The 121,896-nt window shown below is 63.7% G+C and overlaps 2 protein-coding genes across 2 annotated transcripts; one reads left to right on the top strand and one right to left on the bottom strand.

The window, feature by feature from the left end:
- Positions 1-17,040: 17,040 nt before the first annotated feature.
- Rflna (refilin A) lies at positions 17,041-22,038 on the top strand. Its single transcript, XM_090319847.1, has 3 exons — positions 17,041-17,337; positions 21,308-21,414; positions 21,723-22,038. The coding sequence occupies exons 1-3, from the start codon at positions 17,137-17,139 to the stop codon at positions 22,036-22,038; spliced, it is 624 nt and encodes a 207-aa protein (XP_090175973.1). The 5' UTR covers positions 17,041-17,136.
- Positions 22,039-22,916: 878 nt separating this feature from the next.
- Positions 22,917-100,403, bottom strand: Ncor2 (nuclear receptor corepressor 2). The gene is made up of 48 exons (XM_090319862.1): positions 100,162-100,403; positions 91,968-92,162; positions 88,804-88,931; positions 88,133-88,310; positions 85,647-85,826; positions 83,652-83,765; positions 79,965-80,021; positions 76,642-76,694; positions 73,487-73,553; positions 72,574-72,746; positions 71,590-71,683; positions 69,125-69,303; positions 67,954-68,008; positions 66,101-66,199; positions 61,266-61,393; positions 60,133-60,305; positions 58,479-58,541; positions 51,882-52,024; positions 48,719-48,866; positions 48,024-48,074; positions 46,970-47,579; positions 43,594-43,714; positions 43,139-43,295; positions 41,148-41,312; positions 40,602-40,741; positions 40,307-40,409; positions 40,020-40,124; positions 39,740-39,843; positions 38,476-38,626; positions 37,945-38,085; positions 37,658-37,744; positions 37,118-37,386; positions 36,151-36,502; positions 35,358-35,570; positions 35,017-35,268; positions 34,614-34,763; positions 34,407-34,526; positions 34,151-34,331; positions 32,680-33,185; positions 31,695-31,844; positions 31,447-31,592; positions 28,545-28,738; positions 28,132-28,281; positions 27,860-28,005; positions 27,292-27,345; positions 25,214-25,441; positions 24,156-24,335; positions 22,917-23,822 (listed from the first exon to the last, which is right to left on the bottom strand). The coding sequence occupies exons 2-48, from the start codon at positions 92,067-92,069 to the stop codon at positions 23,659-23,661; spliced, it is 7,524 nt and encodes a 2,507-aa protein (XP_090175988.1). The 5' UTR covers positions 92,070-92,162; positions 100,162-100,403; the 3' UTR covers positions 22,917-23,658.
- Positions 100,404-121,896: the final 21,493 nt, after the last annotated feature.

The raw sequence follows: 121,896 nt of genomic DNA, 5'->3' as shown, positions 1-121,896 counted from the left end.
TCCTCCTGCCTCCACCTCCTGACTAGCTAGGATTACAGCTGTGTACCAGCACACCAGCTTGCTTCTTTTCTGCATCTACCACGTAGGGTTTTGAATCCTCCCGTCCTCCTGGGATTGCACAGGTAAACAGGGTGATGGTGTACAGGAGTGGCCTTCCAGTTCCCAGGAAGAAGAGGATTTCACAACCCCAAATGTGACCTTTGATGGGGCCACTGACACTGTGGCCTCGGGCCTCCTCTGTTGGCCTTCCTGCCCTCTAAAGTGTCTTGGGGTGATTGTCAGAGGCTTCGGAAGAGGCAAATCCTGAGCACAGACCAGAGTAGGAGTGGTGTAGGGCTGCTCAGAGTGTCCCCACGCCATCTGTCTTGTTCTTGTTCACGTGGGGGGACCCACTGTGTTTCCTTCTGAGTGGAGGGGGCGGGTCTGCGGGTGTGGACAATGGCAGTTCATTGCCACTGGTTGCCAGGGTTTGTTGAATGGGGAGGTTTTGCGGTGACACTGGAGCCAGCTTTGTCCTTGAACTTAGCCAGTGTACGTAGGGCACTGCCCTGGGTCTGTGCTTTGAGAGCAGGGCTTTATCCCTCCTTCTGCTGGGCCTCTTGGGGCACAGAGTCGACAGGGCAGGGGAGGCACCCTGCGAACCATGGCCAGGTTGAGGCTGGGAGCTCAGAGGACCAGTGTAAGGAGGCATCTTCAGGACCTGTGCTTTGTTCAGCGTGGCCTCTAGAAGGCGCTCTCGTCCCATCCTCCTGTTCTTGACCCCAGACAACCCCAGGATCCCAGGCCAGATGGCTGGGGGCAGGCTGACTGTACTGTGCAGACCAACAGGTTTCTGTCCCTTTTGGTTGTGACAGAAAACCTATCTGGGTGAGAGCACCAAAATAAGTTATTGCTTTATCTGACCGGAATTGCAGGCTTTGGGTTCGGTTAGATGTAGAGGCCCCAATAATATCACCAGGATGTGGCTTGGGTCTTTCCCATTGTCTAATCCTTACCTTGTTTTCTCCACGTCAAGTCCAGACCTTCCCCCCCCCCCCCCCCAGCACCAGCAGCGCTACCCTCCATGGTGGTCACAAGATGGCAGTACCAGCCCATTGCCTTAGCAGGGCAGGAGAGAGAGCCAGCACCTTGCTCCCAACATTCCCAGCAACATCCTGTGGCTTCTCATTGGTTCCTATCAAGTCATATGTCCACCCTCAGCCAATCATCACAGTAGCTGTAGGTCCCTGGGTCCCTACTGTCTTAGTGGAGCCCTTGGGATTGTTTGAAAGAGTTTAACAAGGGGCAAAGCCCCAGAGGGCAACTGAAGCACTGTTCTAGAAGCAAATGAAGCATGCGGGCGGCACACATCAGTAACCCTGATACCATGCAGGAATGTTAAGGACTCAGATTTGCCTCTCTAGGCTCTCAGGGCCACCCTACATCTCTGTCTGCATTCTCTAACACGTACAAACCCTCTTTCCTTCCCAAGGGCAGGAAAATTGCTCCTTTAATTAAATCAATTACTTAGTACCTTAAAGATTTGTGGTGCTATAAAGAGTTTCATACACAGGCACAAGAGGTTTTTATGGACTCAGCTTGTGTTGTGAATTAAAACAATGTTAAATTCCTTAGTAATTCTAGTAGGAGGGGGGGAGCCTCTCTTATTTCTAAGTCACCACCAGTGGAATTTTAAACATTATTTACACATTCAGCCTCAAGTCCCTTTATATCTGACAGGTTTGGCAGTGAGACAGGAAAAAGTAATTAAAAGCAGATTGGGGGGTGGGCAAGGCCCTATTTCTTTTCCAAAGTAAACATACCACTGGATCTATAAGAGAGGAGACTTTCCTGGGACAGCTGGTCCTTTGGGAGATGCTGGGTCAGGTGACTGGGGAGGAGAGCCGCCTGCTTCAAGATGCAGGGAAGTGGCTTTGTAGGCCCTCCTCCCCAGGTCTCAGCCTCTGAAGTTATCCAAACAAGGCAGTGCATTTTGTTTTGGTTCATTTTTTGGCATTACTAGAGCTTAAATTCAGGACCTCAAACTTAAGCTGGAACAATACCAAAGAGCCATGCCTCCACTCTATTTCTGACAGGTTACTTATTTATCTAGTGTGTATGCCAGTGCTGAAACTTAAACTCAGGGTCTCACACTAGGCTAAAGCAATATCCCATGCCTCCAGCCCTGTTTCTCACCAGGGGTGTGTGTGTGTGTACACGTGTGCGTATGTGTGTGTACGCGCATGTGTGCTAGCCAGTCCTGGGGCTAAAACTCTAAAACTAAAACTCTACTTCTGGCCTTTTGGTGTTTAATTGGACCTAAGGGTCTCACCAGCCCTGGCTGGCTTTGAACTATGATCCTCAGATCTCAGCCTCCTGAGTAGCTAGGGTTACAGGCGTGAGTCACTGCACTCAGCTAGCTTTTTGTCTTTACATGCACTCAATCCCCTCCTCGGTGACTTCTTTGGACTCCCTCTCTCTTGAAGACCCACATCTGAATCGGGCTAACCATTGTCTGATGCCACTCTGCTAATATGTAGACATGATCTTTTTCAAACACAGGCTGCGATCACCTCCCACTGCAGCAGCCCACAGAAAGTTGGCCTGTAGTTATCTTGGGACAGGAACTGGGGCCGGTTTTGTTTTCATCTTCCGTCTATCACCGTTTGATCAGATCCACACTGGCAAGGAGCTTAGAGCGCCTGGGCAAAAGACCAGAGGAAGCCGAGAAAGATGGGTTTCACATGTCAGGTGTTTAGAACAGGATGCCTTCCTAACCTGCACAAAAGCGGATGTTAACTTGGTGTTCTGGGACAGCGGGTGACAATGTGTCAGTAGGAAAGAGCTTTCAATTGAGTAGTTCCTTTTTCAGGTCTACCCACTTCCCTAGAGGTGGGTGAATTCTGAAGCAGACACATGGCCCTACCCCTTTTACCTCAGTTGGCTTAGGGACATGTGACCCAGCTCTAGCCAATGAGGTGTGAAGAAAGGTCTGGAGGGGGCTGTTGGGAAAGTATTCCCAGCTCAGAGAATACCTCTGGATATTACATGTGATGTTTGCCTGAAGCTGTGACAGCCATATTGAGACCCAGAGGAAGGACACAGAGATGACAGAGGAGATAAAGAAGGTCTGGTCTTCCTCTTATCAACATGCGAGCCTTGTTCAGAGGTCAGAAATGTCCATCATGCCGACCCTTAGGGTGATGCTTGGGATTTTGCAAGCAAGTGCATTCCAGTGGACATGTGGCTGAACCAGGGTGATAGGTCGGTGTGGCAGACGGCCAGGCGTGGAGTGCAGCTCAGACCTACACAGAGTAAGCCCTGCCAGGTTCTCCGGGGTGAGCACCTCCTTACCTGGCGACCAAATTTGGAGTGGTCACTTCCCTAGGGGGCCATGCATAAAAACCAGCTGCCTCTGGTATGGTGGCACCTTCCAGCCACAGCGGGTCTCACCCATGCTCATTTTGTCTTTACAACACAACCAGCTGAGCCCGCAGGATCTGGTTGGCCCCAGTTGCAGGGAGTGTGAGTGTGCTCTCTGAGCACCTACGGGGACCCCCGCCTGCTGGCGTTCCCGCAGTCCCAGCTCCCCGCAGCTTTGGGTACCCACAGCGTATGCAGTCCAGTGAGCAACTTCAACTGGTGTGGTAGAGTTTGGATTTAATTAATTTCTCTTGTGTTCTGAAGTTGAGTGAGGATTTTACTTATACTATTTCTTGGACCAAAGCCTTACCACATTCGTGGAAAGACTAAGGGAGGACATTTTCTCCTAAGACCTCATATAAAGTGTATCCAAAGCGTGGCCTAAGGGGAGCTGACAGCTCCTGAGCACCCGGCCCTGAGTTCAAGCCCTAGGACTGGCACAAAAGAAATTGGGGGAAACTAAAACACACAGCTGCTGATGCGTGGGGGTTCTCATTTTTGCAACCCTGGTGACCCCAGAACAGCACTGCTGAGTCTCCATGGAGGAAAAGCAGGTGGTCACTGGGATACAGCGGGCACCGCAGGCCCTTGCAGGGGCTGAGAAGTGACAGGCTCACCACCAGGAGCGGAGGCTGGGTCCACGGGTGTCTTTGTCCCCAGGAGGGCTCTGAAGGCAGCCACTGTTCCCTGTTGTGGCAGGAGGAGCGGCACCACCCTCTCGCTGGCACAGTGAGGCCTCCAGACGGCTTCAAATGATCTCTGCATAAATTTCCCTTTGGATCAGCAGGCAGCGCAGCCCTCCACGAAAATGGATGCCAGATGCTGAGAACTTGGCTATCGGCTAACCGTTCACGGCCAAGGCCCGGCCTCACCATTTGAAATGAGGGTCTAATAACAACCAGGTGTGCCAGGAGAGGCACAGATGGCATGGCCCCACACTCCAGGCCTATACAGACATCTCACTGCAGGAAGGGCGCCCCAAAATAGACACCCCCGAGGAGGGGTGCCCCTGAGAAAGCTTCACCCACAGCAAATGGAAGAAAACTGCAGACAGCTGTCTCCTGTTCAATTCAAGGAAATGTGATTTTTAAAAGAGACCAGAAATTAAGGGGAGACACCGGGCCTCAGAAGGGAGATAGGCAGAAGTGTGAAGGAAGTTGGGGTGCCTACAAGAGCCACGAGGAGCTACACTGGTACCCCAGAACAGAAGTGAGATCCGTGTGTGGGCGCCCACCCCATGTGACTGCATTTAGTCAAGAAGGCAGGTGAAGTGACAGAGCGACCTCTAGAGTGGCTTCATCTAGAGGGGTGGCCCGGAGCCTGTGGCTGGGATATCACAACGCGTTGTAGCTCCTCCACCAAAACGTACAGTAATAAAGATACATTTGTGGTGAACAAACCTGGCAGCAGAAAGTACCCGTTCCTTTGTATGGTGAGATGCCATCTCTGCAGCATTCTTGTAAGTGCCGGCGCTGGCCCGAAGAGGAAGAGATGGCCGTGTGGTTATGACGACTGCTTCCCCCTCATCCTCATCTATCAATGGTGGTGGTTCGGGCTGGTTTTCAAGGGAACCTCTTACCATTTGTTCCTGGGGAGGTGTCAACTTCCTGTTCTGAGCGCATCGTCTTCCCACGTTAACCTTATAACCCTTGGGGGAGGTTTTAAGGTGTCTAAGGAGCACCCTTCTTTGAAGAAGTTCAGGGTTCGGGGCAGCCAGCTAGAGGAGGTTGGGTGGTGAGGGTGATGGAGGGGGGGCCTCATTTGCCTTTCTCCAGCTTCTCACTTCCCCAAAACTGGAGCCAAGTGACTGTGTGCCTGGCTCCCAAGGAGAATCCCTCCCCGCCCCTCCCCTCCCCTCCTCTCCCCTCCCCTCCTCTCCCCGCCTCTCCCCTCCCTTCCTCTCCCCTCCCTGCCCCTCCTCTTCCTCTCCCCTCCCCTCCCCTCCTCTCCCCTCTCCTCCTCTCCCCTTCCCTCCCTTCCTCTCCTCTCCTCTCCTCTCCCCTCCTCTCCTCTCTTCTCCTCTCCTCTCCCCTCCTCTCCCGCCCCTCCCCTCCTCTTCCCTCCTCTCCTCTCCCCTCCCCACCCAGGGACCCGTGGGTTCCTGAAGCCCAGGCCCACTCAGCCAAGCCATTCTGCCATTCTTATTTTCTTGTGCTCCCAGTAGAACGGAGCAGCATCCCCCAGCTTTGACCTGCAGCTGGCGATCCATCACGAGCAGGCCCTGGAGGAGCTCTGAGAATTGCTCCCTGCCTATGGGCCCCCCTTCCTGACCAGACACCCCCAGATGAGCAGCTGACCCCGAGACCCCGCCTCTGTCATCCCCACCTCTGAAATCCTCTGCACACAGCAGCGGGAACCCCACATCACCCACCCTATGCAAGACCTCCTGCCACTCATCCAGTGTCCCCAACACTTCCCCACTTTGCTGCCTTCTCCCAGCAGAAGGTCTGCCCCCTCTCTTCCACTGGGCTTCCTCTTTAATATCTCAGCTCTGGCCAAGTGCTGGTGGCTCACATCTCAAAAGGCTGAGATTTGAAGATCACAATTCAAAGCCAGCCTGGGCAGGAGAGTCCATGAGACAATAAGTTCCAGCAAACCAGCAAAAAGCCAAAAGTGGAGCTGTGGTGCAAGTAGTAGAATGGTAACTTGAGTGAAAAAGCCACGGCACCCAGGCCCTGAGTTCATGCCCGGAGCTGGTTCTCTGTGTGCTCGCACACAGAGCTCGTGAGATCGTCGCCATCTCCATGGCTAAGTGCTTCTATGAAGACGTTTTAAGGGGCCGTGTGTATTATAGGCCGCAGGTTAAGGAACGGTGCCTATCTCTGTGCCACTGGGGGCTCCCCTCACCCTGGAATGATGCAGGTTCCACTAGGCTTGCTGAGCCCCCGCTCCGCGCATAGCCCACGTTCAATGAGGATGTTTTGATTCTTCTTCCAGAGCCCAGCGCTGTCGTCTGTGCACAGCAGGCTTTCAGCAAATATTTGCTGAAGGAACAAATTTGATTTGAATTTCAGTGCCTGACACAGGAGAGTCACGGCAGGCGTGGCCAGCGCCACCCTGCACACACACGCACAAATCTGGGACCATCTGTTGGGCTCCCGAAAGGCCCAGGAGGGGGGAAAAAGCCATCCAATGTTCCCAAAATAGCACAAACAGGATTTCCTGGTGGGTGCTGGGAGCCGCGTCCAGGCCGGCCGGCGGCACAGGCTGGGAGGGCTGCAGGGTAGACAGGAAGGCTGCAGGTCCCACGGTGCCCAGAGGATGGGGAAGGGGGACAAGTAACCCAGGGCTGGTGGTGACAGTCATTACCTGTCTTCTGCTGGTCTCCACCTGCACTTGTCCTGCACACCTGAGCTGCAGCATCGCACACAAGTCCTGGTTCCTGCACACAAGAGCCACTTGACACTGGGAACATCAACCTACCAGGAAGAGAATGAAGGGAGCCGACCAAAGCAATCCTAATTGCTCAGGAGGCTGAGATCTGAGGATCGCAGTTCAAAGCTAGCCCAAGCAGGAAATTTTATGAGACTCTTCTCTCCAATTAACCACCAAAAGTCTGGAGGTTAGGTATGGCTCAAATGGTAGAGCACTGGCCTTGAGTGGAAAAAGCAGAGACCATGCCTGGGTCTTGAGTTCAAGCCCCACCCAGCACCAGCACAAAAACCAAAAAGTTAACACTGCCTGCATACCTGAGTGTTGGTCAGGCATTGATCTCTGTTTCCACTCTGCCTTGCAGGTCCTGATTCAGATGTGGCCAGCTGCCCACTCACATACCCTGTGATCTAAGCATCTGCCAGCCACCCATATCTATAGGGAGCAGGGTACAGAGTTCTCTTTACTCACGAGCACTCCATTCCAGTCCTCCCCCTGCCTCTCCTTAGTGGAAAGAACACATGGGGGGCCAGGTGCTGCAGCTTATTTACAGTCATCGCAGCTACATGGGAGAAAGAAGCAGGAGGATCGAGGTGCAAAGCTGGTCTGGGCAAAAAAACAACCCTTTAAGGTGCTATATTAAAGCTGAAAGGGTTTGGGGGTGTGGCTCAAGTAGTAGAGCACCTGCCTAGAAGTATGAGGCCTTGAGTTCAGTCTCCAGTACTCCAAGGGCTGAGTTCTGCGTACTGTGAACTCCTGTGTGTCCTGGCACCCCACATGGACCACTGGCACTGGAGAGGGGCATTCCCCGGGCTGGAAGACCTGGCAGGCCTTGATCACCATTCCAGCATGGCTGGTGCCAGCTTGGGGTCTGCACCTAGACTGACCCCTGGCCTGGAGGGAGGTCCTTGTGCCATCACTCTCAGTGTCGTGAAAATACCTGAGCAAAACAACTGGGAAGAATAAGGGTTTGTGTTGGCTCATGGTTTCTGAGGTTTCCATCCCAGATGGATTCTCACTATGGTGCGATGCGGTGTGGCGTGGCATAGAGTGAAGCCATTTACCTCATGGTGGTGAAAGTCGACAGACAGACAGACAGACAGACAGATAGACCGGGGCAAGACACAGCCCCCTGGGACATGCCCCCAGAGATCTACTTCATAACTTTTCTATCACCTTCCAAACCAGTCTCTGCAGCGAGGGGCTGAGCCTGAGAGGCCTTCCCCCACCCAAGCCACGGCAGGGTCTCCAGGTGGCTTTGGGAGGGGACACTTAAGGCCTTGCCTCAGGGGGATGACATCACTTCCTTTGCATCCTTCTGGTCAAAACAAGTCACATGGCAGGGCCAGCCCCTTCTGGGGGGGGGAAGAGCCTCTAGATCTCAGTGAGAAAAGGCACCTAGGAAAGGGGCCAAGGCCAGGGGCGCTCACGGCCCAGCCCCCACACCCCAGCTGGCACCCAGGCCTTTGTGACCCTGCCTGGCCTACAGACTGGGTCCTCACCGGGCCCTGCTGGCCCCACCAGCAGCCACAGGGCCAGCAGTCCGCCTCCCGTGTGGCTGGGCCAATGGTACCACAGCCAGCTCGTTGTTGGGAGGTGCGGTGTGGAACGAGGCACCCCTGTCCCCCCAGCCCTCCACCCCCCAAGGTGTGCAGGGGGCTCAGGCATGTTTGGGGTCTTCACCCCCCACCCCCAAGCCCCTAGAGAGGCCACTGAGCTTCAGACAAGGGCCCCTTCATGCCCGCCCTCCTGCACCAACGCCGCCGGCCCCAAGCAAGGTGAGAGGTTCCTGTTGTGTGCTGACTTGGCGGCCGGCTGGACAGAGACACAAAGAGCCCAGTGTTCTCCCCGAATTCCAGCACATTCCCAGCCATTCCCAACCCATCGCTTTATCCATGCGCCGCTGGGCTCAGCTTTATTTTCTCAGGTGTCAGGTGCCCCATCGGCCTCGGGAGCAGGGCAGCGGCCGCGGCGGGCTGCCCTGCACACTGAGCTTTTCATTGCAGCCGGGGCAGACAGGACAGCCGGGAGCGGCCAGCCCCCAGACACACGCGGAGCCGCACAGGCCAAGGAGGGGTGGAGCCCAGCTCCAAGAAGGCTGGCTCTGAGGGCAGCTGGCAGGATGTGGTGGCTGGTGGTGCCAGGCGGGGCAGCACACAGGAGACACAGTGTGGAGGTAGGGGTGGGGGCGGAGGTGGACGGAGGAGGCATGGCTGACTGCACAGGGGGGCAGAGATGCAAGGAAGTTGGACAGACTTTGGAATCGGGCAGTTTTAGCCCATCTGTCCTTCCATTTGTCCTTCTGTTCATTCATCCATTCATTCGCCCGGCCCTCCACCCATCATTTGTTCATCCGTCCTTCATCCACATTGGGATCTAGGTTCAGATGGGTGGAGGAAGAGTCCCTGCCTCTTCTTGCTGGAGAGGAGGGAGGGCCTTCCTTTAGACACCAGGGAAATGATGTCACCTTGGCCCAAGCGAAGCGGGGTGGGCCCAAGAGGGTCTCCAAGTTGCTGCAGCCACCAAAGGGTGGTGGCTGCTGCATGGGCCTTTGGAGAGGCAGATTGGGAGTCACACGGGGTGGGGGTGGGGGAGACATGGCCCCAAAGAACACAGAGGCAGAAGCTGGCAGGCCCGGACGCCGGCAGGGCCGCAGCCCGCTTCCTGGAAGAGCAGCAGGTGAGTCCTGCGGCAGAGCTCAGCTGTGGTCGTGGCACTGGGCTGAGCCTGGGTGCCACGTTCCCAGGTGCCCACGCAGCTCCACCCTCCACCAGCCCCTGCCTGCCTGAGGTGCGGGCCTCCGTGTGCTTCCCTGTGCTTGTAGATGGCGGGGCCAGGACGGGGGCCGCGCGAAGGGGATCTGTCAGCCTGGATGCGGCAGGCCAGCGCTCCACGAGCTTGGCTGAATGGACTCGGAGGCCCCCGGCCCCCGGCGCCTGAGGCTGCCGCCGTCAGGCCCCCTCCCTCCTGTTCCCCTCACCATCGCGGGTCGAGGTGCCCCCCTGTGCTGACCTGCGGGCCGCCACACCTGCTGTGTGTGCATTGTCACCGCAGCACCGAGCAAATGCACACCAGCCCGTTTCTGAAGTTTCTGTGGGGCGTCTGCGACCCCTGCCAGTCAACACCACCTCCACATCCCGGCATGCCCAGCGCAGGGCACCGCCTGATACCCGTGGCGGGGGCAGCAGCCTGCTGCTCTGGGTCCAGCACCCAGCGTGAGAGTGAGTGGCTCCATGATCCCATCCACCCACAGCCCACAACACCGCTTCGTCTTCCCTGGCACCAGTGCCCGCAGCCTCCACGTGAGCCAGCGGGCCTGGCAGCCGTGTGCTGGCTGTGGGGGAGTGGGCGGTGGAAGGCCCACGAACCCTAGAGAGAAAGGTCAGGATTCTCCACACCCTGTGGCCTGCAGAGCCGGCTTCACGTCCTAGGAAGAAGGGAGACGCCTCAGCCCTGCCAGGGAAGGGAGCTGGGGCTCACGGGCCCTAGCCCTGAGCGCCTGGTGGAGCCCCACTAAAGAGCACAGCCACCACAATGCTCATCCCCTGAGGCAGGAAACGGGGGCCACCTTGTGGAGTCGCCTCCCGCGCCAGGAGCGGCCATGTGGCACCCTGGCCCCTCTGCAGGCATTGCCACTCTCAAGAAATGCGAGAGGCCCCGAGCGAGGGGGTGGCACCTGCTTCCAGTTTCTCTGGAAAGCAGGCCCTCCTTCAGCCTTGCCCGGCGTGCTGGATGCCACCTGAGGGTTTCCTGGAGGATGGATGGAGGGCTGCTGGAGGAAGATGAGCAGAGGACTCTTCCTTCTTGGCCACCCAGAACCTTCTCTCTAAACACACCATGGTCACAATCCAGAACTGACAACTGGACTTAGAAATCCTGCCATGGCCCCAATCCGGCGGCTCATGCCTGTGATCCTAGCTACTTAAGAGACTGAGACTGAAGGATCTCGAGTCAAAGCCAGTCTGGGCCCTAAGAACGTGAGATTCTTATCTCCAATCAACCCCTAGAAAACGGGTAGGGAGGGCTTGGCTCGAGGGTAGGGTGATAGCCTCGAGCTGAAGACCTCAGGGACAGTGCCCAGGCCCAGAGTTCAACTCCCATGACCCAGATGTCATGCCGCTGGATGCAGGCTGAGACAAGTGCCCTCTCTCCCGGGCATGGTCTGTCCATCCTCGGTCAGCAATGGTGACACGAGGCCCACAAGGAACAGAACAGGATCACAGTGGCAAAGGCTGTGGTTTCCATCTCTTTGCGATTGGTAAGGGGTGGCAGAGCCCACCTGCTGGCCGCAGCCGCCTGTGCATGCCCACTGTGAACCTTGCAGGGGTGCGGCAGGCAGAGCCCGCTGTGCCTTCTAATGGGGTCTTGAAAGAATGAGCTGGGACAATGCCCAGGCCCAGAGTTCAAGCCCCATGACTGACAGAAAGAAAGAGAGAAAGAAAGAAAGAAAGAAAGAAAGAAAGAAAGAAAGAAAGAAAGAAGACTGAGCTGCAGTTCCCTGGGTCTGCAGCTGGGTGCACCTCCCCTCTCCAGAGACCAGACAGCCCTGCACCCCAGGAGCAAGCACCTGCAGCTTCTCAACAACCTGGAGGCTGCTTGTATGCTAACCTAAAAATGGTCAAAGAAAATAGGGGAAGTAGCGGGCGCAGTGGCTCACGCCTGTAATCATAGCTACTCAGGAGGCTGAGATCTGAAAGAAGGAAGGAAGGAAGGAAGGAAGGAAGGAAGGAAGGAAGGAAGGAAGGAAGGAAGGAAGAAAAAAGAAATCCTGCCACGGAAACCCCAGGGCTGCCCTGCCCTGCAGCCAAGCAGCCAATCACCAGGAAAAGCAAAAGAGAAAAACAGTGCCAGCCTCATCTGCAAGCATCATGGGCCAGAACCACCTTTGGGGATTCAGGATGTCTCCAGGGCCCCCCAAGAACATGAGACACCTGGGTTCTCCCCCACCCTTGGTGGGCCCTGGGCCAGTGACACCAACCAGACTCAGTCTGCCTCCTAGGCACGTCTTTGCCCTCCCCTCCCTCTCCTTCTAACACCACCGTCTTCAGTGCCTGGGCCGTGGCATCTGTGTCTCGCTGCCAGGGTCTGTCTCTGTCCCTGGGTCCCGCCCGTCCTGTCCTAGTTCTGGAGAAGCAGCAAGTGCAGTAGTCCAAGGACCAGAACCACGATCCACCTTGTTTCCTCTCTGCCTCCAGGTCCTGCTTCGGCTCAGCTCAGGCTGGCCCAGGGGCTTCCGGCTTCCAGAAGGAATAAGCCAGCTCAGAGCCCATTTCCAAGGCCTCTGACCACCACAGCCTGGGGAGCAGAGCGAGGTCCCTGCGGGCCCTCCCTCCTCAGAGACCCTTCGTCCCCAGCAGGCTGTTGCTTCCTTGCAACTCGTTGTCACCAAAGGTTTGCACCTTTGTCCACGCTGCCTGCTTTTTGTTTATTTTATGGCATTTTGGGGGAGGCAGTAGAGGAGTTTGAACTCAGAGCCTCACACTCGCTGAGCAGCCTTCTCCCACTCAGCCTAGTCCTTCATGCTTTAGTTGTTTTTCAGAGAAGATCTTGTGCTTTTGCCCAGGCCAGTCCTGCCTCTGCTTCCCACCTCTTTTCTTTGTGTGTGTGTGTGGTGGGGGGTGGGGGGGTCATGGGATTTGAACTCTGGGCCTGGGCACTGTCTCTGAGCTCTTCAGCTCAAGGCTACTGCCCAACCCCTTGAGACACAGCGCCACTTCCTGGTTTTCTGGTGATTAATTGGAGATAAGAATCACAGACTTTGGGGGGTGTGGGGGGGAGGGAAATGGGTACCAAGACATGGGAAAGGGTATCAATGTATGTGAATTAATGCACCTTCTATCTGGTGAATATCATGTAACCCTTTTACTAATTACAATAAAAAAAAAAGAAGAATCACAGACTTTTCAGTGCCCACGCCGGCTTTGAACCTTGATCCTCCTATCTCAGATCTCAGCCTCCTGAGTAGCTATGATTACAGGCGTGAGCCACTGCGCCCGCTACTTCCCCTATTTTCTTTGACCATTTTTAGGTTAGCATACAAGCAGCCTCCAGGTTGTTGAGAAGCTGCAGGTGCTTGCTCCTGGGGTGCAGGGCTGTCTGGTCTCTGGAGAGGGGAGGTGCACCCAGCTGCAGACCCAGGGAACTGCAGCTCAGTCTTCTTTCTTTCTTTCTTTCTTTCTTTCTTTCTTTCTTTCTTTCTTTCTTTCTCTCTTTCTTTCTGTCAGTCATGGGGCTTGAACTCTGGGCCTGGGCATTGTCCCAGCTCATTCTTTCAAGACCCCATTAGAAGGCACAGCGGGCTCTGCCTGCCGCACCCCTGCAAGGTTCACAGTGGGCATGCACAGGCGGCTGCGGCCAGCAGGTGGGCTCTGCCACCCCTTACCAATCGCAAAGAGATGGAAACCACAGCCTTTGCCACTGTGATCCTGTTCTGTTCCTTGTGGGCCTCGTGTCACCATTGCTGACCGAGGATGGACAGACCATGCCCGGGAGAGAGGGCACTTGTCTCAGCCTGCATCCAGCGGCATGACATCTGAGCCATGGTAATTAGCTATGCCTCCATTACTCGCCCCAAAGCCAGTTGTCAGAAATGAAATTCATGTTTGTTTTTCTTTCAGTGTGTTTGGATTTGCAAGTTCTACTCTCAGGGACCCGCAAAGCTTACCTGTGTGCGCCTCTGCCTGGGGTGAATGAGGCTTTTATTCAGGCTTCCACTTTCTTCCAGAAAGGAGAACTTGAGACTGCTTCCAACAAAGAGTATCTTTAAGTAATGAAACAAAACTAGATTCATGCAGCTGAAACAGCCAGTCGGGTCCAGGGAAAGCAGAATACAGTCTTAAGAATGAACAATTTTAGTGATAGACATCTGACTCAATGCTGAGTTTCTTGGTGGGCAGGCCAAAAAGGGAAACATGGAAAGTGTTATTTTTCTCACTACAGAAAAAAAGGACAAAGCAATTCTTTTGTTTATTTCTCATTCATAATCCTAAAATATTTTTGTGTGTGTTGGGTTTTGGTGAAAGATACCTTACATTGCATTTGAAAACCGTTCTCCTCTTCCTTTCTGTTGTTGGTGGTGGTGGTTGTGTGCCTTGAACTCAGGCCTGAACACTCTCTGTGAGGTTTTTTTGTTCAGAGTTTCTGTTTGACCCCTTTGAGCCACAGTTCAACTTCCAGCTTTCTGGTGGTTAGAGACGAGAGTCCCAGAGACTTTCTTTCCCGAGGCTGGCTTCACACTGTGATCCTCCGATCTGCCTCCTGAGTAGCTAGGATTAGAGGCAGGAGCTACCAGCACCCAGCTCACCTCTTCTTCATCTTCTTTTTACACCAGTACTGGCATAAGAACTCAGGCCCTCACATGTGTGCTTTCGTGCTCAGAGTTGGCACTCTACCACTGCACTTCCACCTCTGACCTTTTGTGGTTAATGGAAGATAAGAGCCTCGCAGATCCAACCTGAGCTCAGAGACCTCAGCCTTGAGTAGCTAGGATCACAGACGTGAGCTTGTCCCAGCTTGTCTGTTCTTACTGCCTGTCAGGAGCTGAGCTGGGCATGGCAGGGATTTCTTTAATCCTCAGAATGAGATCCTTGTTCAGTAGATCTTACTTGAACAGAGATAAAACTAAGTGCTCAGAACACAGCGCCACCCTTTCCGGGCGGCCTGGGGCCCCCAGGTTCCCGTGGCAGACACTGAGTGCCCAGGGCCCCAGGACCTCCCTCCGAGCCCTGATGCCTGCACAACTGCTCCATGGTGGGGCTTCTGACCTGGTGCCTGCCCCACTGCCAGAGGCCCACGTGAGGACACAGCGTGGCGTGCCACTGTGCTACTTCATGGTGACAGCACCCGTGTGTGCCACTGTCCTGCCTTGTGTGACACCTGTGTGTGTGTGTGTGTGTGTGTGTGTGTGTGTGACTGCCGCACCTTGTGAGTGTGCTGGCACCTGATGGGCTGTTCTGCGGCCTCCACGCTCAGCCTTGTTCCCTTCCGATGGTTCACTTTCCAGCTGACCGAGTCTCCCGGGAAGGTCTTAGATAAATGCCACTAGCCAGGGCGGAGGCCCCAGGAGCGGGAGGGGCCATTTGTGGGCCCTGCTGCACGTGCCTAGAGGTGCGGGCTAGAGCCTTCAAGGGCCTGGACCCAGAGGCTGCCCTTCTGGAGGCCACCAGCCCGGCCCCGCGACCTCCCCATCACCAGCCTTCGTTTTCTACCAGGATGAGACCAAAACAGGAGGGAGGGGCAGAAAGCAGATTGGGGGTCCTGGGGACGAAATGGGAGGAAAGGAGATGCTGGCAGCGGCCTTGCTGGCACACAGGGCTTAGATGTGGTCCCTAGGCGACGGGCCATCCTGCCTGCCAGGACGAGGTGACCCCACCCGGAACTCCACTTACCTGCTTGTAGGGTTCTGTTCCTGGGAGTGTTTCCCTTCGTCCTTTTTTTCTTTTGTGCTCGTCCTGGAGCCTGGGCGCTGTCCCTCAGCTCTTTTCGCTCAAGGCTGGCACTCTACCACTTTGAGCCACAGCACCACTTCCAGTTTTCTGGTGGTTCCTTGGAGACAAGAGGTTCACAGACCTTCCTGCCTGGCTGGCTTTGAACCATGATCCTCAGATCTCTGCCTCCTGAGTAGCTAACAGGCATGAACCACCAACATATCGCACTTTAGTTTTTTTGTTGGAGGACATCTTGGGTTTTTCTTAGGGGCCAGCTTTCGGACCCCACCTTTCCATGCTCAACACGCACTAGGCAGCGTGCTGAGAACTTCACACAATCTTCCCCTTGTTCACAGCCTGCTTATTCCCACTGTGCATTGCACTAGAGTTGCATTCAAGGAATACTCCTCCCTACCCCCCAAAAAGCAAAGACACAGCACCCATGTGCACACGCGTGCACAGATGTATGCGTCGTCCACCAGGACCTGTGCCAGTGCCATGAGCTCCTGTGCACAATCTGCACACGCTTCCCTGTGCATCCCTGGGCCCTGTGTGCACGGATGTCCGCATGCGTTTACACGCATATGTGGAGGCAGGTGCCTGTGTGTGCACATGTGTGTGCATGTTGTATATGCACGAACACCAACATGCATATGTATGTGTCTCTGCGAAGATATTTGTGCGTGCGTGTGTGTGTGTGTGTGTGTGTGTGTGCAGTGCTGGGTGCTGAGTCCACAGCAGACCGTGGGGTGCTGTCCTGGCAGTGTGCCCAGGGCCCAGTTTGTCCTGGCATGCCTGCTTGCTCACCTCCTTCAGCTTACATTTGGTCCCAGCATCTCTGGACCTCAGTCCCTCTGATGCCACGCCCCGGTTTATGGATGGGGACACCGGGACACAGGGGGCACACAGCCAGGGAGCAGAGGCGCATGTCCACAGGCTGGCAATGGTTCTCAAGCCACATGGCTGCCTAGCTTTCCCTCCCCAAACTCTCTCCTCACCCCCGCTGCCCCTCTCTGCCCCAGCCCTCAGAGGGTTGGGGGCACCCCCCGGTTTCTGGGGGTCAGCTGGCACCCCAGGGCTCCCTTCAGCTCTCCCCTCCCCACAGCAGGGACACGAACCTGCCAGCCCCGCGCTCCTGGAGTGTATGTTGATTGCCGCCTGAGGAGCCTCTGGCCCCAGAAGGAGAAGCTAGCAGCCTGTGGCGGACCTGGGGCAGTGGACCCCACAGGTCAGAGGTCGCGCTCACCGGGTCATTCACGGGGGCGGGGGGGGGGTATTTGATACGTGCAATTTTGCAGTGTCACTCCTGCCACCCAGTGTGGACACCCAGCAAGGACACTGCGGGGCGCCGGGCAACTTCCAGTCCAGCGGGCAACGTCTTGAAGGCACCTCGGGCCCTAGGGTCACGGGCAGGCGTCTGCGGGGAGCGGGGGGAGGCTCTGCTGGAGCCGGGAGGACGGGGCCTGCGGGAGGGTGGGGTGTGGCTTGGCGGGTGGGCGGGGCGGGGTCTGTGGGGGACGGGGCGGGGCCTATGGGGATGGGGCGGGGTCTGGCTGGTGGGCGGGACGTGGGCGGGGCGGGGCCCGGCAGGTGGGCGGAGCAGGGTCTGTGGGGGTACTGGGCGGGGCCTATGGGGACGGGGCGGGGTCTGGCTGGTGGGCGGGACGTGGGCGGGGCGGGGCCCGGCGGGTGGGCGGAGCAGGGTCTGTGGGAGGGCGGGCGGGGTCTGGCTGGTGGGCGGGGCGTGGGCGGGGCGGGCCCGGCGGGTGGGCGGGGCCGGCGGGCTCTGCCGGCAGCCTCGGTGCTCCCTCTCGTCCTGGGGTCCGCACGCGGGGCGCGGGCGCGGGCGCAGGCGGGGCGCACGCAGGTCCCGGGCCGCAGCGCGGTGGAGGGGTCCCCCGAGGAGCCGGGGCCCCGCGCCCCGCGCCCCGCAGACATGGTGGGCCACCTCCCGCTGCAGGACATGGAGAACAGCCCGAAGGCGCAGGGCCGCGAGGGCTTGCTGGACAGCCCCGATTCCGGGCTGCCCCCCAGTCCCAGCCCGCCCTTCTACGCCCTGGCGCCCCGCGCCCTCGACGCCCGCGCGGTGGGCACCGGCGCCCCCTCGGACGCCCCCGGAGCCGGCGAGCCCAGAGCGGTAAGGGCGCGGACGCGGGTCCGGATGGGGCCGCGTGGCCCTCCCCGGCCTGGGGCGCCGGCGGGCGGTGGCCGGACTCCCGGCCCCTCCCGGGCTGCTCTCCCGGGCTCCCGGGCGGTCGGCGCCGGGGCGGCCAGGGTGGCTGCCGCCGGGCGCAGCCCGAGTGCGGCCCGCGGTGCCTCGGCGAGGGTGTGGACGTGGACGCCCGCGGGCGCGGGGCGGGCGGGGGCGGCGGGCACGGCTGGGGAGGCCCAGGCGGGGCCGCTCCGCTGCCCCGGGCACCCCGGCCGCCGAGCCCCTCGTCCAGCCCCTGACAGGGGCCTCGCCGTGCCCGCTCCAGGAGCCCCGAGCTCGGACCCCGCCGGGGTCTGCAGGCTCCGGGACGGAAGTCGTGGCTGGACCGGGGCTCCAGACCCGACGCCGGCGGGGAGGGGGCCGAGGCCCGGCCGTGCATCCATCCTGCCGGGTGGGCTCGGGGCCGTTGGTGAGCTGACGCCCGCAGGCTCACCGGGCCGCGCGCGGCTTCCTTGGCCGGTCCTCGGCCCTCTGCTCGCACCTCCCTCCCTTCCACACCCGCGTGCCCAGGCTTCTGGTTCCCTGGACCCCGCTGAGGCCCAGCGAGGGCGGCCCACCCGCCCGCAGAGCCTCCTGTCCTGGGGCTTGAGCGCAGGGCCGCGACACCGTGCTTTCGCTGCTTTGCTGAATGAAGGCTTTCACTCTGCCCTGACCACATTCCACCTCTGGCTTCTTGTTTGTTCACTGGACTGCTCTGCAGGGCAGGTCTGGAGCTGGGATCCTCAGATCCCTCCAGGGTTGCAGGTGTGCCACCAGTGCCGGGCTTCTTCCAGTCTCGCACTTGTGACTCACGTTTCTAAAGGCACCAGGGGCTCCCGCCCCAATTTAGACCCCCACACCTGGGCCCCCACTGCAAGGGCTCCTGTGAAGAGGGTAGGAAGGGCGGCCAGGTAGCGCCAGACAGGGGCTGCGGCCCCCACATCCTCCAGCCTGCTCTTGCAGGCTGTCACCACCCCCCTCCCTGCCCTGCCAAGCTGTGGAGGCCACGGGAGCAGGGCTGTGTGGCAGATACGCTGCTCCGGAACCATTTAGTGGGCCAGGGACAGGCCAGTCCTGTTCTGCTGCCCTCGAGGTCCACGCTGGTGCCTGGGATGTGGCCGGGGCCGGGAGGGATGGCAGTCACAGCGTCGAGCGATATGGCTCCTCTGTGCGGGCTCCCGGGGCTGCCCCATGGCCCGGGCTGGCACCCAGGCCCCTCCCCTCTCCAGCTCTCCGGGTGAGTTGAGCATGTTTGTACCTGACACACGGAAGGAGCTCCCTAGAAGCACGGGGCCACGTCCCTCCCAGATGCCCAGGCACATCCTGGGGACATACCCAGGTGGCAGGGGACAGGGGGCAGAGGGCAGCCACCTCTCAGGTCCTCCACTGGCCACGGCGGGAACATCTAGATGTCATTGTTTTAGTTTCTCATCTGGGACAGCAAAAGCAAGCATGGGCAAAGAGCAGAGGGAGGTGGGAGGGACAGACAGACAAGTGAACAATGGACAGACAGCTAGGTGGAGGGACAGCGTGTGCTTGGAAGGTGGATAGACAGTCTGAGAACTCCAGCCCAATGGCTCCCACATGCCTCCCTTGGCAGACAAGGCTGGCAGGCCCGGGGGTGGAGTGAGGAGGGTCAGCCCCTGCTTTAGCCCAGGAGGAGCGGCCAGAGGGCCCCCAGCTCTGTGGCTGAACAAGGCCTTATCCATAAATGAAGACCAGTGGACCCTGCCATGTGCTGCGGGGGGACAGGTGGGCCAGGCTGGGCCGACGCCCCCAGTGCCCCTGGACAGGCCTGGCTTCCCATGAGGGCCGACACAGCCATGCACCACCAACCAGGCAACAGAGGCGAGCGGCAGCCACTGCGCAGGGGGCGCAGGGACTCGTGGAGCTGGACCTGGGGTGTCGGTGCTGCTCTGCCCTCCTAGCTGGGTGCAGGACTCCACGAGCCTCCATGGCCGCTTGTGTGAGGCCCCCACCCCAGACACCCTGGGATCCGCTGTCTCCACTCAGAGGATGGGTCCTGGTGACCTTCCACAACCCGTTTCCTCTGTGAAGGTCAAGGCGGCACTCTTGCAGGCTGAGCACAACGAATTCCAGTGGCCACCCAAGCCAGTGAGCAGATGGAGCCGTTTATTCCCTGCAAGGCTCCACGGGGCTCTGGTGGGGAGTCCAGTCACCCCGACACAGTGTGGGGTTCCCTTGCTCTCAGGTTCTTCTCAGGAACCAGCACCTCCTCTGCCTCCTCCTGCTCCTCATCTGCCTGGTTCCCAGCCACACACCTGAGTCTCGGGGCCTGAATGCTTCTACACCCCACATCCTCTGAGCCTGCCTGCCTGCCTCCCACCAGCTGAGACCAGGCTGGCAACTCTGTGTCCTAGCCCAGACTGGCTCCCAGCTCCAGAAGGGGCAGGTCCAGGTGCGGGGCCGGCTGTGTGGGGGCCTCCACGGGTGGGGTCTGTTTGGTCTTTGCCTTCACATTCCAGAGCTGGAACTGGACCTTGGCCTGCCTGTGCCTCAGTGAGCCCAATAGTGCCCAGCGCTGGGTCACAGAGCAGCGACATGGCAGCATGGTGGGTAAGCAGGCCACAGATCCCACAGGCGGCCTGGGGAAAGGCCCGGCCTGTGGGGCCACTGGAGAGGCGTGGAGGTGGCCTGGAGTGTGGCATTTGGGTGCACTGGGAATCTGCACCCAACGCTGACAAGTGGCACTGGGGGCATCTTGCAGGGGCCAATGGGTCTTTCTTGACTGACAGATGCTGGCCCCATCCACAGGCTGCAGAGAGCCTGGAGAGGTTGGGGGATGCGGCGGGGATGCCCTGGTGACTTCACACTCTGCCTCGGGTCCGATCCTGGGTCCTGGAGCTACATGGAACGGTGCTCCCCGCGTGGATGGCGGGGTTTTCCCACTCAGAGCTGTGTCAGTGGCGCCCCCGTGTGGACGGCGGGGCTTTTCCCACTCAGAGCTGTGTCAGTGGCGCCCCCGTGTGGACGGCGGGGTTTTCCCTCGTGGAGCTGTGTCAGTGGCGCCCCCCTGTGGACGGCGGGGGTTTTTCCCTCGTGGAGCTGTGTGGGTGGCGCCCCCGTGTGGACGGCGGGGGTTTTTTCCCCGTGGAGCTGGGCTGTCAATGGCGCCCCCGTGTGGACGGGGGGTTTCCCCCTGCGGGGCTGTGTCAATGGCGCCCCCGTGTGGACGGCGGGGATTTTTTTCCCCCGTGGGGCTGTGTCAGTGGCGCCCCCGTGTGGACGGCAGGGGTTTTTCCCACGTGGGGCTGTGTCAGTGGCGCCCCCGTGTGGACAGCGGGGGTTTTTCCCCATGGAGCTGGGCTGTGTCAGTGGCGCCCCCGTGTGGACAGCGGGGGTTTTTCCCCATGGAGCTGGGCTGTGTCAATGGCGCCCCCGTGTGGACGGCGGGGTTTTCCCACTCAGAGCTGTGTCGGTGGCGCCCCTGTGTGGACGGCAGGGGTTTTTCCCCATGGAGCTGGGCTGTGTCAATGGCGCCCCCGTGTGGACGGCGGGGGTTTTTTCCCCCCGCGGAGCTGTGTCAATGGCGCCCCCGTGTGGATGGCGGGGGTTTTCCCCCCGCGGAGCTGGTCGGTCCTGGGTCCACTGGTAAAGGCGCACGCTGGTAGCGCTCCGTCCTTCTCTTGCACCCCGCTCTCCTCGTGGCTTCGTGCCCCGAGGGCAGGAGGGCCTCATGGGCTCTGCACTGCAGGGCTTCCCGCTGGTGGTGGTCAGGGCGGGGCGGCAGGGGACCTTCCGGGAAGGCCGGGGTCCTAGCCCGGCAGGCCGGGTGTGGCCGGGGGTCTGGGGTGCCGGGTGCCGGGCCCGCGGGGAGGTGTGCAGATCAGCCGGGCTGCAGCACCTGCGCGGTGCTGTCCACCCGCGTGTCGCCTGATGGCGGGTCTCTCTGCAGCCCCCTTCCCTGGGTCCCAGCCCCGCACCTGAGATGAGGGCCCGGCTGCAGCCTGTGTTCTTCGGAGAGAGCATCCGGGTGGACCCCGAACCCGCCCAGGAAATTCGGTGAGTGGGGCGGGGCCTCCGGGGCAGGGAGGGGCGGGGCCCCGGGCGGGGAGGGGCGGGGGCCTCCGGGGCAGGGGCGGGGCCACGGGCAGGCAGGGGCGGGGCCCCGCGGGAGGGGCGGGGTCCCCGGGCGGGGAGGGGCGGGGCCTCCGGGGCAGGGGCGGGGCCCGGTTTGGGAGGGGCGGGGCTCCGCGGGAGCTCCAGCCGGGGTTCCGGGCAGGCGCCAGAGCGGCGCGGTGGGGCCGCCGGGGCTGCTCCGGGCTGGACAGGCCGCAGCCCTGACCTCACGCCGGCCTCCCCGACCCCAGCTGCAACTCCGAGGTCACCTACGCCTCCGAGAGGCGCTTCCGGGACAAGGTGTTCTACGCGCCGGTGCCCACGGTCACGGCCTACAGCGAGACCATCGTGGCGGCGCCCGACTGCACGTGGCGCCGCTACCGCAGCCAGCTGACCCTGGAGCCGCGGCCGCGCGCGCTGCGCTTCGGCTGCACCACCGTCATCTTCCCCAAGCGCGCGCGCCGCTCCTTCCGCACCACGCTGCGCTGCGGCCTGGGCCGCGCGCGCCGCTGCTTCGCCGCCAGCCTGCGGCTGCAGCCCGGGGCGGCGGGGGACGCCGCGCCCTGACCGCCCCGACCGCCCCGGCCGCCCGGGCCTCCGCGCCCTGACCGCCCCGACCTCCGCGCCCCGGCCTCTTCGCCCTGACCGCCCCACGCGCCCTGGCTCGGCCCGGGCTCCGCGCCTCCGCCCCCCCCCCCCCCTGCCTGGCGACCCGGCTGCGCTGGCCCGGGAGATGGGGACCCCGGAGTCCCCCGGCAGGCTCTGGGCTCCGGGACAGACAGACACCAGAAGCCCTGCCATGGCCCTGGCCTGGCGCACCGGGGCTGCAGCCACTCACTGAAGGCCCAGGCTAGACCTGGGGAGGGACTGACAGCGGCCCGGGGAGCCTAATAAACCACGAAAGCCCGAGGCGTGAAGTTGTCCACCATCCGGGCCGCTGGCCGGGTCGCCGTGTGGGGAGGGGACAGCGGGGATCTCCTTGTCACACAAGCCCCCCCCCCAGCCAGGGGGAGGCCAGGGGAGGGGGGCCCCGGGGCTGGACCGGGAGGCCCGTGGCTGGGTCGGGGATGGAGAGTGTGGCCGATGCGGAGCAGCAGCGGCTGAGACGGCCGCGGAGTGCGCGGCTCTCAAGCGAGGGCGCCCCAGTAGCTCCCATCTTTGGAAGTGGGGTAAACGAAGTCCAAGGGGAGCGAAGGCCGGGGGGCTGCTGGAGAGCTGGGCCGGGCAGCACGAGGGCCACCTCCCGGCCGGGCTGCCACCCGCTGGACGCCTGGCATGCTGCAGCCTGGCACAGGCTGGAAGGGCACAGGGCCCCCGCTCCTCAGAGCGCACCGGGCGGGCCAGCTGGCTAAGGCTCATGCCACCCGATCCGGCCGGGCCCTCCCGACAGCTGCTCCCCTCCCTCCTGCCCTCCCCGCCCGCTGGAGAAGAGAGCGGCTTCTGGCTGGAGTATGATTCCATTTTTAATCAGAACAATGTGTGTGAATGACAAGACCCCACCACGCTGCACGGTGGCGGCCAGAGACCACCCTTCAAACTCCTCTGCCCAGGGGGAGGAGGCCGGGGGCCCCCCCGCCTCGGTCCTGGGGGCCCTGGGGTGCCCTCTGGAAGGGCACGCAGAGGTGGAAAAGCACAGCAGTAATACTGGGTAAGTCCTTCCTTGCGGAAAAGATCTGAATTCATTCACGGCAGGTATCAAAAATATACCCTGTAAACCAATGCATCGCTTACACTGCCTGCCCTCGCGGCAGTCCCGCTCCTCCAGCCTGCTGGCCTCCCCGCCTGCTCTGCCCGGCCTCCGGGCAGTGTCGCCAGCCAGAGCCACCCGTGGGGTCTGTGGACAAGAGCGCTGGGGGGACAGGGCCTATGTCTGCCTGTCCGGAGCACGAAGCGGGGTGGGAGGCAGCGGGAGGGGCTGAGACTTTGGTTCCAAGTGGGAGGGGTGGTGAGGCATGGAGGTGTGTGGTCGTCCCGGCCCCAGCCTGCCGCCTCCCCTCCCTCCCGTCCCGAGCACCAGGCGAACATCTCCTGAGTAAGGTCGCTGCACAGGGCCAGCCCGGGGCGGGGCTTAGTTAAGGCGTAAGACAGGCAGGAGCCGGCGGTGGACGGACGGCAGGACGGCAGGCGGAGGGGGGCGCAGGCCGACTCCGGGCCCCACGCGGCCTGCACCGCAGAAGTCACTAGAAGTCACTCGCTGTCGGACAGCGTCTCATACTGGGAGCACAGCAGCGGCTTGGGCTCGGCGTCCCAGGGGTGGTGGGGGCCTGCGGGGAGGCCGGGCGGGGGCGGGGAGGCCATGGCACCGGCCTGCAGCCGCATGATCAGGGGGTTGTACGGGAAGGGCGTGGAACCTGCGGGAAGCATGGGGGGCTGTGGGCGGCTGGAGGGCGGCCACCCGCCCACCTGCCCCTCGGCCCCTCACCCGGACCTCAGAACTGGCTGGGTCGGCCCCTGCCCCCCACCTGCTGGGACTGCAGCAGATGCATCGGGCCACTTCTGCTAGGCTGCTTTCCCCTTTCTCGGCTGCCTTTGGCCACCTCCTCCTCCCCACAGACACAGACTGCCCCCTGCCTCTCTCTGCCCCTCCTCCTCGCTCCCTGGCTGCAAGCGCCCCAGGCCGGGGTGCAGGCCAGGCCGGCAGGCCCGCGGGGGCCAGCCAGGGGCGGGCGGAGCACTGAGCCCACCTGCAGACGAGGGCCGGTCCTCCCACACGCGGTTGGTGAGGGGCGTCCGGCGGTTGCAGTCCCCCTCCGAGTGCACGGAGGACACAGAGGGTGGCCGGTCTCCGGAGGCCACGCCGGGGGCTGGGGACTTGGCTTTGCGGCTGCTGGGTCTACCGGAGGCTTTGGCCTTCCCACCACCACCTGCAGGGAGCCCGGGGGAGAAGGCAGCGTTGGACAGTGAAGGGTCACCCAGCCTGGAAAAGGGCATGGGGACAGGGTGGGGGCAGCTGCTCCCAAGGCTGTCAGAGACAGAACTGGACGCCACCTCTGCCCAGACAGCGGGGCCCAGTCCTCCAGTGGGAGCTGGGGGCTGCACCATGGGCCCCCCCCCACCCCAAACTCCTAAGACCAGAACCTAGTATGGCCCAGAATTGTATAGGGGCTACTACAGCCATGTAGTACCCTGGGGGCCCCAGGCCTCGTGAGACCCCCAACACAACCGTAACTTCTGGGAGACTCAGAGTCTACACTGGGCAACTGGGCCCAGGCACCATATGCTTGGCTCCCGCTCGTGAAAGGCGTGGACGGGGCCTGGACAGCAGGGAACTGGCCTTCAGGTGTGGATGGGGCCTGGACAGCGGGGAGGCTGACCCTCAGGTGTGGATGGGACTGACCCTGAGGAGTGGACGGGGCCTAGACAGCGGGGGCCAGCCCTCTAGCTGCCTGGTTTTGGAGGTGACACGAATCCCTCCTCTCAGCCCCCCTCCAGCCTCGGCACACAGGGCAGGCCAGGCTGGAGATGGCCTTTGCCCAGAGCGGGTGGGCCCCCCAGCCGACCTGGGGGCACGGCCAGGGCCCAGCGGGGGAGGGACGGGCAGGGCGGCAGTGTCCAGGAGCAGCGCTGGGGCAGGGGCAAGGGCAGGGTGCCAGCGCTAGCCCAGCTTCTGATTAGCAAACTCACAACAAGAAACAAGCACAAAAATCAAGTCACAAGCTCCAAAGCTGGAGGGTGAGGAGCGCAGGGGGGAGGTTAATGACACCGCGCGGGACAGACGGGCGGACGGGGGAGGCCTGCAGACCTGGCGAGGTGAGCGCGTGGTCGCTCCGTCCGTCAGCAGTGGTTACGGGCAGAGCGGCAGCGGGCAGGCTGGCACTGGCACTGAGAGGGTTAAAAGCACTGGTGCCCAGTGGCGGGGGCTCCTCCCACTGCTCATATTTACCCATGAGCGCCTTTCTAATAATGGCCTCCAGCCCCATGCTGGTGCCCGCATGCTCCTGCACCGCCTGGCTTCTACAGGTCATGAGGCCTGGGAGAGAGACAGACAGACGGACACACAGGGGCGGAGCCAGAGGGGCGCGGGAGGGGGAGGGGGGGAGAAGAGAGAATACACAGTGAGCACATTTCAGCAAAGCAACATGGTTATGGTTCTCCCCCCTGCTCCCGTCTTCCTGCCGGTGGAGATGAGGGGGTGAGGTGATGGGGTGACAGGGTCTCCTAACCCGGCCCCCCTGCTCTTGGCCCTGCCCCGTCTGCGCCACACTAGGAGGTCAGAACCCCCTGTGCCAGTCCTCTGGGAGGCTGACTTCACGCAGCCTTCTAATAAAGCGGAAGGATGGGAAGCATCCTGCTTAAAGTGGGGGCTCAGAGCCTCACGGGAAGGGGTGTGCGGACACCAGCCTGGCCCAGGACCCATGGGAGCCCCCCCACCCCGAGCCAAGAGAGAGCGGTGCAGAGGCGTGGGGGCGAGGGCACAGCCATGCAGTTATGTGCGGGTGGGGCCAGGGCGGGCTGGACGGGACAGTCGCGCTTTGGAGTCTTGGGGCGTCTCCTCTGCTCTGTGGGGCTCCTTCCCTTGCTTGCTATGATGGCTGGTCTGGGGGGACTACTGCACAGCTCGGTCTCTTTAGCCAGACAGCTTTCAGATCCCAGCGCTGGGGTTGTGAAGGGCTGGACACCTCTGCTGAGGGCAGCCCTGGCGGGGTCTGAGACGGCACAGGGAAGCCAGTCTGTGGGCTGGGTCTGGGCAGCTGGGGTGACAGACTCTGGGGCCTGTGAGGCTGGGGGCGACAGCCTGGGGCCTGCATGCTGCCTGTCCTCTGTGTTTCTCCATTCCCTGTGTTCAGACACACGGGCCCAGATTCCCTAGGGACACTGTCTTCCGTGGTGTCCAGGACAGTCCAGGTGTCCTTCAAAAAACGGCTGTGCTGTGCACATCAGGCAAGTGTGCAATGCCACCAGAGAGGAGCACCCCAAAATACAAAGATCCCCGGGAACAGGTCCGCCCTCCTTGTTCAGTGCCCTGGCCAGCAGCCAGCACCGATGACCTGGCCTCAAGGTTATGACCCTGACTCCATGGAATTGAGCCATCATGCCTGGCCCCCCTCTTCAGTGTGCCACCCGGTTATTCTCTATAAATGGGTACACTTGCTATCTAGTGCCAGCGTCAAGATTTGGAACATTCTGGAAACATTCTCCTACATGAAGCAGCTCATCCAGGACCCCCTGGGAAGGGCTCGTGTCCCTGCAACATCCTAAAGGCCTCGCCCGCACAGTACCAGCCTCAGGGCCTTCTGCCCTGGGCCAAGGGCCAGCAGAGTGTACCCCAACAGAGGGACGGACCACCAAGGGCCAGCAGAGTGTACCCCAACAGAGGGACGGACCACCAAGGGCCTGTTTTCTGCTTCCAGAGGTCTGTCCAGCCCCAACACCAGATGTCTTCTGCTTCTGTTCAAACTGCCTGGGTTTTATGTTTCACTTTCTCACACCTGTGCATTTGATTCTGCAAAAAAACCCCACAAAGCCGGGAGTGTGGCCTGGTGGTGGAGTGCTTGCCTAGCATGCATGAAGACCTGGGTTTGATTCTTCAGTACCACATCCATAGGAAAAAATCCCGAAGTGCGGAGGCTCAAGGGATAGAGATCCAGTCTTGGGAAAGTCCAGGGACAGTGCCCAGGCCCGGACTGGCCAGACAAAACAAAAACCAAACAAAACCCTCCACAAAGTCCCCTGGCCTCGTGGGTGGAATGATGGGGAGAGCTGTCCTGACCTGACTTTAAGCCCAGGGGCCGCCTGGTATGGAAGGGAGCTGGCCACGGGGCCTGGGGGCCGCTGTGGACCCGGAGCCGGCAGGTGGCAGGCGGGGCCGGGACCTGTTACCTGCTCCGGTGATGGCGGGCATGTTGAAGATCTCTGTCCCAGGCTGGCCGATGTCTGGAGGCAGGGGAGACGTGGGTGAGGCCCAGGCCCACAGACCCCAGGGTACCAGCTCCTGCCCACCCTGTGCGGTCCTGGCCAGGACAGGGCCTGATCTGGGTGGTCCAGCTCCTTCCAGGGTCCGCGAGGGAGGCGCACCCACTCCTACGACGGGCAGCCATGCTTACGGGGTTAGCTTCTAGAGTTCCCAGCTGGGCAGGGCCACTGGCCGTGCTGCTTCTACACCAGCCTGGGCCCCTGCACAGACCGCCGGGGGGGGCTTCTGGGGTGTCACTTTTCATGGCTGGCTGCACACTATGCCAGCCAGTACCACGTGTGTGCTCGGCCGGGTGGGAAGCCGGCTGGTGGAGGCCACAGGCTCTCAGGCGAGGAAGGGTCTGCGTGCGGTGTGCAGTGTGAGGGCCCCCCCGCCCCCCTCCACCCCCCCCCGGCTCTCACTGCACTCCGGCTCGTTCCCGCCCCCCTCCACCACCACCACCACCATCCCCCCCCCCCCCCCCCCGGCTCTCACTGCACTCCGGCTCGTTCCGGTTGTGGGTGTGGAGCTTCTTGTTGATCTCTTGCTTCTTGGACTTGACCATGGCCGAGTTGCTCTCTGTCAGCTTGCTGAAGAAGGCAGGTGGCTGGCTGGTGCTGCCCGGAGACTTGGAGCCCATCCTGTGGGGATGGAGAGGCCCCGGGGTCCTGAGCAGGCATGCTCCCGGGAGAAGCCCCGCGCCTGCCACCCTCACCACGCTGCTCCACAAGCGCCACCCCGCCAGAGCCAAGGCCAAGGCTGGGCACCTGGTCTCCATCTGCTCCCCGTCCCGGTACAGCAGCGGATACACGGAGCTCCGGGGATGGCCGGGCTCCGGCAGGCCCTCCGGCGGGGACACGGGCTCAATGCCGTCCTCGCCGCTGCCGAGGACCAGTGCCTTGCTTGGCTCTGGAGACCTGGGTGAGAGAGCGGGGGCTGCGGTCAGAGCGGCCCTGCCTGCGGAAGGGGCTGCCTGCCTCCCGCACCCAGCCCAGCTTGGATCTGCCCTGGGACTAGGGCGCAGCTCCAGTGGTAGAACACCTGCCCAGCCAGTGCAAGGCGCCTGCTCCATCCCCACGGCCACAGCCAGGCCTTTCCTACAAGGACGGGAGCTGGGGGCTCTCCCCTCACTGCTGGGCTCACAGCATGCGGGGCCCACGGCTCTGCATCTGCCCCTCACCTCTTGCCCCCCTCGCTGTGGGGAGAGCCGCGGGCTGGGGTGCTGTGCTCAGGGGCCGGGAGGTAGAGGTCACTGGGTGGGCGCCGTAGGTCCAGCACAGGGCAGCTGGCTCCAGGGAAGGAGTAGAGGGGCGCGGGGAGGGGGGCGGGGAGCTGCTGGGGGTGGTGCCGAGTGTAGTCCTGTGTGATCACCTCCTGAGGGCGGAGAAGGCTGGTTAGGGGGACACAGCCTGCTCCCCTCCCCCAGGCTAGCGGGGGACACAGCCTGCTCCCCTCCCCCAGGCTTGTGGGGGACACAGCCTGCTCCCCTCCCCCAGGCTTGTGGGGGACACAGCCTGCTCCCCTCCCCCAGGCTAGCGGGGGACACAGCCTGCTCCCCTCCCCCAGGCTTGTGGGGGACACAGCCTGCTCCCCTCCCCCAGGCTTGTGGGGGACACAGCCTGCTCCCCTCCCCCAGGCTTGTGGGGGACACAGCCTGCTCCCCTCCCCCAGGCTAGCGGGGGACACAGCCTGCTCCCCTCCCCCAGGCTTGTGGGGGACACAGCCTGCTCCCCTCCCCCAGGCTTGTGGGGGACACAGCCTGCTCCCCTCCCCCAGGCTTGTGGGGGACACAGCCTGCTCCCCTCCCCCAGGCTTGTGGGGGACACAGCCTGCTCCCCTCCCCCAGGCTAGCGGGGGACACAGCCTGCTCCCCTCCCCCAGGCTTGTGGGGGACACAGCCTGCTCCCCTCCCCCAGGCTTGTGGGGGACACAGCCTGCTCCCCTCCCCCAGGCTTGTGGGGGACACAGCCTGCTCCCCTCCCCCAGGCTTGTGGGGGACACAGCCTGCTCCCCTCCCCCAGGCTAGCGGGGGACACAGCCTGCTCCCCTCCCCCAGGCTTGTGGGGGACACAGCCTGCTCCCCTCCCCCAGGCTTGTGGGGGACACAGCCTGCTCCCCTCCCCCAGGCTTGTGGGGGACACAGCCTGCTCCCCTCCCCCAGGCTTGTGGGGGACACAGCCTGCTCCCCTCCCCCAGGCTTGTGGGGGACACAGCCTGCTCCCCTCCCCCAGGCTTGTGGGGGACACAGCCTGCTCCCCTCCCCCAGGCTTGTGGGGGACACAGCCTGCTCCCCTCCCCCAGGCTAGCGGGGGACACAGCCTGCTCCCCTCCCCCAGGCTTGTGGGGGACACAGCCTGCTCCCCTCCCCCAGGCTTGTGGGGGACACAGCCTGCTCCCCTCCCCCAGGCTTGTGGGGGACACAGCCTGCTCCCCTCCCCCAGGCTTGTGGGGGACACAGCCTGCTCCCCTCCCCCAGGCTAGCGGGGGACACAGCCTGCTCCCCTCCCCCAGGCTTGTGGGGGACACAGCCTGCTCCCCTCCCCCAGGCTTGTGGGGGACACAGCCTGCTCCCCTCCCCCAGGCTTGTGGGGGACACAGCCTGCTCCCCTCCCCCAGGCTTGTGGGGGACACAGCCTGCTCCCCTCCCCCAGGCTAGCGGGGGACACAGCCTGCTCCCCTCCCCCAGGCTTGTGGGGGACACAGCCTGCTCCCCTCCCCCAGGCTTGTGGGGGACACAGCCTGCTCCCCTCCCCCAGGCTTGTGGGGGACACAGCCTGCTCCCCTCCCCCAGGCTTGTGGGGGACACAGCCTGCTCCCCTCCCCCAGGCTTGTGGGGGACACAGCCTGCTCCCCTCCCCCAGGCTAGCGGGGGACACAGCCTGCTCCCCTCCCCCAGGCTTGTGGGGGACACAGCCTGCTCCCCTCCCCCAGGCTTGTGGGGGACACAGCCTGCTCCCCTCCCCCAGGCTTGTGGGGGACACAGCCTGCTCCCCTCCCCCAGGCTTGTGGGGGACACAGCCTGCTCCCCTCCCCCAGGCTTGTGGGGGACACAGCCTGCTCCCCTCCCCCAGGCTTGTGGGGGACACAGCCTGCTCCCCTCCCCCAGGCTAGCGGGGGACACAGCCTGCTCCCCTCCCCCAGGCTTGTGGGGGACACAGCCTGCTCCCCTCCCCCAGGCTTGTGGGGGACACAGCCTGCTCCCCTCCCCCAGGCTTGTGGGGGACACAGCCTGCTCCCCTCCCCCAGGCTAGCGGGGGACACAGCCTGCTCCCCTCCCCCAGGCTTGTGGGGGACACAGCCTGCTCCCCTCCCCCAGGCTTGTGGGGGACACAGCCTGCTCCCCTCCCCCAGGCTTGTGGGGGACACAGCCTGCTCCCCTCCCCCAGGCTTGTGGGGGACACAGCCTGCTCCCCTCCCCCAGGCTTGTGGGGGACACAGCCTGCTCCCCTCCCCCAGGCTTGTGGGGGACACAGCCTGCTCCCCTCCCCCAGGCTTGTGGGGGACACAGCCTGCTCCCCTCCCCCAGGCTTGTGGGGGACACAGCCTGCTCCCCTCCCCCAGGCTTGTGGGGGACACAGCCTGCTCCCCTCCCCCAGGCTTGTGGGGGACACAGCCTGCTCCCCTCCCCCAGGCTTGTGGGGGACACAGCCTGCTCCCCTCCCCCAGGCTTGTGGGGGACACAGCCTGCTCCCCTCCCCCAGGCTTGTGGGGGACACAGCCTGCTCCCCTCCCCCAGGCTTGTGGGGGACACAGCCTGCTCCCCTCCCCCAGGCTTGTGGGGGACACAGCCTGCTCCCCTCCCCCAGGCTTGTGGGGGACACAGCCTGCTCCCCTCCCCCAGGCTTGTGGGGGACACAGCCTGCTCCCCTCCCCCAGGCTTGTGGGGGACACAGCCTGCTCCCCTCCCCCAGGCTTGTGGGGGACACAGCCTGCTCCCCTCCCCCAGGCTTGTGGGGGACACAGCCTGCTCCTTTCTGCTCTCCACTCCCTTGCCTGCGGGGCAGAACTGACTGGGATGCCCCGGGATGCCCCCCCGCACCCCCCCGCCCCCCGTATCCAGGGAAGAAGGGTAGTTGAGTTACACTGATGTGCTGGGCCAGGGTGACCACCCGCTGGTGACCTTTGACGCCCGGGGCGGCTTGGAGCAGCGCGCTGGAGGACACGTGGCTCTCTGGCAGCGGCCGCAGGTGGGGCAGGTGCAGGGCCTCCCCGCCGAGCTTCCCAGGACCTGCGGGCACAGCCAGTCTTCAGGGCCCGGGCTCTGCTGGGGCTCAGCCGCCCAGCCCGGCCTCTTCAAGACCCTGGCGTGGCCCCGGGGGGCGGCGCCCACCTGGCTGCCTGTGCCGCAGCTCCCCCTCCAAGTGGCTCTTGTCCAGCTCCTCCAGGTGCCTGGGGACCCCCTTCTCGTGGGCCAGGCTGGGGGAGCTCACGGGGCTGAGCGGCTCCACTCCCTCGGGGCTGTAGCTGGCAGCGTGGTAACCTGGACAGGTGGGCCAGGGTCAGGGCCACCTGGACTCAGGGGCAGGGTGTCTCTCAGCCCGCCCTCCACTGCCTGCGCCCCAGAACAGCCGGCCCTGAACTGGGTGGAGGATTTGAACCCCAGAGATGGTGAAGGGGGGGGGTGAAAGAGAATGGGGACAAGAGAGCTAGAGAAAGAGAAGGGAGAGGGAAGGGGAGGGGGAGAGGGGAAGAGGAGAGGGAAAGAGAGGTGAGGGCAGAAGGAAGGAAAGGGGAGGGGGAGGGTGGAGAGGGAAGGGGAAGAAGGAAGAGGAACTCCTCACAGGCTGCTATACAGACACCAAGAGCCAGCCACAGCCGGGCAGAGCAGGGGCACAGGGTCAGATGGAGTGAGGGAGGGGCAGCAAGGAGGGCGGAGTCAGAGAATTGGGGTCCAGTGTTCTCCCTGTCCCGGGCTGGGCACGGCAGAGCCTGCAGGGCGGGGTGGAACGGCCTCGCTCTGGGTACCCTGGGCAGGCAGAGGCGGGGTTCCCGGCCTCCAGGGAAGGGTGGTGCCCTGCCCTCTCTGGCTCACACCCCATACCCGCTCCCCCAAACCAAGGTGCGAAGGGGGATGATGGGAGGCGTGGTCAGAGTCCAAATCACAGATCCATTCATAAAGGAAAAAAAGCGAAAATTCAAAAACAAAACCATACAACAATGAACAGGTGATGTGCCTGGCCGCTGGCAAATCGACGACGAGACAGTTTCAAAACAAAATACCAACAAAAACCAAAAAAAAAAAATGGGGAAAATAAAAAGCAAGGATCTGAAAATATCTTTAGGCCACGGATGGGCGGCGGTGGCTGAAGTCTTACCATCCAGAGGGGAGTCCTCGGCCAGCGAACCTCCTTCTCGTGGCCCCTTATCGTGGGCAATTTGACGCGTGATTATAGCGTCTATGAAGGTGGCCGCTGTCAGGGTGGTCTTACCCAGAGAACGGAGCTCCAGTTCCTGGATGGAAAAGGGTTTACTTTGACTCTTTTCCCGGTGGGTCTCTGAGGCCGAGGCAGGTGCCGGAGGGTCTGGGCTGGCGTGGTGGGGCGCAAGGCTCTTGGCAGGGGTGCGGGTGACGCCCAGGGGGCGGGGCTCGGAGCTCTTGTGGGGCGAGGCAGTGGGCTCCCGGGCCGGGGGCTTGGGAAGGAAGGCGTGACCAGTGTCCGCACGAGGCCGCTCGGGCCGCGCCACCCGAGGGGCGTCCTTGGCTATCAAGACGGGCTCCATGAGGGTGGGGTAGACGCCATCCAGGGCACTCCCCAGAGGACAGTGGGTGGCAGGGGGGAAGGTGGCAGCTGGGCGCACAGGCGAGGAGGTGGAGGTGGACCTGAGGGAGAGGAGAACCAAGTGAGACAGCCCCTCCAGCACCCGGCCTGTGGCTACTTCCCGTTCTGGCTGACTGCATTGCAGTTGCTTCTTCCTGGCTCACCAGGTGCGTGACTCCCAACTGCTCTACGAATACCTACGAGACGCTGGGCACTGTTCCAGCTCTGGGTAAGGCTGGCAAGAGCATGGACTTTCTGACCAAGCCGGTGGACTACACCAGAAGATGCCTAAAGCCTGACCCTGCTGGACTGAGGCTCAGCAGGCTGGCACTGGGGTGGGGTAGGGGGAGGACATCAGGCAGGCTGAGCTGTGCAGACTGGGTAACGGGATCCAGCTCCCCTTGTCCCTCTCTGTGGCCTCCTGCCAATCTCCATGTCTGACTTATTGGTTCCCTCCTCTACTCGTCTATGCTCACCTGGCCCCAGCTACCCACCAGCCTCACAAACCCAGGGTTTAGTCTTTTTCTCTCCTTCCTTCTTTCCTTTCATCATCCATCCACCCACCCACCTACCCACCCATCCACTCACTCACCTACCAGCTTCACAAACCCAGGGTCTGGTGTTTCTCCCTCCTTCCTTCTTTTCTTCCATCATCCATCCTCCCACCCATCCACCCATCCATCCATCCATCCATCCATCCTTTCTCCACCCATCCACCCACCCATCTACCCACCCACCCATCCATCCGTCCATCCACCCCCCCACCCCCCCACCCCCCCACCCCACAAACCCAAGGTCCATCCTTTCTCCATCCACCCACACACCATCTACCCATCCTTCTACCCATCCACCCATGCTCTGCCCTGTCCATGCCTGCACTGCCTTCTGTATCGACCCCTTCCCTGTCCCCACCACCCCCATGCCCCTCTTTCCTGGGCACCCACCTGCCTACTTACCTGCCCACCACTCACCCTCCCGGCCACCTCCCAGCCCGTGGGGCCACGTGCCCGGTACCCATCGTGCCAACCTGGCCCACCTCAGGACCGTGGGCGTGCTGGGCTCCACGGACGCGATGACGCCCTTCATGCTGGTGTTGTGCAGCACGCTGGGCCTCTGCTGCAGGGCATCCTGGGTCCGTGGGGAGATGGGAGAGTGCTGGTGGGCATGGGTGGCGGGCCTGCTGCTGCTGCTGCTGCTCTGCTCGGTACCTGCGGGTGGGAAGGGGGTCAGAGGAGGCGGGCCTCTGGCCGAGGGGCCCGGGGGGCGGGGCCTCCGCTGCGCACCGGGCCTCCAGATGGGCGCGTGCTCCACCGTGGCACTGGACGTGAGGATGGATTTCTCCCGCTCCCGCTCCCGCTCGGCCGAGGACGCGGCTGTGGACTTGGTCAGGTGGGCAGGGCCTCCTGGAAAACGCAGAGCGGACTCAGCCCCGGATCTGGGGTGTGGACCTCGCCCGGGAGGAGGGGGGCAGCAGGGAGGGGGCGCGGTACCTGGGGAGAGCGGGGAGCTGCTGTGGCGGCTGCTGAAGGGCTGGGGTGCCGTGGGGAGGTAGGCGAGGCGGTCTATGGCGGTGGCGGGGGCGCCCGGGGTCGGGGGCACCAGCACGGGCAGGTGTGGCACTTGGGACAGGTCGATGATGCCTGCGGGGAGCGGCAGCCGTGCTCGCCCTGCCGCCCCGAGACCCAGCGGATGGCGCCGACCCCCCTCCCTCCACCGCTGCGGCCGGCACCCCACGGCCAGCAGGCCCTGGTCAGCAGCACTCCGCGACTTCTGCTTCTTTGGACCCTGACCAACCCCTGGTCCCTTTGATCTCCCCGATGGTGCGCTGGCCAGGCCGTCTGAGCACCCAGACGTGAGCGCTCAGCACGCCCCCCGCCACATCCACCCACGCACCTCGTGGGCCCGTGGCGTAGTTGAGGGCCAGCGAGGGCTCCCGAGGTGACAGGCCGCGCAGCGCGTCAGCCCGCTGGGCCATGGCGGAGGCGGCGTTGTGGTGCATCTGCTGGGAGGTGATGTAGTCGTTGATGATGGTCTGGCGGTTCTCCAGGGCGGCGGTGTCGGGGTAGCCACGGATGAGGTATGGTGGGTACAGGTGGGGGTACGTGGGGTTGGGGGCCAGGTGCCGGGGCAGGTAGTAGGCAGCAGCTGTTGGAGGAGGGGAGAGGAGGTCAGGCACCCCGTCTGGGACCGTACTGGGAGGCCCCGGCCATCCCCTGCCCCCCCCCCCAGCTCACCGGCATCCAGAGGGACCCCGCGGGGGATGGAGGTGGGGTCGAAGGCCAGGGGCAGGTGACCTCGGTACAGGTCCACACCACGGAGCAGGTGCTCATACGGGGAGATGGGGTGGGGGTGGTGCTCAGGCACCGAGCTGTGGGGGGACTTGGCCAGCTCTCGGGGCGTGGAGGTCAGCTTCCGGTCGGAGGTGGCCTTGCCGGACAGGAGGCCGCCTGCGGGGGCAGGTGACGCGGCTCAGCCCCGGGTCTCTGCGAGCCTCGGAAGCCCAGACGGCCCTCTCCCTACGTCCCCTTCCCCTTCTGAAAACACATCCACACTTCATCCTTGGTTCACACACCCAACATACCAGCAGATATTTATGCAAGATTTATGCCAACTGCTGTTCTCAGAGGTGGGGTCACCCCAGGAGACAGAGAAAGACCCCAGGCCCTGCAAGCTGACGCGAAAGCAGGAGATGGGTAACGAACCCGTCTGCAAGGTGACAGACCGTGCGCACGGGAGGACGTCAGCCTCTCGGTAAGTGACCAGAACAGGACAGGGTCGGGGGTGTGGGACGGAGCGGGGCTTGGGGAGGAGACAGGCCTGCCTGGGCGGGACAGGTACCAAGCCCTTGTGCAGAATGAGCAGAGTGCGATGGAGGGAAGAGGATGGGCAGGACAGTGGGGTGGAAGCCTGTGGGGCTGGGAGGGGGACGAGCTCACCGAGGCTGGGGGCAGTGGGCGTGGGAGGGTTCGGAACAGTGTGTAGGGAGGAGGTCTGGGCTGAGCGGGCCCGTCGCCTGACTCAACTCACCCTCCTGCAGGCGAGGGGTGGACTCCCTGGTGGTCACAGGAGAGCCCCGCGGCAGGTGGCCGGTGAAGGGTGTGGCATGCTCCTCATAGGTCAGTGGGCTCTGGCGTGGTTTGCCCAGCTCGGGCACCACCACGGGTGCACGGGGGAGGGTGCCCCCAGCGCTGGCCGTGGTCCCCGGCCGGCTCTTGAGGCTCTCCTCGAAGCAGGCCCGCTCCAGCGCCCGCGCATCTGCCATCACGTCCAGCGCATGCACGGGCGGGAAGGTGCGGCCCGGGCTCCCGATGATGGAGCGCACGTCGTGTTTCTTGGAGCCCGCCGAGGCTGCACTGGTGTCATACTTGAGCGGGGTGCCCTGTGGAGGAACCACGGGGCCACCTGGACTCAGGCTGCAAGCCCAGGCCAGCCGCACGGCTCTGCCATGTCCCCCTCCCCAGGGCAGGAGATGGGCCCCGTAGGGAACGCTTGCCGGGGCTGTAGGTGGCCGTGCTCTGGTCTTCTGAACAGGGGTGGCAACCCTCCCCATACCACCAGCTCCAGGCCTTGGTGTGGCAACTGAGCGACAGGACACAGTACCACTGGTGCTGTGTCACAGCCTCTGTCCAGTTATCAGCATGAGAAGGAAGAAGGCCCGAGAGCTTGTTTTTTTGTCAAGTCGTGGGGCTTGAACTCTGGGCCCGGCACTGTCCCTGAGCTCTTCAGCTACCGCCCTTCTCCTGGAGCCACAGCCCTGCTTCTGCTCGGATCTCAGCTCCCAAAGTAGCTAGGATGACAGGTGCAAGCCACTTGGCCTGGCTTGGCTCCAGGTTTTCAAAAGAATATTCTGGAGCCAGGCCCTCTTGGCATGGGAGCTGTCCTGACCGCAGCTGCCCCTGGCCGGCTCTGGTTCTCCTGGCCGGCTCTGGTGCCCCTGGCCAGCTCTGGCCCTGCCTCCCTCGCACCCAGACTGGCTGGCCCACAGCCGCCTCACCTGCGTGATGGAGCCCTCCTTCAGCGGCCGCGGTGCCAGGGGCAGCTCCGGCGTGTGTCGCAGCTCCTCGCGTGGAATCTCATGGATGGAGCGGCCGGCCTCCTTCACCGTGGCCACCAAGCCCTCGTGGGTGGGCTTCAGCTTCAGGGGCCCCAGGGGCTTGTAGGCTTCCGTCAGGTCCCGCGGGGGCGGCGTGCCCTCCCGCTTCAGGAGCTTGGCCTCACGCCGCAAGTAGTCCTCCTGGGCCTCCACGTAGGATCGCGGGGTCCCTGCGTGCGGGACAGCGCCCACCTCAGCCTGCGCCCACCACCTGGCCCAACCTGGGCCTGCCTGCCTCTGCTGTGCACCACATGAGAGGAGGATGTGACCAAACCAGCTCGCGAGCTGAGCACTGCCCACGGCCACAGTGTGAGACGCTGTGCGCTGAGATGTCCAGAGCTGCACGGCTAGCCGAGGCACTCGGCAGCTCCCCCATCCACCCGTCTAGTACGCCCGTCTCTGCGCGTGAGCCTGGGCCAAGGCGCTGCCCTGGTGACACACCTTGCGTGATGGAGCCTCGGATGTGGGGCTGCTCCTTGAGATGGTGGGGGCTGTGCCGCTCGGAGGGGATGGCGCGGCCCATGAGTCCTGGGGGGGGAGGGGAAATGTCATCTCAAGGGCCCCGAGCTATGTCCACAACGGAGGCAGACACAAGCAAGGCCCCGCATTCTGGGCCTTACACTGCACACAGACTGAGCCTCAGAAACAACGGCCTCAGGGTTCTGCTCTGTGAAACAGGGTCCAGCGTGCCACCACCTCCCTCCGGGGGGTCCGAGTGGGGGTCTCACCCTCGATGCCAGCCGAGGAGACCGTCCTGCTGATTCGGCCCTCCATCATGTCGTAGGTTCGCTTGGAAGCAGCCATCTCGTGGGGTGGGTTTGAGCCGCTCCTCCCCTCCTCCCTGGAGCTCTGGACCCCTGAGAGGCCACCTGGAGACCAGACGGCAGGCGTGAAGGGGGCACTCCAGTGCAGCCGCAGCCTGCAGTCCCCAGTTCTAGGAGGACAGCACAGTGGCAGCGTGGGGCCCAGGTTCCTACAAGCTGGAAGGTCAGGGGCTGGGCCAGGCCAGCTGAGGCCTCTACACGGAGACCCGCAAGCCAGGGCCGAGCAGTGGGCTCTGTGCGTGGTGGGAGATGAGCATACATCTGCATGCCCTGTCTGGCCCCACGTGGCCACTGTGTGCACAGGAGGACACACACGCACCCAGCCGGGCATGCACATACGCTCCGCTGCGTGCAGGACGGCGTGCACTGGGACATGTCCACAGGGGCGGGCATTACGGCCAGGCCCCCGGGGAGGCCCTTGCGTCCAGCGCTCACCCTCATAGGACAGGACATGGCCCTTCTTGCCCTCGTAGATGACATGGCCTTTGAGCTGGGTGTCCTCGCGGGCACGGTCCAGGCGGCTGGGGCTGTCCTCGCCGATGATCCTGGTGATGGTTCCTTTGTAAAGGACGTCGGCCGGAGTGCCCTGAGGGGGCAAAGGGGAGGGGTGAGTGCCCAGGACGGCAGCGTGGAGCCAGGTAGTACATGTGCAGTCTCTACTGGAGGTGGGCCCATGAGAGCTCACTGCCCCTCGAGGGATGGTGAGGCCGGGCCGCCATCACCTGGCAGCCCTTCCTGCTGCCATGGTGCTCGGTGAGAGCAGTCTGTCCTAGAAATAACCTGGAGACGGGTGACATCCTCATCCTGCTTCACGAAGGGAAACTGAGGCACAAAGCGGTCTGCTGACTTCTCCCGGTCACGTAGCTAACGGGTGGAGGTGCTGCCTTGACGCCAGGACCCACCCTACCCTGACATTACTAAACATGGCAGCCTGCAGTGGCCACGGGGAGACTACACACTCAGCCCAGACTCCGTCGGGCTGGGCTCTCAGCCACGGCTCTGATCCCACAGGGCTCCACGGCAGAGCTGGACCTGAGCTCAGCTGGCCAAGATTCGCTCTGCGTCTGAAAAGCTTGACCTCAACATCTCGAGATCCAGAGGTGCCTCTGGGGCCTGAAGCCAGGAGTCCCGCCTTGTACATGTATGTGCACGGTGCACAGGCAGCCACCCCATAATGCATACTAGGCTGCACATGGCTGGTATAAAGCCCAGGGGCATCGCTTGCCTGCATGTGCCAACACCCTCTGAGCTCTGGGCCCAGAACCTTCCTGTTTTCCCTTTTTCTGTCGATCACAGGCTTGAACTCTGGGCCTGGGCACTGTCCCTGAGCTCTTCAGCTCAAGGCTACAGTGCTACTTTCAATTTTCTGGTGGTTATTGGAGGTAAGAGACTCCAGGACTGGCTGAGAGATCTCAGCCTCCTGAGTAGCTAGGATTACAGGCATGAGCCGATGCCCGGGTAATCCCGTTTTCTTCCAAGGCTGCCATGTTACCTCTCCTGCCTGAATGGCATTTTTGCTGGCCTAGGCTGGCCTCAGAGAGCAATGGACCCATATACGCCTGCCCCCCGGATACTGGCTGTACAGGTGTGTGCTAGTGCTCTGGACAGATCTGCAGCCCGAGCCTCCACTGTCCCAGCTCACAGCCCTGCCCAGCATGCCACGCCCGACCCCACGGTCCCATGCTTCTCAGAGGCTTACGTGGGCAATTGAGCCGCGGTGGGCACTGGGGCTGTCTGCGGGTGCCCGTGGTCCAGGGAGGCCTTTGCTGATGCTTCCACTGGCAGCCGAGCCCAGCACTGTCCCTGGAAGACACAAGAGCCATGCTCACAGCCCTGCTCCTCCTCCTGCTGTCCACATGGATGGACGGCACACCCTCTTCCCAGGGAGAAGACACCATGCCACTTCACCTCTACAGAAGTTAGGGTGGGGCCGGGGCCTGGGGGGCAGAGGTGCCCTGGGGCACAGGGTAGGGCCTTACCTCTCAGTACAGATGTCTCCTGAGCTGTGGGCACCCCAAGGCTTTCAGGGGGGCCGACTTGGCCCCGTGGGGACAGCTGCTCCTGCTTCACGCCGCCGAAGGGTGCTGAGGGCCACAGGAGAGGTAAGCAAGGCCATCTGTCCCCTCCCCACCCGGGCTGAGGCTGGCCCCAGAGGGCTGAGAGCTCAGGCCCTCCTGCTACCTGGAGCCCAGGGGCTGGCTCCCCTCTCTGCCCCACCATCACCAGTGGAGAGCCACGGCTACCCAGGGTGGGGTGCTGTCCTTACCCAGCTTCTTGGGGTCCAGGGTCACGGGCGGCCCCACGGTGACAGGGCCCACGGGGGCCTTGGCATGCTCTGAGTATGGGACGTGGAGCTGGACTGACATTCCCTGCAGGGCAGAGGTGTGGGGTCAGCTGTGTGGCCAGGGCTGGCCATGCCTCTTGTGACCCTGGTGCCCTCAGCTGCGCGGTGGGTGGCCCAGAGGGGAGGGAGGCCGGTGGTGCCCCTGTGTGCTGGGGGGAGCCCGCACCGTGGAGATGGAGAACCGGCCTCTGCCTCCCAGGAAGCACACCAGCCTCACCTGGGAGATGGTGCCCATCTGCCGCTCGAGAATGCTGGGGTGCTTGGTGGAGGAGATGAGGGGTGGTGGGTTGGAGATAGTGGGGGCACGTGGCAGCACGGACCGGGCGCCGTCGTGGAGGCCCAGGGGCAGCGCGTGGCCTGTGTGGGCACAGGTTAGCGTGAATCACGGCCCTGTGCTCAGGCTGCCCTCGGGGCCCCTTCAATACACACCTCCCCCGTGCCAGCATCTGAGGACACCGAAAGCCCACTGCTTCACCACCTCCCTCAGCCGCAAGCCCCAGCGTCCCTGCCTCCCGGGAGACACCCAACCCAGCTTCTGTCACCCGGCCCACCCCTGGGGCTCCGAGCATCAGTGCCACTCAAGCCCGGCACGCTGCCCCCACTCCCCAGCTCCCTCTGCCTGGCCCTGCTGGTCAGCTCTACCCGGGACAGTCTACCTGCACTCAACCCTAGCTGCATGGCGTTTACGAATGGCTTGGCCCAGCTGGCTGGCCAGCACGTGTGTGCAGGCCGGGGCGGGGCAAGGCGGGGTTCATCTGCTCACCGGGAGGCGCATAGGAGAAGGCGGAGGGGTCCACAGCATGGGGGGAGGCTCTGATCACCTCTCGAGGCGGCACAGGGAAGGGCAGGCCCGATGTCCAGCGCGGGGGCTCAGCAGGCAGCTTCGGGCCCTCCGCGGAGAAGGCCGGGAAGAAGGTGGGCTTCTCTGCTGAGGGACAGTGAGGGGTGTGGTCAGGGGCATTAGCCGCCCAGATGCCACAGCCACGCCAGCCCGTTCCATCTGCAGAGCTGGTGGCAGAACGGGCCAGACCCCGACAGCAGCCTCCAGCAGCTCAGCCCTGCAGAAATCCCCCAGGACGTCTGCTCGGCACGGAGGGCACAGGGCACAGGGCTCTCTGGGCCATCGGGCCCTGCAGAGGAGACACAGTTGGTGCCTGGGGAAGGCCCACCATGCACTGGCATGTTCTGCTCCTCTGCAGCCAGACCCTCTTATTCACTGCTCACCTGCCACCACGCTGTTGCCGACCTCGACGGGTGAGTGAGGAAGGCAGGCGGTAGTGGCCAAGAGCCAGCCTTACAGCGACCGTACGTGACCGTACGCGTGGCCACTTGCCAGGTACTCCCACACAGGGGCTGTGCAGACCCACAGCACAACGAGGAGCCAGGCCCTGAGACCAGGTGACCCCCAGCCACCACCACCACCAGCCAGATTGGAATGTGAAGCTGGATGGCCGTGGAGCAATGGCAAGTGCCCCGAGCCATTTCCATGAACCAGCGCAGCGGGAGGCCCCGGCTCCAGCAACGCCCGGTGACCCTCAAGGCTGGGGTCCAGGGTCAGCTCTGTGTTCACGGCCTGCTCTGCTGGCTGCTCCCTGTGGCACGGTCAGAAGCCACCCCCTGGGAGATCCCAGGGCATGGGCTGCCGAGATTGATTCATGAGGCCTGCTGTGGGCACAGCACATGGAGGTCCTGAGACCGGGGAGCTGCCTGCAGCCGTGACACCTGGGCCCTGTGCAGCCCTCCTCACCAGACCCCAGAGAGGAGCCCCACTCGGAGACAGGAAGTCCCGCCACTGCCCCAGCCCTGGCCTGTGTGCACTGCCCCAGCTGCTCCCTGAGGCCCGGCCCTTGGGCTGGGGTTGCACGGAAACTTGGGGCCAGGCCAGGCCAGACAGGTGGCGGAGTCTGCGGAGACAGCCCGTTCCTCCCGTCCGGCCCAGGGGAGCAGGGGAACAGGCCTGGCCCAGCAGCTGTGTGCAGGAGCCAGGGTGGGGGAGGCCCGGGTCCTGTGACCAGAAAGGTTGCTGTGGGCGTGGAGCGGCCCCAGGGGCGAGTGTCTAGGAAACAGCGGAGCCTGTGACCCGGCCAGGCCCTGGCTCCTGCTCAGCACCGACCCAGCCACAGCTGTCCAGGCCTGACATGAGCAGCCACGCCCCTGGATGGAATGTCCCTCCACATGCCCTGTGAGTCACCCCACACCTGGCCTAGCAAGGCGAAGCCTGTCCCGGGACATCCCAGCCCAGCAAAACAGCCCCTCCTCCACCTTCCCACCTCTGCAGTCCCCTAGAGTCCAGGCTTCAGGAAACTGCCCGGGCCCAGGCCTGCACCACACACTCTTCCCAACAACACACTCTTCTGACGCCTTCACGTCTGGGGGCTCTCTGCTGGGGCCACCAGCCCTCCATTTCCCTCTGACCCCATCTCTTCCTGCAGCTGTAGCTGCCCCCTGGCAACTCCTCCAACAGCCAAGCACACTCTCACCTCAGGGCCTTTGCATGTGCCTGCCACCCCAAATGCCTCACCAGCCCTGCCCAGACTCCAACATCCCCGCTGCTGGGTGTTCACCAGACACCCTGGGTAGGGACCCTCGGCCAGTCCTTGTGGCGGCCAGTCTCCCTTCACACCTCTGCCCATGGGCCAGGCTGGGGCCCCGGGACTCTCGGCCAAGGCTCCTGCATGGCCAGGTGTGAGGACAGATGTGGGTGCGCTGCTGTGCCACCCTCCCCACGGCCTTGCCCTAGCGCCGGCCACTCACCTTCCTTGTCGGTGGGGGGCACAGGGCTCCTGCTCTTGCCCCGAGGGCTGTTGCTGGCAGTCAGGGACGGGTCACTCTCTGGCTGCAGGTGTGGGGGGGGCGGGGCCGGCTTTGGGGGGGCCACATCCTCCCGGGACACCTCGTGGGCCTTGGTCACCTGTGAAGAACAGTAGTGGTTTTGGCACTGGCGGGCGAGTCAGTGATGTGGCCAGCCTGGAACCCGGGGTGACCTCCCAGGGCACAGCATGGTGTGCCTGCAGCGGCACTGGCGGGCACCAGCCCCAGGTTACAACGGATGTCTCCGCACTCCTTGCCAGGGGCCATTGCAGCGCAGCATCTCCAGGCCTGGTGGTCGGGAGCCTTGGCAGGGGCAGCCAGCAGTGCAGCCTGCTTCCCCCGGCCAGGTCAAGATGGGGGGCTGGGCACCACGGGGCCTCACAGCACAGCACACTCACGATCGGGGGGATGGCGGCCGCACGCTGCTTCAGCTGCTTCAGGTCCAGCGGCTTCTGGGGTGACGCGCTGGCCCTGGGGTCGCCTGCCGGAGTGAGGAGGCTGGGTCTTGGGGACAGCAGCCTGAGGGGGAAAGGTCAGGTTAGAGCGGGGCTGTGGCAGCCAGCACTCCCCGGGACTCGCCGAGGAGGCCTCTGGTCTCAAGCTCTGGACAGCGGAGCCTGCCAGAAAGACCCTGCAGGGCCACCCAGCCATCCTCGGAGACTCTCGGCCGGCTGAGACTGCCTGCAGTCCAGCCAGGGACCCAGCCAAGATCAACAGTCTCCAAGACACCAGGCCAGGGGCATCTCGGGAGAGCGGATTCCGCAGGCCTCCAGGCCTCCGGGACCGCGGCAAAGTCAACGCCTCAGCCAGATTAATGCGGGGAGAGATTAAGAGATTTAGCAGGGCTTATCCACTGCCTAGCTAGAGCGGAACAGCGGGGTGCCAGGCGAGGAGAGCAGGGCGGAGGGCGGCTCTGTGCCCTGGGGCCGCGCCCTGTGCTGGATCCCCATCTCTTCCCAAGTGGAGGGAAGGTGTCTCTGGGTGTCCTTCCCGCATCCTCTGCTTAGACCCAGCGCCAGCAGCCCTGTGGGGTCCGGCGGAGCCTGCGGCAGGGCACAGCGCCGGCTCCACCCACCAGCGGCTGCTTCCTTCAGGAAGCCACCAGAGATGTCCAGGACACCCAGAACGGGTGTCCCTGTGAGGCCGCTCAGCTAGCACATGGCCTCCAGGAGGTGCCCCTTGCAGGGAGCCTTGGGGCAGAGCAGGGCCAAGCATCCCGCGAGGGCCCCAGGATCACAGGAGGGGGTCCCCAGGCCAGGCCGGGCCCCCACAGCCTCTGCTCCAGCCTTAGAGGGAGGGAGACCCCTCTCCTGTTCCTCCTCTCCTACCCAGCCACCCAGCCCTACCTCCTGCCTTGACCCGGGGCAAAGCTGCTCTCTGCCCATCATGCACGCACGCGCCATGGAGGAGCTCACGCCCCGTATCTGCAGGACCGGGCAGGCACCACGCTGCCAGTGCAGCCCAGGATAGGGTAGAGCCAGCTTCCACTGCAGTGCTGCCAACCCCCAACACAGAGCCAGAGCCAGAGGAGGACGGAGGGGCCCAGAGCCACCGCAGGCTGCGGCAGGCTCCACCACAGACCCCACGGCTCAGGGCTGTGTGGGCGGCAAGAGTGGTGAGGAACCAGAGAGCACTGAGGCACAGAGTCTAAGCCACAGTGACACGAGCGTGCCTGTGCAACCACAGACACAGCAAGCCTGCCCTAGCTCTCCACCAGGGCCTGTCCACATGACCCTCCCATCTCCAGCTCCCCCAGAACCTCAGACAAAACCTCGACTCCTGACCTCACCCCAGCTCCAGCTCACCCCTCAGCTGAACTGCCACTACACATACTGCTGGCAGTCACTGCTGGCAGTTAATCAATACCACAGGGCCTTTGCACAGCCTGGCTGCCTGGCAGCTCCCTCATCCACTTACCCCAGGCTCAACCTCTCCCTCCTGCTCTCACTCAAGTGGGTGCACATAGCACGGCACAGGTGCCAGCAAAGAACACAACAAACTGCCAGGAAGCATCTTGCAAAATGCAAGGCACTGCGGCTCTCTCCAATGTGGGAAGGTTGGGGGGCAGGAGGTAGGAGACAGCATCTGCGGTGCCCCCAGCCCTGGGGGCATTTTATGCTAGCTGGAGCCCAGGCCTGCTGGGAAGCCTCAGGCCTCCTGTCTGGGGAATGGGCTGGGGGAGGACGGGGGGGGGGGGAGGAGGGGGGCTGTATTTGCAGCTCCGACCCAGGCTGTCTGCCAAATGAACTCCAGGAGGAGTGGCGGTGGGGAGAGCGGGGGAGTTCACTGAGCAGATGCTGCTGGTGGGAAGGAGGGCAGAGGGAGGGCAGCCAGGCCGGGGGGGGGGGGTGCAGACCCCCGGGGCCAGCCTTGTGGGGAGCCGTGGCTCTGAGCAGACAGGCTCTGACGCAGGTTGCCTATATCCCCCACGCTTGCTCCGTGCGGTCATGGCTGGCAGAGGGAAGGGTGGCGGCTTCCAGGCAGGAAGCGGTCGGCACGCTGGCCTGAGTCAGTCTCCTTCCCGGGAGGGCAGGGCAGGCCTGAGGGTGGGTCGGCCAGTCAGGCAGTTGGTGACCAACCAGGTGCCCCGGTTCTAGCCTGGAGGGCCGACTGCCGGAGAGCAGGCAGGGTGGCCCGATGCCAGTGCAGAAGGCGGGGCCCCTGGCATGGCAGCCTGGCTGGCCACGGAGACCACGAAGAGTCCGCTCAGTCCACCACCTGGCACACCAGACCCAACCAATTCTGCCTCCAAGTCTGCCCAGCCAGCAGAAGTAGAGGGCTGGGCCGGTTGCCAGCAGCCGGAGAGGGGCCCTGAGCCGGGCTGACTTGCTCCCCAAGGCTCTGGGCGGCTGGGACAGGGAGTCAGAGGGACACATGGGGGCCTGGACAGCTCAGGGCACGGGAGGGCTTAGGAATCCCCACCACCACAGCCGAGGCCTCCTGGGCCACCGTGCTGTCAGAACGGAGCTTCCAGAGAGCAAGGCCTCGGCTGCCGGGACAGGGACAGGACCCACGGCCTCCACACTCTGTCCTCGAGTGCCCACAGGGCCCATCGTGGAGGAGCGGCTGAACGGGCGGGGCACCCCACCTCACACGGGGCCTGGTCAGTTACCTGGCCAGCAGCACATGGCCCAGGAAGACCGCTACCACTGAGAAGCAGGTGGCGCCAGGCCTTCAGCCCCTGAGCCCTGGCTGCGGCCTTCCTCGCGCTTGTGCCAAGGCCGAGGGCCCATCACCAGCAGGCCGTCCCAGAGGGCGGGTCTCCCGCCCAGCCCTTGGAGGCAGAAGCTGGAGTCTCCTGTCCCACGGCCTGGAGGGCCTACAGCGCCGTCCCGCAGGGCAGCGAGTGTGCACCCCCAGCCTTCACACGTGGACGAGAGCCCAGGCCTCCCCTCCACATAGAGCCCCACCATGCCTCCCGTGTGTCTGTGGGGTGACCAAGACGGGACTCAGGGAGAGGATGGGCCGGGATCCACTGAGAGGCACAGGGAGATGGCTGTGTGGCCTCAGGTGTGCAAGCACGAGGGCTGGAGGGCATGGCTGGTTCCCTGTGCACACATCCTCTGGCTCCAGAGCACTGAGACGGTCTGGGGGCGCAGGCAGTCGCCACCTCCCCCTCCCTCTCCCCCTCCTCCTCCTCCGGGGTTCTGTCCCCCTCTGGCACATACGGGCCAGGCTGGCCCAGGGGCTTCTGCAGACAAGTGAGGCCCAGTGTTTGCACAGTGAGCAAGAGAAAGGAGGGAGGTGGGGAACAGGGCCGTGGTCACCACCCACCTGCTCTTGTCACCTCCCTCGGGCTCGTCCACCTCGTCTGCGCTGCAGGTAGCGCTGGAGTCGCTGTCCTGGGGGGCACCCAAGCCCTTGGCGGAGGGGGCCTTGCTGCCCCCTGCGTCCTCCTTCTCCGCCTTCAGTGGCCCCTCGGGGCGGGGCTCAGGGGCCTCGGCGCCTGCACCCTGGGCCGGGGTGGAGCTCTGGGCCTCCTCCGCCCGGGCCTCCTCTGGCTCGGCCTCCTCCTCACTCTTGCTGCTCCTGCTCGGCCCCTCGGGGGCCCCCGGTTCCTCCACCTTCCCTGTGTCCGGCGCAAGCTCCTCAGCCGCGAGAGGCTTCTGGTCCTTGGCCTCGTCCCCCAGGGGAACCCTGGGGGCTTCTGCCCCCTCCTCAGGAGCCACGGGAGGGGTGGAGGCTGGCGGGGCTGTGGTGGAGGCACTGGCCTCGGGGCCCGGCTCTGCGGGGGCTGGGGCGCCCTCTGGGGTTGGGGCAGCAGGCTCAGTGCTGGGGGCCCCGCTGGCGCCCGTGGGCTTGGGTCCACTCTGTCCGGCGTCTTTGGGGGCCTCGGCATGTGGGGAGGGGACGCTCTCCGTGTCCGAGCTGTGGTTGACTGTGGCTGCGAGGGGTGGAGCAGAGCGTGAGCCATGAGGGCTCCAGGCCCTGCCAGCCTCCACTCCACGTGGCCTGGCCCCTGCCCAGGGCAGAGCCAGCAGGGTACCTGGCAGGGCCCCAGGAACCCTGACTGCCAGCCCACTGTGGTCCTGATGGTACCACACTGCCAAGCCAGCCCCCCGCCCGTGGTTTGTCAGGGCGAGCTGGGCAAACATGTCCCCTCAGCTCCACGTCTCTGTGACTGTTGAGCACCCTCCCTCCACGGAGCTGCAGGCCGGGCCCCAGGACACGCCGACGTGAGCGGGGGGCACGGGACAGGGGACACGGGGGCTGCAGCAACACAACAAGAGGCTCACGGGCAGAAGTGTGGCGCTAGAGAGGACAGGGGACCTGAGAGGCCCTCCCAGGGCTGGCCCGCCCCTCCCGGGCCAGGCAGCCATGTCTGTACCTGCGCCACTGCAGTCCCCTCGGGGCACCTCATTTCCGGAGGCCTGTAAGGCTGGAAGAAAGTGATAGAGGAGTTATAAGGCAGGGGGATTGCAGGTGTGAGGCAGGGCCAGCCCGTGGACTTCCCATAGCTTCTGTAGGGCGCCTACCACCACCCTGTCCCCCAGGCCCCGTCTGCTATGGACACAGCCTCCAGGTGGCTCTTGTCCCAGAAACCAGGAAGGGTGACGTTGGCTGGGGATCTCCCGGGCCTGGGCTGGGATAGGATGGCAGGGGCTGCTGTGGGCCAGGACTCAGCACGTCTGACACTGCCCTAGCCTGTGCAAGGGGCTTTCTCTGTGCAATACCCACACACAGTAGGACTTGAGCAAAACTTCCAATCCCAGAGGCTGAAGCAGAGATCCTGAGTTCAAACTCCAAGGCACCAAAACCAACCAAACCAAGACAAACCCCCAACAGCCACCAGCAAGGCTGACAAGGCGCCACGGCAAGCCTGGAGCCCAGCACAGAGCCAGCCCACCTCTGGGCGGCAGATAGACGGCCACACCACTGCCTCCCTGGCCTTCTGCAGACTGGGCCTGGCCACAGGGAGACTGCAACACAGACGTGGGGACGGGTGCTGGCCTCGGGGCACCTGAGCCCTGATGCCCCCAGGCACAGGGAGAGCTGGTGACCCCCCTTTCCCGCCAGCCTCACCCTCGGTCTCCTCGGCCATCTCCTCCTCGTTCCCGCTGGCGCCCGATGCCTCCATCTCCTCGTCCTCGGCTGCGGGGGGGAAGGCCGCCTCCTCACTGGCTGCGGCCGGGGTCTTCTTTTTCTTCCGGCGTGCGTTCCTCTCCTTCTCCTGGGACACAGGACAGGGTCAGGGCCAGGCCAGCCTGGGCTCCCAGCACAGCTGTGGGCACCACTCGCCTGGGGCTGGGGTGGCCAAACCTGCCAGGGCTATTTTTACTCAGGGCCTCATTCTCCCCCCCTCCCCGAAACGCCGCACACAACCCTGCCACTGCAGGGGGGCCACAGGGGGGAAGTGCACAGGAATCCTGGTCTCTCCCGCTCCCTGGGGCCCAGAGGACGGGCTGGCTTGGAAGCCAGGTATCAGGGGAGTGCTGGGTGTCAGGCCCCGACAGCCATGAAGCACAACGTACCCTGAAAAGACTGGGGGGTAGGGGCCGCAGAGGGGTCAACGAGAGGCCAAAAAAGCAGGGGACACCTGGGCAGGGTAGCCAGGTAGGGCGTCTGCAGGAAGCAACATTTGGCCAAGGCCTGAATGGAGGGGGAAGTGGCTAGGCAAAACTGCAGCCTGAGCAGTGGCGCACGCCTGCCATCCTAGCTACTCTGGAGGCTGAGATCTGAGGATCAAGGTTCAAAGCCAGCCAGGTACTAAAGACCACTTACCTCCAGTGACCCTCTAGAACACTGGAAGTGGGGCTGAGGCTCAAGAGGCAGGGGGTAGCCTGGGGCTGAAGAGCTCAGGGACACGGCCCAGGCCCAGGGTTCAAATCCCATGACCCACAAAAAAAAAGCTTGCGTGTACACGTGTGTGTGTGACATGTGCAAGTTTCTGTGGTACAAGCCAGGCAAGAATCTTAGCGGAACAGAAGGAACCCTGAACACACACACACGGGAGCCAGGGCCCCACCAGCTCCCACGCAGGCTGAGCCAGACACTTGAAACCAGCAGGTGGCTGAACCTTCTAGAGTCGAAATGCAGGCAGCAGGGGGCAGAGGGAGGAGAGGGGTCAGGACAGGCTCTGGGAAGGGAGCTGGCAGCTACACAGAGCCTGAAGGTCCCCCCCTCCACTCCTGTCAGACACAGCCTGGCTGAGTGGAACAGGCCCTCCTGAAGGGTTTGCTAGATTGGCCCATGTAGGTCTTCTGGGGAGACTTATGTTATTAGTTGGATATTGTTTATAGGCGGGGGTCTAAGCCCCTCAGGTGAGGGTGACGCCCAGAGCCCACCCCGTCCACGCCAGCCCACGTTCTGGGAATGGTGGGTATCAGCCCACACCCTTCATCTGTGGACAGCAGCCCATGACAGTGACACAGCTGACACCCACCAAACACCTCCTAGGCCAGGCCTTCCCTAGGGGTTCACCACCCTCTATGGCTCTTGGGTACCTCAGGGCCTGCCACCCCAGTTTTACCCTCTCCAGGGTCCCCACACCTGGAGGAAGTTCCCAATTCCCCATCCCCACCCACCTCTCCAAGTTACTTAGAATTTCCGTCACGGGGCCTCTGCACTGCTGCCCTGGGCTCGGGGAGCCCGCGGGTCTTCCCCAGACACTGAGGGGTGCGTCTCACGCCCTGGACTGCAGCATGGCCTCCCCCCGCTCCTGGAACAGGGCCTGCCACAGAACAGGGCTTCTGGCTCAGAGAAGCAATGGCATCTGCCCAAGACCACACAGCCCAGGGGCAGGGAGCCCTGCAGGGAAGGCAGGTCAGGTTCAGCACCTCCCAGGCTGGGGGGCTGGCCCTGGGGAACCTTCAGCCACAGGAGGGAGGACATGGTGCCAAGTGTTAGGTAACTCAGACTCCCTCCGCCCGCACCATCCTGCTTCCTGCTGACGTCCTGAGGTCTCCTTTGGGCCGGGCCTGGGGGGAACGGGAGGGACAGTGCCAGCCAGACTCTGCCCCTCCCCCCTGCACAGGCTCAGGGTACCTCACAGGGGCCTGGCTGTGACACCCGCTGGCACATTCCACCAGGACAGACAGCCCAGCACTGAATCCAGCTCCTGGGGTCCAGCCTCACTCAGTTCTCCATGGCTCAGGCCCAGTCCCACACCCCAGGGCCGTGTGCTGTCCAGCTGCTGGCCCCAAGGTCCCCGCCCAAGGCCAGAGCATGAGGCGCCCCCGCCCCACCAGAGGCACTCCACTGTCACTGCTGCTCCACTCCCCTCACTCAACAGCCTTCCTTTACTGCTCCCTCTAGTCACCGTGCTGACCTCCCCTCCCCCCAGGCCCCTCCTCCCACCATGCTGACCCCCATCCCCCCCTCCAGGCCTCCCCTCCTCTGTGCTGACCCCCCTCCCCCCAGGCCCCTCCTCCCACCATGCTGACCCCCATCCCCCCCCCGCCAGGCCTCCCCTCCTCTGTGCTGACCCCCTCTCCTCCCTTAGGCTCCTCCTCCCACCATGCTGACCCCCATCCCCCCCCGCCAGCCCCCCTCCTCTGTGCTGACCCCTCTCCCCCCTCAGGCCCCTCCTCCCACCATGCTGACCCCCATCCCCCCCCCGCCAGGCCTCCCCTCCTCTGTGCTGACCCCTCTCCCCCCTCAGGCCCCTCCTCCCACCATGCTGACCCCCATCCCCCCCACCAGGCCTGCCCCCTCAGGCTCCTCCTCCCACTGTGCTGACCCCCCCCACCAGTCTCTCCAGGCAGGCAGTAAGGCTCTGCTGAGTCCCCAGGTCCCCACAAACATGGTCATGTCACGTGGCTCTGGAGGAGCCCACTGAAGAGGTACCAGAGATCTGTCAGGATGACAGGGCCAGGCCACCACAGGCAGCGGGGCAGGCTCGGCCTCTCTGGGCCTCAGCAGGCTGCACCTCCTCAGAACAAGCTGCACAACTTTAACCCAGCCTGCGGCCACCCAGGGAGGCCCCATGGGCCTCTCTGCCTCAGTAGCTGTGAGTAAACAGGCAGCTTGAGCCTCAGGGATGGCCCCTCCACCCAGCCGGGGCTCGTGGAGAGGGGGGTGCTGTCAGTCACCGTGCTTATGCCAGAGGGAAGCCAGTGGGGGGCAGAGGTCCCGGTGGCCAGGGTGGGTTCCTGGATGTGCTGGGACCCCCGGGATCTGCTCCTCCTTAGTACCAGCCTGGGCCGGCAGGTGAGAACCCGGCCCAGGTCCCCAGCTCATGACTCACCATCTTCAGCCGGTGCTGCTGCAGGATCCCATCCAGGTTCTGCCGCTTCTTGTAGTTAAAGTAGAAATTCTTACACTGGGACACGGTCTTGGAGCCCACCATGCGTGCGATGGCCGACCAGTTCCGGCCATGTTCCAGGAGCCCTGAGGGGCAGAGGGCAGTGAGGGGAAGCAGAGGGCACTGGGGGCCCCACAGCTGCCGGGCTGGATGGACCCAGCCTCCTTGGCTGCAGCGTGGGGAGCAGACCTGCCTGATCCCTGCCTGACACTCCTCCAGCTGCAGCCGAGGCCTCCGAGGCCAAGGTACACACAGGTGGGCTACGCCAGGGTGCAAGGTGGAAGTCAGGCCAGGACACGGGGCTCCCAAGGCACTGCCAAGGCCCCAACTCCCCAAAGACTCCTTAGCCCGCACCAGACTCAAGGGTCCTCTGCCTGACCACTGCCGGGGCCCCCTGAGCTTCCCGGCACAGGAGAAGCCCCGACCCCACCCACTTAGGTTAGACCTGCAAAACACCAAACTCTAAGGCCTTGAACCCTGGGCTCAACCTTCACCCCCACTAAACCTTAGGGTCAGTCTTGAACCCCTTGAACTTCAGGCTCAGAAATGAACCCGGGACTCATCCTTGAACCTCAAGGTTGGTCTTGAACTCCTTAAACCCCCAAAGCGCCAGGGGGTCCAGCCCTCCCAGCTGGCCTGCGGGCGTGGGGGCAGTCGGGCTCCCATACCCTTGCGGGAAGGACTAGCGGTGACACTCCAGTGCTGGCAGCCAGGGCTGGGATGAAGCCCTCATACTAAGTTCTAGGCCATTTTCCTGAATCTCAACCTGCAAGGAGCCAGCGCTCTCGTCCATTCACCCCTGAAGATCACCTTTTCTCATTCATTCACCACTCAAGAGCAGCCCTTTGTCATTCATTTGAGGTGGGGCCAGCAGTTGGCAAAGCTCTAGCAGCAACAGCAGGAGGCAGAGGCAGGCCTGCCAGTCCATCCTGCCCCCCAGGACAGTGGAGGGGACTGTGGGGCTCTGCCTCGGGGAGGCCCGGAGGCCACGAGCCCCAGCAATCACCAGGGCCACGTGGCTCCACCAGCTCCTTGAGTTCCTCAAGGGCAGGGGGGGGGATCAAGTACAGCTCGGCCTCCTGACCTTTCCCGCCGCTGCGCCAGCAGCAGCTGCCACATCCAGAACCAGGCGGACAGGGACATGCGTTTATTTATATTTCCCAGCCTGGGCCAAGAGTGCCAAGCAAATGTCAAGACCAGAGGGAGCTTGCCGGAACCCAGGTGGAGGGGGCTCCCAGGAGGGCCTGCTGGGGGGCCTGGGGAGCCCCGACCCTGGGGAATAAACAAGGGGGTGGCTGGGAATGGGCTGGAGGGGAGGGAGGGGCGCCCACCCCCCTGTGCACCTGAAGCAGGGCACCAGTCAGGGCAGGAAGAAAGACCAGGACAGACAGAGGTGACTGCCACATGGTCCTGGCCTGTTTCCCATCTGCCCAGACGCGGGGTGAGGGGGGGGATCCCTCGGGGCCAGGTCTGTCTGGGAGCGCCCCAAAGGCTAGGAAGCCAGGCCCAGGGAGAAGCACGGTCTCTGGGCCCTGGAGGCAGCCATCTACAAGCTGGCTAGACGGATGGACGGAACGGGGGCATCAGTGCAGGTCCCTTGACGTCCGCACCCACAGCCCGTTCCCTTGAGGGGTCACTCACATCCTCTCATCGGTGGCTCCCCCTCGGACAAGTTTTCTGGAAACATCCGCCTGGGCTGTGAGGCCGCTCGGCACCGGGAGAAGGGAGGAGGTGCCGGCTCTGGCTCTGCCTCACCAAGCTCCTGGCTGGCGTCTGCTGGCTTGCAGGCAGCACAGCCCACATCCCGTCCACCCAGGGAGGGGGAGGAGGAGGGCGGAGAGGAGGAGGGAGGAGGGAGCAGGGCGGGGCAAGGCTGCTCTGCGCCTGCCTGAGGCCGCCCGGCTCCTCCAGCGGCCGCTGTGCCACCTCGGATGCGTCCCCAGCTGCTGCAGCGGGTCGAAGGGGAGTGGGGTGAGGTGCCCTTCCTCTCAGGGGAGGGAAGCTGCCAGCTGTGCATGTGGCATGTCCCTGTGCCAGGCGTCACCAGGGTGCACAGGGCCCACAGCTCCTCCAGGCACTGGTGTGCCAGAGATCATCCACAGGGGTGATGCCCACAGGGCAGCGGCTCAAGGTGACCTCCAGACGGGCTGCCGGAGGCCCCGTCCAGCTTGGGGAGGGTGGGCCAGCTGGCCTGGTTCCCTCTCTGGCCTTGAGCCACACGCAGCACAGCTCCGCATCTCGCAGAGCAGCCTCTAGCCGCCCCTCCATCCTCACAGGACAGGGCAGTCCACCCCCGGGCTCCCTGCCCACCTGCAGCCGCTCAGGGCTGCACTTTGGAGCCAGCCACATCTGGGCCTGGCTGACTTCCGAGGCACCGGGCCACTGACCGCTCTGCCCTAACCCCTGGCCTCTTAACCTGCCCTGGGAAGTTTCTGGAGCAGCCTGGCGCTCCGATCCTGCCCCCAGCCGGGGTCTAGGGCCCCGTGGAGAGCAGACAGCAGGTGAGCTCCTGCTGGAGCTCGGGGCGCTGCTAGGAGAGGCCCAGCGCCCCTGCGGCTGGGCTTCCATGCTTGCTCAGCACAGGCGCACACAGGAAGGGCGAGCACCCAGCAGGCTCCCACGGGACTGACAAGGTGGCAGGCCACACACACCATCTCAGAGGCCTGTGGTGAGGATTCCCTAGCTCAGCTCTTAATTTTTTTTTTTTTGCCAGTCCTGGGCTTGAGCTCAGGGCCTGAGCACTGTCCTTGGACTTTCTCAAGGCTAGAGCTCTACCACCTGAGCCTCAGCACCACTTCTGGCTTTTTCTACGTATGGGGTACCGAGGTGTTGAAACAAAGTCTTTGTGCATGCTAGGCAAGCACTCTACCACTAGGCCAAACTCGGGGCCCCCGCTCCTAATTTTCTTCTGACACTAGGAAGAGGAGGGAACCAGTAAGTGACAGTGAGAAAGTGGGGCAGGGTCTGTCATGGTGGCACCTGCGTACAGGAAGCTGCCCCAGGGGGCCAGCACGGGGCCTGAGGACCCGGGCTCAGGGTAGTGCCCCTCCCCACACTTTCCCCAGGACCACCCTCCCCTCAACCCCCACCAGCATCGTCCCTACCCATGCCCACCCCCCAGGAAGCCAACAGGCAGGCAGCCCTCACCCCTACATCTTCTCAGAGAAACCCACCTGCGCCCCACACCTCAAAGGAAGAAATGGGCTTCTGAAGCCCCAGGGGTCTCAGGGCACCAGCGGTGTCGTGTGGAACTTCCCTACTTGGCCTGAAGGCCCGGCCCCACTCCACCTGCCTGAGACCCCACCTCACAGCGCCAGCCCAGTGCCCATACAGGCCTGGCAATGATGAAAGGCACCCGCGTGGGTGGGGGAGGCTGTGGCCGGCGTCCTGTCCCTGACCCAGGCTGTGCACACACCACTCAGGGCCCTGCACACTGCAGGCTCCTGAGAAAGGTCAGCTGGCCCGGCCCAGAGGGGGCACCGGCAGCTGGGGTCCTGGCCCATGCCACCACTCTGGGCTTTCGCCCCTGCCAGTGGCACAGACTGATCTCCAGGAACGGAGACCAGCCTGTGCTGCTTTGGGGGTGCTTGACTTGGCACCCCGGAGGGGCAGCCAGGAGACCTGCCAGCTGGGCCCTGGGCAGGGCCAGGACCCTGGGAACTCCAGGCCCTTTGGCCTGGCCTGGCCTCCTCCCTCCCTGCCCTGCATGGCCCTGGGCCTGGAGAGACAGCCAGCTAGCTCCCCTGGGCTGTCCAATTCCTGGGTAGGCTCAGACTCCACCCCAGCCTGAGCTGAGGCTGGCAGCCTGACACGTAAACATGCCATGCTCACCGGGAAGCCACATGGCCGCCACGTCCACCGCTTCACCTCCCAGGCCCATGCCATCCCTGTAACTGACACCCCCAGGCCCTGCTGGCACCCCACCACCGCTGCCCTGGGGCCTTGGCACGTGCCATTCTTGGTCCCCTGGGTCACTGCTGCCAGGCCTTGGGCTAACTCATTCAGTCATCACACCACCTCTTGGTCCCACTCGGCAAGGGGAGGCCAGGGTAGCAACCCGGCTCCCCTGCCCAGAGATTTGGCCCAAAGGAGCTGAGAAGCTTCATCTCAACACAAAGGTCAAAGGTCAGGGGTGAGGGTGTTAACAAGGCTTGACTACCTCTGTGCTGGGAACTGGAGCCGAGGAGCCAGCCCAGGGCCCCTTCCTCCAGGAAGCCCCCTTCCCCACCAGGACGGGCTGTGGCTCCCTCCCCTCTGTCTCCAGCAGACACATCCTGGAGGCAGAGCTGGGCCCCAGGAGGCTGGACCCCAGGAGCCTGGCGTAGCCTCCTCTGTATATAAAGCCCCCACTGCCTTCCTGGCGCTGGGCGGCACCACGCACCCGGAGACCCCTTCCTGGGAGGAGGCAAGAGGGGCCGGCCACAGCCACACCCTGGGGACAGTGCTGCTGGCTCTGTGCACGGGCTCGCGGGGACAGTGGGAACCAAGGAGCACGAGGGGTCTGGTGAGGAGAGTTGGGCACAGGCACCTGATGGCCAAGGCCAAGAATAGGGACCCATGGGCACAGACTGCCATGCAGGCTGGGCGGGCAGGCAGACCCCCCTCGGGCTCTGAGGAGCCCCACTCCCGACTCTGGAGGGAAACAGAAGTATCCTGTTGCCTTTGTGTCAGCAGGAATAAAGTCCCACTACACAGATGCAGAAACAGGCCCAGAGAGGGCGGGCAACCTGCCTGAAGGCACACAGCTGGGAGGCAGCGCGGCAGATGCTCTAGCCAGCCACAGCCTGGTGCCAAAGCGAGCCTGCCAGGGCTCCAGAGGCCGGAGGAGTGCCCCAATGTGGGCATCGCTGCCTTGGGTCTTCTTCTGCACCTGCGGCTCTGTGTCTGGAGTGGGCCCCGGAGCACCCTAGCCTTCCCACGGGCTGCGAGAGGAGCCCTGGGTCTGCGTGCACCTGCCTCTCCGCCCCCGCCGCGGGCACACAGCTGTCAGCAGGCACCCTGCGCAGTAATTGTCCAGATTGCTCTAATTCATGGCAGACGAGCACGCCGGCACTCCTGGCATTATTAGAAATGTCACTGAGAGAGCTCAGGGCCGGGTGCTCGAGCTGTCACTTGCTGCCATCTCTGTGGGTAGGACGCAGCCAAGCTTGAGATGAGATGGTTCCACTGGGAGCCGCCTGGCCAGGAGGGGAAGAGGGCAGCGGACAATGTGAGGGGACACCAAGCCCCAGGCACTTGGAGTGTGTCTGAAACCTTGTTTAAACAGACAGGGCCCGGCTCTGCGGCTCTGCACAACAGCCAACGTCCACCCACAGACGACGACCCGCTGAGCCAAAGGGGCCATCACACAAAGAGGGAGGCCTGACAGGCAGGGCCCAGCGAGAGGCCCCACCCACAGTCCCTCAAGACAGAGCCCATTAGAGCCTGTCAGAGCCTGGGGGCGGGGGGGGGGCAGGAGACTGAAGAACGCCTGCTAATGGCTGAGGGACTTCCCTTTGGAACTAGAGGCGGAGTGATGGTTGCACAAAACTGGATGTATTTAAGGCTGCCAGATTATTCGCTTTTCCACGGCGAACACAGCATGTTGTGTGCACTTAAGCAAGGTGAGAGAAAGCAGCAAGTACCTGTTTCCACAAAGCCCCCGGGATCACGCCAGCCTCCAAAGAGGTCACAAGTGGCCGAGAGCACGTGGAGGGGGACAAGTGCCCACAGTGCCAGGGCCCCCGGCCCCTCCTGCCCCCTGAAAGTGGTCACAAGAAAGGGCAGAGGGCCTGCCGGGGGCCTGGGCCATTTGCAGGGAGGAGCACCCCCGCCCCGCCCACGAACCTCAACAATGAGGCCCGCGCTGGGGTTTCAGTGTGGGACACATGTGCCCTCCCACTGGTGACAACCTGGAACCTTTGGCTGAGGTGGGGGCGGGGAGCACCCCAGTGGGCGTGCCAGGAACAAGGGCTTGACCTGGGTCAGGTGCCGGCCCCACCTCGGAACCCCACAGAACCCCACGATGCTGATGGCCTCATGGAGAGCTGCCTAGCCAGGGAGCCTCGCGTCCCCTCCCATGGCCCGGACACCACCCTCTTCACAGACAGACACGCCAAGGCCCAGAGACGGGTCCCTAAACCGGGCTCAGAAGCTCAGCTGTTCTGGCTCCAAGAATCTGGCCAGGGTTCCAAAGAACCACGTGGTGGGGGCCCAGGCCTGCCACGCCAACGGCCACGTCAACAACAGAAGCCAAGAAAGGCTTCCGTTCACACCAGGACCTGCTGACCAGGCAACTGCCTCGGGCCTGTGAGCCTGGACCCCGGGACCAGACCCGCACCCTCTGCGCCTGCCTGGCTCTTCACGAGACACAAAGACCGACCAAGGCCTGGGGGCCTCACAGGACAACAGCACCCAAGGCGCCACCCACCCACCCCGGCTCTCCCCAGCAGCCCCGTGTCCCAGACCCAAGCCTGGCCACACAGCCACAACTCCACTTTCCAGGGGTCACACGGAAGCTCTGAGATGGGACCCAGCCCCCGGCTGAAGCAGACCTCTCACCTTTCTTGGCTGTCTCCATCTCTTCTTCCGTCCAGCGAGAGCTCTCATTCATCTCAATGGAGGCTGGGAAGGAAGACAGGCCGTTGGCTGGGTGGCGGGGCCATGGTGGGTCCCTGCAGAGCTGGGGGACACACCTACTTCTTTGGGGCCACTGTCCCTCTCAGCACCACAGGGCTGGTTCTCCAGCCTCCTCACCACTCCCACACCACACACTTACAGATAGGGAAACCAAGGCACACCGCTGGGCCCATCTGGCAGGGCAGCCACCTGGGCCACAGACCTACGGTGAGCACCACAGGGGGCAGAGGCTGCCAAGGTCCCCAGTGGGTGTGCATTCCATTCCTATCCACCCTGGGCAAGGCAGGGCAACACCAGGCCACAAAGGACGACCCATGTGTGCCAGAGCTCCTGATCCCGCTTCTTCCCCATGGAGCCCCACGGGGAAGCCCATCAACCAGTACCAGCCCGGGTCTGACGCAGAAGTAACCCTTCCACCCCTCCAGTCCCTCCCTCCACCCAGGGGCGGCTGGTGACCACTTGCCTATAGGACCTGCACAGGGCTTGGGACTGAGTTCAAATCCTGTCCACACCCGGGACTCTAAGGAGAAGTGTTTCTTTTCTGAGCCTCCAGCAGCCTATCCATAAAGTGGGTCCACACTGCCTCTCTCCCAGGGAGGGAAGCTGGTGCAGGCGCCCAGCCAGCCCTGAACAGCCTGCGCCCCAGAGGGGACTGAGCACACTGCTGCCCCCAGCGGCCACATTGGGAGACTGCTGCTCAAGCTGCCCTGGCTCTGCCCGTGGGGAGAGGACAAACAGCTCCTGGGTGGGAGAAACCAGGGCCTATAAAGGTGAGGTCTCCAGGCAGGGACCCGGCCAGCCACGGAGGGGCCTCCACTACTAGGCACCACAAGTGGCCAGATCCATGGTGTAATGGAAACAAAACAGGTGCCAGGCACGGGCGGCAGCTCACGCCTATAATCCAACTGTCATCCCAGCTACTCGGGAGGCTGAGATCTGAGGATCACAGTACAAAGCCAGCCCGGGCAGAAGCTGATGAGACTCATGTCCACCAAAAAAAGCCAGAGGTCGAGAAGCTAGGGCTCAAGTTGTAAAGCACTAACCTGAACAAAAAAAGCTCAGGGACAGTGCCCCGGCCCTGAGTTCAAGCCCCAGGACTGGCAAGAAAATAATAAACACGTTAAAATTAAAAAAGATAAAACGAGCTGGGTGCCAGCAGCTAACGCCTATAACCCCAGCTACTCGGCAGGCTGAGATCTGAGGATCGTGGTTCAAAGCAAGCCTGAGCATGAAACTCCCTACTCTTCGCTCCAATAAACTACCAGGAAATGAGACATAGCACTGTGACTCAAGTGGTAGAGCTCTAGCCTCGAGCTGAAGGGCTCAGAGACAGCAGCCAAGCCCAGAGTTCAAGCCCCAGGACTGACCAAAACAAAACAGAACAGATGAAATAGGCTGCGGTTCAGTGTGGTGGCCAGAGCGCCAGCTGTAAGGCTGGGTCTCTTGCACTCTGGAACCCTCAGGAGGTGCAAGCTCCACAGCCAAGACTGGGTTCTGAACTCCACGGGCTACAGCCAGCCTGTGAGCTGCAGGCAGCCACGTCTCTGCAGCGAGCGCCCTCCCCACGCCGCCTCACCCAGCTCAGCACTCTGCTGCGGGGTGACGGCCTCCTCGTGGTTGGCCTCGTTGGCCATGGAGCGGGTGATGCGGCCCTTGCGCCGACCCTGGCTGTTGGCAGTTTTGCGGCCCTTGGCGGCCACGGCCTCCTTCTCGTCGTTGTCCTCCCCAGAGGTGTCATCAGCCTTCTCCCTAGGGGGACGGGATGCAGTGGGAGGGCTCATGTGGGGGTGCTTGGAAAGCGTGCCGTGCTGAAGGAGGAGGGGTCTGTGGGCCCCCCGCCTATGTCCAGAGGAAGTGGGGAGCCACTCGCTGTTCTATGCCCCAGTAAGAAAGGAAAGCAGCCCTTGGCTGTGTAGCCAGTTTCACTCATGTCCAAGCAGAGGTGCTTTTCTTCCGGGGGCTCCACACAGCAGGGCCGCGGTCACTGCAAGACCTCAGCTACGCACAGGAGCTGTGTGTGCCAGAGCTGCAGGCCTGCCTGTGGCCCCCAGAGCTGAGTTCCCAGGGCTATGGGGCTGGGGATGGGGAGCCACCTTGGGGACCCACCCTTGCCCTTTTAAGCAGCCTGGCCCAGGTGTGGGGTATCCAGCCAGCAGAGCTGAGCAGAGCCTCCTGGGCCGTTCAGGAGATTTATGGCCTCTGCTGCCCATTCTTCTTCCTGAAAGGCCCCGGCTGGAGCCAGGAGACGGAAAAGCAGCCACATTCCTGGCCCATTGCAGGTACCTGGCGCTCCCCTTCTCCAGCCCCAGCTGGCTGCCTGCACTCCCCCTGCAACCCTTGGCAGGCAGGGTGGGGGCTCGGGCTGGCCTTGATCGGCACGGGCTTGGCTGCCGCCAGCTGCCTGCTTCCACCTCCCGCTCCAGCTCCCCCCAGACCTCGGGAGGTGGGGGGGCCGGGGGACAGGCAGAGTTCCAAAGCTGATGCCTGGATGTATTAGCTCTAAAGCGCATCCCAAACGAGCCATCAGTCTCGCAGGCCCAACAGGGCAGAGGTGGCGGAGCAGCTCCAGAGGAAGGAGGCACTGCCCCCACCTGGGCCAGCCTCACTTGTTAACTGCCCTCCACGTGTGGGGATGGGGGGGGCCTGGGGGGGTGATCTGGTGGGGAGGGTTGGGGGTTGTTAGGTGACACCAAGCAGTGGCAGCCTCACTTGCTGAGCTCTTCCTTGTCATTTCCATCCGCCTCAGGCTTCTCCTCCTCCTTCTCAGCCTCCTTCTCCTTCTCCTTCTCCTCTTCCTGGCTGGTCCTCGTCATCTGCTGCTGCTGCTGCTGCTGCTGCTGGCCGAGGGGTGTGGAAAGTAGGGAGAGGGTGAGGTGGGTGAAGAGTCCCATCTGGGCGCCGTCACCGGGGAGGCCCAAGGACCGGGGCAGCGGCCATGGCCGGGGGAGGCTGCCCTTGCCTTCGCCAGGTGGTGGCTGTGGGGCCTAGGAGAACCTTAACCTCTCCGCGCTGACTTCCTCAGGTTCGCAGCAGGGGTGCACTTGGCATGCTAAGGCTTTGGCAGGGCCTGGACACTGGCCAGAGAACCTCCCAGAGCAGGTACTGAAATGGGGTGGAGTCACGCATGGGGAGGAAGCCCTTGGCTGGCCCCACACACGAGAGGTGAGCCCCGGGCAGCCGAGAAGGGTGCTGGCTCTCAGGCGGCCTCTCAGGCCTCCAGTCTAGGAGGAGGAAAGGGGGAAGTCCAGGCCCCAGGAAAGACCACAGCCAGGCCAAGGGCCCCCGGGAGTTCTATCCCCTGGCTGGCACCCCCCTCCTGCTGCCCTGGAGGACCAAGAGGCCAAAGCTGTCCCCCTCGCTCAGCCTCACGCCCAGCCTCAGTGGGCCCAAGGCAGCCCCAGATGCCCAGGACAGGAGGCAGGGTGCAGCCGGCTCCTGCTGGCTTTTCTTACTTTTGTTTTGGTTTTTTTGCCAGTCCTGGCCTTGAGCTCAGGGCCTGAGCACTGTCCTTGGGCTTTCTCAAGGCTAGAGCTCTACCACCTGAGCCTCAGCACCACTTCCAGCTTTTTTCCTATGCATGTGGTACTGGGAAATCGAACCCAGGTCTTGGTGCATGCTAGGAAAGCACTCTACCACTAGGCCACACTCCCGGGCCCTCCACTGGCTTTTCTGAAGGTGCAAGCTGGTCTTCCTGGCGCCCAAGGGCCCCCTGCCAATCCAGATGCCTCCCAGGCCCAGGGCCAAGGAGGCCATGAGACAAAGCCTTCTGGGAGCAGTCACGCCAGGGCTCAGGCCGGAAAGGCAGGAAAGGCACTGGGAGGGCTGGGCGCGATGGCAGCACAGCCAGGGCTGAGGCGCCAGTACCATGGTCCCCAGGCGTCCCCAGGCGCTGTGTGGGGAGAGCGGCTCCCCTCCCCCACTCCTCCCCACCCAGGCCTCCCAGACAGGCAGCCAGGGGCACTGGCCAGCACACAGGCCTGACCTGTGCAGGCCACATCTCTGCATCTGCCCTTGTCTTCCTCATCCCTGTCCCTTACAAACGAAGGGTGAGGGCAGGGAGGACGGAGAGGGAGAAGGCAGGACAGGGTGGGGCGTTGGCTGGCCTAGGAGCAGGCAGGGGCTGGAGGGAGGAGGAGGTGGGGGCGGGGAGGAACAGGCAGGGGCTGGAGGGAGGGGTGGGGGAGGGCAGGAACAGACCCTCTGGACTGCAGCTCCTCGGAGACAGGTGTCTGAGCCCACAGCCCTAAGACCCCACACCCACAACCAAGCCTGTGACTCTGAGTCCAGGCTGGGGCAGAAGTCCAACCAGCACCAGGGCCTGGTGACTTCTGTCCCCTCCCTCAGGAGGGGGTCACTCCAATCCTCAGTTCCCAGCTCCACCTCTCAGCCCAAAGCCTGAAGCCCTGACCCCCCACTGAGGCCTCCCTCCCCAGGCCATCTCAGGGGAAGGGGACAGCAGGGAGAAGCAGTCGGGCAAGCACGCTGAGCCCAGGGCTGTGGGCGGTGGAGGACAGAGCTGGACTGGCTGCACTCCGGCAGGTGTGGACTGGCTCAGAGCTGTGCAGCGCAGCGGCCTGCTGCACACAGGGTTGCAGTAGGCACTCGATTGGAGAGCAGAAACCTTAGCTGAGGCTGGCAGACGTTCCTGACAGACCCCGAGAACCTCAGGAAGAACAGTCTCCCTGTGCTTAGGTCTAGGGGAGTGTGACAGCAAACTCTAAGTGATCAACTGGGCATGGGCAAACGCCAATAAAACTTTGTTTTACGATGGCTGGAGGTGCAGCTCTGATTGTAGTGCCATCCAATGAACAAAAGCATCAAATACCAAGTTCAAGTACACGTTTCAGACAAAAGCAAAAACAAACAACGACAAAACTACCCTAAAGCCTGGCACACTGGCTTGCAGGAGGCTGAGATCTGAGGATGCAGGTTCAAAGCCATCCCGAGCACAAAGGAACCTGAGACTCTTTTTTTTTTTTTTTTTTTTGTGCCAGTCCTGGGCTTGAGCTCAGGGCCTGAGCACTGTCCTTGGATTTTCTCAAGGCTAGAGCTCTACCACTTGAGCCTCAGCATCACTTCCGGCTTTTTTCTATGTATGTGGTACCGAGGAATCAAACCCGGGTCTTCATGCATGCCAGGCAAACACTTTAACCACTAGGCCAAACTCCCGGCCCGGAACCTGAGACTCTTATCTCCAATTAACCCCTAGAAAACGGGAAGTGGGGCTTGGCTCAAGGATAGGGCAGTAGCTCAGGGACAGTGCCCACGCCAGAGTTCAAGCCCCATGACTCACAAAACAAAAACAAAACAAAACAAACTACCCTATGGGATGGAAATGTGGCTTAGTGGTAGAGTGCCTGCCTACCGTACAGGAAGCCCTGGGTTCCATTCCTAAGTACCACATATACAGAAAAGGCCGGAAGTAGCACTGTGGCTCAAGTGGTACAGTGCTAGCCCTGAGCAAAAGAAGCTCAGGGACAGTGCCCAGTCCCTGAATTTAAGCCCCAGGACAGGCCAAAAAAAACAAACAAACAAAATTTTAACAGAAGAACCCACCCTCCAGGGGCCGGGAGTTTGGTCTAGTGGTAGAGTGCTTGCCTAGCATGCACAAAGACCCGGGTTCAATTCCTCGGTACCACATACATAGAAAAAAAGCCGGAAGTGGTGCTGAGGCTCAAGTGGTAGAGCTCTAGCCTTGAGAAAGCCCAACGACAGTGCTCAGGCCCTGAGCTCAAGCCCAGGACTGGCAAAAAAATAAAAAAAATTTAAAAACCCACCCTTCCAAAAAAAGTGGGGCATAGGTAGCCATGCTTATAATCCTAGCTACTCAGGAGGCTGAGATCTGAGGATCAGAAACCAGCCTGGGAAGGAAAATCCAGGAGATTTACCTCCAATTAAACACAAAAAAAGCCAAAAGTGGGCCGGGAGTTTGGCCTCGCATGCACGAAGACCCGGGTTTGATTTCTCAGTACCACATACATAGAAAAAAGCCAAAAGTGGTGCTGAGGCTCAAGTGGTAGAGCTCTAGCCTTGAGAAAGTCCAAGGACAGTTCTTAAACTGTGAGCTCAAGCCCAGGACTGGCCAAAAAAAAGCCAAAAGTGGAGCTATGGCTCAAGTGGTAGAGTGCTAACCCTGAGCAGAAAAAGTGCAAGGACAGCACCCAGGCCTGGAATTTCAGCCCCAGGACTGGCACAAAATAAAGACAAAGAAAACTTTACAAAGCAGGTGGAGGGCCAGGTTGGGGGGGAATCCAGGAGCACCTGAGGCTCTTGATGGGACAGATTTCCCCTCGGGGCCTCCGCATCTCTCCCTGGCAGCCTGGGGGGGCCTCTGCTGGTCTCTGAGCCTCAGTGAGTGGGGGGCCTCTGGGGTGCCTGTCTACAGAGCACATGACCTCCCGGGGGGGGGACACTCCCCGGGAAATCCCAGTGGCCCTGGAGGAAGGCTCCACCGTCCTTGCAGGTCACCAGCCAGGCCTGCTGTGGGCTCGCTGCCCAGTGCTCCGTCAGGAATGTTCCCACAAATCCCGGCCCAGCTCTGGGCTATCAGCGCATCCCTCAAGGGACCTTGCGTAGAAGAGAAACTCTGCTGGGGACAACAGGCCTGGGTATCACTCCCCCACACGAGAGTGCAAAGACACGACGAGGGAGGGGAAGGGGCCCGAAGGCACCCAGCACGCCCGCACACGGCAGCGGGCGCGCACAACGAGCCTGGAGGCCGCAGCCCTGGCACCGAGGGCAGCTGGGCACCAGGGGGAGGGGCCCGGGCCGAAGCTGCCCTCCGAGGGCACAGCTGTGACTGCCTAAGATGGGCTGCGGAAGCTGCCAATCACAGAGGCCATCACGCAGGCCCCGCGCACGCTGGAGCGCAGGCAGCCTGGTCGCCCTCTGCCGCCGGCGAAGCTTCCTGAGCGCCCGCTTGGATACACAGGAAAGGCACCTTGTGACGGCTGCGCTGGCCTCCCAGGAGAAGACAGTGCCAGCTCTGCCACCTCCCTCCATCTCTCAAACTCCAACCACAGGGACCCAGGCCTTCGCCAGCCACCGGAGTATGCATTCGTTCAGCATCTGCCCGTGCCCCCGGCGCAGGGCTCCATGGCTGTCTCAGTAAAGGGAACGGAGGAAAGCCCGCGCCACCTGCTCTCCCTGGCCACGGCATCAATGGTGCTGGCCGAGCTCCAATAAAACTTTATTTATACAAACAGGAGGCGGGCTGGGCTTGGCCCTCGAGCCACCCAGGAAGCAGTGTTTTTCTCTCAAATAGCCACTAAAATAAACACACGCTGCTATTAAAATTTAAAACACTTGCGCTGATAAACCACTCCGAGTCGTCCCAGAAAGCCTTTGCTTCGGGAATGTGGCCTTTCGACCACAAAGGACCCTGCACCACACAGCCCGGGGCCCCGGAAATTTCCAGGCTCAAAAGGAAATGACTACATCTCCCAACTCAATTCTAGGAGGGTCACCACAGAGGAGCTGGGAGGGCAGCCCCCCAGCTCACACAGTGCAGCTGCCCCGGGCGGGAACCGCCCCACGACGCTCACCTGGCTCTTGCCACGGCGCCGGTAGCTCCGTCTCACCAGACTCTTGTAGTTCTCATTCTTCTTGGTCAGGTAATAGTAGAGGACACACTCAGCCACCGTCTGCAGGACAGAGAGAAGGCTGAACAGGAGGCAGAGGCCTGGGTTCAAATCCAGGCTCCCCTGTGGCCCAGAGGAAACGCTGGTGCTGAGGCTCTGCCTGCTTTGTAACTTCCGACTGCTGTGGGGAGGTGGAGGAATCGCTCACTTCCACGTGAGGGTGAGGATGCCCATGGTGCCCTGCTGCCTGCATCCATCGTGTTGTAAGGGCATCACCGCGACCCTCCCGGGTGAACATGAACAAGCTGGAACCCAGGGCCCTCTCCTGGTAACACCGGGCTCCTAGCAGCTGCTTCCAGCCTTCACGCAGCAGGCCACGGGGACAGGGTGAGGGCACAGAGCCCTGCCCAGGTAGCAGCTCACTAATGTCCCAATAGGCTGGAAGAAGTTCCCAAGATCGTCTGGCCAGCGCCAAGCCTGGCACTGTCCCCTCCTGGTGAGTGTGGGCCCCCAGGTCCCCTAAATACAGGCGGCGGCCACCACCCAGAATGCGTCTCCAGTGGAGGCTGCTCCGGCCCCAGCAGGACCCGCAGGGGAGAACATTCTCTAACCACAGGCCCACGCTGGCCAGCAGGCTGGGCGAGTGCCCAGCTACTGCCTCCGGGCTGAGACCTGGCCCCAGCAGCTTCCCTGCCTCACTGCCCCTGCCAGCCCCTTGGCTGGCACCTGCAGCGCTGCCTTCTCAAAGCTCCCCTGAGCATCTATCTCTTCAGCCTCCTACCACAGTTCCCCCACCAGGTGGGTGCCCCAGGCCAGAATCTGAGCCACAGGTCTGCCTCCTGGTCATCTACTCCTGGCAAAGGAAAGGGGAGGAAAGGAGGGAGGGGAGGGGAGGGGAGGGGAGGGGAGGAGGGGAGAGGAGGGGAGGGGAAGAGGGGAGAAGAGGGGAGGGGAGGAGGGAAGAGGAGGGGAGGAAGGGAGGGGACAGAGGAGGGGAGGGGAGGGGAGGAGGGAAGGGGAGGGGAGGAGGGGAGAGAGGAGGGGAGGGGAGGGGAGGGGAGGGAAGGAGGGGAGGGGAGGGGAGGGGAGGAGGAGGGCTCTTTCTAGGGCAGGCTGTGCAGGCTTGGGGAGCCAGCAGAGGACAGACACTGGGGGTGACTGCCACCCTTTACAGTAGCTGCCCAAAGCTTAGGGGTGGGTGCCTCTGGTGAGGCCTGCACAGTCTCCACAGGCAGGCAGGCAGGCAGCAGGGCAGCCAGCCTGTTACACCAGCACCGCCTCTGGCGGCCTGTCTTACTGCCTGCCAATGAGCCACATGGCACACAGCGAGGAGCAGCGGCTCCAGGGACGCCTGTGTCCCTGCTGACGGGAGCTGCCCCGGGAATCGCTGCAGGCTTGGGGCTCAGGGACAGGGTGGGGCTCAAGAGTCACTTCTGCATGAGGGTTTAGCCACAGCAGATGGAAGGACATGGTGGTGGCATGGGCCAGGAGTGGCACGAGGTGTCAGAAGAGGCAGTGACCACAGAAGGGCCCTGGCTTCCTGGACGCAGACCACGCCCTAGGGCCTTCACTGGGCCTCCAGGTGAAGCGAAGCTCTCAGACTTGGCTCCCAGCCTGAGTGGCGCTCCACAGGCATGCGGGGCTCTGACGCCTGGCCTGGCAGCTCCCCTGAGTTTTCAGGGCTCCTCCCCATCCTGGGTGGGGCATGCAGATTCTCCTGAGAGCGGAGGGAGGGGGCAGGGGAGCCAGAGCAGGCCAGCAGAGCAGGGGCTCCTCCCCCTGCGCAGGCCGCTGGGGGGGGCGGGCAGGCCACTCACCTTCCTCTCCAGAAATGAGGCGATGAGGCCGAAGTTCTTGGGATGCTGCGTGAACCTACAGACAGAGAAGGGTGGGCCGGAAGTCAGCCCTCAGGGGTCCTGACGCCCGCGTGGAGCGCAGGGCCATTAATCTGGGGGTGTGGGAAGGGCTGCAGCAGGCGGGCGGGCGGGGACCAGGGTGGAGGGCGTTCCTTAGAGTGAGTCATCAGCTGCAGTGCCTTTGAAAATATATTTGTTTGTCCTGCCGGAGGCTTCCAGGAAAAATGAGGACATTACATGCCTGTCTATGGGTTCCCCCCCCCCCCCAAGAGCTGCTATTGTTTCTCTCCCAGCTGGATCTGGGAAGCCGGCAGGCTGGCAAGGTGGTGGCCAGTCACGGTGGGGCATGCCCAGGAGGGTGGGCCCTGCGCCAGTGCCCAGGCAAGGCTATGGGAAGGGCCTGAAGGGAAGAGGGGGCAGGAGCTGGCCCCGTGCCACCAGCTTCCTGCGAAGCCAGGAAGGTTACTGGGAGATCACTCAACTGCTGAAATGTCAGGGCCAGGGAGCGGGCAAACGGAATGGTGGGGGCGAGTGGGGATGTGGGTCAAGGGCCACTCGGGCCACCGAGTGCCCGTCCTGGCATACCCACAGCCTGTCACTACCCGTGGGCTTCCACTTGTGGAGACAGGGCTGCCAGAAAGGAGCCCAGCAAGTGCCCGGACCTGCGGGGCCTCCAGGTGGCTGGGCAGGAGGCCAGCAGGTCCCTTCTGTTCCTGGCCAGCTACTGGGGAACCCACAAGAGCCTCTTCCTCTCGGGGAGGAAGCAGCAGTGCCAAGGAATGCAGGTGGTGGTGGCTTCGCCTGTCCTCACGGGGTGGCAGAGCCAGCATCATTCGGCCCTTTCTCCTCAAAGACCCACAGGGCTCCCCAAACACAGCCCGGAGTTCAGACGTCATTTCTGCCCGACTCTCTGCCCCTCCACCGCAGCCGAGGGGGTCAGCATCCCGCCTGGGGAAAGCATCTGAACCTCTCGGGCCTTCGGTTGCGTGGCTTGTGTGATGGCACGGTTTGGCTGGGCAAGGGGACAAAGGAGCCAGTGCAGGAGGCCCCAACCCAGACCCGCGGCTGCGGTCCCGCGTGGTGAGGGCTGAGCGAGGGGAGCAGAGGAGCCGGGGCAGGCAGGGCGCCTCACTTCTCGCGGAAGGTCTCCTTCTCCTGCTCGCTCCACAGGTTCATGACCTGCCGGTCTTTGTACACCTTCATGGGGTCGTCCATGAGCCCGTTCATGTTGATGAACTTGATCCGCTGCTGGTCCGCGTCGTACAGCATGGGCGGGATCACAGCCAGCTGGCGCATCTGCTTCTCCAGGTTCTGCAGCACAGGGCTTGGGTCAGAGGGCCCAGCGGGCCGCGTGGCCAGGGACAGGAGGCAGTGCTCTCCTGGGAGCCAGGGACACGGAGGACATGGATGCTCCAAGGAGAAAGACACTGGCAAGTTAAAAACTACCAATGGGGGGCTGAGAGTTTGGCCTAGTGGTACAATGCTTGCCTGGCGTGCACAAAAGACCCGGGTTTGAGTCCCTGGTACCACCTACATAGAAAAAAAGCCAGAAATGGTGCTGTGGCTCAAGTGGTAGAGCTCTAGCCTTGAGAAAGCCCAAGGACAGTGGTCAGGCCCTGAGTTCAAGGCCCAGGACTGAGTGGGGAAAATAACAACTACTGATGGCTGGCGCAGGTGCTGGGAGAATTTAAAGACACTGGGACAGGTTTATGGGGGGGCAGAGCCATCAATTAGAAGCTGAGGGCAGCAGCTGCCTTATCTGCAGCAGAAGGCAGCCATGAATTTTCCCTTTGGAAAGGTAAGTGCCATAAAACACCATAGGGAAGACACTCAGCCCAGCTGGCCTCACACGCGGGATGGCACTGCCAGGCAGTACGCCTCTGGGCCCAGCTTCCCCAGGGGGCCTGCAGAGGGGCGGCTGCGAGCCCTGCTGCCTGCCCGGCCCCAGCCCGGCCCACACAGCAGAGCCAGGCAGAGGCCCATCTGCCCCGGCTGGACCCATCTCCCAAAGCCCCACAGCCAGCTGACCACTACAGACTAAGTACATGTCCCCAGAGGTCAGGGGACCAAGGCGCCCACTGCTGCCAAGGGACCTCCTCACTCAGGGCCCGCAAGGCTCAGCTGACAGCAGGGCAGGCCAGCTCAGGGCCCACATAGCAAGGGACCCACGAAGCCTTCACGGTGACACATCTCTGGCCCGCCTTGGCGGCCAGACAGGCAACTGGCGCGAACCACAGATCGCCCTGTAAGCTCCTCCTGCTGCGCTGTCTTCACCGGACAGCTTCCCACTGGAAATGGTCCTGGAGGGGGACGGCATCCCTCTGGCCTGTGCCCTCCTCCCTCCCGTGCTCCCAGGGGAACTCAGGAAATGTCTTTTCCCAACCTCACTCCCACAAGCAGCTCCCTGGACAGGCTGTGTGGGCCCAGGCTCCAGCCAAGGGTCCCTGCTGGTGTGGGTGGCACTCAGCCCAGGGACCCTCAGCTCTAACCCACAGAGGGGAACTTTCTTCCTGTTTCCCTATGAAATCCAAGTCTATACCCATGGGGCCATCCACAAAGCCCACGTCCACAGGACGTCCACAGGACAGGACACCCAACAGGCACAACTATGGCTTCCCCAGCTCTGCTTCTGCCCAATGGGGGCTTTTTGAACTGAGTATAGCACATGGCATTAAAATGAAGGTTCTTTTTTACACCAGTCCTAGGGCTTGAACTCAGAGCCTGAGCACTGTTCTTGGTCTTTTTCAAGGCTCTACCACTTCTGGCTTTTCCTACGTATGTGGTACCGAGGAATTGAACCTGGGTCTTCGTGCATGCTAGGCAAGCACTCTACTACTAGGCCAAACTCCCCACCCAAAATTAAGGTTTTCTTAAAGGCCTGAAGACCTCTAAATTACCTGCATCCAAATCACAGGGCTCAGCCAGGCCCTCTGGACGGGACTCCAGGGACAGCTGAGATCTGGGCTAGCCATAGGTGCTAGCAGGTGACGGGACGTAGGCCCCAGGAGCTGCCACTGGGAAACCATGCTTTTCATTTCATTCCATCTTCAAGATGGAAAGCCAAGAGCAGCTCAGCTGCCCCGGGCAGAGGGCTCGAGGGTAGAGGCTGCCCCTCTGAGCCAAGTCTCCAGGGAGGAAACAGGTGGCTTTCTGTGCTGAACACGGGGCTTATAGATAGGAGAACAGAGGGGTCGTGAAGGGGCCTCCTCTCCGTGTCCTGGCCACATCTGGACCCCAGTGAGCAGAGTCAGTGTCACTGCGGCTGGCCTCTAGGTGGCCAGGAACCGGGAACGTCTGCGAGAACACTGGTCGGAAGACAGGCTCCCCAGTGCGTGCTCGGCCCCCGCTCCCTACTGCTGAGGCCCCAGGGGCCACACAGGCCAGTGATCCTCTGCCCCTCCCCAGTCCGCTGGGACCCCTCTGTGGTCCCTTCTGCAGGCTGCCACTGCCCGTGGCTGCTGGCTCCCGGTGCCTCCACCTGCATCCCACAGTCCTTCTGGCAGGCCTCAGTGTCTGGATTTAAAGTAACTGCTTCCTGCTGGGAGCTTGCTGCTTGCTGCTTGCTGCGGCTGGGGCTGGGGCCAGGGTGGGACTCACCTCCTGTTCCGAGAGCCCGTCAATGATCTCAGACACCTCGTGCTCACTGCGGGCGGCCGACATGGAGAGCCCGCTGCCCCGCTGCCCCACCCGGCTGTGGACCAAAAGGACATGGTCAGGACGAGCCCGCTGGCCAGAACCCTAGATGGGCAGTGCTTCAGCGGAGCCTGAGCCCACAACGCCCAGGAAGGGGACAGAGCTGGACGGTGGGCAACAGGGGCTACTGCACTGCTGTTCCCAGACTCAGGGACCCAGAGGAGGCTGGACCCCCCACTATACTACTTCCTAGATCACAGACACCCATCTCTCTTCTGCCAGCCTGAGCGTGCACGGAGTGAGATCTGCCACCAATCCTGGTCGCAGCGTCACCCTCGTGCCTCTGTTTCTCCATAACAATGGGGGTGAACAAGTGGCTGCAGCTGCCTGTCTGGTTTTAGGCCACTGTTCCTAGTGGGCAACGCCTGACTGCTGAGGATAAATAGCAACCCTCATCCCTAAGCCCCTGCCCACACCCCCCTCACATCTGCCCAGGTCACAGTTCCCACGCACAGCGCACGGGCAGAGGGCACTCAAACACAGCTGCCCTGGGTCTGCACAGGGCAGCGAGGGGCAGGTATGAGCTGCGGCCACTAAAGGGGCCATGTCCCACCAACACATGGCGAGGTTCCGAGCACCCAAGAGGCCAAGCAATCTCCCAAGCAGGCCCTGGGCCTGAGACTCCCTGTGCTCTGCCCCTCTGCGACGCTCTGCCCTAGGTCATACCTCTTCCGGCGCTCACAGTCCAGTGTATGGACATGCCCCCCCCATGCCAATCCACCTGCTCTGCACAGCCACGCCTCCACCCTGCAAGGCCGTGCTGCTCCTCTGCGCAGCTGCCCACCGTCTCCACCATCCATGTCCCATCCTAAGGTCAGCTGCTCTGCATGGCCGTCGTGGCCCCACCCCTTCCGCAGGCCTGGTCAGCGTGGGGGGCTCCCTGCCCACCTCTGCATGCGCTCCTGCAGCTCCCGCTGCTTTCGTATCTCGGGGAACTGCTTCTCGTAGTATTCCCGCACCCTGCTCTCCTTGGCCCGCCGCCGAGGGTTGTTCTCAATGCGCTCCACCTTCTTCTCCCAGGCCTCCATGAGCTGGTCGTAGCGCTGACAGAACTTCTGCTCCTGCGGCCAGGGCGGGGGCTCTGAGCACAGGCTCCTAGGGCCAGCTCCCACTGTCCTGCCACGTGCTCAGCACACCACTCACACTTCCACGCACGGCACTTGCACATGCACATGTGCTCGCCCATCCATCCACACACACACACACACAGCATGGACTGGAGACCAGCACAGAGGCCGGGCATCCCAGACTGTGATAAGCAGACCCTGGCTGCCATCCCCGCCTCCTCGGAGAGGCCTCACCAGCACAGCGGCACAGCCACTGTCGTGCTGGCCCAGGATCCGGCGAAACTCCAGACTCCTGCCTCGGGCCCTGGCTCAGGGGCCGCCAGGGGCCACCAGGGGTCCTCCAGCATGGACACGCTCTCCCGCCCCTCCAGGGAGTTGTCTGGATAAGGGGGCTCCAGCCATCGCCGTGGCCAACCAGGGACCCTGGGGGAGTACTAGCCCTTCTAGGCACTTCCTGCTCCCTGCCCTCGAGGGCACAAGTCCCAGGGGGCCCCGCCATCCTTTCAAGACAAGTCCCTGTCCATGTCTACCCAGCGTGCAGCCTGCTGCACAGCCCTCAGTCAGCCGGACGTGCCAGGCCTGTCCTTCCTCCCCAGGAGTGGCCCAGCCTGGCCTGCTGGGCCCTGCCATCCACAGCTGTCCACCTCCCCTCACAGGCCTCTTCTGGCTGCTCAGGAGAGGGGCCTGCAGTGTCCCGGGCCCCAGCCTCGGGGCCCTGGCACCTCATGACTCACCCATTGCTTGCGGGCGTGGTTCCTCCGTTTGAAATACAGGATCAGCTTCTTCCGCATGGCCTGGTTTCTGTGTGGTGGGAAAGGTCAGGAGCGGGCTGCAGAGCGGCCTGCCAGCCAGCGGGGGCACCCCCAACCCTCCTCACACACCCCGGCCCGTCCTGAGGCCCCACACACATTTCAGGCCCCCTAACTGGAGTCCAGCCACAGCTGCTGGGGGAGCCTGGCCAGCCCTGGGGGCTCGGCCCCAGCCTCCAGGGCATCCTATCCCATGCCAGGCTCAAGTCTGGGGCGGGGTGGCCGGGCGCCCTCAGCGTGGGGAACAGGCTTGACTGCTGGCAGGGAGTGTGTGGAGGTGAACAGAGAAACCAAGGCACAGGGAGTCACAGAGACCAAGAGACAGGATCCAGAGAGACGGGGACAGAGACTGGAGAAACCGAGTAGAGAGCCAACGAGAAGAAGGGCAGAGACCTCTGGACAGACACGAGATTCAGAGGTGGAGCGACAAAGGGGGGAGGAGACCGATGGGAAGTCACAGAGTCAGAGGACCGACCTGAGGCCGGACACACAGCAGCCAAATGAGGAACACAGAAGGCCTGGCTTTATCCAGCCCGAGACTCCAGACCCCAACCCCAGTGCTGAGCATCCTGGACTCGGGGGGCCGTCATGTCCCCGAGTCTGCCCCCAATCCAGGTGCACGCAGGCGTTCCTGGGGAGAGGTCCCCACATGTCCCAAACAGCAGGAAGCTCAATACAGTCAGCCCCACTCCACCCCGGGCCTGGGCCCCAGGACCCTGACTGTCAGGGACAAGGGGACTAGTAAAGCACCCGCACACTGGCAGGCCGCCGGGCTTGCACCAGTCTTGGCCTCGGGTCACGCACGAGGCCCTGCCCCACCCCATCCCACCACACTGCATCTCTAGCTCATCTCAGAAGCTCTCCAAGCCTCAGCTTCACCATCGGGTGGAGACCAAGTTCCAGGGATGCGGGGGTGAGCTTGGAGAGGTGAGGAGGGGTTCAGGGGTGTACCCTTGCCTGCTGGAGCAGACACAGGGGGGAGCAGAGCCCCTGTGATGCTTGGAGCACCCTGGACGGGCCCATGGGCCCGGGTGAGAGTGACAGAAGACATCCACGGCCACCCCGGAGGGGCTAGCATGGGTCTACAGCTCTGGCCACCCCAGGGCCTGGCTGTGCCGCTCTGGGCCAGTGACTTTGACACCTCTGAACCTCCACCAACCAGGAGTCCTGCTCACAGGGATGGGGTCCTGATGGGAGGCAGATGGAGGGGGCAGCCAGGCCAAGACACAGTGGGGAGGAAGTGGCAGGTTTGGGGGCTCAAAGGGCCAGAGGCCAGGCCCGGTGCCAGGCAAGGAAGCCCAGTCTCCTGGTCAAAGCCAGCGCTCAGGTCCCACCTGGGCAGAGGCCAAACACCTGCCCAGCAGCCCGTGCTCGCCTCTCACCTGTCACACCAGGCTCGGGTGAAGCTGGCACGCGGGATCGGCTGGCTTGGCAGACACCCATGCCAGGCCATCCCTGCCATGGACTGGGCGGGGGGGGGGACAGGACAGCGGCGAGGTGAGCACAGGTGACCTCCACATGTCCCCCCCTCCCCAACAGGAAGCCGAGCGTGAAATTAGCTTTAACGCCATGCGCTGGCACACAGACACAGAGAAATTAAAGTGACAGGGCCAGGTCCCGGGGGAGCCCATGACCTCCCACCTAGAGGCAATTACAGCAGCAGGGGAGGGGGGCTGCTGAGTGAATGAGGAGGGGTTGGGCAAGCCCGCCAGGAGCCCTGCAGATCGATCCGTGTCCTTGTCACTGTTGGTGTCACGGCTGTCACGTGCCACGTGCACAGCAAGTGCATCTGTCCCCCTCACTTCAATGTCAGGCTCAGTCCCCTGCTGTCCCCTCCAGGCCGTGGAGGAGGAAGGAAGGAAGGGAGGAAAGAGCAGGGGGAAAGAGAGAGGAAGGAAGATAAGCAGTTCTACCTCTCCAGAGAAAAACAGGACCACAATGCTCCCTCCTGCCAGGGTCCCAAGGCAGGAGACCTGCCATGCTCAACTGCGACGCGCTGTTAGTCAGAGGGGCTGGAGCTGAGAGCAGAGCTGTACGCAGACCTACATCCACCCGGCCTGCGGCGGGTCAGCTGGCACCACCGCTGAGCCTCCGCCCGATTCTGCTCCCCAGGCCTGTCCATGACCACAGGTGTCTACAGTAAGTGCAGGAACGACCACCGGCCTTTAAGAAATGATCCCACGAACTTAAAATGGTGCCGGTGGTCTGGAAGAGCCCAGCCGTCACCAGGGCAATCAGCTGAGAGTCGGCTTACACGCGGGTGTAGAAATGTCACAGCGAGCCTCCTGTGGGCTCAGGTGGACCAACAGAAAAAGAACCCACTCACAGACCGAGACTGACCGCCCACCAGAAATCCCACCAGCTGGCTATGTTCCAGACACGAGGGCGCCCCTGCTCTCCCCAGTGCACGAACTCCACAGAACACTGCCCCTTTCTTCACTTGTAAAACAGGCCTCACTGTGCAGCCTAGGCTGCAGGAAGCCCAGCTGTCTGCCTCAGTCCTCGAGCAGGGATGGGGAGGGGAGGGGGCCAGGGGCAGCGACCACACCCAGCCGGAGCGCTCTTGGAGACAGCCATGAGGGGCTTGAGATCCTCTTCTGAATTCTTCCAGGACCCAGTACCCAGTGAATGAGTGAGTGAGAGAATGAATGAGCAAACGAATGTGTGTCCAGGCAGCTCAGGTTGGGAGGAAGGCCCTGCAGTTCCGGTTGAGGGGACACCCCTACCCCATGGCAGCCGTGACAAAGCCCTTCACCAGGGCAGGGCGGCCGGGGGGGCGGCAGTGCACCTCTGGTTGGAAAGGCCTGGCCTCTGGGACCCAGCACACTGACCTCGGGAGCCCTGGATGAGTCTCAGGGACACCACTGGCCATAACAGAAAGTCCCCTCCGGCTGGCAGGAAACCCAGTCCCCAGACCGCATGCCCCAGTTCTGCACTGGGACGCCCCTGACCCTCCCCACGCAAGGCTTGTTCACACCCCAGGCTTTCCCTGGGCAGCGCGGGGTCTCAGCTGACCCTGTCCCATGCCAGCCCCTGAAGCGAGCCCAGAGCCTGGGTCCCCGAGAATGGCTGGCACTCACATTTTGATGTTCTCATGGTACTGCCGGGTGTCAGAAGGCTGGTTGTACAAGGGCTGTGGATAGAGAGAGAAACAGGTCAGAACTGCAGGCCTGGGGCACTGGGGGCTCTGAAGCCGCACCCCAGGCCCCGCAGCCCCGGAGCAGTCACCAGCACATGGCCAGGCTGGGGCCGTAGCCTGTTCCTCCGTGGGGTGCAGTAGTGCCAGGCTGTGGGGGCCACAGCTTCCAGGAAAAGCCCTCAACCCTGGGGAGCCACAACCAGCCACAGCCACGGCACACAGGGTACTTGCGTGCTTCTCAGTCTCTGTGGACTGAAGCCACCTTTCGTGTCCACAGGTGGAGAGGGTTACAAGACTATGGTGGCCACAGGGCCTGTGTTGGGGAGGGACTGTGCTCACGGCTCAGTGCCCCTTGCCGGGGGCAGCTCCATAGCTGGGGGATGACAGCAAAGCCTGGGTTCAAATCCTGGCTCTGCCTCTCGTGCTGACGGCCCAGGGTGTGTGACCAGGTACAGCCACTATGCGAGCTGTGCAGACTTCCGGGCCCCCCAAGCACCCAGAAGCTGGGCAAGAGCAGAGGTGTGGAAACGCGGGTCTCAGAGGGAGGCAGGCAGAGACAGCTCGGGGCAGAGCCCCGCAGGCCCGCCACGGCTGAACCAGGACCACCACCATCTCCTGGCTGGCCACAGGGCAGGAGTCACTGCCCGGGTGGGCGCTGCGGCCCGCTGGTAAGGGCAGGGCCTCTTGTTACAAGTACGGCTCCCAAACATAGTCACAGCCTGATTCAGCGTGTGAGCTGGAGTCCGGAAGAAGTGGAAATACGTGCCGACAGTGGGCACGAGAAGTCTATGGAGAGAGCAGCAGTGGGGCAGGGTCTACACTGCCTTTGTTAGTCAGTCAGTCAGTCTGTCTGTCCCTATACACTCACATGCCCAACAAGCACCTGCAGGGGCTGCCACGGTGGGGTAAGACTGAGCGTAAGAGTTCACACAGAGCAGACGGGGAGGGAGGTCCTGGCACTGGGCCCCACCCGCTGTGGACGTCTCCCCACACCCCAGCACCTGACGTATCCTGATCCACTGCCCAGGTCTGCCAGGCAGAGGGTGAGGAGGAGCCCATGCAACCCCAAGGGGCCAGCGGTCCAGACTTACAAGGACAAACAGCCACCAGGAGCTGGACGTAGCTGAAACCCTGGGTGCAAGTGACCAACAGGGGGGAGACTCCCAGAAGGCAGCAGCAGCAACTGCCCTCAAGCACCAGAGCCCAGAGCTGCTGCCCCTTCCTGAGGCCACGGGCCAGGGACCCCAGGGGCGGCAGGGGACACCACAGCCAAGGCTCCACAGCCATCTTGGAAAGGACAGAGCAGACGGGCGTGGGAGGGACGTGGGCATGCCTGTGCTGAGGGCACCCCAAACCTCAGCGCCAAGGCCCCTCTGTGCCCGAGGCCACTGCCAACCTGGTGGCCATGTGGGGTAAAGGCCTCTGCACCCCGCGGGGTCCACCCACAGCCCAGGAGCGCGAGGAAGCCCCAGGCAGGCAGGGCACGGTGACCACGAGGCCAGGAGCACAGTCCTCACGACCAGGAAGGCGTGGGGGGTCTGCCCAGCGTGGGGGTTACTGAGGAGACAGATGTCCCAGGGGCTCAGCTGGTAACAGACGGAGTGTCAGCTGGGGCCTCTGCCCTCGGGTGACACCAGGCTCTTAAAATAACACCTCTGAGCAGGAAGGAAGCAGACCGAGAACAGCGCAAGGCCACACCTGCTCGGCCCCGGCCTCCGGCCACCTCCCTCTCCCAGCCAGCCAGCTCCCTCCTGCCCAAGGCACCAAGGGGTGGTGCCTCCCAGAACCAGCTCGCCTTAGCCCAGCAGTCAGTCCTTCCCCGACTGCCTGTCCCTCCCTGGTCATCACCCCTCCTCCTGGGGTCACAGGGACACCCACAGGCCGACTCATCTCCAGACCCGTGAGGCACAAAGCAGCCCGGCCATGCTCCAGGCAGGGATGAACAAGACCAAAGAAGCAACACGAACTCACACGCCCTCCTCCCCTCTGCTGTGTGGCCTCCCCGTGCCTCCATCATAACCGCGGCCAGCCGCTCCCGTTCCACCTCCCCACACCCCTGAGCTGAGCTCCACGACTTCAGCAGACAGCCCTCGCGAGGCCCAGGGGAGCGCTGGAGACTGCGCAGAAGAGGGGTAAAAGGGGGAAACTGAGGCCAGATGTCACCGGTGCAGAGGAGGACGGACCAGCCACACCGGGAAGTGGCTGGGGCGCGGGCGAGGAGGCAGAGGAGCCAACAGCAGACCTGGCAATGCCACTGAGGACACCCGCAGGAGGAAGAAGAAACCTCTGTCCACGTGGCCGACAACAACCCCGCTCACCAGCAGCGGACGGGAAACAAAACGGGGTCTCCACACACAACTCTGACAACAGAGAGGAGGGACCAGCCTGCCGGGACAGCTGCGCCTGCCGGCCCCGCTACAGGGGAGGCAGAGGCAGGAGGACGGCCCGTCCCAGCCAGGCAGAGCACCGAGGCCCTGTCACAGAACAATTCAAGGCGAGCGGAGGCTGAGCTCAGGAGGTCCAGAGCCTGCGGAGCGAGCTTGGGGCCGGTGCAGCCTGAGCACTGCAAAAGCAAACCACAAGGGACAAAGTGCCCACTCGTGTCCCCAGTCCACGCCCGCGGGGCCACACACAGGTGACCAAAGGGCCTGTTGGGTCCCTGCTGGGTGGTCCTGCAGGGCCTGAGGTCCAGGGCCGGTCCCCGCCCAGGGCCCAGGAGCTTAGGCTGAAGGCATCACCACACCCTCCTCGTCCACTCTGCCCACGCCTGCAGTCCACGCAGGTGTAACAGATCTGACTGGGGGATTCTGGCTCCCGCCCAACCCATGCCAAGCCCTCTTCACCTGTGATTACCGTTACCTGCCGTGTGACAGCGACAGGGACAAGGCCACTGCCCCCCACCGGCTCTATCCTGGGTGCCACACAGACCAGTCCCCTGGGCCCCAGCAGCGTGCGTGCTGTAGCTCCCATTACACAACGGAGCACAGAGAGGCCACCATGAAGTGACAGCCCTAGCAGCAGAAGCCGGGTCAGCTGGCCAAAAGCCTGGGCAGGAAAAGTGGGCCAGACTTGAGACACGCAGCCCAACGAGCCGGGCTTGCACGCTCCATGGCCCTGCGGTCACTGTCAGCCAGCAGCTCCCCACTATCTGCAGTCCTCTAGCTTATCAGGACGGGGTGTCTCCTGCCCCCTCAAGAGCTGCCCACGCAGTGCTGGGCCAAACACAGCTTCCTCCTCCCCACCCCTGCCCCCACCCAGGCTCACCAGCTCCACCTGGGGCCCCAGGCCTTCCAGGATCCGATGGGCAGCCTCGGCCTTCTTCTGCAGCGTGATGAGCCGGGGGAGGAGAAACGAGATGTTATAAACCAAGGCAGTGCCCGCGGGGGAAGCCCCAGCCCTGGGTCCCCTCCAACCCCCCCAGCCTGGACGTGGTGCAGGAGCCCCAGCGCCCCTCACAGCCCTGGCGAGGCCTTCTGTGTCCTCTGCGCCTGCTCCCTGAGCCCAGGGCCCCCACCCCCTCCTGCTCGGTGACGGGGTGCCGCTGCTCGCCAGCTGCCTCTGCCAGGCCTGGAAGCCAGAGTGACTGTACGGGAGCAGCCTCCATGCCCTTTCCAGGATTCCTGCGTTTCACAATCGTGAGCGTCTCCCCGGCGGCCAGCCTCCCCTCCTCCTCCTTCACAACCAGGGCTTCTTAGGAAGGCGGGCATGTGGCACTAGGCTCGCAGCTAATTCACTCGTCTAGACCTCCGGGCCAGCCATGAAGGCGGCACTGTGCCTCTGCCTGGCCCCCTGCCAGGCCGGGGACCACCAAAGTGGGCACAGAGGCGCAGAGAGCGGGGCCCAAGGCACAGGGTGGCTCCAGGAGGGGGAGCTTTGCCGAGACTTGGGGGCAGAGCCTGGCAGCTCTGACTGCGGCAGCCAGCCTGCCCAGTCCTGGGCGGCACAGTAACCACTGCCCCCTCGCCATGTCTAGGCCAGCGTGGGGGATGGGGGCCATGTGGTGGAAGTCAGGCTGCAGTAATCTGTGCCATCCATGGGAGCTGTTCACCAGTGACCCCGACTCAGAGGACAGAGCACGGGGCTGAAGAAGACACCTGGCCTGTGCCATCATCACACAGGAGGCAGGCGGCTGCACCACACCGTGTGCAGGGAGGGAACCAGACCCAGCCATTGTGCAGTGACACTGAGTGACGGCGCCGGCGCCGGGACGCCAGCCATGCCGGGACTCCGTGTTTCCTGGGACCTTGGTGAACCAGATAACGTGCATGGTGACACAACTAGATTTAAATAATGCATTTACCCATGGGGAAACTGAGGCCTGGAAAGGGTCCTGCTAGAGGTGGCTATGCCCACCGTTCCGGGCGAAGCCCCAGGGCTCCCTCACAGCTGCCCGCTCAGTTCTGCCACAACCCCACCTGCAGCCCCTAGGCAGTCTGATTCATACCCACACTCCTGTGCACCATCACCCACGTGGACGTGGAGGAGATGACCACATGCACGCGCGTAACACACGCCACACGGACGTGAGCAGAGGCACAGACACACGCACCGCACAGGAGCTCCAACACAATCACTTACCTGTGTGTGCACAGCCAATCCATGCAGGCAGGCCAAGCGCACATCACACACGCACGCACACACACACATGCATGCACGCGCGCGCGCGCGCGCGCGCGCGCACACACACACACACACACACAGCTCCCCTCTGGGACAGAGGGCGGGCGGCCTCTGCTCTGACCACCTGGAGTGCCCCTTGGCTTGTGGACTTGTCCTGGCTCGTGGGGGAAGCCAGGGACCCTGCAGGGCTCCCCGCTGTGGCTCAGCTCCTGCGCCCAGGCCCCAGGCCCGCTGTCTGGGAAGAACACCAGGGGGAGGCCACAGCCGAGGGCTCCCACACTGGAAGTCTCCGCAGGGAAGCCCGGGTAACACCTGGCCCCAGTCGGGCCAGGCAGAGGCGACCAGGGCTGCGGCAGGGGCGGGGCGGGGGCGGGGGTGGAGGAGGGGATGGGACATCAAGATTCTGTGCTTGGAAAACTCCAAACCAGGACTTTGGCGCCTCAAGGACCCCCCTGCTGGGCGAGGCCAATACTGAGATGCCTTGCATGTCCCCATGGCAGGCTCCTAGGGGAGAGGGCACCGCACTGCCCCGCCCCGGTGCACACCCTGTCACCCACACTGAAGGGCAACTATGCCCACCCCTCCCAGCGGCCCGGCCCTCCTCCCCGACGTCTGCCCTCTCCCGCACAGCGCTGTTGGTCACCCACTCCTACCCACCTGCTCTGCCCACCCTCTGCCATCTGCATGCACCTGCCACCGCCCACACCGCTCCGCAGAGCTGAGACCTGCCACGAATGGGAAATGAGCCCACAGCCGGCGGCGGCGGGCACAGCCGGTGGCTCTGCCCTGCTGGAGGCTGCCTTTTCCCCGCTGGCTCTGCTTTCACAGGCAGACCCCTCCTCCACCTCTCCCGGAACCAGCGGGGAGGAAGAAGGATTAAAAGAAGCCTATCGCCCCCTGAGGGGCGCTAAACCCTGGCTGCTCTGCCAAAGGCTGCACAGGGCCTCCCTTGGCCTCTGCCTCAGCCAGGCAGGGCCCCAGCCCCACCCCTCTGAAGACAAAGGCACTTCGGGGGGGCCTGGCCGCCGCCTGCCTAGCACCTGCTCAGTCAATGCTTCCTGAGCACCTCCCATGGGGGTGCAGTGGGGAATGGGGGAGGGAGACGCCAGCCCCGTGGAGCGGCTGCTCAGAGAGAAGGCCAGCCAGGAAGGAGCAGAACTGGAGGCAGGCAGGTGCTGGGGGCCTTCACGACTGGGGGGGGGCAATGAAAGGGACAGTGGAACAAAGAGACATCTCCACCTGCTCTCCTGCCCAAAACTAGTGCACTAGTGCGGCAGGTGCCCTCCCCAGACTCAGACCACAGAGCAGGTGGTGCCCTGGCTATGAGCCCTGCCCACCGCCGGAGAGGTCCGGCATCACAGGCAGGGCCCCTCCTCTGAGCCTGGGGACTGAGCAGTGAGAGGCCTCTGTGGAATCAAAGGAACTGTGAACCAGACAGGAAGGAACCTGATGGCAGAGTGGTGACACCAACAGAGCAGAGGGACTGGCGGGTGTGGGATCTGGGGCTGGGCCTCCCTTGCCAGCCAGGCACACCTGACAGTGCACACACACGCACGCACACACACACACACACACACACAATGCCCCTGGCATCGAGGAACACAGGAAGGGAGGTAAACGGTCCCAGAGCCAGGAGTAGGAGAGATGGACTCTAAACTCAGGACAGCTCAGGCATGGGTGAGCACTGGGGCTCTCCCTGTTCCCAGGCTCCCTGCATCCTATCGCTGCCTCCAGAGGCAGAGGCATAGCCTCCCCAGCTTGCACCTTGTGGTAGGCTGGACCTCGGGCAAGGCAGCTCCCTGTGTCCCAGACAGCCAGGGAAGGCATCCTGAAAGGCGCTGCAGGGCACAGGGGCACGGGAGAAGCAAAGGTGGGGACAGAGCCGGTGGCACCCCATCCATCACACTGTGTGACGTGACCTCAGTCTCCCTGACGTAGGGCACAGAGGGTCAGCCAGGCCCCCCTCCCCTGGACCCGGGTGCACTGCGCGCTCCTGAGACAAGTGGCTGGGAAGCACGGCGGCCCCCTGGGAGGGCGGCCCACAGCCACCTCAGCCTTGCCCGGAGGCACCAGCTGCAGCTCCGCCCTGCATCCCCGCCCCCCCCTTCCGGTCAAGGGGCCAGCAGAGGCTTCAGGGCTTCAGGGCCCCGAGCTGGGACTGAGGCCAGGCAAGCTGAGGGAAGTGGGGATCGTGCCTGCTGGCCAGGACATGCAGGAGCCGCGGCTGCAGAGAAAGGGCTCAACACAACACCTGGCCGCGGTGTGTCCCTCCGCCTGCCGCCCAGCGAGCTGAGAGGGGGGGAGGGGGAGGGAGGGGGCGGGCCCACATACCCTGTTCTCGTCGTAGATGATCTGTACCAGGCTGCGGTGCTTGGACTCGATGGGCGGGGGGGACACGGGCCCCTCAGGCTCGGGCGGCTTGGCGGCCTCCTCCTCGAGCTGTTGCTGCGGGAGGGAAAGGACCACCGCTCGAGGCTGGCCACCAGTGGCCACACAGGAAGTCAGGCTCCTCACCACTTCCTGTGAGTCAGGCTGGGACTCAGCCCAGCCCCGCCCCCCTGGCTGCAGCCTCCCGCCTTCCCGGGTTCCAATCCTGCCTTGGGCACAGGCAGCTGGGATAAGCACACCCGCTCCCTGGGGGGTGCCAGGACCGCGGGTCCTGTCCACACGCCACACCACGCCACGCCACGCCCCAACTGCCAGCTCAGGTGCTACTTCCCAGGTGCCGGCCAACCACCGCCACCACCATCACCGTCCTCGTCACCGTCCCCACCATCTGCCCTGCTTCCTCACCTGGACCCCCTTTCTCCTACACTCATGCTCTGTCTGCTTTACACCAAGACCAGAGCGCTCAAGACACTGGCCTAGGCCACCCAGGAGGGCACCGGGGCACCTTCTCAGGGGAGATGCGCCCAGCCCGCGCGTGCAGCCAGGAGGGACCCGACAGAAGGATGGCGTTGGCAGAGCCTGGCTTCCCTGGCCCAGCCAGGCAGCAGTGAGACGCGACCCAAAGGGCACTGCAACGATGTCACAGAACGGAAAACAAGCAGGGACAGAAAGGGCAGGGGAGGCAGGCTTCTCCTTCCGAGCAGGACCCTGCCCAGGCGCCAGAGAAAGGCCCAGGCCAAGCCGGGTACAAAGACCAGCTGAGCAGGGGCTCCAGTCACGGTCCCAGAACAGCCACCCCAGCTCAGCACTGCGGCCCTGCGGCCCGGCCCGGCATCCCCACTGCTCTCAACTCCAGGTCTCCTTCCCGGAGAGCCTGGGAGAAGGCTGCCTGGAGAGCGCTGGACGCACGGTGAGCCCAGAGCCATGCACATGTCTACCTCAGCTTTCCTCCAAGGCTTCACCACCACCACAGCTGCACTGTGCACGCTGGGGTCCCGCCCTCCTCCCAGCGCTAAGGTAGAGGGGAGGGCCTCAAATAGGCTGTGTGCGTGCTCCTGTGCACGCATGCCAGGTCTGGGCTTGAACTCTGGGCCTGGACACTGTCCCTGGGCTCTTCAGCTCAAGGCTACAACCCTACCCTCGAGCCAAGCCCCACTTCCCATTTTCTAGAGTTTAAATGGAGATAAGAGTCTCAGGTCCTCTTGTGCCCAGGCTGGCTTTGAACCCTGATCTTCAGATCTCAGCCGCCTGAGTAGCTAGGATTACAGGCGTGAGCCACCATGCCTGCTGTCCCTAGGGGGTGTTTTTTCCCTCCTTTTTTCTTTTAAATAAAGGTGGTACACAGTCCTTGAGTTTTGTTTTTTTTTAAATCAAGGCTGGAGCTCCACCACTTGAGCCACAGCTCCACTTCTGACTTCTTGGTAGTCAGTTTTTCCTGGAACCACAATCCATAGACTTCAGTCTCTGGTGTGGCCAAGAAGCCAGGGCTGTGACCTGATGACTCCTGGACTCCAGATCGTGACCTCCGCCCAGAGCCCACCTCCAGCTCGCACAAGCCCGGCTGTCCCAACCACAGTCACTGTACTTAAATCAAAACACAGCTTGCAGTCACGAGGCACGCCTTACGCCGAAGAACCAAGCAGTCAGAAGCCACCAGGGTGCCTAGCCTGGTCCTGTGAGCCCTGTGCACATTCACATGGTACACACACACACACACACACACACGCACACACACACGGTGCATGCCCACACAGCCACGCACGCACACGCACACATACGCACGCTGGGTCCCGCCCTGGTGGCACCTGCTTCTTCTTCAGCTTGGAGATCTGCTGCTCCACCACGGTGATCTCACAGTCCACACCCGCACATGTGCGCACACACACACACACTGTGCACACACACACACACTGTGCATACACGCGTGTACACACACACCTGCTTCTTCTTCAGCTTGGAGATCTGCTGCTCCACCATGGTGATCTCTCGGTCCACGCGGTCCATGCTCTGGATCAGTTCCTCCTTGGACAGCCGGGGAGGCGCCAGCTCCAGGTCAGGGTCTGCGTGCGGGGGGCTGGGCGGGGACACAGGCTCCAACTTGCCGGTCAGGCCACGGTCCTGGGTTGGAGAGAAGGTCATGGTCAGCCCTGGTGACCCGCACCAAAGGAAGGGCAGGCAAAGTCCTGAGAAGAGGCCAGCACCCCAGTCTGGCCCCGCAGAACCCTCTACACTCCCGGCCCTGCAGGACACACACACGGCCCAACCTCCAGGACCCCAGAGAACCCCCAGCACCCCGCAGGACCCCCTCTGCAAGAAACCTGCAGGGACCCCAGGACTCCTAGGAACAGGGTGCACATCTGGGGGTGCCACCCAGCTCTGTGTTTACTGGCAATTTTCTAGGGGGAGTCTTACAAGCAGAGGCCCCTGGCTGGTTTGGCAGTTTCCTCCACTCATCCAGTAGGCGTCCGGCCATGAGAAAGGGCGTGGAAAGGCAGCCAGTCCTCACCTGCATGGCCCTGGGTTCTAATCCCGGCTCAGTACTGCCTGCCTCGGGTGCCCTGCCCACACAGTAGAGGACAGTGATGGGCCTGGCCTGGGCGCTGTCCCTGAGCTTCTCTTCTCTTGCTCAAGGTGCCACCTCTGGCTTTTTTTCTCTGTGGTGCTGGACCAGGGCTTCAGGCCTGCCAGGCAAGCACTCCACCACTAAGTCACAATCCCGCCCCTTGGCCAGGCTACCATGGCGTGAACGGTGCTGTCCACGGCTCTCCTTTCGCTCCCAGAGCCCTTCCCCAGGTGCGGGCTGGCGGCAGTCCTTGCCACGTGGCCACAGGCCATGTTAGGGTCTGGTCCTGACAGCCTAAAACCACGGGGCCACAGACTGCTCAGCTCCGTTGTCTGAGCCTACCACCAAACCGTCACCAAATCACATCCCCACTGGACACTCTGGCTTTAACAGCTCAAGGCAACCTGCGTATTGTGCACAATCACAGACTGGGGAGACGGGAAGCCCTCTGGGGTCCCCTGGCTCTGGGCAGGGACTGACTGACCCACCCAGGCTTGGGACACGAGGCTGAGACTGCAGAGGGGGAAGGAACCTGGCTTGGTTTCACCCACACTCAGTGGCGACAAGGTCTTGGTGCCGGCACACCATAGACCTGGGTCTGTGCTGGAGCCGGTTTTACACCCGTGCCGGGCTGGCGGGCTGGCCGGCCGCTCTGCCGGTGGAGGGCATCTAGAGAGGCTCCCCCTGGCAGTTCCCAGGCCATCAGGAAAGTCCACCCATTCCCAAGCAGCCAGAAGCCCAAGGCGGGACAGCGCGCCAAGGAATGTGTGCATAGGAAAAATGGACGTGGCAGGGCAGGGCCTTTGCCTCAGGTGTCAGACTCTGCTTCCAGCCGAACTCCATCTGTGCACGGCGGCCCCCAAGCCTGGCCTTGCTGCCACAACCACAGGTCCCAACCTCCAACAGCTCGAGGCAATCACACAGGCAACCCCAGCGGGGCCCCACCACCCGCTGCTCCACGAGGACCTGGCCAGGAGGGGCCAGGCAGGCTGCAGACGCACACCCTGGAAGATGAGGCGGACAGCGGCAAAGCCAGACAGAAACAGCAAGAGACACGCTGAACACAAGAGGACTGCGGTCAGGCACCTGCACTCAGGCAGGGAAACCGAGGCAGGAGGCATGAGTAGGGGTGGGGCCCAGGAGGAGGAAGGCTCCGGGACTGGGTTAGGTGCCCTGGCTTTGCAAGGAGGCCCCAAGGCAGATGCCAGGGGTCTGACGGAGGGCTGTCCCTGGGTGCATATGGAGAGACAAGTAGAGAGGTGCTGACAGGCTGGAGCAGGGTATGAGGGAGGAGGACGGAGAGGCAAGGAGAGCCAGAGTCCCTGTCGGACCCAGGCCTGCTCAAGTCTGGGTGCTAAGGCCCCAGCACAGGAGCCAACTCTGTATCTGTCAGATCCCAGCCCTCGGCAAGCCCTCATCTCTTCCCTCCTTACCTCTTACTCTAGCCAACCACAACGGCCTCAAGCCTGGGCCTGCCTCAGGACCTTTGCACACCCTCCTGTGGTCTGGAATACTTTTGTGGGGGGTCGTTGGTGGTGGGGCTTGAACTCTAGGCCTGGGCGCTGTCCCTGAGCTCTTTAGCTCAAGGCTACTGCACTAGTGCTCTACAACTTGAGCCACAGCACCACTTCCAGTTTTCTGGTGGTTAACTGGAGAGAAGAGTCTCACAGATCTCAGATCTCCTCAGATCTCAGCCTCCTGAGTAGCTGGGATGACAGGCAGAGCCACCGCGCCTGGCTCAGAAACACTTCCTTGTTCTTCCCCGCTCCTCTGCCAGACCCCCCCCCCCCGTGCCTCCCCCTGCCCAGCCCACCACGGGCCTTTCCCCAACCCCCGCCTGGTCGGTCAAGGGCAGCCTCACCTTGGCGAGGTCCTCGGAGCCTCCGGGCTGGCTGTCAGGCAGCAGGGGCGCCGGCCGCAGCAGGGCATCAGGCAGCAGCTCCAGGCGCGGCCGCTTGCTCTCCATGAACTCGGTCTCCGGCTTGCCCAGCTCGGGCAGGTACGCGTGGGACTCGGCCCGCAGGTGCAGCTCCTGCGACCTGCGGGGGCACAGACGCCCATGGCGCCGTCGCTGCGCTGGGAGGGACCTCCGGGGCCCCCGCCACCCCCCCACTGAGCCAGCCCCAGGGCAGACATCCCTAGCCGAGCACAGAACTGCCAGCAAACCTAGCTCGGCTGGGTCCATCAGGGCCCAGCCTCGCCCCCGCGGGCCTCTAACTCACCTCCTCCCCGCTTGCCCAAGAGCGCACCCAGCACACCCAGGCCAGCCTGCACCGGTCACAAGGTGTCTGGGACGTTCTAGATGGTCTCACCACCCTCCCCTGCCTTCACCCTCACCCTGGGTGATGGCCCCGATGGCCCCGCTCTCCCACAGCGAGGCACAGGCCTCTGTGTGTCCCCCACACACACGTCCCAGGGCCACGCCCTCTTCCTGCCACCCGCCAGGGCGTGTGTCCTGCTGGACTCCCAGGCCTCGGCATCCCCTCCCGAGGCAGCTCCCCAGCCCGCCAGGAGGCCTGGGCCTCTGCTCACCGCTCACTCCCCGGCTGGAACTCGGACAGCAGGGAGGGCCGCCTCCTCTGAGGCTGGACGATGGAGCCCGGCGACAGGTGCGAGGTGTAGTCGCGGGGGTGGTGCGGGTACTCGAGGAGCCCCACGTCCTGGGGGAAGGGGAGGAATGGGCAAAGGCAGGTGCCACGGCAGCCTGCTTGCTGCCGAAAAGACCCGGAGGCGCGCCCTGCCCTCCCGGCCACAGCACCCCAACCCCACCAGCCCCCGAGCCCAGCCCAGCCTGAGCGCTGACGCAGGCAGAGCTACCCAGCGCCACCCAGGCCTCGGAGCGGCTCCCACATGGCCTCCAGCTACCCTGGAGACTGAGGGGGACGTCCGGTGGGGGCCCCGGGCAGGTGACAGCCAGCACCACCGGCCCCCACCCCGTCCCTCCTGGCCCACAGCCCGCTGCCCGCTGCCAGGCGGGCACTGCAGACAGCTCGCAGGGGAGCGTGAGGTGGCCTGCGTAAGGACAGAGCGCATGCAGCGTCAGCGCGGCCACGCCGTCACCCAGGCGGGAGGCGGCAGTGCCAGGCTGCAGGCCTAGAAACTCCATGTGCAGACGGTGGGGGGAGAGGGGGCGGGGATCCTGGCCAAGCCAGGCGCAGAGCTCGTTAGCAGTGGGGGCTGGGGCCGGGTGGCCTGAGAGCCAGGCACTCCTCCCCCCCCACAGCAAGCACCACACGGGGGCCCTGCAGGGGCCACAGGCATTCTGAGCCCCAGAGAATGGGCCTAGTTCAGAGAGGAGGCCCACCCAGCCAAAAAGAGTGGGGCACCCGAGGCAGCACTCTTCACCCAGGAGAGCCCCAGGGAGCACACAAGCTGTACATGGTGTTGCGGGGAGGGATTCCTCTGTGGATTCAGAATCGCCCTCTTCTGGAATGACGGGGTCATCCTCCACAGGTCCACCCCAGGGCCTTTGCACAGGCAGTCCCTCCTCCTGTCAGGCTCCTTTCTTCCCCCAGGTCACAGCTCCAACCATAGGCTTTCCCAGACGCTCTTGACCCCCACTTTGATCGGATGTCCCCCAGCCCTGCTCCTCCCTCTACTCCCCCTCCCACTGCATCCTGCGAGGCCAGAGGCACCTGTCCACCACAGGTGCCCACGCTCCCAGGCCCGGAAACCCACACTCAACATGGGAGCAGGCTGAAAAAATAAAGGACGATGGCCGCCAGAGAAGACGGCTGCCAAGGATGGACGGGAGCGGGTGGGGGTAAACGGGCGAGTGAGGGACGGGGAAACGGAGGTCAGTGGGAGAAGAACCGGTGAGCAAACGCACGTGGGGACAACGGGCGGTCAGCGAGTCGGTGGGGGGCAGACACAGGGCTGGGCGCGGGCAGTGCCGGGGGCGTCCCTGCCACCACACCACGCAGGCCAGGGACCCCAGACGCGTCTGTGACAAGGTGGAAATCTGCTGTCTGCAGAGCCCGCCGGCTCCATCTAGGGCAGGCGTCAGAGCCCAGCCGGAGCCAGCCGGCCACGCCGCCAGGCATCACGACACTCGGCCACAGCCACACGCAGACACGCACAGCATGGACAGAAGCTGTTTGTTACCCCTGCGCCCGCCAGGGGACAAGGCACACCGGGCCTCGGGGGGGAAGATGGACGTCACACTGTGTGGCAGCTGTCACCACTCTCATCCATTCTCTCCTCCGTCTGCGCATCCTTCGTGGACTGCTGGGTCACACCCACGCGGGCACACGCTCACCACACACACAACCCCGCACACCACGCCTCTGACCCTCGCTCAGCGACGGGGAAGCGAGTGCGGGCCAGGGCCGTCGAGCCGCAGGCATGCCAAGGCAGAGGCTGGCACGGGGCACCTGCCCGCAGCGCCCCCACCGCGGGCTGTGGGCCCAGCCGGGAGGGAGGAGGAGGAGGGAGCGGGTCTTCTGCAGAGCAAGCCCGGTGCAGGGCCCTGGCTGAACCCGCGCCCCCCCCCGGATGGGGCCCCGTGTTGGGGGGGGGACTGGAGCTGTGAGATGGACAGAACTGGGGGAAAGACGGGGGCCAGACCAGACAGAGCGACCCACAGGGCACTGGCACTGGGGAGGGCAGAGCTGAGGTCAGAGCAGGAGCATGCCCACAGGCCACCTGGGCCCCAGGGCGGGCGAGGCCGGGTTCCCCACCCCCGTGGCAGTCCTCAGGCATCTGTCTCTCTGTGCCTCGCTTCCTGCCTTTGCTTGGCAGAGGAGGCCAGGCAGAGGGCAGCCGCTCCCAGGCAGCCTCTGGTCTCCAGGGCGCTGCAGCCTGGCCCACCCGGGGTCAGCATGTCCTAGAAGGGACATGTGGCCGCCCACCACTCCCCACCCAGGACAGAAACGCCCCAATCTGTGGCCACCTGGGTTGAACCCTGCTCACCCCGAGGGGGCCATGACCACTTCATCCTGTCCGCCACATCCTGCATCACTGCTGCCCCCAGGAGTTGAGGCTCCGGGGTCAGAGGCCACAGCTGGGGCAAAGGGCAGGAATGTAGGTGAAAGGGCAGGGGCCACCGAAGCCTCAAGAATCCCTGAAGCTGGCCTACAGGGAAGGGGCGGGTGAGGGGCAGACAGGATGAGAACCAAGAGGAAAGCCAAAGGCAGCGAGAGAATGGCTCCCCAAACGGGCAGGGCCCCCGCAGGCGGTCATCCAACAATGCGACAGGCAGTAGACATGGCCCGGCTCCGAGTCCCGGGCTTGCTCAGAACCCAGAGGCAGCCAGCTGCCAGCTGCTGGGGCCTGGTCCTGGGCCCCGTGCAAGAGGGCCCGTCACCGCTCGAGCTGGCTCAAGTCTTGGGAGATGAGCAGGGAGATCCTGAGTGCTGGGGCAGAAGGCCGTGACACTGTGACACCAGGCCCACCCAGGACAGAAGAGGGGTGGCCGGTGCGGAGGGGCGTGAACGCGGAGACGCCGGCACACAGGATGCGCACTCTGCAAGCCGATCCAGACGCGGCGGAGAGCGCCACGACCCGGCCACCTCCACCCCCGGTGGCCCGGGCCTCCCCACCCAACGGCTGGCTCCCCAGGCCCTGCCAGGGCCAGGAAGGGCCCCGGGGAGCAGCGGCCTCTGCCCAGGGCTCAGAGCCACAGAAGCCATGCAGCCTGGCTACAAGGACACTCAGGACAGGGCAGAAGAGCCCCCCGAGCCCACCGCGCGTCTTACCGTGTGGGGCCGGGCAATCTGCACCGGGTAGAGGCCGTGAGGCGGATAGCGGGTCTCGGTGGCCCTCCACGTCTGGGCCGCTGGCTGTGTGGATCCTGACATGGTGGGCAGGGGGTGGGGGCCAGAAGAGGCTCGGGGGCTCGGTCAACTGGTAATCCCCACGGAGGGCGAGAGGCCCGCCTTTGTCACTGGTGCCTGAGGGAAACAACAGACGGAGCCTGAGGTCAGCTGAGGCCAACGGCCCACACCAGACCAGGCAGGGGCCCCTCGGCGGGCCCCTCTGCCTGCGCCTCCCCACCCCACCTCCCCTCCCGCCCCCGGCAAACGGGCCCGCCAGGATGAGCATCCCGAGCACAGCCGCAGCCCCAGCCCACAGCTGCTTCCCACCCGGGCCACAAGCACCGAGCCAGAGCCTCTGGGCCTCTCCATGGCGCCAGGGCCAAGCTTTCCAAAAGCCCTGGGCGGCACCACCTGCAGCTGCCGGGTCAGTGCCAGCTGTGTGGGGGGCACAGACAATGGAGGCCAGGGTCTGGACCCCGGGGGACAGGCAGGGCAGACACCAGCAGGGGTCAAGGACACCAGAGCTGAGGAAGGAGGAGGAGGCGGAGCCAGAGGAGGAGGAGTGGGCGGGGCCTCGTTTTGGGGGGCTCACGAACATGGCGCCTCAGAGGGGAAAAGAAGGTCCCACCAGCACGAGGAGAACCCGCCCAGCTCACAGAGACGCCCATCAGGCACGGGGACGCCCCGCCCTGGCACGCCCAAGCCAGCCAGCCCCAGCACGTCCCACATCCCCTGCAATTCCTGCCTGCAGCTGGGGCTGTCCCCAAGCGGGTGTCCCCCGTGCTGGCCTGGGAGGGTGACCACAGGGGCCGGGCCGCGTCCGCGTCCTGCTCACGACTGCCGAGGGCTCGCGTGGCGGGGTGATGGGCTGAGGTGGCAGTGACCCAGCAGCAGCAGCGAGGCTCGGGGGGGGGGGGGGGAGTGGTCTGCCAAGGCCCCCGCCGCGAGCACTCGGGCAGGGAGGGAAGGGAGCCCCGGGAGGTCTGCCCAGGACGGGGTGGGCAGGCCCCCCCCGCAGGCTGCCAGGCTCCAGGCCCACCGCAGGGAACCAAGCCCGCGTGCGGAGGAGCCGAGCCCAGGCTCCCTGTGCCCCCCGTGCAGGCCGCTGCCCTCCTCGGAGCCGCTGCAGAGCGGAGTGACCGCAGGGCCAGGTCAGCAGCCCTGAGAACCACGTCCAGGGAGCCGCCACCCCCACCCCCACCATCGCCATCACCAGCTCCATCACCATCACCAGCTCCACCACCAACTCCACCACCTCCCACCCCACCCCCACCAACGCCATCACCAGCTCCACCACCTCCCACCCCACCCTCACCATCGCCCCCACTCCACCACCAACTCCAGCGCCATCACTACCTCCACCTGCATCACTCATCACCAGGCTACTTGAGAGTCCCCCAAAGTGAGCCACGCCCCCTTCTGTGGGCAAAGGGAGAGGGCAAGCCTGACCCACTGGAAACACCCTCACTGCCTCCGCGCGCTCCCGCTCTCCACCCCACACACGCAAGCAGGCGCTTCTACCCCCGCCCCCGGCTGGAGTGTCCGGAGAGACGCTGGGGCCGCTGCCCGCTTCCACGTCTGCCCTGGACGGAAGAGCCCAAGCCTTCCTGACAGAGGCGGCGCACGTGGTCTGCCTGCCAGCGCCGCCACCACCGCCAGAGGAGCACAGCCACAGAAAGGCCCGCCCAGGTCACAGGGCACAGGTGAGGCGGGGGTGGAGGAAGGAGAGCGTGACACAAGTATTGGGGGAGACCTGGGGAGGAGGAGATGAGGAAGTGGCAGATGCAGCCAGCAGGGAAGAAGAGGAGTCTGGACCTCAGCGGTGGAGGGCAGGGCAGGGGCGGGTGTGAGGCCAGGGAGAGGAGGGGAGGAGGGGGAGAGGAGGGGAGGAGGGGGAAAGGGGAGAGGAGAGGAGAGGAGGAGGAGGAGAGGAAAGGAGAGGAGAGGAGGAGAGAGGAGGAGGAGCGGGAGAGGAGAGGGGGAGAGGAGAGGGGGAGGGGGAGAGGAGAGAAGAGGAGGAGGGGGAGAGGAGAGGAAAGAAGGAGAGAGGAGGAGGAGGGGGAGAGGAGAGGAGGAGGAGAAGAGGAGAGGAGAGGAGAGGAGAGGAGAGGAGGAGAGAGGAGGAGAGAGGAGGAGGAGCGGGAGAGGAGAGGGGGAGAGGAGAGGGGGAGGGGGAGAGGAGAGGGGGAGGGGGAGAAGAGAGAAGAGGAGGAGGGGGAGAGGAGAGGAAAGAAGGAGAGAGGAGGAGGAGGGGGAGAAGAGAGGAGGAGGAGGAGGAGGGGGAGAGGAGGGGAGGAGGGGGAAAGGAGAGGAGGAGGATGAGAGGAAAGTCTCCCCCACCCCAGGCCTGGGGAGCATCCAGCCCCAGTGCGGTAAACAGCAGGCGCTCAATAAGCTTCCAAGGACAAAAGGCCAGGCGGAGCCAGGCTGGGAGCCAGGCTGGGGGTTCGTCACATCACCCCAGGGCCAGACTTGAGGCCCCGGCCCGCCCCGAGGGAGCCCCTGGGCTCGTGGCTGACCTGCTCCTCTACCCTGGGTCCTCCCAGGACTGCAGCCGCCTCCCGTCGTGGGGGTCTGTGAACCCATGACTAGGTGGGCTCAGAGCCCCTGCCCACACCCTCAGGGTGCTGCCCCTGGTCGCCCCCACCTCCAGCCGCGGCTTTGACTGAGCCTGGCCGATGCAGATGCAGGGGCATCTGGCGATAGGCAGTCATGGGGGTTTAAAGGCCCTATGGCTGGCGGCCAGGAGCTGAAGGTGACCAAACGTCTCTGCGGTCCACAGCAGCAGTGGCTGGGTGAACGTGGACAGAGCAAGATGGCCCGGCCAGGACTCAGGGAGGGAAGAGGGCCTGGCTAGAAGCAGGACGGGCGAGAGTGGAGGCGGGCAGGCATGGAGGCCCTGGCCCCAGGGGAAGGGACCGGGGCCACAAAGTGCAGGGACTCCAGGCAGAGGCAGAGCCCAGCGTGGAGACCGCAAACTTCTCTGGAAAGTCTTGCTTTCACAACCAGCCCCATGAATCACGCTGGCACCGGGTACACGCCAGCCTGGGGTGTGCCAGGAGTCGGTAGCTGAGGCCACAGGGGGCGGCCAGCAAGGACGGGGCTGTGGCGGAGGGGGAGGCGAGTGGGACCCACTTAGCAGGCGGCCTTTGGCAGCACACGTATCCCCTGGGGACCACTGGTAAACCTCCCTCCACTTACTGGGGTTCAGGAGCCACCCCTCCCTCCCCATAGCTCTGGCCCAGCGGTGCCTGGGGCCTCCTGGGTCACCATCAGTGCTGCGGAGGGAGGGGAGGGAGCCTGCCCTGAGGTAGCAGCCCCACAAAGCCCGATTTGAGAGCTGGGGGGGGTCCTCCTGGGGACAGGTCCACAGAGTGGGCTCTTTACCTCCAGGCTTGGGGTACTGGCTCTGCAGACACCCCGTGCAACCCTGCTGGGCACAGGCTCCAGCCTTGGCCTGAGGACCAACCTCTAAGGTACACAGGCCCACCCGGGGTCCAGGGGCAGGGAGGCCGAGGGCCAGGTCTGTCAGGGCAGCAGCTGGCAGGGTGAGCAGGGCTTCAGTCCGTTCTTCCTAGGAGCCAACTGGAACCCAATCTGGAGTCCTGATGGCAGTGCAGCCCCAGAGGAGCCACGTGGCCTCTGCAGGACAGCCATCCTCTGTGGGCCTCAGACTCCCACCTGCCACAGACAGTGGGCGCCCTGCACCTGGGCTCTGGGTGAGTGGGGGGAACTCGGACTGGGAGCCAGGCCCTCAGCACAGTGGAACTGCTGAGCCCAGGAAGTGCACAGCAAAGGGACTGGGACTCGAGCTCGGCCGGGGTGCCATCCTGTCTCCCTGGCCCTGCATCTAGCGGGGCCACCTCTCTAGTCACACTGCTAACAGGTCCCTGGGCCCCGGTGTCACATCAGGGGGGCCCTAGGAGCTGCCATTTCCAGAGCTCTCCCTCAGGGCTCTCCTGGCTCTGATCCAAGCTGTGCAGGAGAGAGAGGGTCCTGAGCCTCAGCTCCAACACCTTGCCTGGGACACCGTGGCCACGGGGCAGCGGCCTCCTTACGCTCCAGGAAGCCAGCTCCCACGCCCACGCCCTTGGCAGAGGCTGGTGTTGGTGACTCACCACACACAGGCCACAAGACTGCAAGTGGCTCTTGGAGGGTCCCACGGGGCCAGACAGCCTGGGGCTCTGGCACAGAGAGGACCTGACCCCGCCTCTGGGAGCCTGCCTGGAGGTGCTGCAGGGCCCTGGCTGGGCAGCCACAGCCTCAGCCTCGGCCTGGCCAGACCCACGCAGCAGCCCACCAGGCTTGACGGGGAGAAAGGGCCTGCTATGATGTCACGGGCTGGGAACTGTGCCCGTGGCTGAGAGGCCTGTGGGCCCAGGGACAAAGGGCGCATTGTCACGTAAATGCCCTCCCAGAGGAAAGGGGTGGATCTGGCTTCTAAGCTGCAGGAAAAATCCATCCCCATCTTCCAAAAGGCTGGGCATCCATGGGGGGGAGGGAGGTCCTGAGGGCCTCAGACCCAGGCCACCTGGGGCGCTGCCCAGAGCTGAGCCCCACCCCCACCCTAAGGATGGACCACCTGGGGGCGGCACAGCTGTCCCTCCCGGCACCAGGTGTCACCTGTGCAGTGCCATCCATTTACTGATACTGTCTGGGAAGGACAGCCTGCTGTCTGCACCCCTACCCCACCCTATGCTACCCTATGCTACCCTACCCTACCGGCCCCCACCCCACCGCCAGGCCCTGGGGGCAGGGGGTTCACACCTGCAGATGAAGCCCCCCAGGGCAGAGTCTCTGCAGCCTCCCAGCCTCCAGGGTGAGGGCCAACAGCTGACTATCCTGCAGGCAGCACTCCCAGAGGCAACCCACCTCTCCCTGTGTCCCCAGAGGTGACACCCCCCCCCCAAGAGAAAGAAGCAGGCCGCAGTCGGGGCTCACCAAGTCAGATTCACTGAGAAGCAGCACGGCTGGACGTTCATACCCAAGGTTCACACCTGGAAACCCAGTCATTATTGGGGTTCAGGCCCCCAGGGAGGACGTCGGAGAAGGAGTTCTACAGGAGGACAGTGTGAAAAGGTCCAGGGGCAGGACCACGGCTGGGATCCCAAGAGGCCCAGGAGGCCGGATAGTTCAACTTCCCTGTGCTGGCTCCACACTCCGCCAGAGTGGTCAGGACACAAGATCACGCTGTAACCTGTGCCCCCTGACATCCGGGTCCTCCCGACACCGGTGTCCCCACATCAGTCTCCAGACACAAGCCACCATTGGCCCAGATGAGTGGGAGCTCTGCACAGCAAGTCAGCATAGACGCAGGCCTGCAGGAGCTCACGGGGCCCCGCCTGGGGTCAAGCTGGCTTCCTGGGGGCCTCTGGAGGGTCCTGGGCGGAGAACGACGGGTGACCTGGCTCACGGCAGACCACCACACCTCGACGGCCTGCTGCGCTGCACTGATGGCGGCAGGAGGCGTCTGACAAAGCCAGGGCAGCAGAACCGCGGGAAAGGAGAAACTGAGGCCCTGAGAGGGAGAGGGGACAGACCGTGCTCAGGAGAGGGGCCTGGCCATGGCAAGAGTAACCATGGGGCACTAAGACCCTGGAAAGATACAAGCATCCTGGGGTCTGGAGACCGCAGAGGAGCACCAAGAGTGGGGCGCCCGGGGGAGGGGCTCTGAACCAGAACCTCACCCAGCCCAGGCACAAACAGAACAGGAGGAAGGGCCCCGCACTCCCAGGCCATCACTCTGGAGAGCGAGTCCAACACCAAGCCTCGCAGGTCAGCCGGTACCCTCGTGGGAAAAGTAAGGATCACACAGCACCTCCCACTCCACAGCTGACACCGGTGTGGACAAAGATGGGGCCAGGCGAATCGCAGAGGATGGAGCAGGATCCAGAGAGACCCCACCACCAGACACGGAGAGGGAATCTACCGAGATCCCGCCACCAGAGCGGGGATCCACGGAGATCCCACCACCAAACACGGAGAGGGGATATACCGAGATCCCACCACCAGAGCGGGGATCCACGGAGATCCCGCCACCAAACACGGAGAGGGAATCTACCGAGATCCCGCCACCAAACACGGAGAGGGGATAGACCGAGATACCACCACCAGAGCGGGGATCCACGGAGATCCCACCACCAAACACGGAGAGGGGATAGACCGAGATCCCACCACCAGAGCGGGGATCCACGGAGATCCCGCCACCAAACACGGAGAGGGAATCTACTGAGATCCCACCACCAGAGTGGGGATCCATGGAGATCCCTCCACCAAACACAGAGCGGGGATATATCAAGATCCCACCACCAGAGCGGGGATCCACGGAGAACCCGCCACCAGACATGGAGAGGGGATGTACCGAGATCCCACCACCAAACACAGAGAGGGGATATACCGAGATTCCACCACCAGAGCGGGGATCCACAGAGACCCCGCCACCAGACACGGACAGGGGATATACCGAGATCCCCCTCACGATCATGGAACAGGAGACGTTGGGCTACCCTCCATGGCACTTCCAAACACACAAGCCACACTGCATAGCTCGTGAGGAAGCTGCCCCTGGGGTGCAGGCCCCTCCCTAGAGCAGCACCAAGCTGGACAGAGTGGGCAGCCTCACATGGACGTGTGTTCACGGTGTGCAAAATGGAGCCAGGCGCCAGGACAAGTCCTGGTCCCAACATTTGCCCCGCGTGGGGTGGGGCAGGCGCCCCGACACCCAGCCCAGGGCTGCTACACCCAATCAAGTGAGAGAGACTAAGAGGACAGCTCACATCCCCCAGAGGACCCAGAGAGGCCTGGGGACGGCCCCTGCCAATTCCCACTGGTCAGCCTGGCACCGTGTCACTTACAGACACAGGGTCACAGCCACCCCTGGTAGGGGCCACTCCAGGCCACAGTGGGGACCGCTGGGCACCAGGCTCAGGCCTTGGCACAGAGCGGCTGTGGCGCTGGCTCCCAGGGGGAGGGGAGGTTAGGGCAGAGCAAAGGTGCTTCCGAAGTGTAGGGAGCCCTGTCCTGTCACCCAGGTCCACGTCCCCAGCACGAGAGCACCCTGTAAGAGTCAGGGGCTGGAGACCAAGGTGGAGCACACCGACCCCCCAGTGAGGCTCACAGGGCAGCCTTGCCCCGCGGTGGTGCCTGGCTCCAGGCCGGCCAGGACCTGCCTGAGGCCACATTCCCGGCTTGTATGTGAATCCAGAACCTTCACTGGAACACCACGATCTCTGGTGCCCCATCATTAGCCACAGGGCCACTGCCGGCCACGGCAGACCACGGCACACCCGACAGGTCCCCTCGGCTACTTAAGGGTGTGGACTGGCGTGGTGCCCACCATCACAGGGAAAAAGCAGGCCAGGGTCACAAGGCTGGGTGGGGTGAAACCCAGCCATCTACCTGAGAGCCGACCCCCAAACTGCCACTGCTTCTCCCTGGGACTCCAGCCCCCACTTCATAGACAGGGAATCGGGGCAACACAGCTGAGTCTGCACACCCAAGAAGAGGCAGCACAAGGGTCTGAGTGGGGTCTAAGGCGCTCGGCAGCCCGGCTCAGAGGTCCCCACAGACTCGGGAGAAACCCCAAGTTCCTCCCTTGGCCCGGCTCACAGCGGAGGCCCCTGTGTGCTCAGAAGTCCTTCCAGCTTTCCAGCACTGATCCCGCCCACCGCTGCCAAGGCCCTGGGCAAGCCTGGGCCGGTGGCCCTGATTTCAAACCAGACAAGGCACCAAGCCAAGCGCCACCTCGGTGGGGAGCCCGGCCCGGCGCTGCCTGCACCTGGCCTCCCAGTCTCCAGGGTCCATGGCCTCCAAGACCACCAAGACCCTCAACTGGACAGCCCCAGTGTCCTTGGGGGTGCGTGAGGCTCGGGGAGGCCCCGGAAGGGCGTCTAGGCACCCCAGCCCTGTTCCTGTACTTCAGCAACTTCAGATAAGATGACGCCTAGGTGGGGCCTGCCACATGTCCACCCCATGTCCACCCAGCTGCTGACCACAGCCCACAGGCTCTCTCCTCAGCCAGCGTCCCCACTGCCCGGTGGCTCCCGGCAGAGCCCCTCCGTGTCCCGCACCCCCTCCCTGGCCCGGGGACCGGCGCAGTGCCTCCTGCCCATGCCGGGCTGCCAAGTTCTCTTACCGGGCACATGAGCGGTAGCTTTGACTCCAACTTGCAGGAACTACCCTGTGGGAGGTGTGGGGGGGGGCATGCCAGCCCGGGTCAGCACAGCCCACCGCCAGGGTCCCCTGGACACGCTGCCACGGGCGGCAGGCCCATACTCCCAGGGGCGCAGAGCGGCTCCCCTTCCCACGAGACCTGAGCCCCCGCCCTGGCACTGCGGAGGGGCTAGGGATCAGGCAGGCCCCTCCAGGCTTCCGGCCTAAAGCCCCCCCGAGACGGGAGCAGGCCAAGGCCCACTGGGGACCCCCTGCTGGCCAGACAACACACCGCGGGCTGCCACCGAGACGCTGGGCCCGCCTGGCCCTGCCGGTGCCGCCCGGGCCTATAAACACGGAGAATTACATAAGTCCACTCCTCCAGCTCCCAGCCAAGAGTACGGAGGGGGCCGCCCCTCTCCCGGCTTGGCAGTAAGTAATAATCCCCATCACCATGGCAACGTGGGCGGCCTGCCAGCCTCCAGCCCGGGCCTTTTTATAGCTCGAGAGAAAGGAGAAAGGAGAAAACCTCTCCTTGCTGTTGGCAGGCAGCGCAGGGCCGGCCCAGTCCTCCCTTAACGGTTTCCGACAGCTCCAGGCCTGCAGGCCAGATGGCTGGGGACAGCGGTGCTGTCCTTCCGATCTCGGGAACAGGACACAGGCTCACCTCTCCACACCGGGTCAGCCCAGGGAGGGCTGGAGGAAGATGGGGCCAACCATACCCCGGCAGGGAAGCAGGCGCCCGGAGCCCAGCCTGGGCTCCCGGGGTCCACAGAGCCGCATCCTGCAGGCTCTGGGAAGCCAGTCAGGTTCCTAGCAGGCCAAGGAGTTTCCAGAATGGTCTCCAGCTTGCTCCCCCACCCAGGAGCCGGGCCCAGGGATGCGGGCAGTATGCCACCCCAGGGGATTCCTGGCTGGGGAGGGGGGTGCAGGGCCATGACCGTGGGGAGGCGGAGGAGCTGAACCTCAACAGACCCTCACCACCACCAACAGCAGCGTCTTCCACGAGGACCAGGCAGGCAGAGAGAGGCCTGGGCAAGCAGGCCCCGGCGACTCACTGCTCGGGAGGCTGAGACCTGAGGACTGTGGTTCGAGGCCAGCCTGGATAGGAAAGTCCATTAACCACAGAAAGCCAGAAATGGAGCTGCGACTCAAGTCATGATGCCTCAGCCTTGAGTGAAAACACAGCTCAGAGACAGCACCCAGGCCCAAAGTTCAAGCCCCAGCACTGGAACTAAAAAAAAGACCTGGGCAACTAAAAGCCACATTTTTTGGCTCAGTGACCCGTGCCACTGCCTCTGGAACCTAGCTGTCAACACAGTCACCAAGTGGCACTGAGATGGGCTGTGTCTGCCCTGCTCGGGGCTGCCAAGCACCGGTCACACCGTGGACAGCCAGGAGTCAACCCAATGGGGGGCCAGAAGCCCGGCAGCGCTGCAAACAGGCCTCCTGCCGGCCACCCTGCGGCCAGCACATGGCAGAGGCCACTTCTAAGGACCTGCCGGCCAAGTGACACTTGTCATGGCCGCAGCGTCATGGTGACATTTTGGAGCACAGTTTGATAGGAGAGAGACACCGAGGGCTAGGCCCCAGCTTCTAGAAGAGAAAGCCACGGACCTGCCCCCCTCCCCAGCCGGCCAGCACAGCCCCTCGGGAAGGCTGGTGCAGAAGCTGCTGGCTGTGTGTCCACACAGCTGGGGAAAAGGAAGCCCACAGGGGCTGCCACGTGCGCGAACCTCAGGACACAGGCTCAGGAGCCGGACGCAAAACTCAGCACACCAGGCACACCCGAAACCCAGCCAGACCTGGAGAGGCGCGGCAGGAGGCACCTTCCAGGCCAGCCTGGGCTCTGGGGTGAGACACTGCCTCAGGATCCCCACCCCATCCCGGGGAGACAAAGCTGGCGGGCAGGGAGGGGCTGGGGAGCCCGCGGACACAGGACCTTTCGGGGTGACGGGAAGTGTGCTGGCAGTGTCTGGGTTTGTGGGGCCTCCCCGAACGCGGCACAGGCTGGTGGAAATGCACCTGATCTGGAGCGGCCTGCTGGGAAGCGAGCATGCACTGAGCTCCTACAGTATGCACTGGGCCAGCCTGCAGCGTGACCACACCCGGCTGGCGGCCAGCTCCCCCGGCTCCCCAGAGGAGGTGCTCCCTGTGCCTCGGCCCCGTGGCCCCTTCCCCGCTTCTCCGAGGACCTCCCAGGGGTCGGGCCTCATCTCCTCTCTGAGGAGACCTGGGTCACATTCAGTCAAGGCTGGGGCTGCAACCCCCACGTCCACAGTGCAAAACCCTTCCCCTCTCCACCGCCTCCCCACAGCCGGGCCAGCAGTCCCCGACGGGCTCCGGGTGGCCCTGGAGCAGGACACAGGCCAGGCACTGACCTGGCTGCCCCCGCCAACACCCGCTGACCCGCACGTGGCCCAGCTGCTTCCCCTGGGGCACCACCACCGAGACCGCCTGGAGTCTCTCCAGGGCTCCCGGTGCTGCAGGTGTGCCCGGAAGCTGGCACGGCCAGCGCCCACGATGCCAGGGGCTGTGGGCATGATGAGCCTGTGAGGGGCAGTGGCAGGGGACCGGCAGCAAGGAGGCTCCCAGGACACCCGTGTGTCCGAGGAGAAACTGAGGCATGGAGTGGTGGAGTGCCCCGCCCAAGCGCCACATGCAAGGTTTGAACCCAAGTGCAATGCCCACCAGCTCCCCAAGCGGAGCAGTGACAAGGACAGCAGCGTGCCCTGACCTTCAGGAACGGGCTGGGGTCCTGGGCCACAGCCCTGAGCCACCTGCACACGACTGAGGCTTTTATGCTTTGCTTTCTGCCAGTCTAGAGGTTAGAACTCAGGGCCTGGGCGCTGCCCCTGAGCTTCTGTGCTCAAGGCTGGCACCCTACCACTCGAGTCATAGAGCCACTCTGGCTTTTTCTAACAGTAAATTGGCAATGAGAGTCTCGTGGGCTTTTCTGCCAAGGCTGGCTTCAAACGTCCGTCCTCAGACCTCGCCTCCTGGCCGGCTGGGTGACAGTGGCGAGACCACTGGCGCCTGGCTGCTTTTAAACACGGTATTTCTTACAAAATCTTGATTTAAAGCTTTCCTTTGAAACTATCCACCACGTGGCTTAGTGCACCCTGTACCCCTCTCGCATCCAGCAACAAACACCCCCTCCCCCCCAGCCCAGCCACCTCCCCTGCGGTCACGAAGAGGAAGGAAGGAAGGCTTCCCTGACCCCGGAGACCAGTGAGAGCTGTGAGCCCAGGGCCCCGTGGGCTGAGCTAGCGGCCTGAATACGGGCAAGAACCAGTCCTAGAGAAGGAAGCGGCCAAGGCTGTCAGCTCCCCAGGGCGCGGCACATCGTTGACGCTCCTGGATACAACTGTGCCTGAACCTGCACTGCCCTGAGCTTTCCACCCACTCCTCCCCGGCTAGCGGGTCTGCAGTGCGGGCCTCCCAGAGCCTCTCCAGGCCCCTCACCCCCCTCCAGGGGGGCGCCCATGTGCACACAGCATGCTCTCTGGAGACGGGCCACGCCCCACTCCTCCATCCTTCAGATCCTACATGCGAGCACCCAGAACACCCTGGGTAAACGTAAATGAGTCACTAAAGGAGGGCAAGCCTTCACGCTGGATTTCTGGCTAATTCAGAAGCGCCCAGGCCCCAGGCCTCCCATCCTGGAAGGCCATCAGGCCCCAGCTCGGCCCAGCTCGGCCCCCGCTGTGCTCTTGGACCACAAAGGCCCCGGAGCCTGTGCTCCGACCAGCTCCCTAACTGCCGTCAGCTCTGGCTGCCCCTGCTCAGCGCTCCACTGAAGTCACAGAGGCCCCCCAGAACCAGAGTGGCCTGAGCGCCCCACCACGGCCTATTTCCCCCAACAGCTCCCCCCCAAGGCTGCACCTTGCTTGTGGTCACCCCTGGAGGCCCTGGGGACAGCAGGCCAGCAGGGAGGCCGAGGTCCAGGGAACCCCCCCCCCAGAGCGGCCAAGAGCCAGGCTGGTGGGGCCATGATTGGCCCCTCAGGCGGCTGTGGGTGGTGCTTGCAGGAGCCCATGCAGAGTGCCAGCTACGAGCCCCGGGCAAGGGGTCCCATCCTCGGCCCTCCTCTGTGCCCTCAGCCGCCTACAGAGCTGGGCACAGAGGCCAGGGAGGGCGTGGCCAGCCACTGGGGGTGCTCTGCACAGCCACTTCCTCCTCTGGGGCTGGCCTTCACCCCAGCTCCTCCAGACAGCACCCCATCTTCTCCAAGCCCAGCAGTCCCTCCCAGGGCTGTCACCCTCCCACCACAGCCAGAGCAAGGAGCCTGGCGCAGCTGACAAAAACACTCACCCCACGCCCGTTCAAGCCCCAGCCAGACCCAGACTGCAGACTGCGTGGCCAATGCTGCCTGCAGGGACACGCGGGACTCACCCTCAGAGCCCCCGCCCTGGGCTCCCGCCTGCTGGGCCCCCACACAGGCCGGGGACCCCCTGCTCCCATATCCAGAGGAGCAGTCAGAACCCCAGGGCTCCAGCCCCGTCGCCCACCGGCTGTCCAGGGTGGGTGCTGTCACCCGTCACCCGGCCGACACCTCACACCCATCTCGTGTGGCTGGCAGGGACACTCATGACGCTTTCCAGGACGATGTGGGAAGCCCCCAGTTCTGTGACCACGGGGCCTGGGCTCAAATCTCGCCTGCTGCGTGACTCCGGCAGAACACCAGAACTCTTGCCTCAGTCCCCTGTGGAGGGCGAGGGAGCGCGGACACGGAGGCCCTGTCACAGCCATCGCCACGCAACCCAAGTGTCAGCAGGCCCCCATCCTCCCCGCCACCCTGTACCCCAGCTCTTCCCTCCTCCCCGCCAGCCGGGGGGGGGGCAGTGTCAGATGGAGGAGACAGGTTGGATCTGAGGATTAAAGGCAAGCACAATTACCGGGCAGGCATCCGTCCATAATTACGAGCTGATGTAATTAGGCACCCCGCTAACTCCATTACCTATTTATTTACGGGATTGCTTATTTAATTTGCAGCCCTCCTTCCCCTGAAAAGCCATCTCAGCTGACACCCCTCAGGCAAAAGAGGAGGAGCCTCTGCCCCACCTCCCCGGGGGAGCCTCAGCCTGGCACATGCTCCCCAGAGTGCCATGCCATGGAGGCAAGGGGGCCTACCCACACTCCCCAGCCAGCACAGGAGCCCCGACCCCCAGGCCTGGCCCCTCCACGCCAGGGTGCGGCCATGGGTCCAGGAGATAGAGCAGCCTGCTGCCACTTGAGGGAGGACGTTGGGGAGGGGCACGTATGCTGAGCTCCTGTCCAGCAGCCATCCCCAGCCAATGGGAGGGACAGGGAGCACTGGCCCGGCCCAGCACCACCACTGCTGGACCCCTGTCATGTATGTCCCCCTTCCACCTGCAACCCTCGACCCCACCGCTACCTCCCCCCTTCCCTCCCCACACTGAGAGGCCCAGAGCGGCTTTGGGCTGAGGGGCCCGCCTGGCCTCCTCCCTGGGGCCTGAGAGTGGGCACTGACATGAAGGGCAGTTAACTCAGAACGGGGGGACGCAGGAGGAGGGGGTGAAGAGGAGAGATGCCCCAAAGGCAGAGGCCCTGCGGCCCGGTGGACAACTGCTGCCTGATCCCCAGCTCTGCCACGGGGCCCCAGAAAGCTCAGGACAGAGGGAAGGGTCAACACTGCAGACAGGACCCGGCGTGAGGCTGAGATCTGAGGACCCCGGTTCAAAGCCAGCCCGGGCACTACTGTCCGTGAGACTCATCTCCAATTAACCAGGAGAAAACCAGAAGTGGCGGTGTGGCTCAAGGGACAGGGCAGTAGCCTTGAGCTAAAGAGCTCAGGGACAGAGCCCAGGCCCAGAGTTCAAGCCCTACGACCCACAAAAAGGCAGGAGGCTCCACAAACCAGGGCCTTTGCACGGGCTGTGGCCCCACACTCAGCCCTCACATTCTCCTCTCTCCTCTGGTCTTAGGCTCCAATACCACCTCAAGGAAGCCCACCTGTGCCCTCCAGCACCCCCACTTCCCCACCCTCGGCAGCCTCCTTTGCTCACGGGGCGGTCTGCATGTCCACCCTCGGCATGTCCACCCTCTGCATGTGTGCAGCCAGCACACAGTCGTGCTTCAGAAAAACCACTCAGCAAAGGAAGGGTGAAATCCCATCCTCCCAGCCCGGGAGCTAAGGGTGCAGACACCCCCACAAGGCTACCCCCGACCCCAACAGAGCTGCTCAGCTCCCCAGCAACCGCCCCCCACACACACAAGACAATCCCAGGAACTGGGGTCGAGGACCAACGTGAACCTACCAGAAGCCGCTGCTAGCCAGGCCGAGCCCTCAGAGCCCCGGGGAGACCTGCAGGAGAACACAGGGCTTTGTTACTAATGTGGGCTTGCCAGGACCACCGGCCGAGGACGCCCCCACCAAGACCCTGCACCAGACTCGGAAGCCTGTGCCACAAGGCCACCGCCCGACCACTGCCCCTGGAGCAGCTGACTTGGTGGACGCCTGCCTCCATGCGCAGTCTGCCATGCCACGCCTGCAGTCCTAGGAGACCAGAGCCAGGTTCAGAGACGGCCTCCACGCCAGACACGGCACTGGCCTGCTGTCCTGGCTACCAGGAGACCAACACGGGGGGCTGGGCAAAACCCCACCTCAGAAAGCAGGCACAAAAGCCAAGGGCTGGCAGTTTGCTTCTGCAGTGAGAGCAGCCGTCTAGTGAGCATGAGGACCCGAGTTCAAACCCCACATGTTCACACAAACCCAGAGAACCTAAGTCACCTACACAGCAGTGACAACCACACCCAGGACAGAGGACCGCTGGGCTGGAGCCGGCACCCTAACAGGTCATGCAGCCAAGGTCGGCACGGCGCCCTCCTGTCCTCAGCAAGGAGAGGACGCAGGGTGCCAGGGGCGCCCGCAGTGCCCAGCAGCACAACTCAACGTAGGTGTCAGGTGTGGAGTGACGTGGGGCAACCAGACCCTCAGGCAGGGCTGGCGGCAGACATACGCCACACAACCCTTCCAGGAGGTTCTGCCACGGCTGGCACAGATACCAGCTACTCAGAAGTCTGAGATCTGAGGATCAAGGTTCAAAGCCAGCCTGGGCACTAATGTCCACGAGATTCTTATCTCCAATTAACCACTAGAAAACCAGAAGCGGCCATGCAGCTGAAGGGGTAGGGCGGTAGCCTTGAGCTGAAGAGCTCAGGGACAGCGCCCAGCCTAGAGTTCAAGCCCCACGACGCACAAAAACACAGGAGGCCCCACAAACCTGGGCTTTTGCACGGGCTGTGGCCCCCCACTCAGCCCTCACATCCTCCTCTCCTCAATCTCAAGCGCCTGTTAAAGTACTCCACCTGTGACTCACGCCTGTGGTCCCAGCTGCTCGGGAGGCTGAGCTCTAAGGACCAGAGTCAGAAGCTAGCTAGCATGAACGGAACAGTACACGAGCTTCCTTTATCTCCAGCTAACTGCCACAGTGGAGCTGTGGAGCAGCAGCTTTGAGCACAGAGGCTCAGGGACAACTCCCGGCCCAGAGTTCAAGAACAACACAAAAAGAAGTTTAAAAGAGAGAGAGGGGGGCTGGGAGTTTGACCCAGTGGTAGAGTGCTTGCCTAGCATGCAGGAAGACACGGGTTCCATTCCTCGCTACCACATACATAGAAAAAAAAAGCCGGAAGTGGTGCTGAGGCTCAAGTGGTAGAGCTCTAGCCTTGAGAAAGTCCAAGGACAGTGCTCAGGCCCTGAGCTCAAGCCCAGGACTGGCAAAAAAAAAAAAAAAAGAGAGAGAGAGGGGGGGGTGGACAGGAGCACTCCTCTAGGAGTGGACAGGAGCACTGCTCTAGGAGTGGACAGGAGCACTCCTCTAGGAGTGGACAGGAGCACTGCTCTCGGAGTGGACAGGAGCACTCCTCTAGGAGTGGACAGAGCACTGCTCTAGGAGTGGACAGGAGCACTCCTCTAGGAGTGGACAGGAGCACTCCTCTAGGGGTGGACAGGAGCACTGCTCTCGGGGTGGACAGGAGCACTGCTCTAGGGGTGGACAGGAGCACTGCTCTAGGGGTGGACAGGAGCACTGCTCTAGGGGTGGACAGGAGCACTGCTCTAGGGGTGGACAGGAGCACTGCTCTCGGAGTGGACAGGAGCACTCCTCTAGGAGTGGACAGGAGCACTGCTCTAGGAGTGGACAGGAGCACTCCTCTAGGAGTGGACAGGAGCACTGCTCTCGGAGTGGACAGGAGCACTCCTCTAGGAGTGGACAGGAGCACTGCTCTAGGGGTGGACAGGAGCACTCCTCTAGGGGTGGACAGGAGCACTGCTCTAGGAGTGGACAGGAGCACTCCTCTAGGAGTGGACAGGAGCACTCCTCTAGGAGTGGACAGGAGCACTCCTCTAGGGGTGGACAGGAGCACTGCTCTAGGAGTGGACAGGAGCACTCCTCTAGGGGTGGACAGGAGCACTGCTCTAGGAGTGGACAGAAGCACTCCTCTCGGAGTGGACAGGAGCACTGCTCTAGGAGTGGACAGGAGCACTGCTCTCGGAGTGGACAGGAGCACTGCTCTCGGAGTGGACAGGAGCACTCCTCTAGGAGTGGACAGGAGCACTGCTCTAGGGGTGGACAGGAGCACTGCTCTAGGGGTGGACAGGAGCACTCCTCTAGGGGTGGACAGGAGCACTGCTCTAGGAGTGGACAGGAGCACTCCTCTAGGAGTGGACAGGAGCACTGCTCTAGGAGTGGACAGGAGCACTCCTCTAGGGGTGGACAGGAGCACTGCTCTAGGAGTGGACAGAAGCACTGCTCTCGGAGTGGACAGGAGCACTGCTCTCGGAGTGGACAGGAGCACTCCTCTAGGAGTGGACAGGAGCACTGCTCTAGGAGTGGACAGGAGCACTCCTCTAGGGGTGGACAGGAGCACTGCTCTCGGAGTGGACAGGAGCACTCCTCTAGGAGTGGACAGGAGCACTGCTCTAGGAGTGGACAGGAGCACTGCTCTAGGGGTGGACAGGAGCACTGCTCTAGGAGTGGACAGGAGCACTGCTCTAGGGGTGGACAGGAGCACTGCTCTAGGAGTGGACAGGAGCACTGCTCTAGGAGTGGACAGGAGCACTCCTCTAGGAGTGGACAGGAGCACTGCTCTCGGAGTGGACAGGAGCACTCCTCTAGGAGTGGACAGGAGCACTGCTCTAGGAGTGGACAGGAGCACTCCTCTAGGAGTGGACAGGAGCACTGCTCTCGGAGTGGACAGGAGCACTCCTCTAGGAGTGGACAGGAGCACTGCTCTAGGGGTGGACAGGAGCACTGCTCTAGGGGTGGACAGGAGCACTCCTCTAGGGGTGGACAGGAGCACTGCTCTAGGAGTGGACAGGAGCACTCCTCTAGGAGTGGACAGGAGCACTGCTCTAGGAGTGGACAGGAGCACTCCTCTAGGGGTGGACAGGAGCACTGCTCTAGGAGTGGACAGAAGCACTCCTCTCGGAGTGGACAGGAGCACTGCTCTCGGAGTGGACAGGAGCACTCCTCTAGGAGTGGACAGGAGCACTGCTCTAGGAGTGGACAGGAGCACTCCTCTAGGGGTGGACAGGAGCACTGCTCTCGGAGTGGACAGGAGCACTCCTCTAGGAGTGGACAGGAGCACTGCTCTAGGAGTGGACAGGAGCACTGCTCTAGGGGTGGACAGGAGCACTGCTCTAGGAGTGGACAGGAGCACTGCTCTAGGGGTGGACAGGAGCACTGCTCTAGGAGTGGACAGGAGCACTGCTCTAGGGGTGGACAGGAGCACTGCTCTAGGGGTGGACAGGAGCACTGCTCTAGGGGTGGACAGGAGCACTCCTCTAGGAGTGGACAGGAGCACTGCTCTAGGAGTGGACAGGAGCACTGCTCTCGGAGTGGACAGGAGCACTCCTCTAGGAGTGGACAGGAGCACTGCTCTCGGAGTGGACAGGAGCACTGCTCTCGGAGTGGACAGGAGCACTCCTCTAGGGGTGGACAGGAGCACTGCTCTAGGGGTGGACAGGAGCACTGCTCTAGGGGTGGACAGGAGCACTCCTCTAGGGGTGGACAGGAGCACTCCTCTAGGAGTGGACAGGAGCACTGCTCTAGGAGTGGACAGGAGCACTGCTCTAGGGGTGGACAGGAGCACTGCTCTAGGAGTGGACAGAAGCACTCCTCTCGGAGTGGACAGGAGCACTGCTCTCGGAGTGGACAGGAGCACTCCTCTAGAAGTGGACAGGAGCACTGCTCTAGGAGTGGACAGAAGCACTCCTCTCGGAGTGGACAGGAGCACTGCTCTAGGAGTGGACAGGAGCACTGCTCTAGGGGTGGACAGGAGCACTGCTCTAGAAGTGGACAGGAGCACTGCTCTAGGAGTGGACAGGAGCACTCCTCTAGGGGTGGACAGGAGCACTGCTCTAGGAGTGGACAGAAGCACTCCTCTCGGAGTGGACAGGAGCACTGCTCTCGGAGTGGACAGGAGCACTCCTCTAGAAGTGGACAGGAGCACTGCTCTAGGAGTGGACAGGAGCACTGCTCTAGGGGTGGACAGGAGCACTGCTCTAGAAGTGGACAGGAGCACTGCTCTAGGAGTGGACAGGAGCACTGCTCTAGGGGTGGACAGGAGCACTGCTCTAGGAGTGGACAGGAGCACTGCTCTAGGAGTGGACAGGAGCACTCCTCTAGGGGTGGACAGGAGCACTGCTCTAGGGGTGGACAGGAGCACTCCTCTAGGAGTGGACAGGAGCACTGCTCTAGGAGTGCTTGCCTGGCATGCAGAAGGCACTGGTTTGATTCCTCTGTACCGCATACACAGAAAAAGCCGGAAGTGGTGCCGTGGCTCAAATGGTGGAGCACTTAGTGCCTTGAGAAAACCCAAGGACAGTGCCCAGGCCCTGAGCTGAAGTACCAGGACTGGCAAAAATGAAAGAAAGAAAAGGACCCTCGTGGACGCGTGGATCTGAGTCAGGCCCTGAAGCAGGGGCCGGTGTCCCGTGTGGCCTGCACTGCCCAGCAGGACGCCCGCAGCCCCGCCTCCGAGGCGCACCTTCCGCTCTCACTTTCAGACTCTCGTGTTGGTGCCAGCTGCTAAGGAGGGTAGTGGGAGCAGGCTCAGGCCACGCCTGGTGACCTCCTGGGGCTCTCAGGATTCCACCTAGGGCCAGCAGCGGGGCAAAGAGCAGAGAACCCCCACACACACCCACCCCGCCCAGGCTCAGAAGGGCGGCAGCCAGGCTCTCAGAGAGGATCTGGTGGCGTCTTCCCTGCCCTTTCTGCTGGCCCTTTTTTCCCCCCACCAGCGTGCCCCCGGCTTGGCACTGGTCCTGCCATCTGCGGCTGCTCCAGAAACAGGCCCTGCGGGAAGGCTGAGCAGGGAGGGCGGCCCAGCTCCCGGAAGCCTGGGCGGCCAGCCACCTGCCGCCTGGCTGGCATGGGCCCCGGCAAGCCAGGCCTCAGGACTGCACTCACCAGGGGGCAGCGGGGGCAGGCCTACCCCGCCGGCCAGCCTGGAACCTGCAAGGCCATGCGAGAGCAGGGGCGCCGGAACTCGGCATCCAGGCTGGGGGAGGAGGCTGAGGAACCGCAGGGCCCCCCGGGAGGGCGGTGCAGGCGGGCAGCCCTGGTCACCGAGGCCCTGCACCAGAGCCAGGCCGCCTGGGGCCTAGGGAGGAGGGGCAGGGGGCCCAAGCTGGTGGTCAAGCAGTAACCACTGCTTCCTCAGGAGGCCAGGGCGCAAGACGGGGACCCAGGACCCAAGCCACAGATGGCCAGGAAGGACGAGCCCAGCCCCACTAGGGACAGGTCAGGCCGAGGCAGCTCCGGGAGGGTGGGGGGACGCCCTGGGAGGGGGAGGACACATGGTCTCAGTACAGACAAGAGCCAGGGGACCCCAGCCAGGTGACACAGCTCCTTCACCCCATGGCCCCCAATGAGGGGAGTTCTCAGGTCATCTGACCCCAAGTCCCCAAGGCCAGGAAGGGACTCTGGGAAGGGGTGGCAGCTGTGGCCATGGAAAGAGGGGCATCAGGCAGACCGCAGGTGTCACCGTCCTCAACTTCAGAGCCCAACTTGCCGCCTGTCCAGCCAGGTCCCAACACAGAAGGCCTCCTTGAGACAGCCTCCTTGAGACAGAGAGCCGCCTCAGTGACACCCCAGCCACGGGGCCATGCAATGGGGCCACCTCACAGTGATTCCCACCCCAGCCACAGGGACCACGGGACAAGCATCTCACAGTGGCACTCCAGCCGTGGGGCCCCGTGACAGGGCCATCTTGTAATGACAGTCCAGCTACTCAGCCATGGTGGGGCCATCTTACAACGACACTGTAACTCCAACTTTCAGGAGGTGAGGCAGAAAGATCCTGAGTTTGAGATCAGCCTGGACTACAAAGCAAGATCTGCCTTAAAAGCCCAACAAGCGGATCGGGAGTTTGGCCTAGTGGTAGAGTGCTTGCCTAGCATGCACGAAGACCTGGGTTCAATTCCTCTGTACCCCACATACATAGCAAAAAGCCGGAAGTGGTGTTGAGGTTCGAGTAGTAGAGAGCTCTAGCCTTGAGAAAGTCCAAGGACAGTGCTCAGGCCCTGAGCCCAAGCCCAGGACTGGCAAAAAAAAAAAAAAAAGCCCAACAAGCCAGGACTGGGAGAGTGGCTTGGTGGTGGAGTGCTTGCCTAGCATGCATGAAGCCCTGGGTTCAAGTCCTCAGTACCACATGCACAGAAAAGACTGGAAGTGGTGCTGTGGCTCAAGTGGAAGAGCAAAAGGATCTTAGGCACAGTACCTAGGCCCTTAGTTCAAGCCCCAAGACAGGGGGGAAAAAAAACCAAAAAAATCAAAAGCGGTAGGGCCAGGCACGGCGCTGTTAGGAGCAGTGTCTGCAGACCCACACTGCCCGGCCAGCCGTGGTCTCCACCAACCCGCTGCACCACGCAACATGCATCCCACAAGGCCAGCCGGAGCTGGGGAGACGGGACTGCCGCTCCTTCTGTCCTCCACATCCAGGTCCTCGCCAGCGGGCGGGCAAGCCGGCGGGCGCCATCTCCACCCCACGCCATGGCCATCTGTGAGCCACGGCGAGGGCAATTAGAGGCCAGGAAGGAGCCGGCATCGACCGCTGGCGGGACGGAAGGCGCTCTAGTCAGCAGCGGCCTGGCTCATGGCCAAGTGCAGGCCAGGCCCAAAGCCCACAGAGGCCCAGGCAGCCCAGAGACGCCATCTGCCCGTCCACCTGTCTGTCCAGCACAATGCTAAGTCCTTTATTTGCACTCACTTGTGGAGTTCTTACACGGGCTCCCTCCCTCCTTCTCCCCTATCTCTTCCCCTCCCCCTCCCCATCTCCCAAGAGGCAGGAAAAACCCAGCCCCCCAGCAATGCCCCCACCAGCCCCAACCCCAGCACTGGGCCCAGGCTGTGCTGGCTGGGCCAGGGGCAGCAGGCAAGCAGGGACACCACGGACCCATCGATCGCCAGAAGCAATTAATTGCCTGGGTCAAAAGATGGTGAAAGAGATTTGTCACCAGAGGCCCAGGGGACATTCCTGCAGCCACAGTCCAGCAACCTAGGGCCACCCGCTGGCCCACACTCCCTCCCCTCTGCACATGATCATCCTGCCCCTCCCAACCTCACACTAGCCAGTGGACTCCTGAGGTAATCAGGAACCACAGCCCACAGAGCCCTGCCCGGCCTGGACAGCTGGGCCCAGAGGCTCTCTCCAGTTACCACCAAGCCAGAAGTAGAGCTAGCCCAGGAGGGGGAGAGGACGGGACCCCAGGAGGGGGAGAGGACGGGACCCCAGGAGGGGGAGAGGACGGGACCCCAGGAGGGGGAGAGGACGGGACCCCAGGAGGGGGGCGGACGGGACCCCAGGAGGGGGAGAGGACGGGACCCCAGGAGGGGGAGAGGACGGGACCCCAGGAGGGGGGCGGACGGGACCCCAGGAGGGGCGGACGGAATAAGCTGTCGGCTCCCTCTCAGCTGGGCCAGGGGTTGCAGCCTGCAAACTCGGACCTCCTGCGTCTGCCTCACCAGTGCCCGTGACCAGCGCAGCCCACCGGACAGCAGGATGGCCCCCATCAGAATGCCATCTCAGTCACTCACAACGCCTGGCCTGGCTCCAAAAAACCCCTCTGAGCTCGTGCTTGTAATCCCTGCTCCCAGGAAGGCTCCATCTGTGATCAAGCCTTGGGCAAAAAATCTACAGGGCCACGCCCAGGCCCTGAGTTCAAGCCCCACTACTAGCTGGAAGGGAAATGGAGGGGAAGGGGAGAGAGGAAAGCCTCCAGTCACCTAGAGAGGTGACTAGGAGGCCACAGAGGAGCTGCAAGGCCCTGCATCTGGGACCCAGAGCAGGCAGAGGGGTGGAGAGGATTGGTGACACTGACCTACTGGATCCCAGGAGGTGCTGAGAGCCACTCAGGCTGTCCCCCCCACAGCCCACTCAGCTCCAGGGGGCTGTGCCAGCCCCTGCCAGCCTGGACCCTGCAGCCGCCCAGCCCAGCAGGCTCCTGGAACCCCAGGGGGGCTCCCCTCCTCTCCGGCCACACAGGCCTTCTTTACAGCAGAGCTGCTCTCGACAGCACAGCGGGCAGAGCCTTCTGGAGGCCAGGCCAGGGAGCTCTGGCACAGGGAGGGCAGCAGGGGCCTGAAGGTGACGCAGCAAACCTGCACAGCAGCACTGCCACTCACCTGCTTCCGCCCCTGTCCCCCCAGGCTGCGGAGGGGCAGCAGGGACTGGGCTTCTATTTACAGCCAAGACCTGGTCAGCCCCCTACACCGCGGAGCTGGCCGCAGCAGGGAGCCTGGGCGCAGCGTGGACTGACCCCAGCCACCGCAGGAGACGGGAGGGGGGGCCATGTCACCAGGGCCCATGGGAAACAGAGGTGACAGGCGAGGACAAAGGAGTCGGCGCTGGGCCTATCGGCCCAGCACGGGACCAGCCTGTGTCCTGACCCAGGGACACAGCAGGGGATAAATTCCACTCCAGCAGTGATGACAGCCAAGGACAGGGGACAGAGGAACATGAGAGAGAGATGCGGGGAAAAGGACCTTCTGAGAAGGCCATGTCAAAGCAAGGACCCATGGGATGGGTCCCAAGGAGGCAGGACAAAAACAGTCCAGGCAAAACAAGTGTAAAGGCCCTGGGGTGGGTTCTGCCACCTACACCAGGAAGCCAGAGTGGCTGGACAGAGGAGAGCAGAGGCGGGACCCTTGGGGCGGCTCTTGGAGCATCCTGGGCTCTGCCGGCCATCTCGACTGGCTGAGTCTCTGCTCAGGCGTTAGTTTTGAGGTAGAGTCTCCCTCACTCTAGGAAACCCAGGCTAGCGTGGAGCTTGTGGTCCCCCCCACACTGAGACGACAGGGGTGGCCTGGGCATCTGGCTCTAGAGGCAGGGCCCCTCCAGGACACTCTCCCGCTCCAGAGACAGCGGGGGCCCTGGGCTAAGAAACGCATGGCCGCTCTGCTCTGCCTCTCCACATGGCTGCCAGCTTGGTGGCCCTTCTCCATGCTCATGTCTGTGCCTGCCCCTGGAAGGACACCCCACTTCAGTCCCCAGATTCTTCGAAACTAGCCACAAAGCTAGGCTTGAACATGAGTGGGGGGCCCATCCACCTGCCCAGGCCTGGGCCAGGGACAGTGGCTAGAGAACATTCCGGAGGGAACCAACCCCCACCAAAGACCTACAGGGTACACGGAGCCACGGCACCAGTCACGTGGCTGTGGTCCCCGGGACCTGAGGGGGGACCCCCCCCAGACCTCATGTGGCCCCCACCGCAAGCTCACCTGTCAGCCACTCATCCAGGCAGGCTGTGCCCGCAGCGCTCCAGAGCCCAGCACCTGGGCTGACGGAGCCCCCAGCTGGCCTCCCAAGCCAGAGAAAACCCACGGCCCCAGGCCTCCCCCAGGGCTGGAGGAGGGGGACGCGGCAGGACCCTGCGTGCCCTGTCACCACGTCACCCTGACTGGCTGTGCTGGCTACCCGTAGGCGACACAAGCAGAAAGGCACTGCAGACAGGCAGGGCAGGAGGAGCAGGTCCTTAGCAGCCAGCCTCGCCCCAGGGATTACAGGCCGGGGACAGGCTGACCCCAGGGACCAGGGGCCCAGGACAGGCTGACCCCGGGGACCAGAGGCCCGGAACACTCACGCCCACACACACACACAGACCCTGCCCGGAGCAGAGCTTGGGAAGCCGCTGGAGGCAGCTCCTTCGTGTCCCACACCCCCACACGACGTGGGGGAGGGCAGGGACAGCACAGGATAGCTCTGTCCTGCTCTCACCAGGAGCTCAGGCCACGCTCAAGAATTCACAGGGTAAAATCCAACTGCAACTTGAAGCAAAGGGAACCCTTCACCTACCCTAAAAACCAAGAGGAGGAGGCAAAAACCCAAACATGGAGCCCAGCCCCTGAGAAAGGCACGCTACGAATCTGGCTCTGGGCTTCCTAGAAACCAAAGCAAAGAGGAAAACAAGATGGGCTGTGAGTTCATAAGAACCATCTGGAAAGCGTTCAGGCAGCAGTGCAGCCCTGTGAGGAAGGAAAGAGTCTCAGGCTACACTTAAGAAGCCAAAAGAAAACCCTGCCAGAAGTCAGTCACATACCTGCTCCAGGGCCATCCTGCCTCCCGCCCTAGACATAGCAGTCAAGTGCAACCTTCCTCTCCCACCTAACTCAGCGAGAAGCAAGGCCAGGGAGCCACAGCCACTCAACACAACCCCCAACCCCCCCTTGTGAGGCACTCTGCCCCCTGACCTTGGGGCCTCACCTCTGACCTGTGGCATGCTGCAGAAGGGAGGTGGAAGGCTGTGGCTGCCAGGGCCTCTAGGGTCCAGCCCACGGCCAAAGACGCACTCGTGGGCAGCACAGTGAGACGGCCCCCGTGAGACACCACGCTAAATAAATAATTCAGGGCCATGTTTTCATTGCAAAACAAACACTGCCCTGTCGCCAAGGCGAATGGCAAATGTGTATGAACGTGTAAGATAAAGATGAGACTTCAAAGAGACGCGAGGCCTGGCTTGGGAGCCAGGGAACGGCGGGCTGGCCCTGGGCCCTTGTGTGTCTGCGGTGGCGACGGTGGTGGCCCTCCATCCACGAGCACGCATGCCAGCCAACGCACTCCCGGCAGGCTGGCGGGCACGGCCGCCCAGGGAACCCACTTGCTGCCCGGCCGTGGGGCGGTGTGCCCTCCCCAGGCTCTGCGACACCCTGTGTAACGTGGCAGGGGATGGCGCTAGCTCAGCAAGAGCAGTGGCTGGTGCCCAAAGGTGCCAGCAGAGTGCGGCAGCTGCCCGCAGTGCCGCGGGCCCTCACCTGGGCGGGCCCCGCCAGCGAGGCTCGCCAACTGCAGATATGCGGGGACATCTGGGGACATGGGCTCCCCAGCCATGTCCTCCGTCCCCTCCTGGCCATGCCCCCTAGCAGGGGGCAGCTTCCCTCTGAGCGGCGGCCTGGCAGCCCACTGCTGGCATCTGAGATGGAGCCCCATGCGCCGGGGAGGGAGGGGATGGACACAGGGTCTCAGGCGGGCTAGGAGGGGGCAGGGGGGGAGGGCTGGACTCTGGAGGCCCCGCAAAGGCGGGTGAGGGCCTCAGCCCGGCGGGCGGGGCGAACCCCGGGTTTGCAGGCTCTGGGAAATCTCGGGGTGAAGGGAGAAGGACGTGTCCCCAGGGGGAGGGGTGCGCCCGCCCGCACCCGGCAGGCATCGCCACCCCGAGGCTGCCACCGGCGCGGGTGCCCGGCTGGCCAGCGCGCCAGGGCCCGGCCCCCCCCCGGACAGGGACGGGGGCGGGCGCAGGCCCGGCGGGCAGGCGGGCAGGCGGCCTCCTCCTCCTCCTCCTCCGCCCCGGCCCTGTGGCCCGCGGCGCCCGGCCCTAGGGGAACGGGATGGGGTCCCGCCGCGGGCCACAGGGCCGCGTCCACCCTCGGGGCCCGGGCCCAGGCACGGCCGGGCGGGACTCGAACCCGGGGCGCCGGCGGCCTGCGCGCCCGCTCCGCCCGCTCCCCGTCTTTAAAAGAAGAAAGGAAGAAGCCGCCACCAAGTGCGGCGCGGGCGGCGCGGCCCGCACCCCCGCCCGCCCCCCGCAGGACGCGGCCGCCGGAACCCGGCCGGGCTCACCGCGGGCGGAGGGGCGGAAGCGGCGGCGGCGGCGCGGGGAGGCCGGGCCGGGGGGGGGGGGTCCCCGCCCGCGCCCGCCCCGCCGCCCCCCCGCCCGCCCGCCCGCCCGCCGCGGGGCCTCCGGCGGGGCCCGGCCGCCCGTCCCCGCTTCCCGCGCGCCCCCGCTGCCGCGGCCCCGGTGGGGTCCGGGACGCGACGGCAACTTCTCAGAACTAGTGGCCGCCCGGGGCCCGCGGAGGGCCGGGACGCCGAGGCCGGAGCGCGGGCCGCGCCGGAGCCCCGCGCGCAGGCGGCGCCGAGGCCGCCCGGGCCGCCGCCCCCCGCCCCGAGCGCCCCGAGTCCGCCCCGCCCCGGCCCGCCGCGTGCGCCGCCGGAAGCCGCCCGCGCCCGGGGCCCCGGCCCGACTCACCTCGCGGACGGCGGCCCGGGGCGGCGGGGCCGATCGGCGGGGCCGGGGCGGACGCGGTCTCCGCCGCCGCCGCCCGCTGGGCGAGGGGCGCCGGCCCGGGGTCCCCGGCCCGCAAGTCGGGGCGCGCGGCGGGGCGCGGCGGACGCAGGCGCGGACGGGGCGCGGCGGACGGGGTGCAGCGGCCGCTCGCGCTCCCGGCGGCGGCGGCGGCGGCGGCGGCGGCGGCGGCGGCGGCGGAGGGGGCGGGGCGGGAGGCGGCGGCGGCTCCGCTCCCCGCCCGCCGCGCCGCCCCCGGCGCCTTAAAGGGCCCGCGCCGCCTTCCGGGCCCGCGCGCCCCGCCCCGCGCGCCCCGCCGGGGGCCGCGGCTGGCGCGGAGCCGGGGTTTCTCCCGCCCGACTCCGCTCGCCCGGAGCGCGCGGCGCGTCCGCAGATCCGGCTCTCCGCAGCCCGGGGTGCCCGGCGGGCATCGGCGCGGCCCACGCCCAGCGCTGGCGCCCCGCTGGCGGCTGCCGCCGGGTGCCCACCACCACGGCAGGGCGGCCCTCCGCCAGGGGAAGCCGCGGGGGCCGGGCGCGGGCGGGGCCTCCGGTCACTGCCCGAGGCCGCGCCGCCGCGACCTGCGTCCCGGGCACCCGCCACCCTTCGCTAGGCCACCGCGGCCCCTGGAGCGGCCCAGCGCGACCCGGCCGGCGCGGGCCCCGCCCCGACCCCGGGAGCGGAGACCGCGCGGCTCCCGGCCGTGCTCCAGCTTTAACGCGTGCGGCGCCCGCACCCACGGCTCTCACCCCGCAAGCCCGGCCACCAGGAGGCCGCTGAAGGCGGTGAACGACGCAGAAAGCCCAACGTGGCGCTGCGGCCGGGCGGCAGAGCGCCACCCTGAGCAGAGGAGAGCCCCCAGAGTGTGCCCAGAGAGCCCCGGAAGGTGACCCGTGGCTTCGTGGCGAGCCCTCGCCGACCGTGCGGGAAGCCCGGGGCTCCAGTCCTCAGAACACGGACACAGAGAAGGCTGGGAGTGGTGCTGTGGCTCAAGTGGGACAGGGCCCAGGACCTGAGTTCAAGCCCCACGCCGGAACACACGCGTGGAGAGGAAGCAGAATCAGGTGGCAGAGGGACAGGAAGTGGACAGGCAGCCCAGGCCTGGGAGGTCCCGGGGGAGGAGGTGTCCAGGCCAGGACTGGCAGCATGGCTGTCAAGGCCATGTTCCCTGCCCCACATCTGACTCTGGGGAGGCCCACACAGGGCGCTGGTGTCCATGGCGCAGCCCTGCACCGGCTCAGCCGCAGGGCCAGACCACACGGGGCGGGGGCAGCCTGTCTTAGCCAGGACCCCGGTACTGGACAAAGCAAGCTCTGTCAGGAGTGTCCCTGCCACACCCCTGGTGCAGAGACACCAAGCCTCTCTTCCCCGCCCTCCACACTTTCAAGCCGCTGCAGGCTGGATGGGGCCAGGAGGAGAGGGGAGCAGTCAGCTGCTGGCACCTGTGTCCTCACAGCCCTGGGAGCAGATGGGGCCATCTCATTTCAGTGGTCCCTGGACAATGGAGCAGTCTGCAGCTCTGAACAGCAGGTCGCAGCCAGCTCTGCATGCTAAGGTGGCACCCGCTGGCTGCAGGGCCTTCTGTGCCAACAAGGGAGGAGAAGGTGCTTACCAGCCCAAGTGCATGCACAGATTCTTCCGGAAGGACATTCGTTCAGTGCAGAGCACCTAGTGTGTGCGAGGCCCTTCCCTTGGTGAAGGGGACAGATGGGCAAACCTGAAGCGCTGCCAAGCCAGAGAGGTCACGCTTCATGTCCGTCTGCCCAGCGCTGCCCTGCAGTGCTGGGATAGCAGGCTGCTCCCTGTTCCTCTGGTCAAGTGCTCAGGGGGATTTAAATGTAAACCAGGGCACCCCTTGTGAAGCCTGGAGGTGGCCAGGTTCTCTGAGAAAAAAAATGTTGCAGGGCCAGGAGCAGGGCCCAGCAGTAGAGTACTCACCCAGCATTCACGAAGCCCTGGGCTCAATTCCTCAGCATCACATGCAGAGAAAAAGCTGGAAGAGGTGCCGTGGCTCAAGTGGCAGGGCACTAGCCTTGAGCAAAATGTGTCCAAGGGCAGTGCTCAGGCCCTGAGTTCAAACCCCAGGACTGGCAATAATAATAATAATAATAAGCCAAGGACATGGCCTAGTGGTAGCATGCTTGCCTAGCATGCTCAAAGTCCTGGGCTCGATTCCCTGAAAGCACATACACAGAAGTGGCAGAGCGCTAGCCTTGAGCAAAAAGTGTCCAAAGACAGTGCCCAGGCTCTGAGTGTAAACCCCAGGACTGGCAAAATATGATGGTGATGGTGGCGATTCAAAGGTCCTGGGGTGAGATGGTGCCTAACTTGATCAGGAACAACAGAGAGGCCCATGAGAGGAGTGGGGAAGGAGTCTGGGGGGCCAAGGTGGGGATGGAGAGGATGTGGGAAGAACCTGCCCCAGGCCCTGGGAGATGAGGTGGGGGGAGAGGAGACTTGTTCTGGCCACCCGTGGGGCCTGTTGAGGATGCATAATGAAAATTCCTCCTCCCCTCTGGACATCTGGCCTTGTGTGCACATCTGGGGGATGGAGATTCCAGGCAGTCCCTGTCTCCATCCTTCCGGAATCTCTGCACCACTTTTTCTCAGACTGCAAGAATGTCAGGAATTAGCCCCTGGGTGGCCAGCAGCCCCAGTGCGCCTGGAGGCAGAACACGGGGCCAGAACCCACCCACACAGCCCTGACTGAGCCGCCCTGGCCTTTGTACCGGGCCTGCAGCTAGGAACTGGACTCCGGGTGACCTCCTGCACTGCAGCAGAGCCGGGGTGCTGCCTGCCCAGGAGGTGTGCATTAGCGTGGGCCTCCACCCAGGAGCCTGGCAGCTTCACTGCGTGGACGCCGTAGCCCGGGTCCCCGCAAGGGAGGAGGATGGTGGAAAGGATCTGGGTTCAAATCCAACCACCCCGTTCAGGGCCATTTGCTTATTAGCCACTGGACAAATGTAGACTATACCAGCCAGGCCCAGTGGAGGGGCCCACTGGACCCGTCACCATGGCTGAGACAGCTTCACGTGAGTGTGCACACGCACGTGTGTGCATGCCCATCTGTGCATGCCGGCATTGGGGCTTGAACTCACGGCCTTTAGCTTTCTCGCTCAAAGCCAGTGCTCTACCACTTGAACCTCAGTGACACTTGCTGCGTTTTGCTGGTTGATTGGAGGTAAGTGGCTC

This window comes from Megascapheus bottae, chromosome 28 (genome assembly GCF_031878675.1).
Source record: "Megascapheus bottae isolate mThoBot1 chromosome 28, mThoBot2.hap1, whole genome shotgun sequence".
Lineage (NCBI taxonomy): Eukaryota > Metazoa > Chordata > Mammalia > Rodentia > Geomyidae > Megascapheus > Megascapheus bottae.
This window is presented reverse-complemented; position numbering and strand designations above follow the sequence as displayed.

Coding starts and splice junctions, on each gene's coding strand:
- Rflna (XM_090319847.1), top strand. CDS start 17,137: ATGGTGGGCCACCTCCCGCTGCAGGACATGGAGAACAGCCCGAAGGCG. Junction 17,338..21,307: donor GAGCCGGCGAGCCCAGAGCG/GTAAGGGCGCGG, acceptor GTCTCTCTGCAG/CCCCCTTCCCTGGGTCCCAG. Junction 21,415..21,722: donor GAACCCGCCCAGGAAATTCG/GTGAGTGGGGCG, acceptor CCCCGACCCCAG/CTGCAACTCCGAGGTCACCT.
- Ncor2 (XM_090319862.1), bottom strand. CDS start 92,069: ATGTCAGGATCCACACAGCCAGCGGCCCAGACGTGGAGGGCCACCGAG. Junction 73,554..76,641: donor TACCATGAGAACATCAAAAT/GTGAGTGCCAGC, acceptor CCCACCACACAG/AAACCAGGCCATGCGGAAGA. Junction 43,715..46,969: donor GAGGGAGGTGACAAGAGCAG/GTGGGTGGTGAC, acceptor TTTCCCCCTCAG/GCTGCTGTCCCCAAGACCCA.